Raw genomic sequence first — 144,179 nt, 5'->3', positions numbered from 1 at the left:
TTCAAGAAAAAAGCCAAAGGGAAAACTACAGTCCCTATATCAGTATTGTTTATCCTGGGTAGAAAACAGGCTTTAAGTTCTACATTATTTTCAAGTTGCCTGTGTTCAAGAGTAGAGGATAGAAAGCAAGGAGCCCTTTCTTTTTTCTTTTTTTTTATTTTTAAATAATTCTTTATTGTTGAAAGTATTACATGTGTCTCTTTTTTCCCCTTTTAATTTCCTCCAGCCTGCCCCTGCCCACCCCCATCCCAGGTCTGCAAGGAGCCCTTTCTATACTGTCCTTTGCTTTAACTCTTCCACTGCCTACATAGAGGTCTTTGAATAGTAAGAGCCTGATTTTCCCAATATTTCATTAATATCTGAAAATTCAAGAGGGAAAAGAGAAAAAAATAAAAGGTATTTGTTGGAAAGGCAAGTGTAAATCAGCAAAAAAATGGGAAGAAGCAACAATGAAGTCAACTAAGCTGAACACCTCAGAGGGAAAGAGACTAGTGGGTTCAGAGCAGAGAGAGATGCTGCAGCCACACACACCTGGGCCCTCTGACAGTCCTACATTTAGGGTCTAACATCAAATCAGGTTTCCTCCCAGGGAGTGGGAAGTTGAAGAGTTGTCTAGAGCACGGAGCCCTTCAATTACCCCCAAAACACGCCTTTCTTACGCTATGGACCTAAAGACTCAAAACTGGGAATGCCATGTAAGTAGGGTCTACTTTCATGAATTCAAATTTCAATCTCCCCTCTAAGAAAACAGATTGTATAGCAAGAGTGATTTACAACACAGTCTTTGGAGTCAAACATACAGGGTTTCAAGTCCCAATTCCCCACTTCCTAGATGTGATCTTGAGCAAGTGACTTAATCTTTCTGGGCTTCAAGTCCTCACCTAATGATACAATAGTACTGAACTCAAAAATTGTTGGAATGCTTAACAGAAATAGTGCAAATATCATCTGAGCACACTGTACTCTTCATTCATAGCATTTATCAGTTTATTAGTTATGTATATGTACATTATGCATAAGACAGAATACCCAATCTTTTCTATACACACAAATATAAAAGTATTTAATCAATACTTGGCTCCACGAGCACACAGTACCATAAGAAAAGGACACTCCACTGTTCTCTTCCAGTCCCCAAGCCCCTGTCCAGGACAGAGTAGTCACTCAACACATATCATCTGGGTGAAATGTTTGCTCTTAGCAAACAGGTCCTCAGTAAATGATATATATATTGTTATCATGCAATCTATGGGATGCTCAGTCTCCCAGACTAACCCCAGAGTTTGCAGAGAGAATTAAGAGATTCTGATCACTTTCAGAAACCCCACAGTTGATAGCCATGGATAATTGTCATGAAAAGCCAGCTAGAGTACAGGGAGCAGAAAAGAAGAATGAGAAGATAACATTATCTTTCTATTACAAATAATATATATCAAAGTGAAGTGGAAATGGTTGAAAAGTAATGGAACACCAAAAACTCTCTTAACTAGCAGGTACTAAGTGGGGGAGGAGGAAAGAAGGGCAGGAAAGGAGTTGACCTTTTTAGGGTGAAAAAAATGAAAAGGTAAATAGTGACCTTAATATATTTAATTATTAACTAGAACCATGTTTTTAAAATAAGTTTTTATTGACAGTGTTTTTAAAGTTGAAATTGTTAGCAACTTACTTTGTAAATCTTCTGTGAGTGAAGCTACCTTAACAAGGTCCTGAAAATAACCAACTTGAACAACATTGCTGACTACAAGGGCTCTGAGTCTTCAGTGAGAACACAGACCCTTGCTCCCTCTCTCCTCTCTCCCTGTTTCCCCTTCCCTCTCTAAATAAATAAATAAATAAGCAAACAAACAAACATATCCTTGGATGAAGATATAAAAAAGAAAAGGAGGCAAGATACCAACTGCACTCACCCTTGCTTTTTCTCATTTTTAAAAGAGGAAGAAAAATCCAAATTGCTATTCTGGAAGGGTGGGGGTAAAAGATTTGATGGAGAAATATGTCAATTTTATGTGGCAACAGCACCATCTGGTGAGTTAAGACATTACCACAACTCACTTGCACCAAGTTCTTTGTACTGTATTCCTTTCCCAAAATTTTAAAACACAGGACTGTGAGTAAATGTATTCCCAAGTGCATGTGAGGTTCTAACTCAGTTTCTAATGAGTAGGGACACTACTTTGTTATTCTGGCATTATTCACTAAGTTCCTAATTGATGAAAGAGATTAGGGCCCTAACAGGTTTGGCTCAGTGAATAGAGCATCAGTCTGCGAACTGAAGGGTCCCAGGTTCAATTCCGGTCAAGGGCATGTACCTTGGTTGTGGGCACATCTGCAGGAAGCAGCTGATTGATGTTTCTTTCTCTTTCATCAATGTTTCTAACTCTCTATCCCTCTCCCTTCCTTTCTGTAAAAAATCAATAAAATATATATATTTTTAAAAGAGATTAGGAAAAGTGATTATTTATATTTAAAAAAACCTGCACTCTCCAGCCAGCTTGGCTTAGTGGTTGAGCTTCAACCTATGAACCAGGAGATCATGGATCAATTCCCAGTCAGGGCACATGCCCAGGTTGCAGGCTTGATCCCCAATAGGGGGTGTACAGGAGGCAGCCAATCAGTGGCTCTCTTTCATCATTAATGCTTCTGTTTCTCTCTCCCTCTCTTTGCCTCTCTAAAATCAAATATATATATATATATATATATATATATATATATATATATATATATACGTTAAAAAAAAAAACAAGACCCCTTCACTTACAAAGGATTCCATTAAGTATCAAGGTCCTTCTGATGCAAATAGCTGTTGTTTGTTTGGGGGAGGGATATTAGGATTGGATAGAGATAACTTATTTGTTTAGGTTAAGTAGTTGTTAATCAGTTATCTGCTACATATAAGGAATTTAATACACACTCACGCACGCATGCACACACGCACACACGGTGCTACTGCTGAGCATTTTAAATCTTTTGACATTAAACTATCCAGAAAAGGTCATGGTTAATGTCATTGTGTAGAATTAATGCTTAATTCTACTAGTTAATAAATTGTATATGTGTGCGTGTGTGCGTGTGTGTGTGTGTGTGTGTGTGTGTATATAAATATATATATATATATATATATATATATATATATATATATATATATATATATATATTTTTTTTTTTTTTTTTTTTAACCAAGCATTCTCCTGCATAAAAATTTGGTTTCTGGGTACCTTGAAAGTAAAAAAGACATCCTTGAGTAACTGAAAAGATATATCCCTTCCCTGCACCCTCCGCATCCCTTTCCCAGGGTGAACTGCAAACCTGGCATCCAGTTTCCACATTATGGAGCCTGGCAAGCTGGAGCTCAGGCCCGATCTCCAGCCCCACATTAAGCACCACCTACCGGCTTTACTACCTTCACCTGCACTCGTTATTACTTCACCAGGCAAATCTCAAGGGTTCCCCAAAGGTTTGAAACAATGAATGTTTTGATTAAGGTGTATAGGTTCCTGGAAATGCAACTTTTCAGAACTTTCAACTACATTATCAAGATGAACCAGTCCCAGAGACTTTTGTTTATAGCCAAGATGGAATAGGGACTGAATTTACCTTGGTGTCTGAAACAACTGATAAAAGAGAGAAACTATACAAGAGTTTTTGGATAGGGCACCTTAGAGCAGAACAGAGGCCTCTGAAAGTGGGAAATGAATCGGCTGAGCCTCACAGTTGCCCACACTTATTGCCTGTAGAACATCCAGAGCAGCAGAGAGGGGAACCGGACAGAGCAGGTCGTTCCCTGAACTGAGCAGGAGCTCAAAGGAGTATAGAGTCAACAGGGCCCGAATGGGGGAGCTGCACTAGGAGAGCCCCAGAGATCTCCAGAGGGACCCCTCCCATAAAAGCAACAGAGGGAACAATCCTCAGAGCTTGAAGTATATTTCCAGAACCACAGTGGGAAACCCTGTCCATCAAGGAGCTTCAGGTAGCTTTCTAGATGGGTATTGCGCCTCAGTAGTGGGGAAAAATTAGCCCTACACTAAAAGCTTCTCTGATGCCACCTAACAAACTGTATCCAAATAACCTAACTGTATCCCAGAGCAGAGCTCATAGACATTTATAGGATTGCAAAAATATCCAGCCCTCAGCAAGGTCAAATTCACAACGATTAACATCTGATCAAAGATCATGGGGCATACAAAAAAACAGGAAAGGACCACTCATAATGAACAAACACAGGTGAAAAATTAGCAGACAAGGACATCAGTACAGATATTATTACCATATGTTCATGAAGGTGGAGGAAAAATTGAACATTGTAAGTATATACATAGCATTTTAAGTATATACATAGAAGATACAATAAAGCCCCAATTCAAAGTTATTGAGATTAAAAATACATAAGATTAAAAATACAATGGAGCCGAAACCAGTTTGGCTCAGTGGATAGAGCGTTGGCCTGCGGACTGAAAGTTCCCAGGTTCGATTCCAGTCAAGGGCATGTACCTTGCTTGTGGGCACATCCCCAGTGGAGGGTGTGCAAGAGGCAGCTGATCAGTGATTCTCTCTCATCAATGTTTCCAACTCTCTATCCCTCTCTCTTCCTCTCTGGTAAAAAAAAACAATAAAATATTTTTTTTAATTAAAAAAAAATACAATGGATGAGGTTAATAGCATATTAGAGACTAAAGAAGAAAAGATTAATAGACTTAAAGACATTACAATAGAAACTATCCAAAATAAAACACAGAAAGTAGAAAAGAAAGAGAGCACATGCCACATGTGTATAATTCTCAGAGGCCTCAAAGAGGAAAAAAAGGAAGACAGAAAAAAATAGTTAAAGAAATAATGGTCAATGCCCTAGCTCAGTGGGCGGCAAACTCATTAGTCAACAGAGCCAAATATCAAATTTCAAACAGGACAACAATTGAAATTTCTTTTGAGAGCTAAAATTTTAAATTTAAACTTCTTCTAATGCCACTTCTTCAAAATAGACTCATCTAGGCCATGGTATTTTGTGGAAGAGCCACACTCAAGGGACCAAAGAGCCGTATGTGACTCGTGAGCCGCAGTTTGCCAACCACGGCCCTAGCTGGTTTGACTCAGTAGATAGAGCATCAGCCTGCAGACTGAAGGGTCCCAGGTTCAACTCCAGTCAAGGTTATATGCTCAGGTTTCGGGCTTAATCCCAAGTAGCGGGCATGCAGGAAGCAGCCAATCAATGATTCTCAGTCATCATTGATGTTCTTATCTCTCCCTCTCCCTTCTTCTCTGAAATCAATAAAAATATATTTTTTAAATGGCCAAAAATGTTCCAAATTTGATGAAAACTATAAATTCACAAAGTTTAATGAACCCAAGCACAAGAAACACAAAGAATATTATTCTAAGGCTTATCACAGTCAAATTGTTTAAAACCAGTGAAAAAATATTAAAAGAACCAACCATGAAAGATGCATTATATGCAGAACAAAGATAAGAGTACGTGTGGCATGATTCTATTACACAGAGTTCTAGAAAATGCAAACTAATGTATGGTAACAGAAAACAGATCAGTAGTTGCCTCAGAACAGGGGGAATGTGGAGGGGTAGGAGGGAGGAAAAGGAAACCTCTGGTGGTGATAGATTTGCTTATTATCTTGTCTATGATCACGGCTTCATTTTTGTATGAATGTATATATGTATGTTCATCGAAAACTTTACCAAACTCTACACTTTAAACATGTGCAGTTCATTGTTTGTCCATTACTCCTCCATAGAGTTGGGCAGGAAAGACTAACCTGTCCCACATTAGCTATAACCATTCAAAATCTCAAACTGACTCGTTGTGAGAGGCTTAAATAGGAAAGGAGATAGTATTTTCTCAGCATAACTCAAAGATAATAAAAAAGGAGACACAAGATTGCCTCTTCAGAGCAACTGCTTCCAGATTCCATTACTCAAGATGACAATTAGGAAACATTCCTTCTTAAGAACTGAAACTCAGGTCTCATTCCACAGATATTATTGTTATCCTTGCTAGGCCTTCCTCCTCCACTTTTGAGACTCCTCCCCCTTTCACTCCTCCTGGCTGATACACCCTCAAAGCCTGGTTCCGGGAGAGAGAGGCAGGGCCGCCCAGCTCACCTGAGGTGCTGTGTGGAGAAGGGAGGTTCCAAAGTCCTGGTCTCCGATGAGTCTCTCCTCAGGCTGAGCAGGAAGCTGGGAAGCAGGCACTGGCGAAGTGAAAAACAGGAAGTCTCAAGAATCCGATGTCCTCAATCAGTCCCCAGAGGGTACAGGTAAAAATCTCTGCAAATTAGAACTGACACCTGCTCCACCATCTATGCCTTCAGGAATTGTACAGTAGAAACTCGGTTCTCGAACTTTATTAGTTCCAGAAGGCTGCTTAAGGAGCCATTTGTGCCCTGGCTGGTGTGGCTCAGGTGGTTGGGCATCATTCCGAGCACCAACTGGATTCTGGGTGAGGGTACATGCCCAAGTTGCAGCTTGATCCCTGGGGGGTATGCAAGAGGCACCCAATAGATGTTTCACTCTCACATTGATGTTTCTCTCTCTTTCTCCCTTCCTTTCTCTAAAGGTTAATTAAAAATAAATAAAACTTTAAAGAAAAAAAAGTTTGTTAGAAAACTGATTCATTTTCCCCCATTAGAAATAATGTAAATTGGCCCAGCCGGCATGGCCCAGTGGTTGAACGTCAACCTATGAACCAGGAGATCATGGTTCCATTCCCAGTTAGGGCACATGCCTGGGTTGTGGGCTCAGTCCCATATGGGGCCTGCAGGAGGCAGCCGATCAATGATTCTGTCATCACTGATGTTTTTATCTCTCTCTTTTCCTCTCCCTTCCTCTCTGAAATCAATAAAAAATATGTACTAAAAAAATAATAATGTAAATTAATCTGTTCCAGACCCCAAATGATTCCTTATTTTAACTTTTCTTATATACAGTGAATGTTTAATGTACTGTTTAATCTATAAATACACACTTCTTAAATTTATCGAACCACACCCTACTTGCTGTAAACAAAGAATTTTTCATATATCACTGTCTCAAAAATGCTATCGCCAGCTAACTGCTTTTGTTTAGCCAATCAAAAGCAGATTTTCTGCCTTTTCATTTACCTGTGATTGTTGTTTTGTGAGCACTTTCACACACTTTGCAACATTTGCATGCTAGATGGCCTCTTTATATTTTAAAACTGTGCTAATCCTCAATTTCTGCCCGTAACAAAAGCATCACTCCTTTGTTTATTGCCTGAGTCGCTTTTTGCCAAGCTGAGCTATCTGCATAAAAGGGTTGTCAGACCAAAATCTGAAGTTTTTGTTCAAAACCAAGCCATTTTTTCTGTGAACAACTTGGTCGAGAACCGAATAGTTTGAGACAGGAGGGACCTCCCTATCAAACTGCAATCCCCTCCAACCTTACAAACAATCTTACCCATATTTTCTCCCACCTCCTTCCTCAAAACCAAAATCCGAAAGGCCTAGCCCAGACAAAAAGTGTTTAAATTAGTTACAGGCTTCAAATATCCAAATCAGTGTGTTTGAAGTACAACTACCCTGTTTTTGAACTTTTTAGAGATTCTCCCATCTGGGCAGCATTGGTTTCAACCCACTCACCAGTAGGCCACATGTTTCTCCAACAATGCACACACACCACCTGAATAACTGCCCACTAGACTCCTCCTTCACCAAGTGGCTCAGTGGCTCCCCGGGCCCAGAGGGTAAATTACCAAGTCCCAGCTCCTGAGATGTCTCTTCAAGAGGAGACTCCACTTCCCCCACTTGGCAGCCTGCAGACTCCACCTGCTTGGGTAAGGTGTCCTGTCCTAGAACCTGGATGCTGATCTGGAGAAGACAGAGGACTAGTTACTGAAAGATGCAGAGGAGAGTTTCTGAAAGCTTCTATAACAGACCATGACAGCCTTTAGGGACATGGAGAGAGGCAAAAACTGCTTTTCTTTCTAGTGCAGTGGTTGGCAAACTCATTAGTCAACAGAGCCAAATATCAACAGTAAAACAACTGAAATTTCTTTAGAGAGCCAAAATTTTTCAACTTAAACTATATAGGTAGTAGGGTACTCCTAAGCTGGCCTTTGCTAAAAATTCAAGGGGCCAAAGAGCCACAGTTTGCCGACCACTGATAGTCTAAAGATGGAATGGGCCCTAGCCTGTTTGGTTCTTTGGATAGAGCGTCAGCCTATGGACCAAAGGGTCCTGGGTCCGATTCCGGTCTAGGGAACATGCCTCAGTTGCAGGGTCCTCCTGGGCCCTGGCCCTGGTCAGGGCACGTGCAAGAGGCAACCAATTGATGTGTTTCTCTCACAGCAATATTTTTCTCTGTCTTTCCCTCTCTCTTCCACTCCCTCTAAAAATCAGTGGGAAAATATCCTTGGGTGAGAATTAAAGAAAAAGAAAAGACAAAGATGGAATGGGATGGGATGGCTTTATCTTCAATCCCTAATTGGCTAAAAAGTGTTGAGTCACAGGGAATCTTAAGAATTAGGTGCGATATGGGGATACCCTGATGTAGCATATAAGAAATACATATTTGTTTTTTGTCCTCGGTTCCTGGCACAGAGCTCCTAAAACCCTTGGAATTACCTGAGGGACAGGGGTGACAGGAGCAGCTTTTGTTATTTATAATGAGCCCCTTTCAACCACACCAGGGTTTCTGCTAATGAGGTGATTCTTGGTGGACCCTGAGATGGCTTCAGGATGAAGGCTGGTCACCAGAGGTGATTAGAACTTTCAGCCCCACCCCCAACCTCTGGGGCAGGGGAGAAAGTCTGGAAATGTTCACTCACCAGTGGCCATCCATAAATCAATCACATGCCTAAGTAATGAAACCTCCATAAAAACACCTAAACTATGGGATTCAGGTGCTTCCTAGTTGGTGAATACACAGAAGTTGATGGCCTGGAGAGGGCATGTGAGCTCTGGGTGACCCCATCTCCTCCAACTGCCTGATCCTGCATCATATCCTTCATAATAAACTGGTAATGTAAGTAAAGTGTTTTTCCTGAGTCCTATGATTCGTTCTAGCGAATTCTATGAGGACAGTGTTTGGGGAACCTCCAAATTTTAGCCAGTTTGTAATAAGTATGGGTGGCCCTTGAGACTTGTAACTGGTGTCTGAAATGGGGGCAGTCTTTGAGACTGACCCTTATCCTGTGGGATCCGAGTAACCCTGATATTCAGTGTCAGAACTGAATTGAATTGTAAGACACCCGGTTGGGATCAAGAGAATTGGAGAACTGGTTGTTAGTGTAGAAAATTCTACATATTTGCTATCGGAAAAGACAGCAAACCTGATAAAAGCCCCGAGGAGCCGTGATTCACTAACAGATCATAGTATCCTCCGCTTACCCACTGCCACAGCTTCTGGGGGTTTCTCTTCAAGCTTTCCACCAGGGTCACTGCCTCCTCTCCGCTGCCAGGACACTGTTTGCGCACCCACATCTGAATCTCCCCGGGCAAAATGGTCAGGAACTGCTCCAACATGAGCAGCTCTAAGATCTGCTCCTTGGTGTGGACCTCTGGCTGCAGCCACTGGAAACAGAGCTTCCGAAGTTGTCTCAGGGTTTCCTGGGGCCCAGACATCACCTGGTAACGGAACTGCCTGAAAAGCTGGCGAGCAGCCTCAGGGCTGGAGGGCTCCCCTTGAGGGGCAGCATCTGGCCCAGAGATCGGGGAGTCCTTTGCCAGCGGTGGCAGCAGGACTGGGGCCTGCCCCTGCTCAACAGGCATCATCAGGCCTGCCACGTCCTTCTAGGCGAAGTTCTTCTGGGACGAAGTTGTCTCTGGGGAGGACGACGTCTTCACAGAGCCTCGCACAGGAACACGCGAGGGCGTGAGATCCAGTGCTATAGAGAAGAAAGGGGTCACGTTTTCAGAAAGAACAAATTCACATGCTCTATCTCAGGCGTCTTCAAACTACGGCCCGCGGGCCACATGCAGCCCGCAGAGGAGTCTGATCTGGCCCGCCAGGTTTTTTGGGCAGTGAGAGCAGCTGAGGTGTTACAGTAGGAATTAGTAGTTCATATAGTCCGGCCCTCCAGCTCTCTGAGGGACCGTGATCTGGCTTTAAAAAGTTTGAGGACGCCTGCTCTATCTGAAAAGCCAAGGAGTCAACCACGGATCTTTCCAAATCGATGGGTGCACTATTTTATTTTGCAAGATTGTAAACGTGAAGCCACAGAGCAAACCACTAATACTTATCTAAACTGTCACCATCACCCTGACCATTTTACCAGAGTCCCTCTCACTCTTCAAATGTCCAGCCCAACCTGAAGCATCTTCACTACAGGTTTCTGGTAAACAGCTCTTCTGCAAAGCACTTTTATCTGCACCCACATGTCACCCCTCGGGAAAATGAAGCTGAACAAGGACATCAATGCCCTAGAAATAAAGGCTAACGCTGAGATGAGCAGATGCTTCCATAATAAAGATGAGGTTGAACAGAGCAAATTAGTTCCTCCCCAAAAGGTATGATGAAATTTCTAGGTGACCTCTTTTGAGTGCCAGAGGAATGCATTAAGAAAACCTGTCCCACCCGGAATTTTAAACCTCGGGCTTTAAAAAATTTTAGAATAAATGCTAACTACCTTGAAAGCATTCCTAAGGACTTGAACCGAGTAATATTATGGTGAATGGTATCAAAATTTAGAAGACGGTAAAAGGAGAAATATTAAATGGCAAAGTAAATGCTTATCTAGTTAACTTTCTTGCATGTGATCCTGATACTGGATTGATTACTCAGTCAATCCTTAAATGTTATGAAGGACCTAAAGGGCATCATTCTCCATAACACTAACCACAACCAATACACACCCAGTCACGTGGGTATCTGGCTTAATCAGAGATCAGTACAACACTCTATAGCTTTTGATAGTGGCTTTTGCCTTGACATACAAAAACCTATGACAAAAAAAAAACAAAAAAAAAAAAAAAAAAAAAACCTACCACTTAACCCAAACAAGTCATTCCATATCACCAAATCATCCTTAAAAAACTTTCTCAAGAGAACAAAAAAGAGCAAAGTAAATATATTTCACTCAGATATTCATGCAGTAACCAGTGTGCTACCGTGACATATATTATGTGCTCAATAAATACTGGGATAGATCCTGCAATCAAGGTACCTGACCTTGACAGGAATCGAACCCAGGACACTACAGTCCACAAGCCAATGCCCTATCTATTCACTGAGCCAAACCGGCTAGCACCTGAGTCCTCTTTTTTATTAGGCCGGGCCCTTAGGCTCTGTCCTTGGACATTCTATTCCAGTTTTATCAAGAATCCTGCAGGGTCCAGTTTAGGGAAAATCCTCCAGCTTTGGTATCTGATCCAATAGTATCTAACAGAAGTCTCTATTCTACCCTTGGTAGCTGACCACTCCTGATACACGATTCACCCTAATCTGCCTTCCCCAAAACACCTGTTAAATCGGCTTATTGAGAAGCCCTCCTTAAGCCAGATGTTCCCTCTAGTTTTCCATCCACTGACCCCCACGTGCCCTGTTGTAGCCCTGCAAAGCCCATCTGAGCAGTAACCCAGGAATAAAGTGGGCCTTACCGTCTCTGACAAGTACCTGGAGTAACGTTTTCTTTAACAGGTGACGTGAGGAATATGTCAGCTCCGTATTAGGCCCCGTTCATGTCATCTCTAACCTCACAACTACCCTGCACGGTAAGTATAAAGTGTATAGATTAGGAACCTCTGAGGTCCCCAGGGGCGGAGAAAGCTCTGATGCCTGTGCTTTGGGGAGGACATGCCAACTTTTGGAAATGCGTGGGGCGGGTCTGGGGTTGTCAAAAAACGGCTTTTAGCGGCTTGGAGACCAGGGTTGCTCCAGCCCCAAAAGGCGCTGCGCAATACTACCAAGTGTCCTCCACGCTCCGGCCCCCACTCCGACAGCACCGCGGGCAGCCTCGGCCAGCCGCCCGTCGGGGCTCCCTCGGCCCGAGATCCATTCCCAGCCTGTGGGGGAAGACAGGACGCAGGGGCCCGTCTTCGACCCCAGTCCAGGCACGTGGCTGGAGGGTCCAGAGGGGCCCACCGGCTCCAGGACAGAGAGCCGGGCCGGGATACCCCCGCCGCCCCTCCCCCGCGCTCGCCGCGTCGCCGTGTCCCCGCGCCGCCGCATCCCCGCGCGCGCACTGCTGGCGCCCGGCGCGCGTCCGCCAGCCCCGCCGCCCTCTCGGGGACCTGCCGACCCAGCGCGGACGCGGGCGGCTCCAGGCCCGATCCCGAGAGATCGCGGCCGGGCCCGCCCAGTCTGCGCGCTCACCTCAGCCCGCGGCGCCAGCTCTGGGCGCACTTCCGGGAGACCCGGGGCTGCGTGCGCCTGCGGCGACGGGCCACGGCGAGCAGGGGGCGGGGCTAGCGGCCGCGGGGCGGAGCGGGAAAGGGGCGGGGTTCGGAGGCCGCGGGGCGGGGAAGGGAAAGGGGGCGTGGCCAGACGGCCTCAGAGCGGGCGGGTAAGGGGCGGAGCTAGGAGGCCTCAGGGCGGGGCTAAAGGGAAAAGGGGCGTGGTAATGCGGCCACGGGGCGGGGCGGGTAAGGGGGTGGGGCGCGAGGGGCGGGGCAGAAGCTGAGGGGCGGGTTCCGATTGGCCGCCCGCGCTGTCCATCCTTGCCCGTGGCTCTGCTGCGCCGAGGTCGCTCTCAGCCCAGCGCAGCCTGCCATTCAGTTGTCCCTCGAAGCCCCGTGAAATCTGGTGCTTCTCAGCAAACACACCTGTCCAGGCTGCAGTGCATCCCAGGCGCTGGGCTGCACTGCGAGGAGGGCTATGAAGATAATCCCCTTTGTCTGTCCCAGACGCCTCCGCCAGCCCCACACCCAGAGCTCAAAGGCCCGCTTTCATTCTCGGTTCTTCACCCGTGTCTTGACTTTTTGCTATTCTTCCCCCACTTGGCCTTCCTGAGGCTTGTGATCTGCCCCTACCTCGCCGTCCTCTCCAACTCGCACCAACTTTGCATTTCCTGGGCGCTCTCCTTCCACTTCGCTTTCAGCATTGGAGTTCAGAGGGGAAAGATTTATAGTTTCCATTAAATTCACCAAGGGACCTGTGACCCTGTTAAAGCTTTCCAATGGCTGTTATCTTTCTTGCTAGGTGATCACTAACAGCTAGCAGGTTGAAGAAATGTCAGACTCACACAGGCAGGAGCAGTTTTTCTGGCTCACCACCACAGACACCCCAATCCTCACCCAAACTCACAACTCCCTCCACTTAGGTTATAGGTCCCTCTTTAGATTCCTTCAACCCCTCATCATTTGTCGTCAGGTGACCGGCCACACACCTCAAGAACATAACCAATGTGCTGCTTGCTCCCAGACTGCTCCCCAGGGGGCCCTCAAGACACTCCCATCTTTTCCCACTCACCAGGCCAGAGGACAGGTTCCCAGTCAAGACTGACAGGTCAACTTCACACACATGCCCCCATAAGGCATTTCAAATATCTACTAACCTTTATATTTCACTTTCCCAGAGTTCCCGCCACCTCATAAAGGCTACCAAGCTAGTAAAGGGCCTCGCTGAACATCCCCTTCCCAGTTTTGGCCTGCCCACCCCCCTGCCCGCGGTCCAGCCTTCATCTCTCAAGTCACCCAAGGGGTGGCCACTGCACCACAGATCCGCTGGAACTTGCTTATCCTTTATCCTCAAGCCTGAAAACAACACCTCACTAGGCTAACTCTGGAGGTCTGAGAGACCTGGATCACCCCACTTAGCCTTAGCCCTCATCGGCATCCCATCAACCCCTCACACCCCCACAGCCTCAGCCCTTTCGAGCTTATGTGCGGCAGATCCTTCCTACTCAGAAACATCCCAAATGCCTCTAGCCCTTTGGGAGATCATCTCCCCACTCTCCAACTCACTGGCCACCCCCTTAGGCAACCTGCCGACCAGTTCTCCCGAGGCCTACCACTGATTCTTCCCTTGATCCTACACTAGAGCAGGGAGACTGGGTATTCATCCAGGCACCCTACAACACAGGAAAGTGGAAGCCAGGGGCTCCAGAACACATGGACGGTGGCCGAGCTACGGGGATATCCATCCTGGGTCCACTCCTCCAAGTTGAAGCCCCTGCACCCCAGACTCCACCGCCCATCAGCTTGTATCCAAGCATCAGCCTCAGACCAACTTGCCTCAAATTTATAAAAATTCCTCAGGAACTGTAAGCCCCCAGACCCTTAAACTAATCCCCTATGAGCTAGGGGATTAGTTTAAGGGGCATTCGCCCATCACCCCTCACTATCCTGTTTATGCTGATCCCAATCTCCGAGCCCCCATCCTGGCTAGCCCCCTCCCTACCTAACGACCTACAGCAGAACAATTCTATGATCTTATCTTACCCTTACTCAAAGGAGTCCCTTCTGTTAGTCCCAGGACTGAGACATAGTGGCTGACTTTCTTGTGGGATCGTTATCTTCAGGGAGATTTCATAGACTTTTCCTGGGATCAAATAACCTCCTGGCCGGAAGCCAACTCTGGGGATTAACTGAACAAGAATTTAGCCTGGGAGACCCTAACTCATCCTCTATTCTGGCCAGTACTCCTCGGAATCTCCCTTGTCATTATTAATATGCCGTTCTCTTGTGCCATCTGGTTGGCATTACCAGATGTTAGAGTCTGTAGGGAAGCACGGGACTTGGTTGGAAAGTCTGTAAGGAGGATTCTCCTAAAGGTCGGGGGGCCTCTGAGGGGACTTGCTGAAGTCGGCAGCCCCTACCTTGATTTTTCCAAACAAGTATGATCCCTCCGGGGGTGCTTTGCTAGAATCTCTATGTTTAGTCTTTAAAGACCTGACCTTATAGAAGCACATATTTTCTCAAGGATACTTGCCCTGCTGATTGTATCTAGAGGTTAATTTGAGTTCAAGCTGTTGTTACAGTAAAAAAACCATCGAGGCAGGTGAACAGGCCTGCTTTTACTTCTAAAGTAAAACAGTCCCTACACCTCTCTTTCACAGAAACCTATGTCGGAGTAATCTATCTGTTCATCCATCGATCAGGGTCTGCTGGTCAGCCCCGGCTAGAGTCTACAATGACTTCCCCGCCAGCCTTCTCTTCCTCTTATTGTGTAGCAGGTCTACCCTATACCTTTTAAAGATCTCCTGCCCTGGCCAGTTTGGCTCAGTGGATAGAGTGTTGGCCAGCAGACCAAAGGGTCCTGGGTTCAATTCCGGTCAAGGGCACGTACCTCAGCTGCAGGCTCCTCCTCGGTCCAGGCCCTAGTCACGGCTCATGCCGGAGGCAACCAACCAATATGTTTCTTTCACATCAATATTTCTGTCTTTCTCTCTCTCTTCCACTCTCTCTAAAAGATGAATGGAAAAATATCCTCAGGTGAGAATAAAAAAAAAAAATCTCCTAAGTCCTCACTATCTCTCTCAAACCTAACATATCACCTCCTCAACACCACCAACCCCACTCTCTCGTAGGACTGCTGGCTCTGTCTTCCCCTCTCATCAGCTAGCTACACGGAACCCCCAACCTCCTTACACCCATGGGCCAACTCCAGTCTGTCCTTCCACTGTAAGATGCATGGAAGGCTCCCGTTCCAACTCCTGTGCGTGAATGAACTTTATATTCTCCAGGCCACAGAAATGACAAGAGGAACACTCACAGGCAGAGCTGTTCAGTTATTCCAGTCACATTTAAACAATATAACTGGACACTCATCCAACAAAGTCCCCATCTTAGGATCAGGAACAACCAACACTGTCCTAGCATATCAGGCACCACCTCTTTGCATCAATAGAACTCTCCATCAGGCATCTCTTTGCATCAACATAACACTCCCTGCAGGAAAGGTTTAGGACATCTTGATCGATGCTTATGAAACTTGACTCTCAACCTCCAGTCTTCCTCTGACTGGGCTAACTCTTTTGTCACCCAAGCAGCCCTTTTTCTGAAACATTCGTTTCTCAGCCTGGCCCATCATCTCAGCGACCTTCCCAATGGCCAATACCTCCCAGTTCTGTTTAGGTCAACCCCTTTCCTGCTTTGGCTATTTCCCGTGGCAGAGTTCACTACTGGGGCTACACGGGTCATTTCCAAAGGCCCCTTTCAGCCCCTTACAGGGGCAATGTTAGCTGGAATTTTCTGTTTGAGAAAATGAGAACAACAAGGTCATTTACCTCTTCACTGTTGAGAACACTTTCTGCTTAGAAAATCAGGGAATTTTCTTTCTGTGCGGCACCAATACCTATCTCTGTCTCCCAGCCAATTGGACTAGGACCTGCATCCTAATCTATCTCACACTGAAATAGACATTGCCCTAATATTCAGTCCTTTAAGATTTCTCATACTGCTTATGCTCAGACCAGAGAGACGGGTATAGCTCTCCTTCACCTCCTTGCTGGCCTGGGAACAGCCACAGGCCTAGGCATTGGGATAGGGGGACTAGCAATCTCGCTTTCCTACAATCAGAGCCTATCCAAAGACCTTACAGATAGCTTACAGGAGTGTGGACAAAAAGGGCCACATGCTGACCTGACAAGCTCAGGGAAGGCCTACATGGCAGTCTTACAAACTCAGAGACCTAAAGTCACCTCAAAGGATGGTTTGAAATTAAACTCTAACTAAAAGCAGTTATGGTGGGTAGTTACATCCTAGGCCAGTATCTTCACTATCAAGGTCAACCTTTGCCTTAACTGAGCCAGCCTATCTGTCTTTTTGCATCTATGATAACATACCCTTGAAATGTCTGGGTAACTTGTGACTTTTTCTGGAGCCCCTGGGGCACAAACTAATGTGCCTGGGTGACAAGATAGAGACCGAAAAATTCTCTATTGTTATTGTTATGTTAATTGTTGATAGTTAACTATCTTGCACCCACCAGTATGAATCTATCATTTTGCTTTTTATCCAATCCCAGAGGTCTCCCCATTTTGCTTTCTCCAGCCTCTCTAGTCTATCACCAATGGATTTCATGTAACCCACCTACATCTTCTCCTTTGATTGCAATGTATAAAAACAGATTTAAAAAAACTACCATTCTCTGGAACATTATCCCAATCAATTGAGATATTGCTCCCTAGCAATTGTCTACATTTTGCCTCAAATAAACTCACAAAAGTTCTTTACAGGTTTGAATGTTTTTATGTTAACAGGAGATTGCCCAAAGTAGTATTGCCGTAGTACAGGACCACATAAATTCACTGGCAGCAATTTACCAAAATCAGAGAGGACTTGACCTCCACACAGTTGAGAAAAGAAGGCCATGCCTATTCCTGGAGGAAGAGTGCTGTTTTTACACCAACCAGTCAGGTAAGGGATAGGGGCAAAGAAACCATGGGGCAAAGAAACCAGTTGCTAGTATGGGACCTTAAAAGTCCGACGACAACTTTCAGAATCTTTGGGCACCTGGCTGCAGAATCTTAACTGGACCTCCTGGCTTCTTCCTTTGGCTGGACCCCTCTTAATGCTCTTCCTGGCACTCATCTTTGGCCCATACATCCTAAGAGCCTTTTTCTCCTTCCTCCAAAACTGCATTTAGTCAATTACCAATAGATCCACAAAGAAAGTGATGCTATTCCAGACCTACACTAGATATCATCCCCTCCCTCAATCACCAACCAACTAGGGACATCTCTACATCCCACCTAAGCATGAAGAAGTTACAGAAGAATAAGATCAGCCTCCCTCATCATCCTGTGAGAATAAACAAGTCATCATCTTTTCTGTCAAAGAACAGTTTAGACAGCCGCCATGTTGGCCACATGGCTTGCAGTTCCCTGGGGGCCGCCATCTTGAAACAGCAAAGGCCAATCTTTGAATTATCCAATCAAGAAAGACTGTGCACCTGAGCTTAAATCCCAAGCAGATCACCCGTTCGGTGCACATGTGCTTCCAGACCATGTGTGCGCACCCTTCTACATAGAAGTAAAGATGTTTGCCTTGCTGCCTGGCTCCCGAGTATGTTTTGTGTTCTACCAGGATCCCTGACTTAGGGGGCTTAGCTTATATTTCTAACAATCCTCACCTTGAAGAAACCTCACCTTATAGGAATACCAGTTTACAGAAGAAAAGAGAGAGAGAGAGAGAGAGAGAGAGAGAGAGAGAGAGAGAGAGAGAGAGAAACTGGAATGCTCAGCACATTCTTATGCTCCATTATGCTCTGCTTGGGACTCTTGCCCCTCCAGGCAGTTTTCCTGTTATTCTCATTACAGGTTTTACAAGACATGATTAACAGCCTTCAGTTTCCAGTAAACCACCTCACCCAGTTTCCAGTGGACTGCCTACACCCAGTCCCCTACCTGCACCTGTTCCAGCTGGTTACTCTGACTGACCTTTTCAGGAGACATAAATATCCAGCTCCCCCTCCTCTGCCCTGATGATGCCATTTTGGTCTCAGCCTTTCTGCTCACAGATATAATAAATTTATAATTCTTTACTACTTTTGGCATTGTGCATTCCTCCTTTGGTGACCTTAACAGGAAACATCTACCTCAGGTTAGGAAATAATTGGAAGGTGTCATCTATTTCCATTTATTTATTCACTCACTCATTCAATAAATATTTATCAAATGCCTCTTCTGTGCCCAGCACTGTTCCAACATCTGGTATACAACAGTGAACTAAACAAACTCCCTGCCTTCACGGGAATTATATTTTGTGAGAAAGATGGGTAACAGCATAAATACACAAGTAATAATTAATATATTGGGGAAGATAACTGATGTAGTGAAAATTAAATGAAGGTAAAGGTGGGGGGGATAGGTAACATTAGAGATGAAGTACAATTTACATAGAATGGTCAGGGAAGGGCCAACTGATAAAACAACCTTAAACACAAACTTGAAATGAAGAAGCAAAACTTGGAGCCGAGACCGGTTTGGCTCAATGGATAGAGCGTCGGCTTGGGGACTGAAAGGTCCCAGGTTCAATTCCGGTCAAGGGCATGTACCTTGGTTGCGGGCACATCCCCAGTAGGGGGTGTGCAAGAGGCAGCTGGTTGATGACTCTCTCTCTCATCGATGTTTCTAGCTCTCTATCTCTCTCCCTTCCTCTCTGTACAAAATCAATAAAATATATTTTTAAAAAAAAAGAAGCAAAACTTGGAAATATCCGAGGGAACTCTCCAGATAGAGGAAATAAACAATGCCCAAGACCTGAGGCAAAGAGTGAAAATAAAGGGGAGAAGAGGTCTGAAGAGACACACCAATATGTGGGGTCAGGGAGATAAGGAGGGTCCATCAAAGGAGAAAGCGATGGAGGAGCATTGAGGTGGTAAGGAAACAGAGAGGGATCTTCTGGAAGCCACGTGCACAGAATGTTCAAAGAAGGAGAAGGAGGGGATAATCACTGGATCAAAGGCTCGTGATCAAATGTATGATGAGGACTGAGAATTGATCACTGGTTTTATCGAAAGGGGAAACATTAGTGGTTTTGATGAAAGTACCTGGGAGTAGAAAAAGTCTGAATGGAGCAAGTTCAAAGAGATTGGGAGGAGAAAAATGGAAGCAACAAATGTAGGCAAGTGATTCAAGAAGTTTTGCTATAAGAGAAAATATCCAAACAAGACAAATTAGGGACTATTGCAGCATCTTTTTGTGTTAATTAGAATGATTCAGGAGGGAGGGGGGAAATCATATTGTGTGGGAGGGATGGGGCAGCTACTGAACAGTGTCCTTCAGCAAAGAAGAGGTTGATTCCTTAATAACTAGGTTCTCAGATACTCCTGCAATCGAGGCCATTTGGGACCCCTATAGAAAATATTCTCCAATAAAGAGGGGCTAAAGTCAAAAATTAAGAGCCATACCATAAACAATCCATCAAAAGGGACAGTCACCCATTTCAAAAAAAAAATGAGAGTACTTGCACCCCAAGAATTAGAGATAACAGAGCACTCTGAAAACATTTAAAATAAATATTCCGAGTTGCTCGAATAGGCAAAGAAAAAGTATAAACTATAAGACAAAAGAATAACATTATAGGAAAGGGGAGGAGAAATGATAGGAAGAAGGAAACAAAATAAAACTGTAGGGTCAAGTATGTGTTTTACAAACTAAAATATTTTCACTTTTCAGGAAAGAAAAGGTCTAATTTTTATGATGGTCAGAAACAGCAAATATCCTTATGTTGGGGGCAAAAATAGAATATTGGGTGCTAGCTATAGTTATAAGAAATACGAATCATGCTCTGTTAAACATGATTGTTTTATTCTGATTAAAGAAAGCACATTCTAGCCGAAACCGGTTTTGCTCAGTGGATAGAGCGTTGGCCTGCAGACTGGAAGGTCCCAGGTTCGATTCAGGTCAAGGGCATGTACATTGGTTGTGGGCACATCCTCAGTAGGGGGTGTGTAGGGGCAGCTGGTCGATGTTTCTCTCTCATCAATGTTTCTAGCTTTCTATCCCTCTCCCTTCCTCTCTGTAAAAAATCAATAAAATATATTTTAAAAAGAAAAAAGAAGCCGAAACCGGTTTGGCTCAATGGATAAAGCGTCGGCTTGGGGACTGAAGGTCCCAGGTTCGATTCAGGTCAAGGGCATGTACCTTGGTTGCGGGCATATCCCCAGTGGGGGGTGTGCAAGAGGCAGCTGATCGATGACTCTCTCTCATCAATGTTTCTGGCTCTCTATCTCTCTCCCTTCCTCTCTGTACAAAAACAATAAAATATATTAAAAAAAAAAAAAAAAAGAAAGAAAACATATTCTAACATGACTGGGCGTTGTATGTGAACCTGGGGACTCACCTGGACATTCTGCCCATCCTGAAGCTGCCTATTATCATGGAAAGATTAACAACCTTTTTGAGGAAAGGAAACAATGAAGTCCCGGATGTCCCATGCCTTTTGCAAACCCCCCCCCTTGCCTGAAATCTGTAACCATTATACCCATTCATGTTCCTTTTGCCCACTTCCCATGTAATCTTTGTCCTTGTACCCCATATAAGCAGCTGGGGGGATGCAGAACAGATTTTTGTGGATGACCTGCTGCTCTCCCACACTGCCGGCATTATTGGAATAAATGATTCGACCCTGCCTCCGCTTAATTGGCTCAAGTAGTGACAGGCAGCCTGGTCCCATTGGTTGTCTGGTTTCAAATATAATGGGCTGACTCCCCCCCTCATTTGCCACGTTGAGCAGAAGCATCACAGTAGGGGAGGTGCTGAGGGGAGAGAGGAAAGATTCCATGTGATGGAGTACTTGACAGTGAGGTCCCACATTCTCATTTGCTTGCAACATATGGAGACATATTTGAAAGGTGAACATGGCGGTGGGCATGGGCAGGCTAAGTAGCCATCTCAAATGGCTAGTTAAGAAAAAATGGATTTATTTAAGAAGTGTTGGATTCAGTGAATCTGAGGATTGCATTACCCAGGTTTAACTAAACAAACCCTAACAAAATGAGCATGTGGTTTCAAAAGGTTTCTGCAAAGTAATCTCAGTTTGAAGTTCATGGTAATAATGCAGGCACAGGTGAAAAACAAGAAAATGGCAGTACTGTACTTCTAGTTTGAGCCTTTTTTCCCGATACACTGGGAGTCATGACCTGCCTACCTAATCAGACACTGACAACCTAATGACACTGCCAACTTGACACAAACTATTTTCAAATGTTAAGAAGTCTACTAGACATGAGCATTTATAACCACTATCATTGGGCTGAATATCACCCTATAAATGTGTAGATATGTATACTTATTTATAGTATATACACTTATATATACTGTATGTAAAATATATGTATAATACTTATCTACATCTACACTATATGTAAATATACATGTATACTTACTACTGTAAATATATAAGTATATATACTAGTATAAAAATATATAGTTATGTAAGAGTATATATATCTACAGAGTATTAAATATACACAAATTATGAATAGATATAGATTCTATGTCTACACAGATCATATATATATGTATATACACACATACATATACAAATATATATGCTAAAATTTATCTTTATGTATATTTGTATATGTATGTGTGTGTGTGTATATATATATAAATATATATATATATATATATATATATGATCTGTATAGACATAGAATACAAAGATAATTTTTTTAGCATTGCTTAAAGTCATACAATATTCTATTAGAAATTTATGCAATTTCATTATATCTAATGGAAAAATGTATGGTAGGGCCAACTGGCATGGCTCAGTGGCTGTTGACCTATGAACCAGGAGGTCAGGGCACATGCCCAGGTTGCTGGCTCAATCCCCAATGCAGGGCATGCAGGAGGCAGCCAGTCAATGATTCGCTCTCATCATTGATGTTTCTCTCTCTCTCTTCCTCTCTCTTCTTCTCTGAAATCAATAAAAATATATTTTTTAAATGTTTAGTAGCCTCTTTGGATCCTAATAAAGAAAAATCAATACACAAAATTGTTCCATATAAAAGGTTTTAGTTTTATGTTTTAAATCTGCAGGCTAAAATTATTAAAATTCAACATATCTTACAATTAGTTTGCAAAGCTTCTCACTTACATAAGGGACTATGAAAATTAATTTTAAAATTAATTTAAAAATTATTGTTTAACTAGCAGATTGTATTGGAAAATGAATATGTATTGCCAATTATGTACTTTTTCCATTTGGAGGTATTACAAATTTTCTTTTTTCACTTATAACAACCATTCACACTAAGTGTAAAAAGTAAACTATACTGAGAATTGCGCCTGAAAAAAATCTGTCTAATAGAGTGCTAAACCAAGATTTGCTCTATAAATAATGAATAAAATTCCATCTCAGTGTTGATTATAGTTTTAGTGAAAACTTTATTTAAATACATAAAATACTAAAATATTATTTTTCATCCTTACCCCAGCTTTTCTTGACTTTTATGTTTACATATGTTTTATAATATAAAATATGTAGGCAAAATAGCACGTGTGTATTATCAGCCTAAAAGTGATTTGACTTCTGAGGAGTGTTTGTGAAGAGTGGACAGCCCACTGCACAGAATGAGGGCCTCTCAAATGTGTGCTTCTCAAACGAGTCCCAGCACACCGGACTCACTCAGAGGGCATGCTAAGCTCAGATTTCTTCCCTTCGCCCCTCATCAGAGTCTCTGAGTAGCGGAGCTTAGAAATATGATTGGTGAGCATTTCTAATGTGATGTTTGGGGCAGTGATCTGAGAAGCATTACAATGCACGGTTATGAATAATCATCTATGAAATCAAACTTCAAGAGACAAACCTACCTAGTTAGCTGCCAGACATTCTATGTGCAGGAATGATGATAACACAACACAAAGCGTGATGCGGGTCACTGTAATCGGATGCCTTTGGGAGAAGTTAAAACAGAATGAGCTTTCAGTGCCGACTTCTCTTCTTAGCATAGATATCCTGTTAGGATAATAGCTTCCCACCTTGGTGCTTCAGGTCTCTCCTCAGTAAAATGAGAGGTCTGAGGACCACCTACTCCTCAGGATTAAGAGAATTAAATGAGATTATATATGTAAGATGACTTCAGTGGTGTCTGGCATGTAGTAAAGTCTTGCTGTTACTGATATAATTTTCACTTACCATCCAATTTAGAATAGGAGATTCCTGGAGAGAATGGCAATAAAAATGATTATATCTGAGCATAAACATTGTTTTTACCACACTTTTTGCTACAGCATTGCAACATAATGTCTAGATATCTGAGAAGAAAAACTGTTAGAAAGGCAATAAAAGTCTTGATTACATGAATGTAGTTATATAAAAAATGACATATTCTGTGAAGTGTAATGCAGCGTTTTTCAACCGCTGTTCCGCGGCACACTAGTGTGCCGCGAGATGTTGCTTGGTGTGCCATAGGTGCAGACAAGACAAGAATTTTATAATTTTTCACTATTTTGTTTACTTAATATTTCATAATAAAGTAATTATAAAATACTTTCTTTGTGTTTATTTGATTCCTATTCAAGAGAATTACTTTATATATAGTCAATATAGGCACAGAGTTAAATTTTTTAACATTTTCTAATGGTGGTGTGCCTCGTGATTTTTTTCATGAAACAAGTGTGCCTTTGCCCAAAAAAGGTTGAAAAACACTGGTGTAATGCATATCACATTTTTTTCAATACTAAAAGTAAACCCAAAATAAAAATGGTGAAGTCATCTCATAGAGATACCTACTTCCCACTAATGCAGTTTTCTGTGGCAGGCCAATTTTATTTTATTTTATTTCTATCTTTTTAGACTTAGCCTCTGCCTCTGAGTTTAATCTCCGGGTTTGTAAATATCAAGATTCCAGCTTGTATCTGTCAAGAAGGGAGTTAGGGCTCTAGTCACAGAGCCTAAAATTGACTGGATTCTGGGATCTCACCTGGCCAAAACTCTCTTTAGCATGTTGATCTCCCTCTTTTGTTGTTGTTGTTGTTGTTAATCCTCACCAAGGATATTTTCCCATTGAATTGTAGAGAGTAATAGAAGGGAGGAGGAAAGACAGAGAAACATTGATGTGAGAGAGATACAACCATCAGTTGTCTCCCACATGCACCCTGACCAGGGCCGGGGCTCAAGCCTGCAACAGAGGTGCATGCCCTTGACAGGAATTGAACCCAGGACCCTTTGTCCATCAGCCAATGCTCTATCCACCGATCCAAACCAGTCAGAGCTGGGTCTCCCTTTTGAACTACAATTCATGACAGAAACTAATGGATCAATTGTTTTCTAACAGGAGATAGAACCTGCAATCTATATATGTGCCCTCACCCCAATTGGGGATCAAACCCGCAATCTAAGTACGTGCCCTGATTGGGAATGGAACCTGCAACCTTTCTGTGGATGGGATGACACTTCAACCAACGGGGCACCTGGCAGGGCTATAGGTGATTTTTTTATTTCGTTAACTGACCAGAGCCTCTAACATTTGGGGAGTGCTATTCAGGTGAGTCTTAGAGGGATACGGTGAAAGGCCCCGTGCTCCTCTCAATCTGCCGCCACCAGAACCCTCTTTCTTTGGTCCCCATCAATGCCTCATCATGACCCCTTTGTAACTGACTTCTACTTTTTTTTTTTTTTTTTTTTTGCATGGTCGCTTGTTGCCACTCATGGGCCTCCTTCACTTTATTTTAAATTTATTAAGAATAATTTTATTTATTTATTTATTTATTTATTTATTTATTTATTTATTTTAATGTTTTTTACTGATTTCAGAGAGGAAGGGAGAGCGAGAGAGAGATAGAAACATCAATGATGAGAAGGAATCATTGATTGGATGCCTCCTACATGCCCTCTACTGGTGACCAAGCCCACAACCTGGTCATGTGCCCTTGACCAGAATCGAACCTGGGGAGTCTAGAGTCCTCTGGCTGATGCCCTATCCACTGAGGCACACCAGCTAGGATGGGCCTCCTTCACGTTAAGCTGCTGGATCCTTTTCTGTGCTGATTACCCTGCCAGCTTTGATAGCCAGACTTTGCTCTTGCTGGGTCTGTGACATTTATCTCAAGTTAATGGCCAGACTCCCAAAACATCCCATCAGCACTGAACAGTGGGAAGCCCCATCTGTCCCTGCTGTCTGATGCTGGGGATGGCTGGGCACCCGCCCACGTGGAGCTTCTGTCTGCACTGGGTTTTCCAGATTGAACTTTCCTCCCTCAGACAGGAGCCCCAGAACCATGTGATGACTCCTGAAGGTCTCCCAGATCATTAAGAGAAGTGAGCTTTTCCTTCCCCTGGGAAGACAGCAAGATCAGTGACTCATCTGTCACTGCTAATGAGCACAAAGGGTCTGAACACTGGGGAACACAGAGAGAAAGGACTGAGATTAACCAGACACCAGGCTTTTAATTTTTTTCCAGAACATAGCCTATTTATCATGTGATGTTAGAAGGACAGAGAAAATAAAGTGAACCAGCAGCCATCGTCTGTTTAAGAAAGTCTTGAAGAAAGCCACTGCAGAGAGATTTGGGTCACCCGCGGAGATGGGCAGAAGCAGCAGCGTGTAGCCAAAGACACCAAACATAAGCTCCATCTTGGAAGAGACTGGTTACCAAGAATGAGGCAAGAAATGCATTCGTTAAAGCTTGCAGAATTCCACTCAAGGGCTTTTCTTCTTGTGCTGATGTGGATACCCCAAATCAGGCATTGGTAAATGGAAGACTATTTTATTTGGCAAGTGCAACTTTAAAAATCCTGGCTTTGGTCCTAGCTCGTTTAGCTTAGTGGATAGAGTGTTGGCCTGTGGACTGAAGGGTCCGGGGTTTAATTTCTGTCTAGGACATATGCCTGGATTGTGGGCTCAATCCCTAGTGGGGGACGTACAGGAGGCAGCCGATCAACGATTCTCTCTCATCATTGATGTTTCTGTCTCTCTCTCCCTCTCCCTTCCTTTCTGAAACCAATAAAAATATATATATTTTAAAATTCCCACTTTAAATGAACATCTTTTGTGGTACATGCAATTTCCTGTTCTCCATAAGTCTGACCCTCCCCCCTTTTAATTCAGGTTTCTTTACATATTTTACAGTGCTTTATGAGCTGGCCTCCGAAGGCATTTGACCAAGAATGCTCAGTAATATTCTCTAGAAGGCAAAGGAAACGAGAGGTTCCTGATGCCCAAATTGAATTCTGGCTCTTGGAGCCCATCAGGAATGCCAGGGCTTGCTGGCCAGAGGGTTTAGGGGGATTCAGGTGAAGAGGCAAGGCTGCCTACTGCAGACTGGGCAGAGCCCTGAGCTGTCATGGCCTTTATCCCACACTACACTCACAGCTTACATAAGTCTGTTGCCTCCACTAGGCACCTAGGCATCTAAAAACATTCAATTCCTTGCCGAAACCGGTTTGGCTCAGTGGATAGAGCGTTGGTCTGTGGACTGAAGGGTCCCAGTTTGATTTCGGTCAAGGGCATGTACCTTGGTTGCGGGCACATCCCCGGTAGAGGGTGTACAGGAGGCAGCTGTTCAATGTTTCTCTCTCATCGATGTTTCTAGCTCTCTATTCCTCTCCCTTCCTCTGTGGAAAATCAATAAAATATATTTTTTTTAAATAAAAATAAATAAAAACATTCAATTCCTCAATATTCCCATTTTGGGGGGAACTACTAAGAAATACTAAGGAATTGGCCAAGGTCAATTATTTAGGTGTACTGTTACTGTATTTCCAGAACCAAAGCTCAGATCTCATGGTTCAAACTTGGAACCATAGCATTGGAAACTGTGACTGCCCTGGGAAATTCTTCACCTAGGAGCATGAGAGCTGTATAGAGCTTAGCTGCTGTCCAGTGGGGGGTGGGGGTGGTAACTGGGAGAGGGAGACACGCTTTCAGGGTTACACTCACCTGTAAACTGGGATCTGGACTTCTTTCTCCATGAAGAGTACATGAATGATCTCAGGTTTCCACCAAACACCTGAAAGCATACAGACCGGCAGTGACACGACTGGTGTAGAAAACCTTTTATGTGGCTTGTGTGTCTCTATAGGTCTGCTGCCAGAACCACCCGCAGCACCCGAGGCTCTGGGACGACAGCCTTGCAAACACATTCCTTTTACTCCAAATTGCATAATTGGGACATCCGCAAACAATGACGTGACTCCTCTTTAGGCTGCTGCAGGGATCCGATGGTCTTCCCTAATCTGATTCCACCCATCTTTTCGTCATACACGGGCTCTTTAAAGATCCCCTAGCTCCTTGCCCTTTGCAGGGTTGAGAGGGGAAAGGAACAAAAAAAAGTCCTTAACTCTGCTTCCTGAACACCACTCAGCTCCACCAAACTATCTAAAAATACGTTCCTGAATTCTAACACACAGACTTATAAGAGGGTAGAAAAGCTAGCTAAACTAAGGCTTGTGTGTGTAATCTCAGGAGCGGGTAGCTTAGAAATGACTACAAGGATGTCACGTGTGGCCTGGCTCCAATAAGACACAATGGACCACAGTAGGTAAAAGCACCACAGCAGCACCTCTGGTGAACAGGATAGAAGAGACAGAGCGATGGGAGGGCCACCTAACAGGACTTTATTCTCAGTCCTAGGAGAGCCAATGAAGACTTTGAAGTAAAACAGTTCTACCAATGAATTTTACTCTGTTAATCTAGTAACAAATGTTTACTAATTCGATTCTTACAGGATTAATCATCTATGTATCTCGTAATTCTTTGCTATTCAAGAAGAATCTGAGCAGAAATAGAAACTTGGTGCATTCATTTCCCGGTTTAATAAAGGGGAGAAATCATTTTGTGTAAGTAAAAGAGAATATATTTATAAGGAAAAGGCATATCTTTTTATAAAACAGCCATTTAAAAAATATTTTGGTATTTGTCCAGCTGGTGCAGCTCAGCGGGTTGAGTGTTGACCCAGAAACCAAAGAGTCACCATTGGATTCCCCCTCAGAGCACAAGCCCGGTTTGCGGGCTCCATCCCCAGTAGGGGTGCATTCAGGAAGCAGCTAATTGATGATGTTTCTCTCTCATTGATGTTTCTATCTCTCTCTAAAAAACAATAAAACCATACTATTAAAAAAAAAATAGCCGAAACTGGTTTGGCTCAGTGGATAGAGTAGGGGTGTCGAACTCAATCAGAGAAGGGGCCAAAATCTAAAATCCAGCCTAAATCGCGGGCCGAATGGTTTACTGAACAGTCATAAACTGTCATTGTGATGGAAACGCAGCAGAGTGCAGTGATGACAGCGTGGTGCGGGCCACATTGCAAGGCCTGGCGGGACGGATTTGGCCCGCGGGCCTTGTGTTTGACACATGTGGGATAGAGCGTCAGCCTGTGGACTGAAAGGTTTGATTGTGGTCAAGGGCATGTACATTGGTTGAGAACACATCCCCGGTGGGGGGTGTGCAGGAGGCAGCTGGTCGATGTTTCTCTCTCATCAGTGTTTCTAGCTCTCTATCCCTCTCCCTTCCTCTCTGTAAGAGATCAATAAAATATATTAAAATAATAATAATAATAATAATTTGGTTTTGAGACATTTTAAAATAAAACTGTCTAAAAGAATATAAATATGTGGTAATAAACATTTTATAATTGTTTATAAGACTGCTCATTGCAACAACAATAGGACAGCATTACTCCTGATTTAGCTACATATTAATTTTCATTAGCTATTACCTTCACAATGTTCACAATTCATAAGCGACCAAAGACTATATAATGAAAGGACTTTTTCCCAATCCTGTTGCCCAGTCATCCAGTTTTGCTACCTTGGGACAATTAGTATTTTTAGTTTTGGGGGATATTCTTCCAAATATATTTTAAACAAGTGTATGTGTATTAAATATATTTACCCTCTTAATTGTAATAGTAATATACTAAGATTGGTGTTTTCATCTGGCTTTTTTCACTAACTATACATATTGGCAATCATTCCACATCGCTACCTAAAGAGTGTCCTCATTTTCACAGCTTCATAGTACTGCTTCCTCTGTATTCATTTAATCATTCTCCTACTAAAGGCCATTTAGGTTGATTTACTATTTTGCTAAAAATGCTATCTGCAAGAACCTCTACATGTCTCATTTTGCAAACACTTAAGAATATCTGTAGGAATAAACTTTTAGAAGTATAAATTCTGGATTAAAGGGCATATACTTTTGTAATGTAAATAGCCATTACTAAATTGTGCTCTACCAAGTTGCACAAAAATGCATTTCTAATTACCGTAGTCCTTTCATTGGCCAGTTCCATAATGTTAATTATTATAAATTTAAAATATTTTAATATGTGGTAGAGCTGTATCTCTTTATCTTTAAGTTTTTTGGGGAGAGGAGGACTCTTTTGGTTTATTTATTTTAATATGAATTTTATAATCAGCTTGTTTAGTTTTATTCAGGCTATGAATATTAAATCTTTTTTTTTTCTATAAAGTGTGACCAACCCATAAAAAAGAATAGTGAGTTATAAAAAAAAAGTAAAAAGTAACTTCATTTAGGTTTTATAATAGTGACAACATGTTTAATGTCATTCTCTGAATGCAGGAGGTGGGTTGAGCCCTGGCCGGTGTCACTCAGCTGGTTAGGCTTGCCAGGTGCCACCAGGAAGTTGCCAATTTGATTCCAAGTCAAGGGCACACGCCTGATTTGCCGGCTGGATCCCTGGTTGGGGGCGTGCAGAAGGCAGCTGACTGATGTCTCACCCTCCCACTGATGTTTCTGTCCCCCTCTCCCTTCCTCTCTATCTCAAAATCCACACACTATTCTTTAAAAAAAGGGGGAAAAAAGAAGTGGATTGATAAACTTCCACTTAATGAAAGTAATAAATTAAGAAAATATACTTCAAATCCATATTAAGGAAAATTTGGGTCAGTGTTTCTCAATGAGGGGCGATCTTGCTCCAAGTAACAGTAAGTGAAGTCTTTTTTTTTTTTTTTAATTGATTTCAGAGAAGAAGGGAGAGGAGAAGGAGAGAGAGAAACATCAATGATAGAAAAGGCGCCTGTCTGACCAGCGCTGGGATCTAGTGAGAGCCAGGAAGAGGCTGTGCAGCAGCTGCCTTCTTGTCTGGGGTACCAGAACCTCCCCAGTCCCTGAAACCTTCCTAGTCCCTGGGATGATGCGATGATGCCAAGGACAATACCGTCGGGGTTGAACCCCACTGAGCCCAAGCCTCACGCTCTTCTGATAGCCGGGCTGCCCCACCTGAAGAAATGAGTGGTGGGTTGGCCCAGAGTAAAAGCTCAGTGTAGCCGAGACCGGTTTGGCTCAGTGGATAGAGCGTCGGCCTGAGGACTGAAAGGTCCTGGGTTCGATTCCGGTCAAGGGCATGTACCTTGGTTGCGGGCACATCTCCAGTGGAGGGTGTGCAGGAGGCAGCTGATCGATGATTCTCTCTCATCGATGTTTCTGACTCTCTCTTCCTCTCTGTAAAAAATCAATAAAATATATATTTAAAAAAAATGCTCAGTGTATGCATAAAACTTGCCCTTTTCCCTGGCCAGCAATGACTTATACCGGGTATTTTCCAAGTATGGCACAGTTGTACAGGTTACTATAATGAAAGATAAAGATACCAGAAAGAGCCGAAACCGGTTTGGCTCAGTGGATAGAGCGTCGGCCTGAGGACTGAAAGGTCCTGGGTTCGATTCCGGTCAAGGGCATGTACCTTGGTTGCGGACACATCCCCAGTAGGGGGTGTGCAAGAGGCAGCTTATACAATAGATGATTCTCTCTCATCGATATTTCTAACTCTCTATCCCTCTCTCTTCCTCTCTGTAAAAAAAATCAATAAAAAAATATTTTTAAAAAAAGATACTAGAAAGAGTAAAGGTGTTGCATTTATTTTCTTTTTGGATAAAGGCTGCACAAGATTGTACCAGGGACATAGACAACAGTTATTTGTTAGTAATAAAAGCAAGCATTACTGTTAACCATGGAAGAGCAGTTGAGTTCATCAGAAGACAAAAAGACTTTGATAAATCTAAGGACTATGAATGTGGGGAAAGTGGACACTTAAGTTAATGGCTGTCCTAAAAATACGCTTGGAGAATGTGAACCTCCAGAGAAAAAGAAGAGAGAGAGAGAAAAAAATAAAATTCCTGAAGCAGAAGAAATTGAAGAAGTAGAAGAGAGTGAAGGTGAAGGAGAAGATCTTGCTCTTCACAGCCTCAGTCAGGCCATAGCTTTCCAGCAAGCCAAACTGAAGAACAAAAAAAATGGACTCCAGCCTCCCACTTCCCCATGCCTGTGTGCCTACTTCCCATGTAATCCTTGTCCTACCCTATATAAGCATCTGGCTGATGGGGGTGGCAGAGCAAATTTTTGTGGGTGACCTGTTGCTCTCCCATACTGCTGGCAGCATCAGAATAAATGCTCATATATGATTTAAAAAATAAAAAATGAAAACCCACTTCAGGGGATGCCTCAATCTCTAATGATTCAAAGCTCCCAAGGATAAAGAAAAGCACATATATCAGTGACGAGGAAGAACTTAGTGATTAAAATTATGTTTATTATGAAAATATTAAAATTTTAAAATGATGAGAGATAATCATTGATGGGTTGCCTCCTGCATGCCTCCTACTGGGAATCGAGCTCAGGCATGTGCCCTGACTGGGAATCAAACCATGACCTCCTGGTTCATAGGTCTATGCTCAACCACTGAGCCACATTGGCTAGGCTGAAGACATTTTAGATGGTCATGCCTGGGGGCAGGGATGTTGGTGCTCTGGGCAGCCACTGGGTGGAAGCAGAGATGGTGTTAAACCTCCTGTGATGAACAAAACCCATAGTGCACCCACAACAAAGCACTGAAGACAAAAATGCCCATAATGCAGGGGCTGATATACCATAATTTAGAGAGAAACAGAAAGACAGTCTCTTTTTTTAAAGGAAAATATAAAGGAAGGGAAAGATGGAGATGATCTATGGGAAAGCAAAGGTAAACAAAGGCAATAGGAAGTGTAAAATTCTAGTTCTTTACAAAATTTTAGTTATCCTATCTAATAAAAGAGTAATATGTAAATTCACCATAACTCTGTTACATGCACAAGCCACGCCCACCAGCCACGCCCACCAGCCAATCAGAGCGAGTATGCAAATAAACCTAACCAAGATGGCTACAGCCACAGAAAGCAGGAGGGTGGCTTGGTTTCCCCTGCAATGGAGGAAGCAAGCTTTCCACCTGCCCTTGCCTAGGCCTCCACTCAAGGCTATAAAGTTTCAATTATAGAAGGTAAACAAATCCAAACAGAAATGGTGGCAGCCATGGAGGGAGCAGGAGACTTGGCTCTGCTCCAGGCTACAAAGTTTCAATTGTAGAAGGTAAATAAATCCCAGATACCAGAGCCTCTGCTTAGGTCGCTAGGGGACATGGCTGGCCTGCAAACCACCACAGGCCCCTCGCTCAGGCCACCTCATGCTCCAAGGGAAACCCCACCTTGATCTGGTACACCCTTCAGGGCAAACCAGCAGGCCCCCACTAGTGCACCAGGCCTCTATCCTACCTAATAAAAGAGTAATACGCAGATTGACCATCACTCCAACACACAATATGGCTGCCCCCATGTGGTCAAAGATCCTGCCCCCATGTGGACACAAGATGGCCAAAACAAGATGGCCAGCAGGGGAGGGCAGTTGAGAGGGATCAGGTCTGCAGGGAAGGGAAGTTGGAGGCAATCAATCCTACAGGGGAGGGCAGTTAGGGGTGACCAGGCCAGCATAGGAAGGAAGTTGGGGGCAAACAGGTTGGCAGGGTAGTTGTTAGACTTCAATTGCCCCTAACCACTTCTGCCTGCCATCACTCCCTTCTGGCCTGCAAAGTTTCTGTTGAGAAATTAGCTGACAATCATATGGGCCCTCCCTTGTAGGTAACTAACTATTAGGTCTAGTAACAATTAATGTCGTTTTCTAATACTTTTTAAAATCGAATTTATTTAAACAATACAACAAAATTTAATCAACAATATAGTTGCCGTTGTTTTCTACTACTTGTGCCCAATGCTCAGGAAGCATTTTAATCCCTCTGTTGTAAAATTCTTGTGATTTTGATGCAAAAAATTCGGTCAATGCATTTTTGAGGCATTCTTCATTATTAAATTTTTTTCCAAGAAGAAAGTTTTGCAAAGAACGAAACAAATGGTAATCGGAAGAGGCAATATCAGGAGAATATGCAGGTTGAGGGAGAACTTCCCATTCCAACTGGCGCAGTTTTTCAGCAGTGATTCTTGCAGTATGCGGTCGTGCGTTATCGTGGTGAAGAATTACGCCCTTCCGATTAATCAGCGCGGGTTCTTTTTCTCTTAAAGCTTGGGCTAACCTTTCCAATTGGGCACTATACACTGCACTTGTAATGGTTTGGGTAGATGGTAAAAGTTCATAATGAAGAATTCCTTTAAAATTCCACCAAACACACATCACTTTTTTCGCATGCAAGTCAGGTTTTGGCGTGGGCTGCGGAGCCTCATTTTTGTCCAACCATTGAGGCCGCCTTTTCAAATTAACATACAGCACCCATTCTTCATCTCCGGTAACAATTTGCTCTAAAAACAGCAAACTGTTTTGACGAGAGAGGAGTAAACTGCAAATTGTGACTCTTTGATTACGGTTGTTGTCGGTCAACTCATGAGGAACCCATTTTCCAAACTTTTGGACTTTGCCAAGTGCACACAATTGATTGGAAATTGTTTTTTGTGAACAATTTAAAGTTGTCGCAAGCTCTTGTTGGGTAATTTGAGGATTTTGCACCAAAAGAGCTTGAAGAGCTTCTTGATCAAAATTGGACACACGGCCTCGACCACTGTTGTCATCTAACGAAAAATTTCCCTTGCGAAATTTCTCATACCAACGCTGGCATTTTCTGGCGCTAACTGCATCTTGACCAAGAGCACTACAGATGTTTTTTGCAGCCTCACTTGCTTTTCTTCCTAATTGGAACTCGTAAAGCATGCAGTGCCGAATATGCTCTTCATCCGCCATCTTCTTAACCCTAGTTTGGCAACAAAAACCAAACCAAACACAAACTTTTTCAAGCAAAACTTGTTAATTGCACTTCACACTTTCTGTAGATACCACGTGTTTGAAGGTTATGTCAATACAAGTCAACGCCAAGCAAGATTTTAAACGAATGTTTAAAAACGGCATTAATTATTACTAGACCCGATACTTTTCGCTTGCTGCTTTTAAGATTCTCTGTCTTGGCATTTTAATTATGATGTGTCTTAATTTGGGCCTCTTTGGGTTTGTCTTGCTTGGAACTTGTTAGTCCATTTCTTTCACCAGATAGGGGAAACTTTCTGACATTATTTCTTTAAATAGGTTTTCAATATTTTGCTCTCTTTCTTCTCCTTCTGGTACTACCATAATGCAAATGTTGGTATGCTTGAAGTTGTCCCAGAAGCTCCTTACACTATGGTCATATTTTTTGTTTGTTTTTCTTTTTGCTCTTCTGATTGGGTATTTTTTTGGTTTTTTTTTTGTTTGTTTATTTGTTTTGTTTAGTTTTTCTTCCTCATGTTCTAGATCATTGATTTGATTCTTATAATCCTCTATTCTACTGTAATTATTCTTTATTTCAATTACTGTATGCATAATTTCTGACTGGCTCTTTTTCACGACTTTGTTCTTCTCACAAAGATCCTTGAAAATCTCACTAAGTCCCTTGAAGCTCTCTGTAAGTCCCTTGAAGGTTTCATTAAGATCCTTGAGTAACCCTATAACCATGATTTTGAACTCTGTATCTAGTAGTTAGCTTGGTTACATTTCTTTCATTTGTGACATGTTTCTTTGTCCCCATCTTTTGGCTGCTTCCTTGTGTTTATTTCTATGTATTAGGTAGAGCTACTATTTTCTCTTGGAATTGGTAGAGTGGCCTTGTGTAGAAGGGGTCCTGCAGGGTCCAGTGGCTCAGCCTCCACAGTCACCTGAGCTGGGCACTCTACGTGTGTGGGCTGTGTGCACAGCCTTGTTGTAGTTGAGCCTTAATTGCTATTGGTCACTGGGAGGAGTTGATCTCCAGGCTAATTGGCTGTGAGGACCAGATGTGACTATATTGGAAGTGCTGCTGTGCAGGAGACACACCTATGGAGCAAGGCTTGCTTTAGTGAGCTTTGGTGTTCATTGAGTCTGCCCCTTGAGTGTGTTGCTTGTGGATGTGTAGAGTTGTAATCTGGTATGATCTGAAGTTGTCCATTGGGTGTACTGTCTCTGGGGTCTCCCAGGAGGTGCAAAGGCAACAACTGCCTGGGGTCATCCAGCAGGAGCTACAGAAAAATCTGCAGATGGCTACTACTTGTATTGGATTTGTAAGTGCCCGGGCAAGAACAAGCACCCAGGTGTAAAGAAGGGAAGCTGGTGCTAATGCTGAGTCTCGGGCTGTTTATTGATAGATTTGGGGTCACTGTTGCCAGATGCTGCTTGAGAGATTTTAGCAAGCCTAAAGCCTGAGCCAGGTTAGGCCATTCATATGAAAAAGTTACTGCCCACAACTTGGGTGGGATTGTAAACTGAATGGGGTGGGATCTCAAAGAATCACCAGGGAAGAATGAACAGCGTGGGCCACACTGATGGAAACTCAGATATGACTGCCAGTCAGCTCTCTGATGGGAAGATCCCAGCACAGGGACAATGATCCTGATGAGCACTCCCATATGGGAGAAGGCCGCCCCCCGAGTTTCATCTTGATGCCAGATAACCCATTTCCTTCCTGTTTGTACCTGGATCCCCCAAAGCTGGAGGTCAGAGGGAGAGGGCCATGTAAGCCATGTGCCAGCCCTTTAAAAGGAACTGCTTGGGTCTCCAGTAACCTCAGTATCATTCAGCTATAGTCCCTGATGGTTTTTACAGCCCAAAGTTACGGAGACTTCTCTTTCCAGCTCTGGAACCTTGGGCTGGAGGTCTGGTTTGAGGCTTGGACCTCTTGCTTCTTATGGGAGGCCTCTGCCATGGAGATATCCCTCCCAATTAAAAAATGCTGTTCTGAGCCTCCACCCTCTTCCTAGTCTCAATGTACTTTCTTCTTTACTTCTCTAGTTGTAGGACTTCCCTTCAGCCAGATTTCAGGCAGTCCTGAATGATAGTTGTTCTGTATTTTAGTGGTAATTTTGATGTGGGTTGTGGGAGGTGGCGAATACCTATGCTGCCATCTTGGTTCTCTAATAAGAGTTTAGGTACCCATTTTGGATCATTAGAGCAATCCAAAAACTGCGTGTAGCTCTTATAAAAGAGCACAACTTTTTCAAGCTGTGATTAATAGAATTTGATGTCTGATTGTACCAAAAGTGACTGATGTATGGTCACAGAATTTATCTTGTGATATCTCCTTTTGAAATGAACATATGTTTCATTTTTAGTTTATAAAATATACCATCTCCACCAATGTCCAGTTCAGTAGATACTGTAGGTGAACCTTAAAACACAATGCTATTCAGTTGTGTAGCTATGGTAAAATAGGTAGATTATAGTAAGTGTTGACTAATATGTGGAGTAACTGGAACACTTATACACTGCTGGTGGGAATGTAAATTGAATGGTTCAGCAAGTCTGGCAGTTCCTCAAGTGGTTAAACATAAAGTTACCATATGATCCAGCAATTCCATTCTGAGTTATGTACATAAAAGATTAGAAAACGTATTTCCATACAAAAACTTGTACACAAATGTTCATAGCAGCATTGTTCAAAATAGTCAAAAGGTAGAAACAACTCAAAATTTCCATCAGTGGCAGTACAAAAGAAAGGTGGCATATTCATACAATGGAATATTAGCCAGCTATGAAAAGGAATGAAATACCAATACAGGCTATCAATATGGATGAGCCATAAAAATGTTAACCTCAGTGAAAGAAATCAGATAGAAAAGGTCATGTATGATTTAATTTATATGAAATTTCTAGAATAGGCAAATCAATGGGGACATGAAGCAGATTAGTGATTGCCTAAAGCTGGAGTGAGGGAGGTTGGGGGCCAATAAAAAACAACTACAAATGGTTTGAAGTTTCTTTGGGAGGAGTGATGAAAATATTTTAAATTTGTTTATCATGAGGGTTGTGTGCTATTCCATGAATATACTAAAACTCACTGAATTGTACACTTCATTATATGATATATGAATTACATATAGCTCAATATAACTTTAGAAAAAAACCCAATGAAACAAAAAAAAAATGTTATTAAATTCAAACCAGATACTTTTACTTAATCTCAAAAACAAAACCAAAAACCAAACTATTATCTTCCCTCAAGTAGTTATTAAATTCTAAAATATTGAGTTAGTCAGAGATGCTTGTATGGCCTCATGCAAGCCCACAGCGACCTATGTCTTCACACACGAGGACCCTGTATGGCTGTACCTGAGATGATTTCTTTCTTTTATTATTTTTTAAAAATATTTTTTATTGATTTCAGAGAGGGAGGGAAAGGAAGAGAGAGATAGAAACATCAATGATGAGAAAGAGTCATTGATCAGCTGTCTCTTGCACCCCCCACACTGGGAATTGAGCCCGCAACCTGGGCATGTGCCCTGCCCTGGAACTGAACAGTTTCCTCTTGGTTCATAGATCCACACTCAACCACTGAGCCACTCTGGTCAGGCCAGGCTGATTCCTTTGTTGCTGTTGCTGTTGTGGTTGTTGTTGTTTTTGTAGTTGTTAATCCTCACTTGAGGATATTTTTTTTCCATTGATTTTTAGAGAGAGTGGAAAGAAAGGGAAGGAGACATAGATTGGTTGCCTCCCACATGTGCTCCGACCAGGGTCAGGGGGCAAAGCAGTAACCAGTACATGCCCTTGATCGGAATCCAACCCAGGACCCTTCAGTCCGCAGGCTGATGCTCTATCCACTGAACCAAACTGGCTAAGACTGATTCCTTTCTTTTTGATGAGGAATTTCAATATATCCTGATTTTTATAAGAAAACTATCCAATTAGACAAATTAGTTAGACAAATTAATATTTAGTCAGCAGAGATTTTATTATTTGGTTTGTAGGCTTAGCTCTAGGGGGCAATATAATTTAACAATATGTTTAATTTTTGTGTGATTTTTAGATTTTAAATTGTTTTTCATTTCCACCTAATATTCAAACATACAGTTGAAAAAATTGTACTTAACATCAGCCAGCCCACCACCTAGGTTTTACCATTAACATTTCATTTTGCTGATTTTGGCACATATCTGTCCACCAACTTATCCCACTTTGCTTTCATTCATCCATCTTGTTATTGACATATTTCAAGTTAAATTGCAGATAGCAGTACATGTCCTCTTGAATACTTTAGCATCTATGCTATTAACTAGAATTCAATGTTTATTTATTGTTTTTTCCCCCCCAAGGTATAATTTACATACATTGAAGTAGACAAACCCCAGAATTATTTGCTGCACTTGATAAGTGCATACATTTGTGTAACCAAAACTCCTATCAAGGTGTAGAGAATAATCATTACTTTTGAAAGAGCATTCCTGCCCCTTTCCAGTCAATCATGCTGAATTTCCTCTTCCCCCTGCCGAAGACATGCCCATTGTTTTCTTTTTTCCAATTCAGTGCCTTTAAAAAATTAGTGAGAATAAACAAACAGAATACAAAATATGAGGACAGGCTGTAGGCATAGTTTTAACAGATGAAAATCATAGCTTAAGCCAGTCAAACTTCCTACCTGCCCTTTATTTTCAATTAAATACAATGTTCAACCAATTTCCAGAAACCTGCCCAGTGTGTAGACCTCTGGCTAGAAAGGCAAAATCAGTCATTGCATGGCCTGGTCTTGAACCCTCAGTGATTTGGGAGTGGACAGAAGATGGATTGTGCTCAAAGCCCACTGCTGAACACTTACAGGGAATACCTGATGATTGTTCCAGCCAAATAGAAGTGTCTGACCCTTATTATCTTCTCAGAGGCTGAAATTGGGATCATAAGGTGAAATCCAGTTGTAAACTTACTTTTAATTTATTTGGAACATGAATCGAAAAATGTTTTCTTGCCTTAGCCTGTTTGGCTCAGTGGACAGAGCATTGGCCTGGGGACTAAAGGTTCTGGGTTCTATTCCTGTCAAAGGCACATGTATGGGCTGCAGGCTCGATTCCCAATAGGGGGCATGCAGGATTCTCTCTCATCATTTATGGTTTTTTTGTTTGTTTGCTTGTTTTTAATATATTTTATTGATTTTTTACAGAAAGGAAGGGAGAGAGATATAAAGTTAGAAATATCGATGAGAAAGGAATATCGAACAGCTGCCTCCTGCACAACTCCTACTGGGGATGTGCCCGAAACCAAGGTACATGCCCTTGACCGGAATTGAACCCAGGACCTTTCAATCTGCAGGCCGATGCTCTATCCACCGAGCCAAACCAGTTTTGGCAATGTTTTCTCTCTCTCTCTCTCTCACTCACTCTCTGAAATCAATAAAAAAATATTAAAAAAAAGAAAAATGTCTTCTTAATCTAACTTCTGAGACAGATGTATCAAAAAGAACCAGCAAGCTAGATTTCTAAACAGAGGTGCTCTGAGGGGAAATACAGATGTTACTCTCTCTCCATCCTCTGTCAGGGCAGGACACTGATCTTGCCATCAATTACTCATGTCAATGGTCTTAACCTGTCATTCCTATCCTCTAGTCACTAGAGTCTAGTGGGAAGGAAAGTAACTACATGACAGAGCCAAAAATTTTAAGCTCATTTGGGGATTTTCCTAAGGAGCTCTTATAAATGTGAATTTGCTGGTTACTGATTCACATTACCTAATTGCCTTTCCTTCTCCCCAAAGATTATGCCAATTGCTATTAGTATTATTAAAAAGGCTATAGTTCTTTTATGCCATTCATTTTTTTTTGAACCATTTGTGAATTAGGTAAGGCTGCCAAAACAAAGTACCACAGACTGGGTTAAACAACAGAAATTCATCTTCTCACAGATCTGAAGGCTGGAAGTCTGGGGTAAAGGTGTTGATGGGGCTGGTATCTTCTGAGGCCTTTCTCTTTGTAGATGGCTTCTTTTCCCTGGGTCCTCACACACACACAGTCTTCCCTCTGTGTGTTTGTCTGTGTTTCAGTCTTCTTACAAGAACATTAGTCTTATTAGAATGAGGTCTATTCATATGAGCTCATTTTACCTCAATTATCTCTTTAAAGGCCTTATTTCCAAATATAAGAACTTTCTGAGGTATTGGGAGTTAGGATGTCCACATACAAATATTTGGGGAATACAGTTCAGTCTATAACAAACCATACAATACTTAAAGGAAAAAAAAACTTCATAAAATCATAAGAAAAATGAGCAAAGCAAAAATATGAAAATGTAAAAAATCTCATAACTTTATCAGTTTGAACAAATCAAGGTCCTTTCTTATTTTGCCCAAATGCAGACCTTATTGATGGTTCTTTTTCCTGACTTTTATCCAGCAGTTTACAATGCAAACATCAGTTGTTTTTTTAAAGTGTATATATATATATATATATATATATATATATATATGTTTATTTTTATTGATTTCAGAAAAGAAGGGTGAGGAAGAGGGTGATAGAAACATCAGTGATGAGGGAGAATCATTGATTGGCTGCCTCTTTCAAGCTCCCTACTGAGGATTGAGTCTGCAACCCAGGCATGTGCCCTGACTGGGAATCGAACCATGACCTCCTGGTTCATAGGTGAACACTCAACTACTGAGCTACTCCAGCCGAACTGGGTTTTGTCACAAACCCAGCATTAGGTATTACTAAATAAAAAAATCCAAATTAATTATTTATCACTCTTTTAATTTTCCTGAATGAATGTCCTAGGTTGAATGCTTTCCTTAAGTTTATCTGTTATATATTTTTTTCTTATTTAAGTTTATTTAACTATATTGGGTTTTTCTTACTTTATTAAATTCTGTTTGAACAAACTTAAGTGTAACCTTTACATAGTGGAAAACTATACGTTTAAGAAAATGTTTTTCTGGTAGTTGCCTAATCTGTACTATTGCCTCTAGGATTTCTAGTAAAGAATTAGTAAGTTTCTATTAAAGAAATACATATACTGCAGAAAGGGGGCTTGTAGCACTTTACATAAACTGTGAATATGTCAATTGTCCATATCAAAGAATGGAGTTGGATTTGGGATCAAAAATAAGACATGAGAACACACACAACAGTGACATTTAGACAACAGGAACTGATTGGGAACCCTACTGGCAGGTACTGGAATAAAGTGTCAGAAAATTGTTCAGATTGAACTATTTGGCATCTGGGTATCCTGCAACTGGAGCTCAGCGATGACAGGCTCCTGCATTTGAGGAGCAAACTAAGGGGCTCCTGATGCCTTTTACCAGGATGCCAAAGTGTGGAAATGCAAGGTGTGTGTAACTCTATTTTTCTGCATCCATCTTTTCTAATTTTTGGCAAGCTGTGTTGATGTTTTAAAAGAAGAATTTCATTTGATTACTGATGGTAGCTCCTCCAGGCACTAAAAAGGAAACCCCAAAGAAAAGAAAGCCATCTGCCCATCTTTACCAACAGGGGAGACTAGTAGGGAGCTAAGGTTCTCCATATCTTTTGTCGTTTGTTATGTCTCTTCTATCAGCACCAGGCAGACGATGAAGATAGAAAATTTAGTCTGTACTCTATGCTGAACAGTCTGAATGGGAAACTTCCCTTTCTGGTTCTGGGAAAATCTCCCCTTGAAGGAGTCCACATTTAGGATTCTAACCCCAGAACCAACAAAAGCAAGGTGGGCTACTGACTCCTTAGATGGGGATTTGGCCACTTTTATAATGACTTGGATTTGGAAATGTTGTTCAGTCAGCCAAACCCTCTGAGGAGAGTGGCAGGTGAGAATGTAAAGGCTCTCCACTTAAGGACACCTACCTACTCTCGCCTTCAATTTGTCTTTTTTGCTTCTATCTGTAGCCGCTGCCAGCATGTGAGCAATGAAGCTGATGGCTGAGGTTGGGTTTTGAACAAGAAAGCGGGCTCTTTTGATTGAGGACACATTTCCAACGTGCTATGAGGAAGTCCGAGCACAGGAAATGTCTGGGTGGAAGGAGGTTGGAGAAGGAGATCCTGATATATATGTATATTACCTGGGGATATTATTAAATTGTAGATTCTGATTCAGTAGTTTTGGGAGTGATGCGTTTGGGAACCCCGTCTCCCAAAAGGCAAAGAGGGGGTGGGGGTGCTAGGTATGGCTTAACAGGAGCTTCAGATGGAACCAGAGGTAGAACCAACTCCCCTACGGAAGGTCCCTGTAATCGCTTAGACAAGCAGCATGACTCCTGGGGTGCCCCCCTCCCCCCGGGGTCCCTTTCAGCTTTACCATTCTGATTTTGGGTTCTGAAATCTAACAAGTGGGTTCTTAAACTCCTGGGGTCACAGACCACTGTGGGAATGATGCAAGCTAGGTACCCTCTTATTCCCCCAAATGCACACACACTTCTTATTCACAAATGGCTTTAGGTCTCGCAGCCGGGATGCAGAACTTCTGCCCGCCCGCCTCCCCTTGCGGGTCGCACCCGCGACCTGGGCGGTTCCAGGGCTCCGCATCTGGCGCGGCTCCGCGTCAGCCCGGTCGTGCGGGAGGGGCGTGGCCTCAGCGGGCGGGGGCGGGGCCAAGGCGGAGGCCGCGCCCCTCGCCGAGAAGAGGCCGAGCTTGCTGCATTGCAGCCGCCGCGGCGCCGCTCGGCTCCTCACTCCCAACAATGGCGGCTCCGAGCCCGAGCGGCGGCGGCGGCTCCGGGGGCGGCAGCGGCAGCGGCTCCCCGGGCCCCCTGGGGTCCCCGGCGCCGGGCCACCCGGCCGTCAGCAGCATGCAGGGTAAGGAGCGCGGCCGCGCCGAGACCCCGGCTCCCCCGGCGCGGCCGGCGGCGGCGGCGCGGCCTGACGTCCCGCGCGGACGCCCCCCGACCCCGCAGGGGCAGCCCCGGGGGGAGTCGCCGCGCCGGCCTCCCCGCCCGCCAGCCCCCACGGCTTCCCGCGCCGGGCCTGCCGCTTCGGCTCGGCCAGGACCCGGCTGGGGCTCGCGCAGGCCCCGGCGGCCGCGGCCTCCGCCCGAGCTCGGCCCTGGGCCTGCCCGCCGCCCCCGCGGTCCCCGGCCCACCTGGCGGGAGCGCCCCGCGCGGCGGCGGCTTACCTGGCGGGGCGCCCCTCCCGCCGCCCCGGACACGGGCTCGGGCGGCGGGGGCGGCGGGGCCTGGCTCGGCTCGGCTCGGCTCGGCTCCCGGGGCGCCCAGGTAGGCGGCGGCGGCGTCCCTGCCCGCGCCCTCCGCCCTCGGCCCTCGGCCCTCAGCCCGCTCCCTCGCTCGGTCCCGCCGCCGCCCGGCCCCGCGCAGGGCCATCTTGGTTCCCTGCGGCCACCGCTGCAGCCGGCCCCGGGCTGACCTCCGGGCTTCCGCGGGCCAGTCGGGCGGACTTGCGTTTGCAAACTTGTGCAGGGTCTCTGCGAGCTGGGAGGGGCGGGGGCTGCTCGGGCCTGTGCCACCTGGAAGGTAGGGAGACAGCCATTGGCCTGGGAGCAGCCCTGTATTCCGGCCCAGGGATCCCTGTGTGAGCATTGCATGCAGAAAAAAAAAAAAAAAAAAAGAATAGTGGATTCGGTTAATAGAGAGATACAGGAAATAGGAAGGCAGGGGTCAAGGTGGCACTGGGTAGTGTGTGGACATGGGAGGCAGCCCTCCTAATGAATGGCTTTTCCCACTGGAAATGCTGATTAGCTGTGTGTGTCTCTTGACAGCGGGGTCCTGTGGAAATAAATACCAGGCCCCAGCCCAGGAGGGACCATTTCCTTGAGTTTACAGGGGGAATTTTCGAGGAGCAATGCTATTTTTAAAAGGGAATCTCAGAAATCTCCAGACAACTTGAGCCCACGGCTTAGCTAAATCATTAGCAGAATCAGTTGGAGTGCTCTTGGTCCTGTGACCATAGTTATTCTTTGATTAAAAGCTCCCTGAAGGGCCCCTGCTGGGTCTCTCACAACTGTGTGTCTAGTTAAGTTCAGCATTTATTGAATATTTCATGTTTATGAGAACCTGTGTGATTCAGGCAGAGACAGGGTGATACTCATTTTTATGATCCTGTCACCTTCCCCATGAGGTGATTTTAATATACATAAAGTACAGTGATAGATATAGAGAGAGGATGATGTCAGAGCTCAGGGCACCTTCTGTGCAGGCCCTCAGGTAATTAGTTCAGATTGAATTAGTTATTGGATGCCGCTGTGTTGCAAATCGCGGCATACAGTCGAAATACAATTTGGGTTTCCTGATCTGACAGCTTTTCAGTCTAAGTTGTTGGTGGGAGATGAAACAGCAAAACGACAATTTAGGGTTGTATTGCTTATCCAAAGTGGGTGACATAAAATAATGTGTTTTTTTGGGGGGGGATGGGTTTTTTTTTTTTTTTTTTTTTTTTGGGTGCGGGGGGAGTAAGGAGGTTGACCTGCCTTATGTTGGAGAAGAGAGTTGCAATTCTCAGCAGAAAGAACCATTTGTGTGAGGTTTCCAAAGTGGGAAAGAGCTTGGAAGAGTCTAGGAATTCAAAGGAAGTCATTGCATTGAGGTAGTATTCTGATGCTCTCCATTCTTCCTTCTCCAACTCTGTGTTTGTATACTACTAGTAAGCTAAACTTTTGAATAAGCTGAACTCACTTTAAAAGGGAGGAGGCTTCAAACTTTTCCTTTAATTATTGATGAATTTTCAGTACTGTGTGTAGGCTTGATTGATCCAGGGACCTGCTATGTCAGTTCTTGATTATTATTACCTCTTGATTATTCAAAATGAAGAGAAGCGCTTGAAATTCTCAGGATGCTGTCTAGCTGAGTTCAGGTTATAAAACAGGAGCTTAAGCAGCAATTTAGGATCTGTCTTCTTTGTTTGTTTTGTAATATTAAAGCCTACCCTCCAATGCTTCATCTACGAAAGACTTTCAGTTTTAGATCAAACTTCAGAGAGATGGTCCCTAAAAAATGTTGGTTGTATTTGGGGAGTTGCTATGGAAGACATTTCATATAACAGATATAGAAGGTCCTTTTGTGTGGTAAGCACTGCATGGGGCACTGGATAATGAGACACACCCTTTCCCAGCTTGGACCAGACTTGATTGTGACTCAGGAGGGGTCCAGATGGTCCAGGTTAGGAAGTATTTGCTTTTTTTTTTTTTTTTTAAATCCACATATTGTATATTTTTTTGATTTCAGAGAGAGAAAAGGTGAGAGAGAAATAGAAATGTCAATGATGAGACAGAATCATTGACCGGCGGCTGCCTCTTACATGCCCCCATTGGAGATTGAGCCCCAACCCAAGCATATGACCTAATCACAAATCATGAACTCCTCCTGGTTTATGGGTCAGTGCTCAACCACTTGAGCACACCAGCCAGGCTGGGAAGTATTGTTTTCTTAATATCATAATGCTTAAGAGCCAGAGCTCTGGAGTCCTGGATTTGAATCCCATATCAGACCGTGGGCAAGATATTTAACCTCTTCAAGCCACAGTTTCTCAATTGGAAAGTAGGATTAATGCTTACCTCACTGGTACTCTGAGAATACATATAAATATAAGCATGGGACTGGCATATAATAAGGGTGCTTACTAGACATGTTAGCCATCATCATTGGTAAAAGCAACAATACTTTTATTTATAATGGTCTCTTTCATTATTAATAGACGAGTCCCTAAACGCTCATGATCCACTCACAGTTTCTTCAGCTTCATTATTAATGGGTCCTATCCTCTTCTCTAACCTGTTGATTTCCATTTTTTCATTATTGAGCATTCCCCCTCAGAATATGCTGGATGAATCTTTATTCTACCTGGGTTCAGGTAACTGTTATGCCATATACAAGCTCTGTGACCTTAGGGAAATTACCCACGTTTTCTGAGTATTTCATCTTTTAAAATAGGGATAATACGTTATAAGGCTATCATGAGAATCACATTAGAGTAATGCATGTGAAAGTGCTTTGAAAATATAATAGTAAGTAAATAAGAATTGTTATCAGAGATGATAACCTGCTTTAGTTACTAGTCACTTAAAGTGTAATATATTTAGAAGATCTCATAAACACAAGAGGTTAAATTTATTATAGAAGAAAAAGCGGGGAAATATAAAACTAACAAATGTCAGTTTTTTAAAACTTGAAAAATTGCGCCAAAACCGGTTTGGCTCAGTGGATATAGCGTCAGCCTACGGACTGAGGGGTCAGCCTGCAGACTGAGGGATCCCGGGTTCAATTCCGGTCAAGAGTATGTACCTTGGGTTGCGGGCCCATCCCCAGTGGGAGGTGTGTAGGTGTTTCTCTCATTGATGTTTCTAACTCTCTATCCCTCTCTCTTCCTCTCTGTAAAAAATCAATAAAATATATTTAAAAAAAAAACTTGAAAAATTGCTTAGAATCAATAATTGATTCTGAAAAACATGGAGGCATTTGTAAAGTACTTGTTATAGGAAATACAGAATAGGTTGTAGGTGCTTCTGATTCTCTTAATATGCCGGTTTAAATAGTTATTCTTTTTTTCTTGTTAGGTTTCAAATATACAGTAGATGTGTAACAAAACGTATGGACATTTTATAAATGTCAACTGAACATTTTATAAATATCAATTGAAGTAATAATATGATAGATTATATTTTTAAAAAACAAAACTTTCAAGTGTAATGAAGCATATCTGTTAAGAAAAAGTGAATATTTAAAATCAATATGCTTTTTCTTACAATAATATTGGAATATATACAATATGTATGAGATGCCCTATGTGTGATACTATTGGACTATCCATCATTTAGTCTGTGGTTTTAAAAAACCACAGGAGGGTGTCTTTATCTTAATTTTAAAGAACTGAATTGTGTGGACATCGGTTATACATAGTTTTAAATCCTAGAATTGCCTTTCTCTGTGTTGCATACTATTTATTTTATCATTTATTTGCTATAACCTGATACCATTGCAGCTTAGATACCATTAGTTCCCTGATACCATTAGTTCCCTTTTAGAGTACATATTGCATTACTCCAAGGTCCCTTAAAAATGAGAGCAACCCCAGTGTTCAATTTTTTTTTCTCACTTGAGGATATGCTTATTAATTTTTACAGAGAGAGGAATGGGAGGGAGGGAAGGAAGGAGGAAGGGGGAGAGAAAAAAAGAGCGAAAAACATTGATGTGTGAGTGAAACATGGATCAGCTGCTGCTCGTACTTGCTCCAACTAGAGATTGAACCAGAAACCTAGGTATGTGCCCTGATGGCATTGAATTCACCATTGTTGGTTGTATGGGACAACCCTCCAACTAATTGGGCCGCTTGGCCAGGGTCCTAGTGTTGAAAATTAAAATGTAGAAAAATATGTTGCTTTTAGTATACTTCTTTTATAACATTTTCCTTTAATGTATCTTATCACAGTGAATTGATGCTGAAAGTTGTTGAAGATGGGATATTAGTTAATCCTGTATTTTGAGTCATGTGTTCTTTTTTCATGAAGTTCTTTCCTTTTTGACAAAGGTTTTTTTTGTTTTTGTTTTTAAATATGTTTTATTGATTTTTTACACAGAGGAAGGGAGAGAGATAGAGAGCCAGAAACGTCGATGTCAGAAACGTCGATAGATCAGCTGTCTCCTGCACACCCCCCACCGGGGATGTGCCCGCAACCAACGTATGTGCCCCTGACCGGAATCGAACCTGGGACCTTTCAGTCTGCAGACCGATGCTCTACCACTGAGCCAAACCGGTTTCGGCAAGTTCTTTCCTTTTTAAAAAACATTTTTATTGATTTCAGAGAGGAAGGGAGAGAGATAGAAACATCAGTGATGAGAAAGAATCATTGATCGCCTCCCGCCTGCACGGATCAAGCCCACAACCTGGTTATGTGCCCTTGACCAGAATTAAATCTTGGACCCTTCAGTCCGCAGGCTGACCCTCTATCCACTGAGCCAAACCGGCTAGAGCATTGTGAAGTTCTCTCTTTAAAATTACGTTTCTTTTACCTAAATTGAGAAGCTGGATTGATTTGGGCCCATAGAATTTTCCTTATTTTTCGGGGTCTGGAAATCATAACTCCATCATGCATAATCTAGGTCAATCTCTTTTTCAGTCTCCCTCTCTGGAAGATATAGATGGCCCAAATGATACAACCTGTAAAACTTTAATTCGTACTTATAATTGGAAACTAATAGTTAAGAAAGCTCTTTTTCTCTGTCCTTACTTAATTTGAAGCTCATATGCATCAGTTAAAGTGTAGTTGGGCATAGTCTTCTTGCATAGATCGGTGGAACTGACTTTTAAGTTAAGTAATTTGCTCTAATAGAGGAGTGTTTAGCCCCCTTGTATGACTGGTAGCTATTGCTTTTCTTACTACTCTACTACACAGGTTCACATGGTTCTCTGAGCTCTCTTTAAGTCATTTTATTTTATATTTTAAAAATATATTTATTGATTTCAGAGAGGAAGGGGGAGGAAGAGAGAGATGGAAGCATCAGTGATAAGAAAATCATCGATTGGCTGCCTCCTGCACACTCCCCACTGGGGATCAAGTCTGCAACCTGGGCACTGCCCTTAACTGGAATCGAACCCAGGACCCTTCAGGCCGACGCTCCATCCACTGAGCCAAACCAGCTAGGGCTCATTTTAACCGTTCAGAGCTGAGAGAAGAATCTTTGCCAGAAGTGATGCAGATTCCGGAATAGAAGGGAAAGCTCACTTTAGGTTTCAGTTGGGGTGGAACTGGAAGCATTCAGCCACACTTGGGCTGATTTGGGGGCTGTGGTGCTTCCTGATGCTCCTTGTGAACCGGATGTGAACTTGTTGGAGGGTTTCCAGTTGCATTTTGAATTTGGAGGCATTTTGAGTGGGAATTTACAAGTAAGTAGAAAACTTTAATTAGGCCTTGAGGCCCAACAGGTCAGTGTAGAAATGAAAGGTATTAGAACTCTTTGAGCACTATATTTAATATATAAAAGAAATCCATTTAGCATAAGAATAACATAGGTTGCCATCCTGGATAAGTCTGCCATCTGCTTGTGGGCATGCGTTAATTTCTAGCCCTTCACCCCCATCTCTAAAAAGTCTTCATGTATCTCTTTATACTTTTAGGTTTGGGAATTAATGGGTACTTATAGACAGGATTCAAGGGCAAGGAGCGATAAGATTGGCCTAACTTTGCTATACAGTGACAGGGAGTGTTGGCCAGTAGTTAAACCGAACTCAAGTTGGACCTTTTGAAAGAAGATAGCAGTCACAGCTTGATTCTTGAGGATCAAAACATCATTCTCACCACAGGGAAAGTGGATACCACAGTAATTTTTTTCATACCATATTTCATCTTACCGGAAATTACTCCAAATTTTAGAAAGGGGAAATAAGGTAAGTGTTGCCAGAGATAGCTCTGCTGTGTATTTGACATGCCTGTGTCTGTTCCTTGCCTGGCTTTGCTAAAATAAATAAATAAATAAATAAATAAATAAAGCATTAAGTGATTCCCCTAATGTTTGCCAGTATCCCTGACATTTGATTTAGGTTCCTTTCGGGAACCTGGGGAAGTATCTCCTTGTTGTAGCTGTTAGAGGCCTCAGGGCCTCAGGCATGTAGGAAGGGCAGTAGCAGGAATGGAGAGAGCGCTGGCTGAGTGGCTCAGTTGGTTGGAACATTGTCTGTTCTACCAAAAGGTTGGGGTTTGATTCTAGCTTACGGCACATACCAGTTTTCATCCTGGTTGTGGCTCGTACAGGAGCAGCCAGTGATGTTTCACTCTCCCCACTCCTCTCTCTCTCAAAAAAATCCTCGAGTGAGGGTAAAAAAATATTTAAAAAAGAGAAAGAAAAAGAAGTGTAGAGAGTGGTTTGGGGATCCCATGCTCTCCAGAGTTCTTCCTTTTGAGCTGTCTTATGCTGACTGGGAATGTACGAAGAGGGAGGGACTGGTTTGTGTAGGTTAAGCTGGTCTGGTAGGAAAGGTGCCACAATCATTGCTCACCCGAGGGCGAGGCCAGGAATTGTAATGACTATGATAATATTAACCTGCTTATTCCAAGCTCTGTGTTGGATCTTTTAGATATATCGCCTTCCTTAATCATCACAAAACACATTTGTGTAGTACTTTTCTATTTTACAGACAAGAGAACAGGCTTATAGAGAGGTTAGATACTCTCCCTGGCTTGAGGTCCTCACTGGGTAGCTCAGTTGGTTAGATTGTTGTCCGGAGACACTAAGGTTCCGGTTTTGATCCAAGGTCAGGGCACATACAAGAATCAACCAGTGAGTGCATAAAAAAGTGGAGCAACAAATTGATGTTTCTCTTTCCCTTCTCTAAAAAAAAATAAAAAGAAAAGACTTGAGATGATAATATAGAATTAAAGTTACATAGCCAGAGTAAGTCATTGGCTACAGGGAGGAAAAAGAACTGGCATATTTGACTAATATTTATAAAATCATGAATGGTTTTGGATGATGCTAAATTAAGGTGACTCACTTTTAAGTTTGAGAGAGGTGCAAGAAAAGTTAAAGAAATAAGACAGCAGTAAGTAAGTCATGTGGGGGCTCATTCTAAGTACCACGGAACTAAAGACATTTTGGACAAGCTTAGGTAAATTCTTAGCTGAATGATATACTCAGTGATTTTGCAGTTTAAGACACATGCCAACATTTTGAGGTTGAAACTTTAAGGCAGCAAACAACTAGACTTTTCATGTTTGAGTCAGAAGGAAGATGTGCTGGATTGGTCTCTGGGCATGGCCCAGTAAGGCAGCTCTGATGTTTTTACATTAATGTGGGCTTATTCTGTGTTCACAATCCATTTTCAGTAGTGCCCAAATCCAGGATGTCCAGGGAGCCATAAGGAACTACTGAGAAGGCAGGAAACCACTTAAGCCCCTGCTTCGCACCTCCCTGGGTTATACTGTCAACTCGGAGGAAAGGGAAGGGGTGGTGGGGGAGAGGTGACTGCAATGAGGATAATTACTCAAGCAAAATTAGATGTTCACACACTGTCTTCAAATTCTGAGGTCATATTATGATTTAAGTTTATACTTTTAACTAGAACCCTGGTCTCCTGAAATTCTTCATTTCATTTTCTGCTTTATCAAACACTGTTTGCCTTTATGCTTACAACCATCCTAAACAGCCTTGTAAGCCAATATGGGCAACCTTACTTTACTTGGTAAATACAGTCAATTGTAAGTTTCAAGGTATGGCCAAGTAAAGGGCTTTCAAAATAGGTAAGAGTGCCGGCACCGGTTTGGCTCAGTGGTGGAGCGTCGGTCTGCGGACTGAGGGGTCCCAGGTTCGATTCTGGTCAGGGGCATGTGCCGTGGTTGCGGGCGCATTCCCGGTGGGGGGTGTGCAGGAGGCAGCTGGTCGATGATTCTCTCTCATCGATGTTTCTAGCTCTTTATCCCTCTCTCTTCCTCTCTGTGAAAAATCAATAAAATATATTAAAAAAAATAGATAAGGATGAGAATGAGGGGGAAACGTGGGAAAAAGGCAGGGAGAGGCCTAATGACAAAAAAGGGGGGAAAAGCCCAACATAGCTTTATTTCTTTTATAGACATACTGGCTGGCACTCTGCCCAAAACATCTTTTTTTTTTTTTTTTTTTTAATCCTCACCTGAGGATTTTTTTTTTTTTTTTTTTTTTGCATGTGTGTTGTTTTCTTTAATTGATTCTTAAAAAGTGAAGGATGGGGGAAGACACACACACACACACACACACACACACACACAGAGAAAGAGAGAGAGAGAGAGAAACATCAATTGGTTGTCTCCTGCACACACCCTGACCAGGGATCAAACATACAATACATCTTGATTTAATGAAAATAAACTTGCCTGGAGCCAGAAAAAATGAGACTCAAATTTGAAAAAGAGGATTATGTGAAGTTGAGTCCCAGGGTACTGGTAACAGTAGGATAAAAAAAGAGTAAGGCATCTAAGAATTAAAGAAATAACTGGTTATTAGCAACAGATTCAGCTGATCTTTAGTACTTCGGAGATGTGGGACTTGAAGAATGTGAATGGAAAGACGGCATTTAGACAGAATTTTTGATACCAGGAGACCTAAAAATTGACCATCTGTGGATGAGTGCTAATGGACTAATTGTAGCATAGCCACAAAGTTTTTTTTTGTTTTTTTTGTTTTTTTTAATTAAATTGAGGCTAGTGAAAGGTTTCCTCAGTATTACTTTCCCACCCCATGTTTCTCTTTACAAGAGTGCTGGTTGTCCCCTACAGCCCTCCCTGTCCTTTGTGTGTGATGAGGTAGGAGAGTTATTTGGTACTTTCCCAATCTGTGCTACAAGCACCAACTTTCTGATCTCTGCAGGTGCTTTTTCACATATACATAAACCCTCTTTTAAGTATATAGTCATAGAGAGTCTGTATATACATAGTCTTTTAGATTTAGAGGTCTAGAAAGATTTAGCTACCTAGCTTTAATCTGATTTAATTGATAAGGTTAAACGGAATTCCAAGGAAATGGTGAGCTGTTATGTTCCATTTAGTTTAGCCCTTGCTTGCCTGGTGGACTCTGGGTCAGTTAGCAGTTTAGGAAGTTTTTTTCTGAGTGAGAAGCAATGCAGACATGGATGTTGGGATAAGGCTTAGAGTCTATTTACCAGGTTACTTCATCCATAATTAAGTAAAAAGAGCAAGTCTGTAGTTATGCTTTGAGAATTTCACCCCTTTCTGTTTTAGTAACTTGCATTGCTTCTGTACTGGCAGAACTTGACATTTTGATAATTTTTAAGAACTTAAGAAAAGGGGGCTTAGTCTGACCTGTGTGGGTCAGTGGTTGAGCATTGACCCATGCGCTGGGAGCTCTGTTTGATTCCTGGTCAGGGCACATGCCCAGGTTGTGGGTTCAATCCCCAGTAGGGGGCGTGCAGGGGACAGCCTATTGATAATTCTGTCTCATCATTGATGTTTCTAGATCTTCTCCTCTCTAAAATTAGTAAAAGCATATTTATGAAAAAAAAAAGAAAATGAGGAATATGGATTCCTTTTATTTCCAATTCATTATTAAAAAAAGTGAGTTTAACTTTTAAGTGTTAGAGCAGTAATTGGTGACATTTTAACATCCTCAGTTACATACACCTTTAAAATTTGTTTCTATTCTGCTTTACTCTGTCATTTATTTTTATATAACCATATGTATGGATCCAACTTATTCTTTTTATTATTGTCTTTAATCCTCATCCGATATTTTCCCATTGATTTTAGAGAGAGTGGAAGGGAGGGGGAGAGACACAGAGAGAGAAACATTGATGTGAGAGAGACACATGGATTGGTTGCCTCCTGCAGGGGCCCTAGTCCAGGACTGGGAGCAGCCTGTAACCAAGGTATGTGCCCCTGGCTGGAATGAAATCAAACCTGGGACTCATCAGTATGTAGGCCAATGCTCTATCCACTGAGCCAAACAGGCTAGGGTCCAACTCAATCTTTTTCATACTTTACAAATTCTTGTTCCTTTCTCTGTGGCTGTTTTATTTGCCTTTTTTTCTCACCTTTTGTTTTTGCTACTTTGCAGCAACTGTTGACTCTGTTTAGAGCTAAAAAGAGAAGAGTAACTATTGCTTTAAAATTGTTTCAGTGTTTCATCAGTTTCCTCTCCAAGAAAACAGGTGCCGTTTCTCTTCCTTCTAGTTGGAGAAGGTGGGCAACCCACTTCTGAGCTGTGGCTCAGGCTCCTCTGAGCTTGATCCCACTGCTGCTTCCAGAAAGCCAGTTCCTTTTCCTCCTGCTTGTTTGTGCTCTGCTCGTTTATTCAGGAGGCCGGCTGACTTTTAGTTTCTTAGGTTTATAAGACCCAAGGATCTTTGATTTTTTTCTTTTCTGAAGTCTTGCTGCTGCTCATCTGGTAAGGTGTCACATACTGAGCTTCAGTGGTCGTGTCTATGCCCTGCCTCCAGATTTGCCCCCAGTACTTCTGTCCCATGAAGTCCCCATTCTCACTTCCTCCTGTGTTGCCATTTGTGCCATTAGGCAGTTAGCAGTGGGTTACTTTTCTGCACCCAAGTACCTTCCTGAAAAAAATAGCATTTTTCAGGTTTTCTGCATTATCTTTTTGGAATCCCAAGTACTTTCATAACTAGATGGGGAAGATTGCTTATACATATTCTCCCTTTAGTTCTGGCTCTTTTTCCTACAAGTTTTGACTGAGTTTGTATAAATACAAGCTTGAGTGATACTCATTCTAAATTTACTTTCCCTGTTTTCTTTCCCAAAGTAGTAATAAACTCAGGCATAGGTAGACTACTAAGAAAACCAGCTATTCAACCAATGAACTAAGTAGGTGAAAGAATTATTTGAATTGGCTATTTTTTAACTTTTAATTTTTTAATATTGATTTTTTAGAGAGAGACTAAGGGAGAGGGGAAGAGAGACAGAAATATCAATGAGAGAGAAACATTCAATTGGCTGCCTCCCGCAAGCCCCCAGTGGAATTGAGCCCAAAACCTGGGCATGTGCCCTGACCAGGAATTGAACCAGCTACCTCTTGGTGCATGGAATGCTGCTCAACCAACTGAGCCACACTGCAGGGCAGAGAAGGTGTTTATTTTAAACAACTTGTTTGAACTGGGTATATTTTACAAAAAAAAAAAAATATGTCTGTATACACTGTATGCATAAGGTACAACTAGATTCAGTTGGTTTTGGAAAATGTGTTCATGTTTCTAAGGAGAAGCCACAGGTTCTTTTCTTATAACTAAACTTCTACTCTGTCTTACCGTTCCTAGGGACATGCTCGCTTTTTTAGAGAATTTTAGCACCTCTGAAATAGTTCATTGTCTTGTCATTTAGAGGTAGATTATTGGCTAGGAAATGTTTAGGTTTCACAATCTATGAACCACTAAAGTTTTTGAATCATAGGTAGAAATTAATCAGGAGCAGTTCTAAGTTAGTAATTTGAATTAATAAAATTATAACATTCTGAATTTACAGAATGAAAGGATAGGGCTATCTTAAAAAATACTCTTAGCTTCCAAGGCAGGGGTCCTCAAACTTTTTAAAGTGGGGGCCAGATCACGGTCCCTCAGAGAGCTGGAGGGCCGGACTATATGAACTACTAATTCCTACTGTAACACCTCAGCTGCGCTCACTGCCCAAAAAACCTGGCGGGCCGGATCAGACTCCTCTGCGGGCCGCATGTGGCCCGCGGGCCGTAGTTTGAAGACGCCTGTTCCAAGGGTTAATAATTCTTTTTATTGACTAGGTCTGTAAAATAAAGGTAAAGACAATGTAACTCTTATAATTTAAACTTAATTTCAGTTCTATAATAAAGTACTGCTACATCAGAAAAAGCTGAATTATTAAAGAATTGTGTTATAGTTACATCTGTGATGGTGGGGGTTATGTGATTTGAACTGTTCTTAAATTAGTTTTATTCAAAATGTAATATAAAAATGCAATGTCATGTTCTAATTTTGGTTTGTTTGATTTACAGTAAATGAACTGGAACTTATCTCTTTTACTTTAGGCTTTCAGATAAACTTCTGTGAAAAGGCACAAAGTAAGCTATACATTTTATGATACTATGCTACTTTTTTCTTTCATATCCATCTTGGTATTGGGAATGTGTCTACTATTGTTTAACTAACCAACCACGGCAATTTTACATTAAAAGAGCTTCCATTTTTCATTCTTTTTCCAAATGTAAAAAAAATTTATGTTCTTATTTTCATTGGAAATTGAAATAGAATACATACATACTAGGAGTTCAAATGTATATGGGTATAGAAAGATTTATATATACACAAATGTATGTGGGTATAGAAAGATTTATATACACACACACACACACACACATATATATACATATATATATATATATAGTCCCAAAAATGTATACACACACTTTGAATAATTATAAAGGCAGTGTTTATTAACACACATTTCACTTAAAAATTGAACGATCAGGTGTTAAAAGTGTGTATACATTTTTAGGGGACACTCTCTATATTCAGATTTATATTGGTATAGAAAGATGCTAACTTTAGAAACGTGTGGGTATAGAAAGGTATATATAGGTGTCCATGTGTAGATAGTTTTAGAAGGATATATACAGATATTTGGACTTAACTATAATTTGTTCTATTAATTAGGTCACAAGTTGAAGAAAGTTCACTTTTAAATTAGCATTAGAAAAAGTATATAACTGTATCAAAGGTCTCGTCCTTTAAAATTAATTTATTTAAACCATACATTTAATGCATTTTATCATTAAAACAAAGCTAGTTCTTCCTTCTGCCTTTCCCATCCCCCAAAATAGACTAGTGTTTTATATTCTTAAAACAGACTATAGAATATGGTTTCTATTAAAAAGCAACATTTATAAAGCTAAAACAAATGCATTTTAAGTTTAAATATCACGGTATAAAATGCAGTTTAAAAAAATCCCAACTCAAGGAGACTATTCTCCAGTTAACATAAAAATATCAAAATAAAATGTAACTAGTTTCATCTTATTTATTCATAGAGTGGGGAAGACTGATCACTTTTTTTTTTTTCAGTGTCTTTGCTTTACTCCTCAAACTCCCTCCCCTCATCAATATTTTTTTTTTTACTGATTTCAGAGAGGGGGAGAGAGATAGAGATAGAAACATCAATGATTAGAGAAAATCATTGATCAGCTGCCTTCTGCATTTCCCCACTGAGGATCAAGCAAGCAACTTGGGCACGTTCTCTGACTGGGAATTGAGTCCATGACCTCCTAGTTCAGATGTTCAACAACTGAGTCAGCTGGCGTGGTGACCACTTTTCTATATATATTATTCCTTTCCCCTCCTAGGCTATCTATACTAATAAAAGGGTAATATGCAAATTGGTCAGGACACCCTCACAGTAACGACCGAACAGCAGGCTGGCAGGGGGGTTAGTGAGGGACGTCCAAACGACTGAACAGCAGGCTGCGTGGGGCAACCAGGCCGGCAGGGTGATGACTGAACAGCAGACTGCGTGGGGTGACCAGGCTGGCAGGAGGGGTGCATTTGGGGGCAATTAGGCTGGCAGGGGAGACAGTGAGGGGCGACTAGGCTAGTGTGGGGGGCAGTTGGGGACGACCAGGCTGGTGGGGGGGGCAGTTAGGGGTGATTAGGCTGACGGGGGAGGGGGCAGTAAGAGGTGATTAGGCTGGCGGGCAGTTAGGAATGAGCAGGTTGGCAGAGAGGGTGCAGTTGGGGGCGACCTGTCCGGTAACAGGGGCCAGTTAGGGGGAACCAGGCTGACGAGGCAGGGGGGTGGGGAGCGGGTAGGGGGCGGCAGTGAGGGGCAATCAGGCCAGCAGTGGGGGCAGTTAGGGCGACCAGGCAGGCAGGCAGATGAGCAATTAGGAGCCAGCAGTCTAGGATTGTGAGTTGGACATCCCCCGAGGGGTCCTGGATTGGAGAGGGTGTAGGCTGGGCTGAGGGGAACCCCCCCGCGCACGAATTTCTTGCACCAGGCCTCTAGTTGAAATATAATTGACAGTTAATACTGTGTAAGCTTAATGTGTGTTGATTTGACAACCATATATTATGAAATGATAACAGTAGGGTTAGTCAACACTTCCATCACCTCACATAAGTAATATTTGTGTGAACATTTAGGATTATTCTTTTAAGTATAATATAAATAATGTTTATATTTTTTATTGCTTTCAGAGAGGAAGGGAGAGGGACAGAGATAGTCATATCACTGGTGAGAGTCATTGGTCAGCTTCCTCCTGCATGCCCCACACCAGGGACCTAGCCTGCAACCCAGGCATGTGCCCTTGACCAGAATTGGACCTGGGACTCTTCAGTCCACGGGCTGAGGCTCTATCCACTGAGCCAAACTGGCTAGGGCTATAACATATTCTTACCTATAGTTAGCATGCTGTACATTTTGAATCCCCTGATATGTATCATTCTTAAAGTTCAAAGGGAACAAAGTTTAACCTGAAGAAAACACTTCTGTTTTTAAATTTTAAATTTTCCGATTGAATCAAACGCTTACTTTCTTTTGGTTGAACACTGGGACTTCCTTTGAAATGTAGTTAGCAAAGATTTATAATTCTTGAGTGGTTCACCAGTGATCTAATAAATATGAAATGAGTAATAGAGTGGGGTACGTATACCCTGGGATAATTTTTAAAAAATTGGCCCATTATTATCATCCTTTTCTTACCTTAAAATAAGAATAGTGTATAGCCTTGGCTGGGTAGCTCAGCTGGTTAGAGCATTGTCCCATAGGCAGTGTTGTGGGTTTGATCCCTGATTAGGCACTTATAAGAAGCAGCTAGTCAATGTATAAAGAAGTGGAACAACAAATTAGTCAGTCTTGCTCTCTCTCAAATCAGTCAATAAAAAAATAGATAATAGTGTATAATATCCTTGCCATAATGAACATAAATATAAGATGTATATGTAATGAAGTTACATATACTGTTTTACGCTATTTTTTTTTTTTTTATCCTCACCTGAGGATATTTTTTTCATTGATTTTTAGAGAGAATGGATGAGAGAGGGAGAGACAGAGAGAAATACCAATGTGAGAGAAACACATTGATTGGTTGCCTCCTACACGTGCCCCAACCAGGGCCCAGGTTGGGGAGGATCCTGCAACTGAGGTATGTGCCCGTGACTGGAATCGAACCTGGAACCCTCTGTTTGCAAGCCGACGCTCTGTCCACTGAGCCAAAACGGCCAGGGCTGTTTGCTATCTTTTAATTTTAACATAAGATAATTTTTAGTTTTCACTTACCTTTTAATATAAAATACTTATTTTTAATAATATAATTTTTAGTTTTTATATATTGACATAAAATCTAAACAAAAATGCTAACAATTTTAAAATTTAAAACTGCATTCATATTGTTGCTCTTTTTTTCTTAGTTCCTATTGTGGGCATAAAACAAGAGAAACTGATTTTATTAAGTTTAAAACATGTACACATTGTCTATAAATAGCTTTGTAGGTAGATTAAAAATGCCCTTAGGTTGTTTAAATGGTCCTGTCTCTTTCCCATTGTTATAGAAACGATACATTTACAGCTGTTTCCTACTTTGATACACAGGGAAGAATCTAACACAGGAGCACATATATTTCCACTTTGGGCTGCCTTCACTACCATGTCATACTGTGACTACTTTCTCACATGTCTCTCTCTCTTGCTCTCTCTCTGGGAGGTCCTCTTCATTATATTCCAGCTTTTGGGATTCAAGACAGTTTTATACATTCATTCCCAAAGCACAGATTGGACACCTAGGTACCATAAAGTGAGGAAGGTTATCGGTACAGAGATGAATAGAATTGGTGCCTGCCCTTAGTGGACTCACTTGAGTTGGTCCTGCTTGGTTGTTGAGGGCTTCCCTTACTGATCCTGCACTGACAGTACCTCAGCCCTGAGTGAGGCGGACCTGAGTGAGGCGGGCGGGAGCCGCTGTGTGCTTTGCACCTTGGCTCCTGCTCCTCTCTCATGAGTGAGGACAAACCTGAGGGCACTGTGGGTCTCAGCTTCTTTCCTGATTGGAGACCATGGCTCAGATCCAACCGTGGGCCTGCCCTGCTGTGGAGTTAGAGAGCTGTCTGTGCTGGCTGGGACTTCTGTGGAAGACTCTAGAAAAGGGAGCACACATATGAGGAAGGGTTGGAGCTGCTTTGTTGGTTGGGATGGCTAGCTCTAAGTTGACAGCATTTATTTTTGCACTATTGATACCTGTATTTTAGGATAAGTTTTCAGTTGTTTACACATATTAACACTTTACCCCCAAAACTGGTCTTGTGATTGATATGACTTAAAAGTTACAACGGCGATTTTGTAATGTTTGCAGACATTCAGTCTTCCAGTTTGCTCTGGAATATAGACATTAACTTTACCTTAAAAGTAGTCACTCATTTCTGCAAAAATAGAGGGCTTGAAATCACCAAAGTAGTGTTTTCTCACCTTTTAGAGCATACTGTAGTATCAATCTCCAGTTTTATTTAAAGGTGTTTTAAGATGATCAGAAAAACTTAATTTACTTTATTAAAAACAATGACACAAGGTGGGCAAAAGTAGGTTTACAGTTGTTCATATGAAAGATAAACTGTTTTGTGAACTCACAGCTATAAACCCACTATTGCTCCACCCTTATACAGCAGTTGTAGGATGGAATGGGGCAAAAGAGTTCAAAATTAGATATTGTTAAAAGTCCAGTAAGTTTGACTGCTGCTGCTTCAAATCCTTAGTTCTCCATCACAAATCAAAGAGACTTGTAAGATAATTCTGATGACTAATGGAAGCTCTGAAGGTTTAATTTTTTCCATTGTTTGACTTTCACATAGTTTTTGTTTTTCATATTGCTACATCACTATTGCCTGTTATAAGTTAGTGGAGTTTTATTGGAGATGTGTGTACCAGTAGGTATTTACACACACAAGCAAATAGTGTGAGATTACATATATAATTTTGGAACCAGATTTTTATAGAAATTCAATAAAAATCCACTTTGTACCTCATGTTCTTCCTTACCAGTTATAGGTAAGGAAGTGCATTTATTTGCTTTTTGGTTTTCTAAATATATATATTTAAGACAATAAGTAATAAAGTTATAATTATTATTTTAAAATCTTTATTGTTGTAAGTATATGTTCCCTTTTCCCCCTATTGACCTCGTCTAGCCCTCCCCCACTCTTCACCCAGGCCTTCATCACCCTATTGTCTGTGTCCATGGGTTTTGCATAAGTTCATTGGTTGATCTCTCATCCACCAACCCTCCCCCTCTTTCCCTCTGTGGTTCAACTGTCTGATCCATGCTTCTATTACTCTCGATCTATTTTGTTCATCAATTAAAGTTACAATTATTTTAAAAATATTATATTTCTTTTAACACTGTTGGGTCATTGAGATTTTTCTGAAATCTGAATGTAAAACAGCTTAAGGGAAAACATTCTTTATGATGTAGAGCTACATTTAGAAGGTTGATTAAGTAATCATTTATCATTTGAAGGTGATAATTTTGTATTTGTAAAGATGTTTATGTGATTTATGGGCAAGTTTGAATGATTATATCTCTGGTTTTAATGAGCTAACTTGTAAACACTGTTCTTGAAAATACGATTTAATTTGCTTTATAAAACCAACTTTTTGAAGGGGGTTGTAGATTTGTCTAGAAACAAAGTTTTTGAGAAATTATGTTATAAATGTCAAATTGACCTGAGTTGTATCAGCATTCTGATTTTTTATTCAGGTGGAAATTGTGACCCATTAATCGTCCAGGGGCATTGGGCTTCTCCTCAGAAAATGCCTGACGATCCTGTGCCGATGCAAGTGAGCGCAGGTAGCAGCTTGTCAGCCCTCCGCTGATAGTTCAGTTTCACACAAGCGCGCTCGTGGCCCTTTCCCTTCTGTACTGCGATGTGTTTTTAGCCCGCAGCTGAAGAGTTCTTGAGTGCTAAAGACAAGTTTGGATAGTGCTGACTTTCTGTAGCTTTGCCTTTTGCACTTTTAGCAGCTTTAAAAACTTTTAGTGGCTTTAAACAATTATTTTACTTGGAGATGTTTGCATAGCAGTGGGGTCTTTATTTAGGAAGTGATATGCTAGAGGAAATTTGCAGATAGTGGCTGCTTTTGCACACTACACATCCTAGTATTTGGAGAAAAAATGAGGTATCCTAATGACAGCTTCTCATTTCATTGTGAAACTATTCTTTCAGCTTTAGTATACCTAATAGTTTTTGAATTGGTAATAATAAAAAGGAAACAATAAAGGGGAGGAAGGATGTTTCTTTAATCTTAATCTTTATAGAAATTTGAGTATGTCACTAATAAGTTTACTGACTTGATAAGAAATGTCTATAAAATATAATATTGGGGGTTGGGGGAGAAACAGATTCTCATGGAAGGTGACAGTAAGATGGTGGGCACACAGTGCAATATACAGATCTTGTAACATAGAAACCTACACCTGAAATCTGTATTTATATGTCCATGTTGACCAATGTCACCCCAATCAACTTAATAAATATTAAAAAACTAAACATGCATTAAAAAAAGACAGTGTTTTCCTCAAGGGAGTATTTGACTTTTTTGGAGGTAGCATATAAAAAGCAGGGAAGGTAAGGAATAGAGGAGAGGGACAAACCACCCTGCATTTAAAATGAAGAGCTTAGCTCTAGCCGGTTTTGCTCAGTGGATAGAGCGTCGGCCTGCAGACTGAAGGTTCCAGGTTCGATTCCAGTCAAGGGTACATACCTTGTTGCAGGCTCCCAGCCTTGTCAGGGGCATGCAGGAGGCAACCATCTATATGTCTCTCTTACATCGGTGTTTCTCTTTCCCTCCCTCCTGCTCTCTCTAAAAATCAATGGAAAAATATCTTTGGGTGAGTATTAAAAATAATAATAATAAAAAGAAGAGCTTAGAAAATTCAGCTGATTAAATTTCCAATTTCCCAGAAAAAGAAAGACCACATTTGCTACTACTGGAGTGTTAACAAGATTTATCTAAATTAATATAGATGCTGAAGTATGTTGAAAATGAGGCTTTTGTGGGACTTGCCATAAGCCCAGCTAGCATCCAGTATAGTCATTACTGTCTTTGTGGACCATGAGGAACTGCCAGAGGAAAGTCCATCTGCTTGGAAACAGCTTTTATACTAATTAAAACCCAATGATGGGCCGAAACCAGTTTGGCTTAGTGGATAGAGCGTCGGCCTGCAGACTGAAAGGTCCCAGGTTCAATTCCGGTCAAGGGCATGTACCTTGGTTGTGGGCACATCCCCAGTAGGGGGTGTGCAAGAGGCAGCTGATCGATGATTCTCTCTCATTAATGTTTCTAACTCTATCCCTCTCCCGCTCTGTAAAAAATCAATAAAAAAATACATTAAAAAAATACCAAAAAAACCCCAATGATGGTAGTATTGGTATAGGCAGAACTGAGATTTATTAGTCCCTTTATATATTACTAGAGACCAGATGCGGGACAAATTGTTAAAAATCGGGACTGTCCCGCTAAAAGCGGGATGTCTAGTCACCTTACCCATACACAAAGATTTGTGCAAGAATGGGCCTTCTTCCCCTGCTGCCGGCACCACCTTCGCTGTGGACAGAACTGCCTTTTCTCTCTGGCCCAGAGCCACCTATCTGCCTTCCCACACAGTCAGAGACCCAGAGTGGCTGGTGGCTGTGTGGAATGCCTGCGTTGTCTCTGTGGCCAGGATGCAAGAATGCAAGTATCCTGCCCACCTCCAGCTTGGAGCCTGCATATGCAAATTAACCTGACATCCTTGTTGGGTTAATTTGCATACTCCTGATTGGCTGGTGGGTGTCCCAAAGGAACGATCAATTTGCATCTTTTTTATTAGTGTAGATGCTATTTCAAGAGGAATGTTGCCTAATTATCTCTTACCTCGGAAGTGGTAGAAACATTAATTTTTTCTAAAAAATTTGTGTGGTACGAGAAGGAAAGTTTCATTTAAAATAGCTATTGAATTTTTAAAATTATTTGGAGAAGCTTAATGTGTGATATTTTGAGCGATAAAAAAATTAGTAATGCACCCACATTGCAGAAAGTTTCCTTTCAGCTGCCAGTTGAACTTGACTCTTAACAATAAAGGGATATATGACAAAACTTTGATGTTGAACAGATATAGGGCAGAAATGATGTGGAAAGTTTCTAGAGAGTTTCTCATAGTGGATTTTAATTTAGCTTATAAATTTAGGGTGATAGTTTTTAAGTAAGGTGTAGTAAATGCTTAAATTCTCACTGAATGATTTTGAGTGCTTTCAAAATCCAGTCACAACTGTCTAGATCTGTGGTCAGCAAACTGCGGCTCGGGAGCCACATGCAGCTCTTTGGCTCCTTGAGTGTGGCTCTTCCACAAAATATCACGGCCTGGGCGAGTCTATTTTGAAGAAGTGGCATTAGAAGAAGTTTAAGTTTAAAAAATTAAGCTCTCAAAAGAAATTTCAATCGTTGTACTGTTGATATTTGGCTCTGTTGACTAATGAGTTTGCCGACCACGGGTTTAGATGAAAAGATTAGTGTTAAACGTGTTGGGGTTTATCTTCTCATTGGGTAGAATTAATTGTACATTAATCAGAAATGAAAATCAGGTGTGTTCAAGCATATTCATTCCTTTTTAGAGAACCTTTTGTAACATTAAATAGAGGCATAAATGTAACACTTAACAAATATCTATACATCACTAATGGTCAGAGGCATTGGGTCTTTAGAGATGAGTTAAATCTAGACCCTACTCTGAAGCACCTTATGTTTGAGAGCTTGAACATGAGATAGACTATTTGGTGGTAATAATAAAGAACTTATTTACTGCATGCCAAATCCTATTCTAAACACTTTATATTAACTCCTTTAATTCTCATAATAACCTTAGGAAGTGGGTATAGTAATTATTTAAATGAGAAAATTGAAACACAGAAAGATTGAGTAAATTTTCCAAAATCATACAGTTAATGAATGACAGAATTGTGTGACCTTAATCTAGTCACAGGTTACATGCTATAAACCATAGTGTTTTATTGATTCTTGAAAGAAAGCACTGGGCACTCATAGAAATGGTTTTTGAGGGATGTTCACTCGCAGAGGCTCATGAGAACTGTACTTATGATTGATAATAATTTTTTAAAAATTTTCTGGCTCTGGAGAGTTTGACAATGCTATCTAATAAGCCAGACAGAGCATTAAATGGAAAGACTTCTTCTTGTTGCTCTGAAGCTAAGGGACATAGCGGATCTATCAATAGGGGAAAATGTTTAATCAAAAACTCCAAATTATCTGGCCTAGACAGATGTAGAAAATGAATTGCCTTGGGATCCTCAAATGACTTAGGTATGTCTGGAAAACAGCTGATCAAGATAAGTGATCAGGAGACTTGGCAGTCAGTGAACTAGATGGGCTAGTCATGCATTGCTTGGGATGGACTTGTACTAGTATATAGACCCTCTTAACTAGGGGTGTCGAACTCAATCAGAGAAGGGGCCAAAATCTAAAATCCAGCCTAAATCGCGGGCCGAATGGTTTACTGAACAGTCATAAACTGTCATTGTGATGGAAACGCAGCGGAGTGCAGTGATGACAGCGTGGTGCGGGCCACATTGCAAGGCCTGGCGGGACGGATTTGGCCCCGCGGGCCTTGTGTTTGACACATGTGCTAACAATGAGTTGATGCTTTTAGCAAAAATATTTACGTCTCTCCTACTTTCTTTTACTTAGAGGTGGAAGAGAGAACATTATTTAATTTTTTAAAACTTTTAATTATAGAAGTTTTCAAACATAAAAATAGAATAGTATAATGGATCCCTTTGTGCCCATTACATAGCAACAGTTACCAATATATGATCAATCTTATTTCATTTGCTCCTTCTGCCATCTATCTCCTGAAATACCTTTTAAAAAATATTTTTATTGATTTCATAGAAAGGAAGGGAGAGGGAGAAGAGAAACATCAACCATGAGAGAGAATCATTGACCAACTGCCTCCTGCATGCTCCCCACTGGGGATCAAGACCACAACCCAGGCATATGAACTGACCAGGAATTGAACTGTGATCTCCTGGTTCATAGGTTGATACTCAATCACTGAGCCACGCCAGCTGAGCTCTCCTGAAATATCTTAAAGGTGATTCTATAATATCATTATTTTATCCACATCCTGTCAGTCACAAATCTTCTAAGTCATTGTTTACCAAACTTTTGACATATGTGTACCCCTTCTATAATTTTTGTAAAGCTGAGTACCCTCGTACTCATGAGAACATAGAATTGGGTGCAGCTAAGCACGGTGCAGTGCATATCCCCACCAAACTCTGGTGCAACGCGTACCCCCACCCAACTCTTCCCGAACCCCTGGGGATACGCGTACCACACTTTGGGAAACACTGTAAGTGATAAAAACTCTTACAAACGTAACCTCAATACCATTATTACATCATTAAAAAACCCAAAACAATATCAGATAGCCACTCTTGTTCAGCTTTCCTCCAGTGCCTTACAAATGCTGTATTTATACAATAGTTGATTTGTTCAAGTTGAGATCTCTCAACAAGGCCCACACATACTGCACTTGGTTGATATATCTCTTACATCTCTTTAGATCTAGAGTAGTTTCCTCTTTTCGTTTTTCTTGCCATTTATCCATTGAAAAACACATTGGGTCATGTCTTTTGTAGCATTTTGCACATTTTGGATTTGGCTGATTATATCCTTTTAGAAATTAGTGTTTCACATATCCCTCTTTGTCCTATATTCCCTGTTAATTGGTAGCTAGATAGAGACTTGATTTGGTCGATTTGCATATTAGCCTTTTATTATATAGCAATGCATACATATACAAAAACATTTGTCGTGATTTTCTATACTTTGAGATGTGGATGAAAGGGGCCACATGCTAACCTGAGAACCCCAGGGAAGGCCTGCATGGCGGTCTTGCAAACTCAAAGACCTAAAGTAACCCACAAAGGATGGTCTTAAATTAAACTTTAACTAAAAGTAGTTATGATGGATGTCAAATCCTAGGCAGATATCTTCCCTGACAAGGTCAATCTTTACCTTAACTGAGACTTTTTTTGCATCTATTGATAACATATTCTTAAAATGTCTGGGTAACTTGTAACTTCCCTTTTTGCTGGATCCCTCAGGGCACAACCAAATGCCCTGGGTGCCATTTATGACAGAGATCATAAATTCCTTCATTGTTATTATTATGTTTATTGTTGACTGTTAATTAACTATCCTGCATCCACCTAAGTAAAAGAAGTGTCTATCATTTTACGTTTTATCCAATCCCAGAGGCCCCCTCCTCCCTTCACTTTGCTTTTTCCTCTCTCTAATCTATCACCAGTGGATTTCATGTAATTCACGTCTCCTCCTTTGATGCAATGTATAAAAATAGGAGAAAAAACACAATTCTTCGGAGCATTATCCCAATCTATAGAATTTCTACTTCCTGGCAATTGTCAATAGTTTGGCTCAAATAAACTCACAAAAATTCTTTACAGGTTTGAATGTTTTTAAGTTAACAGAGAGAGTTAAAACTGGACATTTATCTTTCATACCCTTGAATATGAGTTGACATGTTCATTAGTCAGGGTTCTTTTTAACTTTTAAAAATCCTCTAATTTCTGAAGATAATGAAAAAATATGTCAAAAACAATTCTTGATATTTTTGATGAAGTTGTAGAACTGGTAGGTATGTTAGACCAGATCTATTAAATTAAGATCAATCTTAAACTGGTATAAGCTTTGTTTACTGATTTATATTCAGTGCTCCGAGTGCTCAAGTCCTTCCAGGCATTACCTTCCCCAGTACTTGGGATCCAGAATTAGTCATCGAAAAGCAGGCACTTTGGTTATAGTACAAATAATAGTTCTCATTTATGAGCAATCATAAATTGGTATATTCTTGTCCAACAGGTGTAATTATTCACCCTTTTGTAGTAACAATTTCTTAACCAGCTCGCCTTTTTCACTATGCTGTTTAGTCACCCATCTTGTAACTAAGTTATTGAAGTCTGTCCTTCATAGTATGCTAAAACTGACTGGCTCTTGTACAATTTGTAAATAACAAATTAGAGAAATTTCAGCCTTATGTACTTATACATTCAGGTAGTAGATAGGATACAACAGACTCTCCTTGAGTGCAATTTACTCTTAATATAATTTTAGTCTAACTTTTAAAAAACTTCAAATTAGAGAATATATTTATGGGCAACAAATAGTACTGTGTTCACCAAGAAAAGAAAGTGTTATTCACATCTTAATGATTTTTAAATTGGGAGGTAGTATTCATTGGAGTCCAAAGAAGCTATTCAGATGCTGGTGAGAGGAGTATAATAGTGCTGTAGTTATTGCTTATATATATACAATATGAGCTTTGTGTAGAAGATGCTTATTCGTTTTCCACCTCTCTTATTTGCTTTGGTAGTGACACAGTGGGTCTGAATTTAAATTTGGATTGTAAATCATAAAATTTCTTAAAAAGATATATAATATAATGTAGGAGTGAAATGGAAAAAATTGAGTATACAAAATATTGTCACATGTCATGCAGTTTGAGACAGTTAAAAATGGCAAGTTATCTTTTTAAAAGCCAGAAGATGTCAGAAGGTTCTATCAGTAAGTAGCATTTTTTTCAAAGCTTCTAGCTAACTTTTTTCGAAGAACCCATGTAACTTCTATTTGTGCATATTTTGATTGAGAAAAAAATGAAGTAACAAATTAGACATACCAAGAAAAACAGATAAACCCCTCAATTGAGATATCTGTGTGAAAACTGTTTGTTCTAAAGTTAAGTCAAAAACTTAAGCTTGGATTATTTATTAATTCCAGAATGTTTGAGGTGCTGTGATATTCCAGGTACTGTTACGTAAAGTACTGAGTCACTGGGTGCTGTATCATTAGATGGATGGAGGCATCCAGTGAACGTCAGGTTCTGAATGTGAAGAACGCATATGCTAGGATGCTGACTGTGTGCTTGAAAATGATAGGGCTTATTATATAGATCACATGTGTCAAACACAAGGCCCGCGGGCCAAATCCGTCCCGCCAGGCCTTGCAATGTGGCCCGCACCGCGCTGTCATCACTGCACTCCGCTGCGTTTCCATCACAATGACAGTTTATGACTGTTCAGTAAACCATTCGGCCCGCGATTTAGGCTGGATTTTAGATTTTGGCCCCTTCTCTGATTGAGTTCGACACCCCTAATATAGATACTAGGGTCCCTGGGCCTGGCCTGTGCCCTCTCACAACCCGGACCCCTGGGGGGATGTTGGATAGCCAGTTTCAGCCCGATCCCCACAGGCCCAGTCTAGACAAGAGGGAGCCTGATCCTGTGCGTTGAGTGTCTGTCCCCTGATGGTCGGTGTGCATCATAGTGACTGGTCGTTCCAGTCTTCTGCTGTAAAGGTGACCTAGGCTCTTATAAATATATTATAGCTAAAAATTACAGGGTGTGATTTACTGCGTGCCCCTCCTCTGCAGTTGTTAAATTATTGCTAAACGATTGATGTGCTTTAGAATTGGGAAGTCATCTTTGAAATAAAGTTTTACTTCTGCTTTAGGTGGAACAAGGTACTGGAACAAAGTTTATATCCTATTGCTTTAGAGCAGTGACTAGGTCTCCTGTTTGAGTGCAGGTTGTCTCCAGCCAAAAATGGTCAGTAAAGTTGAGCCTTATTCTCATTATAGGTGCCATTTAGTGGTAAAAGGTTACAGGAAGGCTTTGCAGTTTATCATAATTAGGTTAAAATAATGTGCAACATGTGTATGAACAAAATTGATTCCTTTTGTGTTTCTGAATTCCTAAGGACATATGATGTAAAGCAGGGTTATTATAGGTAAAGTTTTATATAGTGGTGGTATTTGATTTGGGGATAAAGTAAATAACAGTAGGATGAGGGAGTCAGATGTTCCCTGGAGAGCAGAGAGAGGTTAACTGTGAACCATTATAGAGCCAAGTAAAAAGGAAAAAAAGCAAATAAGACCCTCTTTGATTTTCCGAGTCAGCACTATGTGGTCATGTATGTTCATGCTTTGCCTTAAAAAGACCTTTATGAAATCAGGAGTTTAAAGGACTTTTGACTTGATAATTCTTGATAATGTGTTATATTTGTTTATAAATCAACTATTGATATATGAGAGAGAAAAATATATATGAATAACACCTTTCCACTTTAATTGGATTGAAATATGTTTTACTTGTTTTTAGGCTTACAAATTTTGATAGTATAAAATGTAAATTATAAATATTAATGGAAATAAAAAGATTTCTTGAAACTGACATCTGTTGCTTTTAGAAAATCTTAATATTCTTTACTTTTTAGTATTCCAGATGTTAGCACTCAGGTGTTTTCTGACACCAACTGAGTGTCCAATAGTTCACTTCAGTTCTGACACTCTCTGCCTGGAGTTAGTTTAACCAGTTAAAGGGTTTTGCCTCACAAAACTGCCCTACTTCAGATCCACCTCTGTTGCTTGCTTTGGTAGCAAATGTGGTGCCCAGGCTACCCACACTTCTGTTTGGTTCTCTATAAATCAGAGGGTTCCCTTGATCCCCCCTCCTCCACCTCCTCACCATTGCACCCACATTCCGTTATTTTCTAGACCAGCTCACAGAACTCATGTTTACTCTTTATTAGAAAAGATACAACTCAGGAACATCCAAATAGAAGATATATTGTATATAGGCCAAGGTGTGTGGGGAGAGATGGTGAGTGCTTCTTTGCCTATTTTGAGTGCATCATTCTCCTAGCACTTCGATGTGCTCACCAACCAGAAAGCTCCCAAACTCATTGCTTAGGGCTTTCAATGGAGGCTTCACTACCCACTCAGGATTGATTAAATCACATTGTCATTGGTGATTGAACATCTCCAGCCCTGCTCCCCTCTGTGGAGTTTAGGAGATGGGGCTAAAAATTATAACTCTAATCACTTAATTGATTTATCTGGAGGTCTGCCCCCGTCCAGAAGTTTTGTAGGGTCTTCCCTAACCCTCATCTCTTATTAGTATAAACTCTAGTTTGGTTGAAAGGGGCTTGTTATGAATAACAGAAGACACTTCCTATCACTTAGGAAATTGCTTGGGTTGATGCAACCTGGGACTAATACCAAATAGGAGTTTTCCCTGTGAACATAATATGCTCTTACTAAAATGATAATTTGTGAGATATATTTCTTAGTGTCTGATTTAAAAGTAACCCTTATTATTTATTAACATTTTCTGGTGTCAGTAGTCATCTACCTGTATATATATATATTTTATTGATTTTTTACAGAGAGGAAGGGAGAGAGATAGAGAGCTAGAAACGTTGATGAGAGAGAAACATTGACCAGCTGCCTCTTGCACAACCCCTACCGGGATGTGCCCGCAACCAAGGTACATGCCCTTGACCGGAATTGAATCTGGGACCTTTCAGTCCGCAGACCGACGCTCTACCACTGAGCCAAACCGGTTTCGGCTACCTGTATTTTTTTTTTTGTGTGTGTGTGTGTCTGTGTGTGTGATAGTGTAGTATTCCAGTTATAGATGTGCCATAATTTTTATAACTAATCTAGTGTAAATGCATATAACCAATATTATAGTAGTTATTTTTTCATAACTACTCTTCACCAGCCATTGTATTTTTAAGGTATAGTGATCCTCACCACAGCAGTACTGCCAAGTAAGGAATTGTTTTTATCTTGAGTTTACAGATGTGTATATGACTATACTGTAGAAATATCCCTGTTTTTATCCTTACCAGTATTTCAGTGGTGATCATTTTGCACCTAGCAGGAATATATTTTTCCCCTATTCCTATTCTTAGCTGCCTCCTTCCATATTTCTTTATAATTTTGGCAGAATGCCAAACACAAACTTCATGGATAGGTAATTTTATTTCCACTGCCTGGCACACTAGATTGTGTGTAAATTGTGATATTTCTTCATGTATGGCTATGTAAATTATCATATTGTACTTCTCCAAAATCCATCTTATACCAAAATGTTAAAATGTAGTAAAGGGTAGCTGTTGGCATATTTACTTGGTTTCTTAAACTCAGAACAGTTCAGTTTTCAAAATGCATAGCTACATGGATCAATAACAGTGTTTTATTTTATTGATGGGAGTTCAGAGTTCCAAGTGAGAGTCAAGAATTTTGCTCACTGTTAGGTATCAAAGATGGAAGGGGAGCAGGGCAATATAATATTAGCTAATAGTTGCTCATTTAATACTTGGAATGCCTGAGATTGCAAGTTTAAGATAGAGCTGAGAAAGATTTCCATTTCTTATATTCCAAGTCCAACTACTTCCTCTCTTATTCTCTGGAACTTATGAAATAAATTAGGGCACTCATTACTGTAGTAATTTAGACCGAAGAGGAAATGAAATTAAGTTCTTGTCTACTGTTCTATTTCCTCATTTCCGAAATTATTTGAATATTCCTAGTAATGTTGCATAGTTAAAATTGTGTATTCCTTATTTCATAACCAGTGATTATAAGTATTATATAAAGTTATTCTGGATTCTTGTTCTATTTAAAAAAAAAAAAAAGGTATTGAGAATGAAAGCCAAGGGAGAAATGAGGATTTAAGGTACACCACTTCACTTCCCCTCCCCCCACATACACACTCCTTAAGTAGGATGCTCTGAATACTTATAGGTCAGTTACCAATATTCTCGAAGGTATTATATGAGTGACTTGTTCATTGTACTGCAAGTTCTCATTTTCTGCTGTGCTGGGTTCCATGTAATTCCTGTGGTGGCAGTGCGGGTACTTAAGAGGGACCGACTATTTCTACCTAGTTCCTTTGGCCTGTGAGTAGTGGTGTAAAAGAGCAACTATTTAATTTTCATGATTTTGTTAGCTGAGTGGCAGTTTTGCTGGTCTCCCTTGAGCTCACTCACATGTCTGCCGTAAGCTAGTAGGTCTATTGGGGCTGACTAAGCTCAGCTGGGATGGCTGGTATTTCTGGACCCTTTCCTCCCTGTGGTCTTTCATTACCAAGGAAGCTAGATTGAACTCTTTGTGTTGAGATTCTGTAGCTTTCCAAGAGAGTAAAAGTGGAAGCCATAGGCCTCAAAGGCTTAGTTTTGGAAGTCATTAAACATCCCTTCTGCTTGCTGTATTTTTCTGATCAAAGCAAATCCTAAGGCCAACCCAGCTACAAGAGGTAGGGAAATCTACTTTACCTCTTAATGGGAGGAACAGTAAAGTCACATTACAAATTGTTATGGACACAGGGAGCTCTGAATCATTGGTGACTATTTTATAACATAACCCCCAGTGATTCCTTAGTTTTATATCAAAAAAGCATTCATTTAGAGGCAGCTGTTATATGGTACAGGTCCTTCAGTGATCTTTGTTGCCATCCTATATAATAAAAGCCCAGTGACCGAATGGCAGAATGACCAGAATGACTGGTCGACCAGTTGCTATGATACACACTGACCACCATGGGGCAGATGCTCAGCGCAGGAGCTTCTCCCTGGTGGTCATTGCAGTACTATAGATTAGGCTGCAGTGGGAGCAGCCTCTCGGAAGGCGTGTCCACAGGCGCTCGGCAGATGGGGATGAGCAGTGCTCCCTCAGGGGGCTAATCCCCACAGGCCATGCCCCCCTCAGTGCACGAATCCCATGTACAGGGCCTCTACTCAACAGTAAGAACTCTGCTATTTACTATTTCAAATTTGGTGAGATCATTGGTGTTGAAAATATGTAGATTGACTAAAATATTTTACAGATGGTTTCCATTCTTACAGGTTGGGTGGGAGCATTCTGGTCATAATGGTAACAGTCTTGCTTCCCTATCTATATACATAAAAGCCTAAGCAACAGGCTGACTGTTCGACTGGCTGACTAGTAGCTATGACGCGCACTGATCACCAGGGGTCAGACACTCAACATAGGAGCAGAAACCACAGGCATGGAAACATGGAACGGACTGATTAATCTCAGAGTGAAGGAAGGTTGGGGGAGGGTGGGAAAAGACTAACCAAAGTTCTTATATGCATACTAGAGTCCTGGTGAATGGATTTGTGCACTCATGGGATTCCTTGGCCTGGCCTGTGCCTTCTTGGAATGCAAGACCCTTTGGGGGATGTCAGAGAGTCAGTTTCGGCCTGATCTTCGCAGCCAGGCCAAGGGACCCTACTGGTGCACGAATTCGTGCACAGGGCCTCTAATGATACAATAAAAGAAAAGAAGCCCACTAGCTTGTATGATAGGGTAGTGCAATGTTGATTAAAAAAACAATCTAATAGTTCTAATTCAATAAAAACCAGTGTCCACAAAAATGTATATACACTTTAACAGCTGATAGCTCAATTTTGAAAATAAAATTTATTTTAATGAACATTGCCTTTATAAAATATTCAGTGTGTATATTTTTATGGGACACCCTATATCTGTTGAACTGCTATTTTGTTCTAGTTACCTATTACAGGTGATTTGCAAAGCTCAAAGATAAATCAAGGTAAACATTTAGAACAGAAAATAGTTCACAATTCAATGATGGCAGTAACCTTGAGGAGGATGGGAGAGGGTTACAAGGTGGAACCAGTGTAAACATAGTATCTCTGAGGACAGACTGGTTTTGATGGTTTTGGAAACTCTAAATACTGCTGCTGCTTAATAAATAACAGGGAAATGACACATTTTTCTTATCTATGGGAGGTAGGGGAGAGATGCTTTTGGTAATCTAGATTACAGAGAGTGGTCATTTTCCATATTGAGCAGTAGACACTTTACTGACTTTGTGAGATCTTTGACCAAGGTTTAATCAACTTTTGGTTCAGCTTAGAATATTATGAAAGTGATGTTATTTGTATTACTTGAGAAGATACATGGAGATATAATATTCAGGGCTCTTTATCTCCTTGCTTAAGGCCAAATACAGCTGAAAGATACCTTCCTTCTAACTTTAATATTGTGACCCTGTGAGATGCTCTATAGTCAGAATAACAGCAAAAGATATTCTGTTCTTCAATCATAGTTCTGAATATTCTTGAGGATCCCGTGCCTGCGAATGCAAATTCTTGTTTTCCAGTCAGAGTTCTGAATATTTTTGAAGATCCCATGCTTGGGAATGCTTCTCTCATGAGAACTGTTGGGAAAGAAATTGTCTTAGATGAGTGTTCTCTTAAGGGAGAGCTTTGAGACCAGAGTTTCAAGGATGGTGTAGAGATTGGTACCCTCAGTACTTGGAATGTCTGAGTGGGGCTCAAGGCTTCTGATCCACTAGGCCAGTCTCTGGACTAGCTATGATTCTAATTTCCCCAGTGTTGAACAAAAACCCCGTTTTCTCCATCAGCCAGAACATGAGAAAGTTAGGCAATGCTGCCCTAGAGGGTATAGCAGTGCTTGGGAAGCATTTTGGGTTGAGGACAGATACTGTTTTTCTTATCAGTCGGGGTTCTTGGTTGCAAACAACAGAAACTTAGTCTAGCTAATTTAACCTACACTGAGTTGTGTGGACTGTCCATGTCAAATTTATTTTCAGATCAATAAACACTTGAGAGCATTTTCTACATAAGGCACAAAATGTAGGCTTTAAATATATAAAGACAATCTTTTCTCATAGGAGAGAATGTATTTTCTCCTGCCACATAAATAATTTAAGATGTTTGATTATATCTAGTTTCTAGCCTGTTGTAGATAAAGGAGAGGATCTGTTTATTTCTGCTGATTGGTTAGGAATTGATTATTTGGTGACAATCTCACCAAAAGGATAATTATAAACACAAGTTTATAATCTTTCTTGATCAGTTACTTTAGACCCTGCTGTACAAATATTTTAATTCCTGTAAGCTTCCAGCAATCTCCACAGGCCAATTACAGTATCACTTCTTTCCCTGTACCCTTTTCTTCCTATGGAAGTTGTTGCAGGCCTTCGGAAAAACTTTATTTTAGTCTAATGTCCTATTTGTAGTTTTATCATTAAAAATATCTGAATAGATGGTGACAGGTTGCCTTTAGGGTTTAGTTTTGTGGCCGAAGAGAAAGAGATGGGAAAGACCAGTTCTTAAGAGGTTCTTAGAGAAAGTTAATGCTAGGAGAGATGTTTTAAACAAACAAACAAACACAAACAAACATAAAAGGCCTAGAAATTCCTCTCTAAAGTATTGCAAAGTTGACTCTTACTATTTTCCCCTGAAGCTCATCTTTGATTGACTTTTTGGGCTGTTCCTTTTCCTCCTAAACACTGCCTTGTGAGTTCATCTTAAACTGGTTATTTGGAGAGTTGGGGCACTATGGAGAACAGGCTGTGTAACTTGATCTTCTCCTAAACTCCTTGGCACCAGCTTTAGGCTCTCAGTCACCTGTGCCTAAAGAGGCTTTGAAGTTTATAGAGTTATTTAATGTATTTTGCTAGTAAAAGATCAGAATATATACTGTGTGGTTTTCAAGATAGTTGCAGATGTTTCTGAAGTATAGAGTGTGTTTATTTCTAATGTATGCAAATTAAGCCATATTCCATTACACATGTGCTTATTTATTTTTGCAATAAATGGCCTTTGAAAACACCATTTTTTGTTTGTTTAAATGTGATTGCAATGCTGAAAAAGAATCTTTGTGTTGTGTATTATATATAAACTAGTAGCCCTGTGCACGGACCCATGTGCCAGTAGCTCGCCAGTACCTAGCTGCCACCCTCCTGTAGCTCTCTGCCCGCTGCCCACCCTCCTGTAGCTTCCTCCATCCCCCCTCATAGCTTGCTGCCTGGCCTTCTCCTGTAGCTCTCCACCGCCCAGTTGTAGCTCACTGCCCCACCCTCCTGCTGAGGTGTGATCCAGTTGTTATGTGGTCGGTCGTTATCTTTCACAGCATAACAATCATTTGCATATTACATCTTTATTATATAGGATATTTATTTTCAATTAAACAGTTTGAGTACGTTTTAATTGTAATAGTATATTTTGTTTGCCTGTAGAGGTGAGCTACTGTCCTCTAAAATTGGGCTTTTGAAGGAAAGACCAATTTTGGTGATTTTCTTTGGGTAGTTTTCACAATGATTCTTTGTTGTGTCATTGTCCTACATTTGATCTTAGTCTTTTATCAGTTTTCACCATATAGAGGTAAAGGACCATGGTTTCAGATGTACTTTATATGATAGGTGATGTTCAGCTTTGATTTGGGATGTTTGGGGCTTCGAGCTTATTCAATTTATGATTGCAAAAGCCCTTATATAATTTTATCTGCAGAAACTTTACTGTATAAAGTAACATTCATAGGTTCCAAAGATTAGGACCTGTTATCTTTGGGGTCCACCATTTAGTTTGCTACAGCCTGCCTTCTGGCTCCCAGATAATTCACATCTGCCCCAAGTGCAACATTTACCCTACAGGTCCAATGCAGATCTTACCTGGACATTATCAACTCCATAGTCTGAAATTTGACCACCAAAATCCTCTAAATCAGGTATGGGTGACACTGAGTGCAGCCCATCCTATATAATAAAAGCCTAATATGCTTAAGTGTCTAATCGTCTGGTCATGCATTCAACCAATCAAAGCATAATATGCTAATGATATACTAAGGCCTCTCAACTGCTCGCTATGACATGCATTGACCACCAGGGAACAGATGGTCTGACCAGTAGGTTAGGTTGTTGCTGGGGTCCAGCTGATCGGGACTGAGTGAGATGGGCTAGACATGCCCTGGAGCCCTCCCACAGTCCCTCCCTGGCTGGCCATCCCCTTGCATTCCTCCCAGGCCCTAATGTGCACCAGTGGGGCCCCTCTGCCTGGCCTGCACCCTCTCCCAATCAGATCTCTTGGGGATCTTGGAGAGCCAGTTTTGGCCTGATCTACAGGCCAGGCCAAGGGACCCCACTGGGGCCTGTAGTTTTTTATGTAAATAAGAAAGCCAGTTATCTGCTTCTAAGATACAGTGGTGGGTCAAGCATTGGATAAAATTAAAGGGAGAACAGGAGACAATTGAAGAGAGGAGTCAGCAGTCCCAAACAATTTTCAAAATTCAGCAGGACACATTCCGCCAGGTTTCAGGGCATGAGAAGAATTTGCCTTTAAATATTTCCTAAAGACAGATTTCCAAGAAGTAAAAGAGCACATTTATTTAAAAATCTTCCTTGTATATTGCTGAACCTCTCACCAGAAAAGTTATATCAATTTACTTTTCTACCAGCAATGTATTATACCAGTGATCATATTAAAAATATATATGCATATGTATAATAAAACCTTTAAACTTTGCCAATTTCACATGAATAAAAATTGTAACTGTTTTTGGTGTTAGTGAGTGCCTTTGATAATTCTTTCATAATTTTTCTTTACTGTTTATGCCCTTGCCAATTTTTAAATTTTTTATTGATATGTGTGATGTTTTTGTATATTTACAGTTTCTGATTTTGTTTTACAAGGATTTTCCCAAGTATTCATTTTAATTTAAAAAAATATATATTTTTGTTGATTTCAGGGAAAAAGGGAGAGGGGGAGAGAGATAGAAATATCAATGATAAGAGAAAATCATTAACGGCTGCCTCCCCCCTCTTCTCCCCCCCCCCGCCCCCCCCACACACACACAATGGGGCCTGAGCCCACAACCCAGGCATATATTCTTGACTGGAATAGAACCCAGGACCCTTCAGTCTATTCTATCCACTGAGCCAAACCAGCTAGGGCTTCATTTTAATTCTTTTAAGTTTTTTTTGGTAATATACAGAATTTGCTTTTTAATGTAGCCAGGTCTGCCATTTTTCATAGAGTACCTTTAGCAGGTAAAGTTTGAATGTCCTTACCCTGCTAGCCAAATAAAAATAGTTTTAAGTAGATATTTGGTAACTGAAAAGCAAATTATATGGAATATTTATGCCATACTGTGCTTATCTCTGAAAATGATGTGTCTGGTCTTCGGAATTCACGTCTTGTAGAAGGCCCAGCCCTGAGAGCTGACCCGGAACCGTGCCAGGAGTCTGTGCATTCTGCGGTCTTGTCCACACTTACACTTCCAAATCCCATAGAAGTACCGGGCTGAACAGGTTGAGCTCTCTCATTCATCTTTTGAATCCATGGAGGTGGGAAAGTATTTGGATTGCAGGGAAGTTTGAGTAGGGAGATATTTGTATAATAAACTGTGAAGAGTGAATGCTGGACAAGTATCCTTAAAATGTAATGAAACCTAGATGGGCTTACAGATGCTTAAAATCCCAACTTAGTTACAGTTTCCATATACTAGAATCCTAAAGAAATGGTTTATAAGATTTATTGAAATAGAAAGAAACATGGTCAGTGGGTGAAGCATGCTACAAAACTGTATTATGGTCTGATTTTAATTGTAGAGAAAAAAATATGTCTATGTATAGAAAGTAGTTGGTAACAGACAATGATTAGTTTGGGGTAATTGGACTTTTAAGTGTATATAAATATTTAAAACTTTTATAGATGTATATATTATATTTTATATACTTTTTTTGTTTTATCTTTTCTGATATTTCTGGCTTTTTATAATGGACAATTTTGTGTGTTTGATATAAAACATTGATACCTTCCTTCGTCCCAAAGAATTTGCTCCAAATATATTATTGTTTGGCATACTTTTATTATTAATTTGTAGTTGACCCTACTTTGATATTTTTAGCCCATTGTGGTTGTGAATGCTTCAGATTCTATTCTCAGTTGTTTATAGTATATTTGAGAGAAAATGATTTTTATTAAACCAAGGCATTAAAGTATAACACTGGAAAGGTTTAGCATTTTTCAGTGTCAATGCTAAGGTAAATGATTTTCATGTTGGTATTTTCATTTGCAAAATTGTTAGTATTTCTGAACAATATAAAGGATGCACTGAGCATTGTTTTCAGTTTTATTGGAGTACCGTATTTTTCGGACCATAAGACGCTCCGGACCATAAGACGCACCAGTTTTTAGAGAAGGGAAATGAAGAAAAAAAGATTCTGAAACAAATAGTGTCCTAAAATATTTTATGTGCATTAAAACCCAACATCACAGTCATAAACACATGTAATCAACCCTGTAAAGTAAACAGCAGCATTTAGAACCATTTTAGAGCCGGGCAAGCACACAGAGACCACACAGAGCCGGGCAAGTAAAAAAACATTTTTTTAAAAGTATATGTGTAGGCTATATTTGGACCATAAGATGCAGGGACTTTTTCCCCCCACTTCTGGGGAAAAAATGCGTCTTATGGTCCGAAAAATACGGTATATTGAGTGATTTATGGATAGTAACAACTTTTAGATAATTTTTATTTACTTTTCCTTAATTCTGGAAATCATGGTTGCATTTTAGAACATTATGTTAACTATATGTTAAAGCAAATTTTTCTGCCTTTTGATATGAATTTCTTGTGCCCTCAAAATAGTACCTGTTTTATAGTACTTGAAACTTTTACTTTTTATTTGTTATTTCTTAGGTAAACGCAAAGCACTGAAGTTGAATTTTGCAAATCCACCTTTCAAATCTACAGCAAGGTTTACTCTGAATCCCAATCCTACAGGAGTTCAAAACCCACACATGTGAGTATTTCTGTAATAAATAAAAGACTCAACTCAAGCAAAGGTTTTAAAAGTTACTGCATTTTATGGATTATTTCTAGTTGAGGGATTGGTATTTCCATATTTTTATGGGCCATTAGAAATATTACTATTTGAACTTCAATAGAAAGCTATTGGTGCTGTAGTTTGAGTGGGTAAACACAATTTTCCTTTTTAAAGTTTACTTGAAAGGAAAAATAAAGATTTGGATATATTTATATCTTTTTAGTTTCTCATTGAACTGAGAATATTGTTTATACCTTTTTTTTTCTGGATTTCCATTTAAATTGTAAGTGATATTTAGGAAACGTAATTTCCCCCGTAGATCTGCATTAATCATCTCCACTGAATAGGTGACAAAATAGATTTCTATTCCTAATAAACTGGCTTTCTGTGAGATTTCTGTGTCACAGTAAATCGAAACACTGTGTACAAGTGTCAGTGATTATTTTAAAATTTGTTCCTTGAATATTTTCCAATAAAATAGGAACATCTGTTCATTTAAAACAATACATTCAGAATAATACTTTACAGAAACCTTTGATTGAGTTGAAGTGATGTATTAATAATGTCTTTACTCCAGAAAATCTGTCATGCACACAAGTAGTGGCTTTACATTTATATTTACGTCCATAAAAATAATTTTCACCCAGTTTTGGTATTGAGAATTATAAAGCAAGTGGTGAAAGATATGGTTAAAAACACACCTGTCAGAATAAATTATTTTATAGTTTTTAATAATTTCTCAATAATTTGTATTCATATCTTATTAGACTATAAGTATATTTTTCTCCCTACAGATGCACATTTATTGCTATTTTCTTGTCTTTTAATGTTAGGTAGGCATTGTATTTACAAGCACTAACAAATTGATAGAAGAAAGGGTATATTGCAATAGGAATGCTGAAAATATTTTATTTTTAAAACAGCAGTCTAGAAGGGAATAATGTTTGCCTGTGTATCTGCTCTTATGCTTTCACCTATAACTTTAAAGGGAATGAAAAATATTTTAAATGAAAATTGGATTAACAGTTTATTTGAGTGGGAATAGTGTCTGTCAATTTAGACTGATGTGCAAAATGGAAATTCTTGTCAGAGCTCAGCCTGACAAGTGGGGGCTAGAGCATTGAGGAAGGAAACTCTTAGTACTGCTTGATTAGTCAGAGCTCAGTGTAAGGAAACACGCTTAAAAGAATCTCCTTCCTCCTTTCCTAGAAATGTTAGTGAAAGCTGGTTCTTGAACATAGTGTATTAACCTTGGTTGCTAGATGAACAATATTTGAAGTCTTAAGGAAGAAAGACAATGCAATAATCGCCAAACTTAAGAGATATTTCTTCATCCTTTTTTTTTAAGACACCTTGGACAAAGACAAAGACAACCTGATTTGTGTTAGAACTGGAAAAACATTCACATATATTGGAACTCTCTTCCCTCAGAAGTTTCTTCATGTATAGGGAATTCATGGACAAAAATCTTTCTTTTTTTAAAATTAACAACAAAGGGGGTGAAAAATGCTTTCTTGAAAAATTTGAGTCAATCAGGTGTTTTCTGTTGCTGTTAAATCTACATCATCATATATCTATACTAATAAAAGGGTAATGCTAATTAGACTGGGAGATCTTTCGGACGTCCTTCCAGACAAAGCCATGGTGGTGGGGCTGAGGCAGAGGCGGTTAGGGACAATCAGGCCAGGAGGGGAGGGCAGTTGGGGGTGATCAGGCCAGCAGGCAGGGGAGAGGGGGGGAACACTTGGGGGCAAGTAGGCCGGCAGGCTGAGTGGTTAGGGATGATCAGGCAGGCAGGTGAGTGGTTAGGATCCAGTGGTCCCAGATTGCTAGAGGGACGCCCCCTGAGGGATCCCAAATTGGAGAGGATGCAGGCCAGGCTGAGGGGAGACACCCCCCATCCCCTCCCTCCCCTCCCACCCCGCCCGTGCACTGGCCCACTAGTAATCCTATAATCAGCTAGATTTCTTATCCTTTATTTCTTCCCAGCAGATACTAAAAGTTTGAGAGGGCAAAGTAATAGGCACTTTTACTGTTTGTGTAGAATCTCTTAGAATTTGATTTTTGGTATGTAAAATTTTAGACCCAGACTTTGTTTGAATTTTCTTACTGCACTGGTTTATTATCTGGGTCTGAATAGCAACTGTCTCTTAGATATTGGTCCAAGGCAATTGTATCACTACTCAGGGTAGCATGTCTCCTCTATCCTCCCACCCTTTCCATAAAGGGATCCTTTTGTGTTCTTCCTCTGAATTGTGTGCTGTCAGCACTGAAACTGCTATTGGTCCCTGTTTAGGGTAAGTAGTTGCAATTAGGAAATATAACTTAAAGTTTGTAGGGGTTTCAAAAAGGATTACCTCTGTGCTATTTATATATGTTTCCTCCTAAAAGTTCCTTCAACTTTATCTACATATATAAACCCTAAAGGCCTGGTGCACAAAATCCATGCACTGGGGTGGGAGAGTTGTCCCTCAGTCCAGCCTGTGCCTCTCGCAGTCCGGGACCCCCCGCTTCTTACCGCATGCCTGCTGCCTGCTTGCTACTCACTCTTCTTGCTGCTGCTTAGCACTGCCACAGAGGCGGGAGAGGCTCCCGCCAGTGCCAATGCGCTCACCAGCCGTGAACCTGGCTTCTGGCTTAGCAGCACTCCCCCTGTGAGAGCACACTAACCACCAGGGGGCAGCTCCTGCGTTGAGTGCTTGCTCCCTGGTGGTCAGTGCACATCATGGCGACTGGTCATTATGGTCATTCTGCCGTAATGGTCGCTTGGGCTTTTATTATATAGGTTAGAGGCCTGATGCATGAATTCGTGCAGAGGTGGGGTTCAGCTGGCCCGCCCTGATGGGGGCCCATCCGGCTGGGCTGGCCAGGGGAAGGGACCACAGGTGAATGGCCGGCTGACTCTGCCCCTGATCAAAGTGGGGTGGGGCGATCAGGGCCTGGATCAGGTTTGTGGACTGTCGCAGTGGGTGTCATAGCCACTGGTTGTCATTCCGCTGTTCTGGTCACTGGGCTTTTATATATATATATATATATATATATATATATATATATATATATACACACACACACACACACACACACACACACACACACACATATATATATATATATATATATATACACACACACACACACACACACACACACACACAATACTTTTTCATGAATTTAGGAAAAGATGAACTATAAGCATCTAATGAACTTAGGATTGTTAAGATTTTGTTCTGAGAAGAAGTTTCAGGTCTCCTGGCTACAGGTTTCTGAAAAAATTTTTAAAAAATTAAGACTTCTTATTTTCTGTGAACAGATAGTTTTAAAAAAATTCTAAGAAATGATATTTGGCTTCAGCAATTCAGAAGTAAATAGTAATACAGATTGAATTTCAAATGAATGAATAGGGCAGCAAGGTTAAGGTCACAGTAGATAAACAAGTTGGTGAAAAGTTTCACTAAGGAAACATGATTTGAATGGGAGTTTGAAAGACAAGTAGAGAATATATAGAAGGGAGAATGGCTTTCTGGTGAGTGTAAGTACAAGGTAAGTTTTGGGTACGTACTATGTATAGATCTATGTAATTGTAGGAGAGATGTTATTTATATATTACCTATTTCTATTTCTATTGGAAACTTTTAGCATTTTTTCTTTATTTTTGGTATTCTATAATTATACTAGTGGCTTCGTGCACTTTAAAAGGGAATTAATTAGAGGAAATATTTTAATATTGCTATTTGCCCTTTCTCTGTAATGAAAGTGTCAGAGATGAAAGAAAATTAGTAAAATGTATATGAAAACCTTCCTCCTGTCTGGGCGTGCCGTGGGACCCAGAGTCAAGTCCCCATCCACCTGTGCGCACCTCAAAATCACTCGGGACGCAGACCCAGCCGGCCCCACCCGTCAAGCCCCGCCGGGCGAGGGTGCAGCCTCAGGTCCCCCAGCCTGGCGCCGAGTGGGGGCGCAGCCTCAGGTCTCTTTGCACTGGGGCATGGCCTGAGATCTCCTGCCCGGCACCAGGGTGGGGGACACGGCCTGAGATTCCCCAGCCCGGGGCAGAGGACTCGGCCTGAGGTCAACCATCAAGCCTCACCGGGTGGGGTGCATGGCCTGAGGTTCCCCAGGCCAGTTCCAGGGCAGGAGGTGCGGCGTGAGGTCCCCTGGCCTGGCACTGGGGCAGGGGGTGTGACCCCAGGTCTCCTAGTTCAGGGGGAAGGATGCAGCTTGAGGTCCTCTAGCCTGGCACCAGGGCAGAGGGTTCTCTTTGAGGTTCCCCATCAAGCCCCATTGGGTGGGGGAAGTCTGAGGTCCCCTAGTCAAGCCCCGCTAGGTGGGAGGGCACAGCCTCAGGTCTCTTGCCCTGCCCTGTGCCATGTAGTCTCAGGTCCCTGCTGATCACTCGTTATGGGAACCCCTCCTCTGCTGTGGGTACAGCCATCTTGTGATGGAGTGAGGATTAATTTGCATATTACTTCTTTGTTATATAGAATGAGGCTATGCTTAGGTTTGGATCATCTTCCTCTTTGTACTGGAAGAACTGTTTCAGTTTGAAGAGTCATGTATCTGTTTCTGAGAAAATTTCTGCTACTTTAAAAAAAAATAGATTCCTTCATGTATTCCCTATTATTTCTTCCTGAAGTGTGTGTTATTTGGATGTTGGATCTCTTGAATTTCCTGGTTCTTTGACTTTTCTTTCCTATTTTCCATCTGTGTTTTTTGCTGTATAACCTTGGAGAATTCCTTTATATTCTGACTCTAATATATAATATTTTATTTTAATTTCTATGAGTTGATTGTGGCTTTATTCTTGGTTTATGGGTGTCAAATCTGGAATTTTAAAGTCTTCTATCATCTAAGCAATTTATTTCCTAAAGGATCAGTTTTTCTTTTACCTTTGTCTTTCTCCTTTGTGTTAGGTTTTTTTGTTTTGTTTTTGCCACTACTGTCTTATAATTCTCAATTGTTCATAGATGGTTGAGGATGAGGAAATTAGAAGGCTGATTGAAAATTCTGGTTATTGAAGGTCAACTGGTGACCTTGACTTTATTTAGTTTTCTGTGAATGGTTTGAGAACTGCCTGTCAGGCCATGAATATTCTAGATGCTGGAGTAATAAATGGGACCAATATTCATCTTAGGAGGCCTAGTTCTTTTCATATAATATATATATGTGTGTGTGTATATATATATTTAAAAAAAAATTTTTTTTTAATTTTTTTTAGACATGCTATTTTTTTATTGTTGTTATTTTGAGGAAAGGTTAGAGAAGAAAGGAGGAACTGACTAGACCTTTCTTTTAGAAGGACTTTTAATGAACTCATCTGTCTTCAGGTCTCCATACCTTCCTAACTGTGGATCCCCTCTGAGATTCTGTTGGGACCATTGCTTATCTCTCATCTCTGCGGTATGCTCCCTTCCATCTTGTATTATGGGCAGTGGTTTTCTTCACTACTATTTTTTTAAAAAAACCCTTTTATATGGAAAGTTTCTAGTACATCCATAAAAAACTAGAGAGTGGTAGGCAAATCTGTCTGTATTTATCAATCAGCATTAGCAGTGTCTGCAGCTAATGTGACTAATGTTGTTTTTATCTATTCCTCAATTCCCCTTTCCCTACCCACCCAGCCCCTTAGTTTTAATCACATTTCAGATATATAATTCCATCTATTAATATTTCAGGATGTATTTCTAAAAGGCAGGGACTCCTTTTAAAAAACATAATAACAATACCATTGTATTGTTTTTAAAATATATATATATTTTATTGATTCTTTACAGAAAGGAAGGGAGAGAGAGAGTTAGAAACATCGATCAACTGCCTCCTGAACACCCCCCACTGTGGATGTGCCCGCAACCAAGGTACATGCCCTTGACCAGAATCGAATGTGGGACCCTTCAGTCCCAGGCTGACACTCTATCCCCTGAGCCAAACTGGTTTTGGCAATAATCCATTGATATAGCTGGTAAAAATAAATACATCTTGAATGCCATCAAATAAGTATATTACTTTAGCTTTATTTTTGAGTAGTTTGAAGTGGGATCTGAACAAGGTCCTATCTGCAGCTGGCTGATAGTTCTGAAGCTATTGAGTCCCTTCTCATGGAAGTAATCGGTTTTGCTTTGTGTAGACATTTTGTCTGATTTCAGGCATTCAGAAAATTTGTTTAAATCTCTCAGTTTTTCATTACTGCCTTTAAGGAGAGAATCTGAACAGGAAGTCTTTGTTTTTAATTATCATTAGTTAAAGTTATTATAAATGCTTCCAACATGTAAAGCATGAGTTTTATAGAGACTCTTGTACTACCTAGATCAAGCATGTTAAACTCGCAGTGGGCGGGCAGCATGTCTTTTTTAAATAAACGAATTTACATGCTTGACCCAGATGTAACATATGTTCCTGGGCTCTTTAAGTAAAAGATTAAGCTGTAAAACTGAAGAATAAAGGAAAAACTAAAGGAAAAATGTGTGGCTACCTTTTAAATTTCCATCAGGATTGGGTTATCTGGGCAATGTAAGTCTTTTAATAGCCCAGGGGTATTTTTATAAATGTGGCAGGCTTGTTCTAAAATCATGTTCTGTATATAAACTTGACGCGAACAGTAGCAGGTATTCCGTTATAGTCTGTGCTTCGTCACCGCGAATAGGGCGTGAATGCTCTCAGTGTACTGCATCATTTAGAATGCACCATGTCCAATTGTGACTCTGAAAGCACAGTCCCTTTATCTTCACAGCGTATCGGAGTGGTTCAAGAAGGAACACTAGCTTAAAAGCTAACATTGGAAATGAATAATTATGCATACAGATACATTTTGGGCCTTAAGCTAAACATTTTGGAACCATGTGTTCCAAGTTTGTTGAGACCAAGAGGATCTCTAGTAGCTCATTTATCTTTATTACATTTGAGCAGAAAATGGTTTAGTTGTGCCACAGAACATCTAGGAAGTTTTAAAGTCCCCCAGTTAATCATTATATTCTTCATTCTATAATGCGCCTACTCAGGAGAACTTCATCTTAAAACCAGAACACTAATTATAAATTATCTAGGCACTTACTACTGATTAAACTGTGGGAGTTTTATCTTTTGCACTTTATTATCATGGATTAATTATAGTAGTTAATTTTGGAGTCCTGGCTTCTATCCCAGTCACTTAACTCTTATTTTATTTTTTAAAAATATATGCTTTTTATTGATTTCAAAGAAGAGGAAGCGAAAGGGAGAGATAGAAACATCAATGTTGAGAGAGAACCACTGATCGCTGCCTCCTGCACACCCCCCACTGGGGATCGGGTTTCCAACCTAGGCATGTGCCCAGACATGGAATCGAACTGCAACCTCCTGGTTCATAGGTCAACATTCAGCCACTGAGCCATGGCTGGGTGGGCATGACTTTCATTATTTTATACAATGAGAGAGAGAGAGGAGAGAGGAGAGGAGGGGATGGGAGGGGTAAGGAAAGGAAAGGAAGGAGGTATTGATCCAGGTGTGTACTACTTCATGTAAAATCTCATGCTTAAGCTTCATAGGCTAAGTGTTTGTAAGGAGGGAGAGGGCTCTGTAGTCTTGTGTGTTCTCATTCCCCAGAGATGTGCCTAGGACATCTCTGATTAATTCCTAAGTGAGAAAGCCACCAGTATACTTGAGCTTAAAAGGTGCTGTTTTTTTGTTTTTTATTTTCTATCTCTGAAAATTGTTGAGACAGTCTCAGTAATTTGGAATTTCTATAGTGGAGCACTTTCACAAAATGACAGTAATGGAATAAATATAGGTATAGCTCTAGTTTGGCTCAGTGAATAGAGGGTTGGCCTGTGGACTGAAGGGTCCCAGGTTCAATTCCAGACAGGGGCGCAGGCTTGGGTTGTGGGCAGGAGGCGGTTGATCAATGATCTCTCTCATCATTGAAGTTTCTGGGTGTCTCTCCCAAATATATATTTTAAAAAAGGAAATATTTATAGGTATAAATTACTACCCCAAAATTTAGAACACCAAATTTAAATACTATGGGATTCCCCCCCATACCCACCCCCCTCAGCTGGATTAGATTTACTGCTGCATACTTTTTTTTTTTTAATATGTTTTTATTTCAGAGAGAGGAAGGGAGAGGGAGAGAGAGATAGAAAACAGTGATGAGAGAGAATCATTGATCAGCTGCCTTCAGCATGCCCCATACTAGGAATCAAGGCCGCAACCTGTGCATATGCCTTGACCTGAAATTGAACTGTGAGTTCTGGTTCATGGGTCAATGCTCAACCACTGAGCCACACTGGCCAGGCCAAACTTTTTTATATTGTGGCAAAGTATACATAACATAAACTGAACCATTTCTAAGTGTACTGCTCAGTGGTATTACACATGTTCACATTGTTGTGCATCCCTCACTACCATCTATCTTTAGATCTCTCATTTCTAAGCACTAACTCCTCATTCCTCTTCCCTGCTCCTGCCCCTGGCAGCCCCTGTTCTCGTTCTCTTTCTGACTCTATGAATATGATTACTTTGGGTATCTCCTATAAGTGGAATTACACAATATTTTGTATCTTACTTTACTTAATATATTTTTATACTCCATGTATGTTGTAATATATGTCAGAATTTTCTTTATAAACCTGAATAATACTTTATTGTATGTATATATGACCTTTTGTTTATCATTAGTCTGAGATGGAAATTTGGGTGTGTCTATTGAGTACAGTGAGTAATGCTGCTGGGTGAGATAATATTTTAAAACTTTTGTTTGGTACTTCAAGTTCAGAGGTATTTAATATTTCCTTCAGTCCCACATTCTGTCTCAGTGTACCTGCCAGCTTGGTACATTCCCTTGAGGGAGAGATTCATGGACAAGTGGTTCTCAACAGAGGTGTGGATGACCTGACTGTCTGTGTGGCCCCACCCCTGGAGATTCACTGGCATCATCTCCTTAAGCTGGATGTTTATAGGTGAGGGATTGACTGTTAATTCTGGAATGTTTATTGGAAGAAATTAATGATAAATAATGTTGAATTGCTTGTCTGCTAAAAATGCATTTATTTTTGATAATTTAAATCAGTGGTTGCCAACCGGAGGTCTGTGGACCACTGCTCATGAGGTCCGAAAGGTTGGTGACTGCTGTTTTAAATCACCTATGTTCTTGCCGAAACCGGTTTGGCTCAATGGATAGAGCATCGGCTTGGGGACTGAGAGGTCCCGGGTTCGATTCCGGTCAAGGGCATGTACCTTGGTTGCGGGCACATCCCCAGTGGTGGGTGTGCAAGAGGCAGCTGATCGATGACTCTCTCTCATCGATGTTTCTAACTCTATCTCTCTCCCTTCCTCTCTGTACAAAATCAATAAAATATATATTTAAAAAAAATAAATCACCTATGTTCTTGAATCTGAGACTTAGACATTTAAAAGATTTCCCTATTCTTTAATAGTCCAGCAAAGTTCTGCTTTTTAAAGGAATGTCTGTTTTCCTTGCTTTTGTTGAGGTTTCCAACCATTTCTAAATAGGCAGCAAGTTATACACACACACACACACACACACACACACACAAGTTCGTGCACAGGGTTGGGGGATAAAGGGGGTGGTGGTGGTGTCCCTCAGCCCAGTCTGCAACCTCCCCAATCTGGAACCCCTCAAGGGATGTCCACTGGGATCAGGCCTAAATGGGCAGTCAGACATCCCTCTCACAATCCAGGACTGCTGGCTCCCAACTGTGCCCACCTGCCTGCCTTCCTGATTGTCCCTAACCACTTCTGCCTGCCAGCCTGATCACCCCCTAACCACTCCCATGCCAGCCTGATTGATGTTTAACTGCTCCCCTGCCAGCCTGGTCACCCCTAACTGCCCTCCCCTGCAGGGTTGATCACCCCCAACTGCCCTCCTTTGCAGGCCTGGTGCCTCCCAACTGCCCTCTCCTGCTGGCCATCTTGTGGTGGCCATCTTGTGTCTACATAGGGGCAGGATCTTTGACCACATGGGGGCAGCCATATTGTGTATTGGAGTGACGGTCAATCTACATTTTACTCTTTTATTAGATAGGTTAGAGGCCTGGTGCACAGGTGGGGGCCACCGGTTTGCACTGAAGAGTGTCCTGGTTCAGGGTGGGGGTTCCCTTGGGGTGTGGGGCTGCCTGGGCGAGGGGCCTGTGGTAGTATGTAGGCTGACCACGCCCCCTGGCGACTCAAGCAGAGGCCCTGGTATCTGGAATTTATTTACCTTCTACAATTGAAACTTTAGCTTGGAGTGGAGCCAAGCCTTCTGCTTGCTCCATGGCTGCCGCCATTTCTGTTTGGATTTGTTTACCTTCTATAATTGAAACTTTGTAGCCTTGAATGGAGGCCTAGACTGGCTAGGGCTGGCAGAAAGCTTGGCTTCTTCCATTGCCAGAGAAACCCAAGCCTTCTAACTCATTAGAATAAAAGATGCTCTTAAAAAATTGTTTAATCCTTCACAGTGCTAGTTTTTGACCCTTCTATCCTGCTCTCTGTGGCTGTAGCCATCTTGGTTGGGGTTAATTGCATATTCACGCTGATTGGCTGGTAGGCGTGGCTTGTGGGTGTGATGGAGGTATGGTCAATTTGCATATTACTCTTATTAGATAAGATATACACACACATATATACATTAATGTATAATATTTTTATTGCTTTTAGAGAGGAAGGGAGAGGGAGAGATATAGAAATATCATTGATGAGAATCACTGATGAGCTGCCTCCTGCACACCCCCTACTGGCGATAGAGCCCACAACCTACCTGTGCATGTGCCCTGACTAGGAATCCAACCACAACCTCCTGTTTCATATATAGATTTTTCAATCACTGAGCCACACTGGCCAGACCCCATTCCCACTTTAGGTGTTGGTCAAAAGCCTGTGCTTCTGACCAACATGCTATAGGTTCCAACTACCTCCTCAGGTTCTATTAATTTGCTAGCGTGGCTCACAGAACTCAGCAAATACATTTACCAGTTTATTAAAAGAAGTGATAAAGGATAGAGATGAACAGTCAGATGAAGAGATACACAAGGTGATATCTGGGAGAGTCCAGAGCAGGAGCTTCTGTCCCATGGATTTGGGTGAGCTACCAGCACCTCCCGGTGGGTATGTGTTCTCCACCCTGAAAGCTCTCTGAACACCCTTTGGAGTTTTATGGAGGCTTCAGCATACAGGCATGATCAGTTATTAGCTCTATGTTCAGCCTCTCTGCACTTCGGAGGCCTGAGGCTGAAAATTCCAAATTTCTAATCATGGCTTGGTCTTTCTGGTGATCAGCCCCTATCCAGGGGTCCACAGTCAACTCATTAGAACAAAAGATGCTCTTAAAAAAATTGTTTAATCCTTAACAGTGCTAGTTTTTGACCCTTCTATCTTAGGAGACTGTGGAAGTGGCTGTGTCTTCTCAACCTTGGCCCTATTGACATTTCAGGGCGGATATATATATATATATATATATATATATATATATATATATATATATATATATAATTTTTTTTTTACATATTAAAGGTTTATTCCCCAGTAATGAGCGGGACTCATTATGGAGGTAGAGAAATCAGAATTAAAGGAGGGAGGAGAGGAGAAAGGACCCAACTGGGCTGCCTCCACAGACAGAGATGAAGAGAGCCAGGGTGGATAATTCTTCGAAGTGGGGGCTGTCTTATGCATTGTAGGATGCTGAGCAGAATCTCTGGATTCTTCCCAATAGATGGCAGGAGTCCCATCCTCCCCCCAGTTGTAATAATCAAAATTGTCTCCAGACACAGTCGAGGACTCTTGAGGGGCAAAATTGTCCATGATTAAGGACCACTGGTACAGAGAACATTGCAGCTTCACATAAGTGGTTACTATTGCCTCTCTCTGACTGAGGAACTGCCAAAGTCCTCGGGTATAAGAGGTGTGTTCCTCCTTATTTTGGTGTTTGAGTGGATGACAAAAAAGGGGAGCTTGAGAAATGGAATAAGGATATCTCAGAGTCAGGGAGTGCACAAAGCTTTCTGAGCAACTGGTAGCTATCAGAAACCTAAGTAACTCAACACATGTTCTTTCATGCATTTAATAAGAGTTTGTTGAATACCTAACCTCTGCAAGGTACTATGGTGGACACGGTGTTTTATTCATGTTGAAATAAAGAAGTGTGATTGCTATTTCATGAAGATTAAAGTATAGAGGTAGCACAGGCATTCAGCAAAATATACAGGGGGTGGGCAAACGTAGGTTTACAGTTCTGAGTATGGGGGACAGTTTATTCTTGTATTATTAATTTATTAATTATTGTATTTCCATACATACAACTGTAAACCTATATTTGCCCACCTCTGTATATTTTTAAAAAACTTATATTTTACATGTGATTATAACTAATATATGCATTATTGAAGGAAAAGAACCAGATGCTATGAGAGAATGGAAGAGGAGCCTGCTGTAGAGTGGAGATGTTGAAGTCATTAAAGACTTCTGAGCTTGTGTGGTTTTTAGTAGGTTTGAGGAAGGGACTGACTGATAAAGAGTGTCCCGAGTGCAGGGAATAGCTTGTCTTTGAAGTTGCAAGACGTCAAGGTGGGAAAGATTCAGCTTTTCATGGAACTGAATGAATGGCAATTTGATTAGGGATGATTGAATGAGAAGGGAAAGTGGGTTTAAAATAAGTATGAAGAGGTAGTCATGGGCCAGATAATGTATGGCCTTACAGGTAAGGCTTGGGATGACATCTAAAGTGTTATGGGAAGGTCTGCAAGGTTATGAATAAATGATTGACATGATTTGATTGATATTCTAAAATGATTATTCTGGTTGCTGTGGAGTATGTTCTGGAAGGAGGCAAAATGGACTTAGGAAGTCCTAGTAAGATTATGGTCACGTAGCTGAAGCACAGTGGGTGACAATGAATGATAAAGGTTGACTACAGTGGAGATAGAGGGAAATGGACAGATTCTAAGAAATTTTGAAGATAGCATTAACAAAAATTGATACTATTTTGAATGTGGGTGGTGAAAGAGGGGAAGGTGTTCTTAGTGACTTCCAGAATTGATGGGTTTAGTTGCCAGTATTGAGATGGGGGACCCTGGGTATGGGTATCTGTGGATGAGTGAATATAGAAAAACAAGAATTTAGCTATCCAAAGGAGAGTCTAGATCGGGAATTACAGGTTGAGAGTCCTCAGGATATAGATGATATTATTGTTTAGGGGGACAAAGAATCTTGATGAGAATTGGATCCAGAGCTTATTCCCACGGAAATCTAATATTTAGAGGTGGATAGAAGAGGAACAACAGGCAGAGATGGGGAAGACACTTGAGAGGGTAGGAAGCAAGGTAGGGTGTGATGTCACAAAAACCAAGCACTGTTTGAAAGGGCAAGTGGACGGGTTGGTCAGCTGTGTCTGAGGACAGTATACACTAGGAAGGATGCTTTGTTGGTGATGACTCCTGGGACGCACTTTTAACTATTCTGACATGTACTTGGGGGAAGGAGTTTTAGCTACCAGTTGAGATTGGGCTTCAAATAGGGAAAGAGCTTAAGAAAACTTGTTACCTGTTGGTTAGGGCAACTTTCCTGACTTTTGCTGTAAAAAACACAGCCCAGAAATACTCTTTATTGTAAAGGTAAACTCTGAGTACAGCTGGCCCTCTGTCAGCTCTTAGTGAATGGACTGTCTATAGCAGCAACATGTAGACACCAATGTTTACCCTATTCTCTCTAATATATCCTTTTCCTTAGTGTTAAAAATGCTTTCTACTCCATAATCTGTACTGCTTCAAAATACTGCAGGTTTGTTTGGTTAATACCTCTATTCACTGAATATGGATATCAGAATTTGAAAATTTATATTTGGAGTATTTGAGCAATTTTTCTAGACATCTCTTTTCAGTTTTCCTCCTTTTGTTTTACTTTAGATCTTAGCAGAGATACTCATTTTGTTAGTAATGCCAGGGAGCAGGCAGTTTCCATGGTAACTGGCAGACTGAGTTTGCTGTGGAAATTTCCGGAATTAATAGAGCTGCATTGCAGAAGGATGCATAAAGCAGTATTCATCTAGACATCCTAACAGTATGGACACAGAAGAATAGTTGCAGTGGTGTGCTGGGTATGTGTTCCATTTATTTTTCTGTCTAAAGAGCATTGCTAGTTATATATACATATGGTGAAAAGTGGAAGAGCTTGAGGCATTTTAGTATAAGTTGGCTCGATAAAATCAAGGATGCTTAGGGGAAAAAGGAAGAAATTGGAAAGCATTTCTAGGAAATCAAGATAAATAGGTAGGAAAATGTGATAATGAAACAGGAGGAGAAAATGCACTTCAATTTGTTTACTAGTAAATAAAGGTTCTTGTGGGTGGTGGCTCTAGAATAGGAGTGTCGAACTCAATCAGAGAAGGGGCCAAAATGTAAAATCCAGCCTAAATTCCGGGCCGAATGGTTTACTGAACAGTCATACACTGTCATTGTGATGGAAACGCAGTGGAGTGCAGTGATGACAGCGCGGTGCAGGCCACATTGCAAGGCCTGGTGGGACGGATTTGGCCCGCGGGCCTTGTGTTTGACACATGTGCTCTAGAATATAAAAGGAAAATCCTTAGGTATTGGAAAGTTTCAGGAATCAAGTTTTCATGCCTCGGAAGAAGACAGAGATAGGGGAGATATTAAGGAGGTTGGCTGCTGACTTAATTACATAGTTATATGTATATTATGATATACATATATCGTAATGTGATAGAATCAGGGAACGGATATCAGACCCTTAATTTCATTCCCTGTAGATTTGTGGAGGATTTTTAAGAAAAAAAGCTTGAATTGTTTCTTGAGTTTAAATTCTGGAAATACAGGGTTTGAGTGGATAAGTGAAGTTTCTTGTCTTTCAGAGCCGATTATAAATTTGAAAGAGAAAAGGTGAAAAATGAGTAGGTATAATTTAGATTATTTAAAAGATAAACAATCTAGATGACAGTTATTTAGATCATGTGATCAGCAAACTATAACTCAGGAACCAAATGTAGCCAGCTGCTACCATGTTTTCCCGAAAGTAAGACTGGGTTATGACAGTAGTAAGTTTTGACAAATGGTGAATGATTCAAACTAAGTAGATTTCCTAAATTAATGGAGGAGTGGCAATGTAGAATGTGTACAGTGGTGTGTGAAGCCACGAGTCTGAGACTTGACTCTGGGTAGAACCTTTGTGTCACTGTGGGAATACACAAGCCCATGCAGGAAGGGTCTGTGCTGTGTTCTTCATATGTGAGCGCATGTGTAAGCCATAGTAACCGTAGTAGACATCTATCCTTCCATCCCTTGGAAGTTTCATTTAGCATATTGGTATATTTGGAAATGTTTAAGAAGTGATATATGCCTATGGCAAAGAGTCAAATAGTAGACATGGGATTCCATGGTGGGTGCTGGAGCTTCAGGGAGATCCTCTTCAATATGTAATTTGAGGGGTCCTCGCCTAATGCCTATATCCTCACCTTTCATTTCATACTTAAAATGAAACCTCTGATTTAGATTCATGGAGATAATCATTAGAATGGTTAAGCAAGAATGGTTAGAAGTGGATTCAACTTAGGGTATAAGTAGTACAAGTTAATGTAATATACTTTTAAAAAAGTTATTGGGACTATAGATCAGGGATTTGCTGAGGACTCAGTGTTTCTGATTTCCATATATGTGGATGCAGAGCAGTAACACTGACCCCAGTCCAAGGTTTTCAGGCAGCTTCCTGGAGGACAAGATGGATGAAGTCTGTTTGCTTTCTCATCCGATCCTCTTGTCTGTGACTCTGTATGTCCTAAACACCAACTGAGAAGTCAGGAAGCCTGTGGGTGGAAGTTTTCTCTAACAAAGATCGTGTGCATTAAGTGCCACCCAGGGTGTCACATATGTGTAAGCTTAAATAGCTTCACAGAATGATTAAAATTCATCTACAATTAGACTTTTAATGTCCTTTTTTTTTTTATTGGCAGCTATCTAGAATATACATAAGGAAATAAAATGGGATAAAGTTTAAAACATGTAGCATCATTAGCCTCTAGCCACTAAATGCTCATAGCAATACCTAATCCTCATGATGACCGAACTGTTACCAATGCCCGCCCTCCTCCCCACTTAGATACCCAGGGTGTAGGGTAGTATTCCCCCCTGTGAGGATCAGTGGGAAATGAAGTATTGTTAGGGGCTGTATTAGAAGTGTGTTTGCATGTAAACTATAATTGCAATAGGAAGTTAGGCATTAGCAGAGCAGAAAGCCCCTGGTATGTAGCAGTGGACAAAACTGGGAAGACAAGGACCTGGCTCCCAGAGTGAGCTTTCCTCCCCTAGCATGTTCTTAGTCATGTGGTAGTCCCCCTTAGGGGAGGAACAAAGGGGTCAGAGATTAGCCTCTTTTAAGTCCCATACAAGCCCTTGCATGACCACACCCTTAAGCCACATCAAAGTCAAGTCAGTGAGGTTATGGCCACATTAAATCTTAGCAATAAAGCCTAGGGTCTGTTGGCAGAGTTTTGGTCATAGCAGAGAGAACATCTAGGCCTCAGTTGTGATTCTGTTTCAGACCCAGAAAAGCATTAAGGCCAGGTAGCGTGATGCCATGGCTGACAGCAGGACCAGCTGTGGTGACTAATGCCCTTCCCTGGCACAGACCAGTCAGTAGTGCACAGGACTCTGAAAGGACATACCGGGAAAGCTGATGAATATTCTATTGAGAACCTCCCCCAAGACCCCACCTTTAGAGAGTGGATAAAAACCCTCAGGACGCAGGACCCAGCATGCTCATTGTCTCCTTCTCCCCATATCATTGAAGACTGTAGACAGGCCCCAATGCCTTTCCCCAGGGTCCCACCCCTAGCATACTTCTGCCTGTCTCTCCTCCCAGGTGCATTCTTTCTACTTTTCTTAAACTCCTAGGGCCCTTCTGTAACTTGTTTCCTAAGTCCAAACAGGGCTCAGATAAGAGACCAGGTTCCTTTGCCTGGAAAGAAGAGGCTTGGGAGAGTAAGTGTTCCCTTAAATAAACATTTGGGAGAGGTAACCCAGTCATTCTTGTGGCATCCCTTTATAAAGCTAGGGAATGTAGTCTTTTGAAAAGGAATATGAAGATATTAACCCATGGGACATACACCTACTCTATTTATATTAGTGAATATGGTGGTAAAATACAGTATGTCCGTTAATTAATTTTTCAAATTTGATTCAAATCAATAAGGTTGATTGATACATATATTGTATTTTTAAATGTATTTTTATTGATTCCAGAGAAGAAGGGAAAGGAAGAGAAACATCAGTGATGAGAGGGAATCATTGATTAGCCACCTCCTTCAGCCCTTTCTCCTCGCCTCCCGGGGACCAAACCCCAACCCAGGCATGTGCCCTTGACTGGAATCGAACCTGGGACCCTTCAGTCTTCAGGCCAACACTATCCACTGGGCCAAACCAGCCAGGGCAAGAGTCCTTTTTTTAGGGCATCAGCCTTCTCACCTACAAAACTGGCAGGTTTAGCAGACTGTTTTGAAGGCACTACCAGCACAAGAGTTGTGTGGGTCAGAGTCATTCCTGCCATCCCTGTTTCCACTGGGAGCTAGAATACGAAGTGGGAATGCACACTGGAAATGGTATAACCAGTTAGAAAGAAAAGCATTGAGATTATCATGAACACGGCAGTACACTGAGGTGTTAGTTCCTAAACTGTTGGAATCACCCAGGGATCTTTAAAAGTATGGTTCCCTGCCTCTTGTCCCTAGATATTCTGATTTGATTGCTGTAGGGCCAAAAAAATTCTCCCCAGATGATTGGAATGTGCAACAGAGTTTGTTAACAGCTGTACCCAGATTGTGGACCTGAAATAAATAATGTTGGGTGAGGTAGGAAAAGAACTTTTTGGAAATGGGGCTTATAGCTCTTGAGATTTTACCTTTGATAATACAGTTTGCTAAGTTAGGAAAAGATCTATATTTGGAAATAAAAATTGGTTTGCAGAAATGTTTTCTTCAAAGAATGGAAATTGGTTTTATAGATCCCATTAAAGCTGTGTTATGGATTACCTAAATTTCAGCCTTTCTTAATTCAGTGTGTAAAAAATCAAGATAATTCAAACAAAAAACTCCCAAAATCTGGAGGTCAGACTGTTTTAGTAAATTATGAGAAAACAAATTTCCCACACAGTAATCACTGCTAGCTAAAATCAGTAAGTCAAACCCTATTTAAAATGTGGAAATTGCTTTTCAATGTTTTAACAGAGAGAGACTGAGAACACACAGCATCGAATCGTCAGGAAAACTGAAGATCTCCCCGGAACAGCACTGGGATTTCACCGCAGAGGACCTGAAGGACCTGGGAGAAATCGGACGAGGAGCGTATGGTTCTGTCAACAAAATGGTCCACAAACCGAGTGGACAGATAATGGCAGTTAAAGTAGGTGAAGCACAAAATTATTTTTGGAACTTTAATCTGTTAGGTGCAGTTTCTTGATGTAGTAATACTACTATTCTGTTCTTACTACTCTGTGGTAAATGTGGGTGTCTATACAATTGTTTCCTCGAATTCTTTGAGGGTGTTTTGTACAGAGTTGGTCTTATTGGTGGCACGTTTTCTATCTCTCTGGAACCATGAGTATGAAGTATGCATGTTCACTGCACTTTTGGCATGATGCATTAACATGTTTTAAACTTCAGGCCCTTCCACGGCCCAGGTGAGTTCAGGCCGGGCGGCTGCCCCCCGGGAGCAGGGCAGTGCTGCAGTGAGCCAGGCGGGGAGCTGGAAGAAGAGGCAGCGCACTGGGTTGGGCAAGGTGCGGGGCTAGGGCTAACAGCAGTCTTACTGAAGGTTTCCTGGAAACCACGCACATGCTGTTGCCACTAACCTCAACCTTACTCGGTCCTGACCGGCTCGGCTTCTGTTTGTTTATTTCATCTCCACTCAGTACTGCCCTGTTCCCTGGTTTGGAAGATGTATTAAAATGTATATACCTTGTGATAACGCTGTCACATTCTGTTCTTATTGTGAGTGTCATGCCACTTAATATGTTCATTAAAAAATAAAATAAAAATCAAACAGCGGCCAGAAACTGAGATTGGCCCATAGATTGTACCTGGCAGGCTTGTGTCGGCACCTGTAATGAACTGATGCTTTCCATCCCACTCTTAGTTGGCCCATATAATTGTAATTTGTTCACTTGTTTGTTCCAATGTTTAATGAATATTTGTTCTGTGAACAATATTTTAGGAAAATTGACAGTTGGGTGTGGGGAGGGAATTTAAAGAAAAGTAAAAAAAATAAGATATGGATATACTGTCATTGAATTGAAAGTTCTTAGAGTGATAAACAATGCTCCAGTTTGTAAGAACTGAGAATGGGTTTGTAGACTAAGCTAACTATCTTCCTGTCAATTCCCTCTTTTGTGAGTTTATAAAAGTGGCTTGATGAGAGGAGGAGCCTAAGTTTTTGACTTGATTTTGGGGAGTGGATTTATATTAATGTAAAAGGCTGCCTGTGTTGAAGTTTATTGTGAGCAAAATGTTACTATTGTATTTTAGCCTCCTTCATTGTTGAGCATTTCTTTTTTCTGGGTCATTAAAACTAATGAGAAATTAATGATGGAAAACTATGATTTTCTCTATAGGTTCTTATCTTGTTCATATTTTCTAATGTGATGAGATCTATAGACTTTTTCTCAGAAAGGGGCAGACGTATGAAATTTTGCGTATAACCCATTGGCCTCTAAAGATGAAAATGCTAAGACCTTTGCTCTGGATTATCTGTTGAAATAAAATGTTGTTTTTCTTAGAAGGAATTGTTTCTCTTTTGATTTTGTGCCACTGCAGAGTAAGTGGAAGGAAAGTCATTTTATTTAGTCTCTTCTGCATGAGTATTGCTTTGCCCCATGTTGTCTGTTCATAACATCTGCTTTTACTTAAGGGAAATCTGCCCTCTGTAACTAAGTTCTGACCCAACACTAGGGAAAGCACTATTAAGAGTCATGTCCTGCTTTTTTCAGTGTATGCTGTGTGTATTCCCCTGTGCTAATTCACATTGGGATCTGTTTTAGTAATCTGGACTGGCTTAGTCACAGTTAATCGGTTTTAAAGGTAAATAAAGAAGATACTATATTTTGATGTTAAAAATGTTTTTCTTAATTTGATAACCTTTGGAACTGTATAACGCTGACTCAAGTTTTGAAGGAATTTAAAAGTGAGGATAGGAAGTTGCCGCCATTTGTAATTTGCCTTTATTTTGAGAGCCTCTTTTGGGATGCTATTATGCATATATGTGTATAACCCATGGACACAGACAGTAGTGCCATAGGCAAAGAGGGTGCCTAGGGGAAGCGGGGGAGGGAATTCAAGGGGAACATATGTAATACTTAGAACAATAAAGATAGAATTTAAAAATCCCAACTCTTGCCCTGGCTGGAGTGGCTCAGTTGGTTGGGTATCCATCCCGTGCACCAAAAGGTTGCTGGTTTGATTCCTGGTCAGGACACATGCCCGACTGTGGGTTCAATCCCTGGTGAGAGCATGCAGGAGGCAGCCCATTGATGTTTCTCTCTCACATCATTGTTTCTCTCTCCCTCTCCCTTCCTCTCTCTCTAAAAATCAATAAAAATATATATTTAAAAAACAACAACAACCCAACTTGTGTAAGAAATACTTTAAGGCATTCTTGGGACCTACAGAATGGTAATGGTCACATTTGATACCCTGAATTCTTTAGCATGTGTAATAGTCTAGTATGAGGAGGATGGTAATATACATATTAACTAATGTATTGATAAGGTGTATTTGATGACTGATATATGCCATCTATTATAAAATACATATATTGTTGGTCTCTTTGAAAAAGCTTAACCTTTTTTCACACCCAAGACAGTTTGTTCCCTCATTCCTTAGGCACACAAGCCAGGTTAACACGTACAAATACATAGAGGCAATGTATGAATAAGGAGTTCGATTTGACCTGTACATGTAGAAAGTGAGTTACTGAGCACCCAGTTTTCAGCTCTGAAAGTAGGACTGTAGAGATATATAAGTGAAGTATGAGATCATGGTTCACAGTGCTGTGAATTTTCCATTGCAGTGGGTGAAATGAGAAATACACTCGAAGTAGCCCTGCACTAGTGTTTTAATGTGCAATTTGGGACTTTAGAAGGATTACTTTGTTAGATATTAAGCTTATCCTGGAAATCATCCTTAGATTTAGTTGCAGTGTCTGTACCAAAATGAACTGTGATATTACCCTGATAGTTAAGTAGTTATTATTTCTCATTTTTAATTTTGAGGGAGCGAGCCCTTCCCCAAGTTTATTTTGCCAAATATAAGAAATGTTTGAAAAGATGACTTCTTAATTACCAGAAATAATTACCTCCAAGACTTTATCTAAACATCAGTTCAGATATAATAAATCAGGTTCGATAAGATAACATTGTAAAAGTTATACTTAAAATAATTTTTTGATCTTTGACCTGTGAGGACAGTCCCCAAGCTGTCAGTGTGGTGCTTTGTTAGGATGAACAGTTTGGAACATTTTAACCCTTTAGTTTTAACTGCACACACCTGAGGAAACTGCCTTCTTTCGGCATGCTGGTGACAGGTCTGGTTTACGTCTGCCTGAATGACAGCACCACAGGGCAGCCCTAGGCAGAGCCCTTGTCACCACCGGGCCTTCTAGAGCTCAGGAAGGACAACCTTTGACTGGCTGGGTACTCCAGGCTTTAACAGCATCCTCTGCAGACAGCATTTTATGCCCGTTTTGCATGATGGCGGGATAGCCACTGAATGAAGGCATGAGACATGTATTGAACATCGCTGTCCTGTAACAGTAAAGCAGGTGCCTGGCTAGCTCTCTGGCAGGGTTAGTCATAGAAAAAGCCCAGCATACAGAGCAAATGTTGGAAGAAACACCCGATTAGATTTTTGAGCCAGGATTAGAAACACCAGGAGAGTTAGGTCCACGGATAATCAGAATCAGGACCCAGGAGTAAACAGTTGGAGAGAGTAGCTGAAGTGCTGTGGTTCAGGCCTGTGGGCTGGAATTGAGAGGAGTGACACACACATTGCTGACAGGGAGGAATGATCTCCGGGCCTTGACAGGGAGCCCCCACCTGGCCTTGCCTGCATGTAAATCCTGCTTGCGTAGACTACCTGCTTCCCTAAAGTTTCCTAACAGACTCATGTCCACGTTGATTTCCTGAAGGCAGGCATGTCCTGCTCCTGTTTGTAGGCTATGAGAGAAGAAACAGGAGAGTAGAAAAGAATGAAAGTGAGAGGGAACGTAAGGGAAGGAAATTATTGAGACTGAAAATGGAAGGCAATGGGGTTTTTATTTGGAGGGTTAATGCTGAAATAAAGCTGTGATCTCATTGGAGATTGGAACTAATGGACAGGTAGGTTGGGGCTATGAAGTTATGTTAAAGCTGTCACCACTGATCATTATGAGGACATTTTAGTTTTTTACTTGTGAAGTTACCTGGGTTAATAAGAAAGTCAGGGTGGCTGTTTGAGGTTAGGTATATAGGCCAGACTGAATTTGTGATGTGACCTTGTATTTAAGGGTTCAGGTGTTTTCTGTTTCTTGGTGATCTAACTTTTCTTATTTCTTCAACACTCAGTGTGTTTTCTCTAATCTTCCAATTCTCTTGTTGCATTGATTTAAGTGTTCCTGATCCTGGGCTGGTAACCTGACCTCGATTCCTGCATTACTGCTTCTCTTTGGTGTTTGGATCTTGACTTCAGTGTCCTTGACCTGGAATTGAGACCTGTGTTAACCCCTAGGATTGCTGGGAAGGATCAGAGCCCCGCATCTGACAGTATCAGCATCCCACCGATGAGCCCTCCCCTGAGGAGTGAGGGTTTCAGCTGCTCATTAGGAAGGCCTTCTGGTGCAGGTGCTGCCAGTATGGGCGGGCAGGGCTCAGCAAAGTATAGCTTGGCTTGCTTTCCCCACCACTGCAGGGGCCCTGCCATTTCTGTTGGTGTGGAGTGTGAGCATTATTGAGAAGGTTCATTTTAGTCTTTAAACATTGGTGTTGCACATTGTTTTGAAAGTGCTAGAATGATATTGGAAAAGCTTTTTTTCTGATAGTATGGAGTGCTTTGTTAGGCAATTTGGTTGAGTTTCGAAGGCCACAGTGCTAGTTTTTGATTATCAGATCACTTGTGGGATACACAAGTCATGGCCATCTTATTTTGAATTCAGACTGACTCTAGTGTCTTAGGCTCTCATTTGATTGGCTAGGTCATGTGGCTTAATTTAGAAATACATGATTGATTGAGCCGTATTATTTTATGCTTCCTAATGTTGCTTAAAGCTGTGGTGTTGCATATGAAAAGTGTAAGCTCCATCACTGGACAGAGCTCAAGGACTTGGCAGGGCTGCCTCCTGGCCAGCCTTAGTTTTATAAACTCAAGTCCCTTGTTTATTTGGGATTGGAACTCCTAGTATACATATGCTTTTTTTTTTTTTTTTTTTTTTTGCTGTTGCTCTTAGTGTTTTTTAGAGTCTGGTTGCAGAATTATACGTCCACCCCAATAAGTTAAATAGACAAAATTAGTGCTATTCTGGTTGATGTAAAGGGGCAAGAGGTGGGAAATCTGCCTAGTCCTATTTGAAAGTCCTTTTGGCTTGACCTCTGAGAAAACTGTTGGGGTCCCAATAGGACAGTTTGGAAATGGTTGCTCTAGGGCAGTATTTCCCAAAGTGTGGTACACGTACCCCCAGGGGTACAGGAAGAGTTTGGTTGGTGTACGCGTCTCACCGGAGTTTGGTGGGCATATGCACTGCACAGTGCTTAGCTGCACCTAATTCTACGTTCTCATGCGTACGAGGGGTACTCAGCCTTACGAAAATTATAGAAGGGGTACACGTATGTCAAAATTTTGGGAAACACTTCTCTAGGGGAACTTTAGTCAACTAATATGTGTTTCTGAACATTCTGGATATCTAGTTTCTGAAACTCTACTATCACTAGGTTGATTTTGACTGAATTGTGACCATAGTACCACATATCCCATCTTATATAGTTACTTGGAGAAAAACATGTCTTATCACACCTCATTCTAAATGAAGGTCATCTAACCAATATTTGATATACCTTTTGCACATTTTTCTGTCATTCTTTGTTGTCTTATGGCTGTGCCTCTAAAATTAGTTATACATAAAATTTTTACTCTTATCTCACTTTTTTGTTGTCGGTACTGAAGTAATGATCTGTAATTTGTGATCTGTATGTAAGCCCTTAAAATTTTAATGCTAAGATTAACATTGTGTCCTTTACATGTGGGTGATGTAATGGGAAAGAGGAAGATGATACCACCATTATCACCATATATCAAGCCTGTCCCATTAACTTTGTCCCCAGGGCATCTTTTCCCATGATGTATTATTGCATTTGTTTTTGGAACTGCTCTCCAAAGTTCTCTGATGATTCATAGCAGAACATATATAAAAGCAATTAATTGGGCCCTGACTGATTAGTTGGTTAGATGTCATTCCATGCACTGAAAAGTGCCAGTTCTATTCCTGGTCAGCGAACATGTCCAAGTTGCAGGCTTAATCCCTGGTAGGGTGTATGCAGGAGGCAGCTAATCAATGTTTTGCTCTCATATTGATGTTTTTCTGTCCCTCTCCCTTACTCCTTCTATAAAAAAAAATAAAAAGCTCAATAATTTCCCCCCCAAAAAAGCAATTAATTGGGCCTCAGTATCGTCAGAAGAATGGGAGGTACCACCATTAATTAATTATTTAGACTAAGATACCATTGAGAGTTCAGTAAATTGATTCTAAAGACTTGGATGGTTTTTCAGTTAAAATTTAGTATCCTTTGTGCCTTAGTGAAAGCATGTATTGTCATAATTTCAAACAAGAGGTTTAACAGACACTTTTTGACATGAAAACAATTTTTGCACCTATGATCAGCATCCCAAATATTTTTTTGTTTGTTTTGGCTGATGTTGACTTCTGGTTGTACCTTATCAGTGATGGCATGTGAGCTGTCATGGGAATCTTTGTTTGTGGTCTATTTAGAGGGCTTTTCAGCAGCTGAGCATGAACCTGAGCAGCAGGGATAAGAGTCATGCTGAGTCTGTGGGATGTAGGATCTTAGTCTGGAAATAGGGAAAGTGAGGATGCCTAGGACTTTCTGTAGCCCAGAAGAAGGTGATTGCAGAGTGATGTGTGGTGGTGGTTTCTGGGGTTTCCCAGCTCTGTATTAGAAAGGAATTCTGGGCATTTCTGTGGGGAAAGCAGCCTCTTTGTAAGGTCAGGATGTTTGTTAGGATCCAAGGGGACACTTAGGGATCTGGGTATAATCCTTGCTCTTTTTACTCCCTACATACTGATGGAAGTTGATCTGAAGTCAGCCACTGACAGTTGATGGACTGCCTTCCATTTTATTTACAGACACTAACCTTAGGAGGCTTTAGCAAGGAATGCCTAACAACCAAAGGTGTGTTTATGGCAGAAGAATATTAGTGTTTGTAGATCCCAGAAAGAGGACACATTTTCAAAATACCGTTGTTATAACTAGAACAGTTAACATACTTTTTGTTCTTTTCATCTTTAGATTTTAAAGCAAAGAGTGTTGAACCATCACTATCTCACTTTTTATTTTGTGGTGAGGAGTTCCACCTCAGCTCTCATGATATAGTCACTCATGGCCATGTTCAAAGACTTCCACATGTATGATACTACTTATCAGTGCCCCCTTGGCGCGCACATCAACACAGGGAGCTTCTGATTTCATTCTGTCTTGTGAGTGGTTGCTCTGACATCATACCCTTTGACAAGATATTTGGACGTCACTTGGAATATGGAATACAAGTGCCTTTGGAACCTTAGAGGGTGAGAGGTGCACATGTAAAGGAAGGAGCCACAGTAACAGAGAGGAGTTTTAGCTACCTGCAAGTGATAGCAGATTCCACACAGCTTTGCTGGACAGTAAATACCTTCTGGTGTTCTGATTTGGGTTAGTGGTACATTGAAAATAAAACTTTGGTCCTAGTCAGTTTGGCTCAGTAGATAGAGAAAGGCCTGTGGATTGAAGGGTCCCGGGTTCAGTTCCGGTCAAGGGTACGTACCTTGGTTGCAGGCCAGATTCCTGGCCCTGGTCGGGCACATGCAGAAGGTAAATCTCTGTCACATGGATATTTCTCTCTTCTGTCTATCCCCCTCCCTTCTACTTTCTAAAAATCAATGGGAAAAGATTCTTGGGTGAGGACTAACAAAAAGAAAATAATACTTTGCATTGCTAATGGCCAAAATAACCAATCGCTTGCTTTACCTTACCCCATGTCACATTGTTTTAACCAATACCTACAATAATTTTTAAAGCCATACATTGAGTTTCTCCATAGCAACTGAATTATTCCCTTTGCTGATTTTTTTTTTTTTTTTTTTTTTTTTTGGTGCCCGTGCCTTAATTTCTGATTGGGAATTTGCCCCTCTGTCACTTTTGCACACTTGCACCTTATTCCTTACTTTCCTAAGCAGCTAAAGATAAACGTGCAGCAGGGATAAGAGTCACCTATCTTGCTTGAGCCCTACACAGAACTGAAAGGATTTGTCATGTGAGACTATCTCTAGGACTAGTGGTTATACCTTCCACATTAGTTTTCCCATTTCCTCTTTCTTTGCATTTCATTCCCCATATATTCTCTTCATTTCTATCAGTTAGAAATGATAGACATTTTGTAAGTATAGTTGACTAGTATGTTGCTATGTTCAATTCTGTCTGTCTCAAAACTCCTCAGTTCTTGATTCTTGATATCTTTGCAGGTGACTTGTATCTTTTTTTTAACTGGAATGCTCAGATCCTCGGAATTAACATCTGTCATACACTCTATGTATTTTTATTTCAGAGAGGAAGGAAGAGGGAGAGAGAGAGATAGAAACATCAATATGAAAATCATTGATTGGTTGCCTCTTGCACGCTTCCCACTGGGGATCGAGCCTGCAACCTGGGCATGTGCCCTTGACCAGAATCAAACCTGGGACCTATTAGTCTGCAGGTTAATGCTCTATCCACTGAGTCAAACAGACTAGGGCTGAATTTTTTTTTAAAACAAAATCTAACAACTTTTATTGTTTAAAGTTTTTCATGTCTCCGTATTTACCCAATTTACACCTCCCGCCCCTCTCCCCCCCGCCACTCCCATCTCTGAGGGCAAGCCCCCACCGCCCCAGTGGCTATGTCCATTGGCCATACTAATTAATATGCATGCATAAAAGTCTTTTGGTTGATCACTAAACCCCACTCCTCTTCCTTGTCTTCTCCCTGAGGTTGGACAGTCTGCTCAGTGTCACCTTGTTTTTGGATCCATTTTTGTTCATTGGTTTATGGTGATCATTATATCCCACATATGAGTGAGATCATGTGGTATTTTTCTTTCATTGCCTGGCTTATTTTGCTTAGCATAATGCTTTTCAATTCCATCCATGCTGTTGCAAATGGTAAAACTTCCTTTTTTATAGCAGCGTAGTATTCCGTTGTGTAGATGTACCACACTTTTTTAATCTACTCATCTGCTGATGTGCACTTAGGCTGTTTCCAAATCTCAACTATTGCAAATTGTGCTGCTATGAACATAGGGGTGCATATGTCCTTTCTGATTGGTATTTCTAGTTTCTTGGGATATATTCCTAGAAGTGGGATCACTGGGTCAAATAGGAGTTCCATTTTTAACTTTTTGAGGAAACTCCATACTGCTCTTCACAGTGGCTGGACCAGTCTGCATTCCCACCAGCAGTGCGTGAGGGTTCCTTTTGCTCCACATCCTCGCCAGCACTTGTTTGTTGTTGATGATTGCCATTCTGACAGGTGTGAGATGGTACCTCACTGTTGTTTTGATTTGCTTCTCTCAGATGATTGAAATTACTGTTTTTAAGCAAGAACATATATGACTTGTCATCAGTCCTTCTCACTCTGAGTCTTTCAAGTCTCTGACCTGATTTTCTCCTTCTCTAAGCAGGAATGGCATCAGGTGACTCAGCGGGCCTCTCCATGAACACACTGTTCAAGAGATAGAGCTTGCCACCTGCCTGACCTTTCCTTAGAGCTTGAGTTGGTGGGAAGAAAAGCTCTAGGCTGGTGAGAGGCAGGAGTTCTCACCGCAGGACACAGACGGGTCATTTCAGGACAAGCCCTTGCCTGGTGCTTTGTGTTTATATACGAGATGCCCTTTGGAACCACGTATGACCCTCCCAGCCATAAAACCTGAGGACTGGGAATTCAGTTGATCCTTTTCCTTGGATCTCTAAGTGACATTTAATTGGACTCATTTTGGCATTGCTGGTCTGGAGTTATATGCTGTTTTTATTGGTATTTATCTGTTTCAAACCTTTTTTAGGAGTATAAGACAACCTTGAATACAGATTTGGACAATAATTAGAAAAATGTTTTTAGCTTTAAGTATATAAATTTCTTCACTGTGGAAAACCACTTATATATGTAGGGTAGTAATAAAATCTAGGTTTTAAGTATTTCTCTACATTATCTTCCAAATAAAAGAAAACTTAATACTTTGAAAATACTTTATTATTAGAAAAGCAATGTGGATTGATTTTCAAAAAAGACAGTTTAATTTATGAGAGCATTATGTAATTTCTTAAGCTAGGTTAATAAAATAGTGCTACATAAAAGAGCTCAATATCGTTATAGTACAGAAACAAGGGCTTTTAATGAGTCTAACAGTTGGGTGAAAATGAAACTTTTTTTAAAAGGTAAGGTCCTTGAGGTGACTTTAAAAATATTTGTGTTCTTCGGTGAGATTTTCATTCTTAACTCTTTATGAGAAAAAATTAGTTTGTTGAACACAAATAAAAATCAGCATTATTGAACTTTAGATTTATTATATAAATAAAAAACTTGCCTGTAATTCAAGGCATTTATCAATACATTTGACTTCTGAACATTATAATTACAAGAGAATTTCCAGTAATATAATTGGCTTCACCTTTGCACTTTCATTTTTCAATGCCCTCCGGTAAGGACATTTTTCTAGAAGAAAGAAGTTTTCTTATTGATGTGTTCCATTTTTTAGGTGGTAATGCTTCCTTAATATTAGAGAACTCTGGCCTTATTTATTTCAGATGTTAATAATCTTTTTCATATACATTGTTTTGATATTTCATTAGAACTTTCCTGGTAGTGAATTTTGTTACTAAGTATTCTCTTATTTGAATAATTATCATTAAGCAATCTCCAACACAGTGTTACAAATGATGGGTGTAGAGCTGTGCACTGAAACCTGTATAATTTTGTTGATCTGTGACAACCCAATAAAGTCACTACAAAGGAAAAAAATAAATAAAATTTTAGAATTAAAAAATATCTAGTGTCAATTTTGCCCTGAAAAAAAGTTCTCTCCGACTTTAATAATTTATTAGATTATTGACTTAATTTCAATTTGAAGCTATTGTAGGTTTATGTATAGTTAATCTCCTTTTGAGTACTTTAGGCCTTTTAAATTATTAAGTGCTCACATATAAGAAATATTGCAGTGCAACCCTAAAACTTCAGTATAATTGAGAGTCAGCTATACTTGCTTAATCCCAAGTGATTCAGATGTAATACCAGCAGCATGAGGATGTCTTAGTTTGTTGACAAGTATCTAGGAGCAAAATCAGTTTCATGCTAGGCCCTCCAGCTGCCCCATGTTCTCTGTTGTACTAGTAGTGGTATTAAATAATATATTAAAGATGAATCGATTTTCCTGCTCTGCTGATGATCTCAAAGGTTAGAGCTGCACCAGGAATTATCTCTACATTCTGGTTAATAATAATCCTGACAGGGATTGAGTATAGATATTAATCAGTTGCTGGGGCTTCAGTCCCACCTCCAGTTCACATAGTAACAGGTATTCTTTCTGTAGCTACAGTATTTTTAGAAATAGTTTCCAGCAGCCCAGCTGGCCTGACTCAGTGTTCAGCATTGAGCTATAAACCAGGAGGTCATGGTTTGATTCCCAGTCAGAGGACATGCCTAGTTTGCAGGCTACAACCCAGTGTGGGGCGTGCAGAAGACGGCTAATCAGTGATTCTCTCTCATCATTGATGTCTCTTTCTCTCCCTTCCTCTCTGAAATAAATAAAAAAAATATATATATATATAAAAAGAAATAGTCCCCAATATTCAGATATTGATGATAACTATTAAACTTTTGACTGTAATATGCTTTCTATAATAGTAGTTGAAAACAAATGTTAAATATAGAAAACCATATAACCAGTTTAGGGAAACAAAAAGTAAACTAGCAAAGAGGGCGTCTTTTAAAATAGCAGTTCATAAGTGCGTGTGCTAGTATATTTACACTTGCCAATATATACATGCAAATAAAATAGCAAAAAAAAAGTATGTTTTTAAAACTTAAAAGTGAGAATTCTTTAATAGGTAGAAATCTTATCCAAATAGAGGGCCATTTGCTTTTTCTTCCCTGTTTGTCTCAAATTACCAGGTCTCTGTCTTTTAAATTTAGATTCAAAAAAATAATTGCCTTCCCAAATTAGGATTTTTACAGCTGCACTTTTAAATTTATATATTTAAAACAGGAATACATGTTTATAAGAATTATCAATGTCAGATTTTGAATAAATGCACATTGCACCAGTAGGCTATTTTTGAGAACACATGCTGATTGATTTACAAACAAGATTATTTTTTTCCAGAATTATGAAAAGATAGAAGAGAGGGAAGGGAAATATTTTAATTTTGAAAGTACTGCTTGTATTTTGTTTATATCTTGTATTCTTATGTTTTCTTGTTTATGCAGTGAAATTTAATGTCAAAGTTTTAAATAAATCAGCATATACGGGTAGATGCCGTTAGTAAATTTTATTTGATGTGAAGTACTATAGCTAGGAGGCTCTACATTTTAAGTATCAAAATTAAATTTGTATTGGAAATGCATGGAATTCCTATTTAGTATGGAAAGTGAAGATGAGAGAACCTACTTCTAGTCCTTACCTAACTGCTTATTGTCATGTCCCATGGAATACGTCTCTTGTATCTCTCTGTGCCTCTGGTTTCTCTTCTGTAAAATGGGCTCAAGAACTTGATTGAAGCCTTCATCCCTTTCAAGGACATTGAGGACAGATACCTTGAAGTCTTTGGAAGACAAAATGCCACCTTAGGTATTTTTTGATACTAACTTGCCTTGTAAGTATGTGCTATGTATTATACACAGTGGCACGGTGTGACATTTTGAATATTTTTATGAGAAAAGTTCTTTGTGTGCTTTAATGTTAAGCCATAACTTTGTTATTAATGTTTTATAATTTCTGAACTTCTGTCTCTGTAGTGCAGTGAGAACTCTCTCTGGCTATCTCCATGCCCTATACTGTTCGTGGGTAGGACATGGGGATACTGATTTTTGTGTGTCAGTGTTTTAGGATTGTGCACAGAAGTTGTTAGGAATATACCCTAGGTCTTCCGTGTACAGAGCACGGCCTCATCAGCTTAGAATAGACAAGGGGCCCTCTATTTCCTCAGTTTTAGTTTTTCATTAACATGTTTATATTGTCCTGCATTCTGACTCATGGTTTGGAAAGTCAGGTAGAACTTTTTGATTTTACCCTTCAGGAAGTGGTGAATGGGGAGAATTCCAGTCCAGGGTTTTGGAGACATGGATAGTAGACTGTGCTGCTCGTACAGTAGTTCTGAACTATGTTCTCTCTCTAACGAATGAGGATGCTATGGTGCAAGGATCCCAGAAGGGAAGGGGGGTGTTCTTGCATTGAATGCCTTGATTTCATACAATTCTGAAATGGTCATTAAAGCATATATGAAGCTATCTCTAATTAGTCACATGAAAACTGTTTATAGTCCATTATGATTTAAAGTGTAGTTCCTTATGATTTTCTTTTGCACGTGGTTAATTTTCATTGCCCAAGAACTTTATTGCATAATTTCCAGCATCATCAGTGAATGCTTGTGTTTTGAGATCCTGAGTCCTTTCGAGAGTTATTAAGTACTATTTTATTAAAAATAAGAATTCCTATGTTCTATTTTTCTGTGGTAAAAATCGTTCTTGCGAAGTATAACAAAGATAATAACTTTCATGTTGGGTTAGTATTTGCGAAGTCTGCTTAGGAATTTTTGATCTTTTTGTGGTAGTGGTTTTTCTCAGGCTTCCACAGTTGTTTTATGTTATTATGACATCTTCTCTCATTCTTTTCCAGAGAATTCGGTCAACAGTGGATGAAAAAGAACAAAAGCAACTTCTTATGGATTTGGATGTAGTAATGCGGAGTAGTGACTGCCCATACATTGTTCAGTTTTATGGTGCACTCTTCAGAGAGGTAGGAATGAACTATTTGCGTTTGGAGCTGGCGAATGAGTATCTAATGGGGATAAATAAGAGTGTGGCAGGCTTAAATATTAATATACAATTAAATGCCATACATTAGTAATAAGTTAATTTCTCAGTAGTTTAGTATATAGCCTTGATAATCTATACATAAATTTCTATCACTTATTTTCCCTTTTGTTAAGGGGTGAATCTTAACACTTAAAAAAAAATAGCTGTCATTTATGAATTCTCTATTTCCTTGCTTTACTTATAAATACTTTCTCTTCTTTAAGGGGACCTAACCCACAACATTGGCGTATTGGGACGATGCTCTAACCAACTGAGCTACCTGACCAGGGCTTGATCTTTCTTTCTTTCTTTCTTTGGTTTCCATGGCCCAACAAAATGCTTCAAAAAGAATAATGCTAAGAGAAATGCCAGAGATTTTACTGCCTTTGTTTTCTTCTAGGAGTTTTATGGTTTTGAGTCTTATATTTAAGTCTTTAATCTACGTACTTTGAGTTTATTTTTATATCTGGTATAAGAAGTGATATAGTTTTATTTTTTCGCATGCACCTGTTCAGTTTTTCCAACATCATTTATTGTCTAGGCTGTCTTTACATCATTGTATGTTCTTGTCTCCTTTGTCAAATATTAATTGACCATATAGACATGGGTTTATTTCTGGCTTCTATTCTGTTCCATTGACTTATGTGTCTGTTTTTATGCTAGTACCATGCTGTTTTGATTACTATAGCCTTGTAGTATTCTTTCATATAAGGCAGTGTGATACCTTCAACTTTGAACTCTTAAGCATTTTAAATGCTCATTAAAAATACCATTCTCATTTTGAAAATGTTCGGATGTGCTGGAACTGGATCACAAAGAGTATAGTCTTGGGCCGAAACTGGTTTGGCTCAGTGGATGGAGCATCAGTCTGTGGACTGAAGGGTCCCAGGTTCGATTTTGGTCAAGGGCATGTACATTGGTTGCGGGCACATTCCCAGTAGGGGATGTGCAGGAGGCAGCTGGTTGATGTATCACTCTCATCGATGTTTCTAGCTCTCTTTCCCTCACCATTCCTTTCTGTGGAAAATCAATAAAATATATTTTCAAAAAAAAAAAAAAAAAAGAGGATAGCCTTGGGTTTTTTATTGTAGTTATTGAAACTTACAATCAACCATGTTATAAAATAAGACTGAATGTATACTGGCTAGAAGTATGAAATCTTGTGATTGGAGAAGACCTTAGAGGTTAATCAATTCTCCACCCAACCCTAAAATTTATTTATTTATTTATTTATTTATTTATTTATTTATTTATTTATTCATTCATTCATTCATTCATTCATTCCTTCATTCATTTATGTGTGTGTGTTCTTAATAGGTAACTCTCGTAATAAGTAATTCTAGTAACTGGAAGAATACTACTTCATGATAAAACCTATTTCTTTGTTCAATTAATCACTGTTAATTCTAGACTTGTAGTTTCTTTTTCCTCCTGTCCTTGTACTTTTTATGACTTGAACATTCGTATATTTTTTTACCTAATACACTGAATTTCTTAGCTTACTTCACTATTTCACAACAGTATGACATTGTATCTGTATATAGTCATGTATTCGGGTACATAACTGTATCCTGGACGTAAGTATTACATCACATTATTCTGTTAGTAAGGTCATGGGTCTGGAACTTCTTTAGATTGCACAGGAATCTTGGTATCTTCTCTCCCCTTTTTCACCAAGCCATAACTTTATTCTTCATAATCACTAAATCCTTTTTCAATCTTAAGCAAAAGAATTTTTATTTAGGATTGGACTAGATCTTCTCTCCTAACTAGATTCCATAGTCAGCTTTTCCAGTGCTGTGTTCACTAAAGCCTCCCACTGGCTCATCTTCACTGAAATTCACCTTTCTAGTGCTTGAACATGCCAACTTAGTGCTCCTGTTCTTTTATTTAAGCCTTCATTTAAGCAACATTTAAATATCTAGCCCCAGGCTAAGTAGTGTTGAATTCTGATTTCATGAAAAGAAGGCAAAGTACTAGTAAGTGATGCCCACAATTTAATGGTATTCTTATGGTTTCTCATGAATAGCTGGTAAAATTCAGTTTTACATCTCAGGAAGGTCAAAGGGAGTTGAGAAAAGCGGTTATAAGCACTAGCATTTATTGAATGCTCTATGATTTTCACATATATTATCATCACAATGGTCTCAGGGAGTCTGGTGGTATTATGCCCTTTTTCCAGAGAGCAAACTGAGATTTGAGAACTAATTTGAAAAAAGTCACACAGTCACTACGTGCCAGAGTTGGGAATTCAGAGACAAAGTTCTCACTGTTCAGTCACTATATACCATAAGTGGTCCAGGGATGAAGAACATTTAGCTTAATTTAAAATATAACCTTTTTAAACATTACAATTTTTGACTATAATAAGATGAAATCTTAAGAACTGTACAGTTAAGCTGTATATAGTCACAAAATGTTTAGAGTGAACTTAAACTTCTCTCCCAAATCATAGAATAGAAGAAATAATAGGTACATTCTCAATAATAAAAAATGAAGTTTTAGAAGCAGGAAGTTCATTTAAAGGTTGCTTAGACAGCCCTATCTGGTTTGACTCAGTGGATAGAGCATGCCTGCAGACTGAAGGGTCCCAGTTTCAATTCTGGTCAAGGGCACATACCTCAGTTGCAGGCTCAGGCCCTGGTTGGGCCTGTGTGGGAGGTAGCCATCAGGTGTCTCTCTCACACCAATGTTTCTTTCTGTCCCTCCCCTTCCCTTCCACTCTCTCTAAACAAACAAGCAGACAATAAATAAATAAATGGGAAAATATCCCCTGGTAAGGATTAACAACAACAAAAAAGTGAGTAGTCAAAGTTTGTTTTCTCAAGTTACAAAGGGTAAAAATGTTAAACAGATTTAATAAGGGTTTAGAGAAACACTTTTCTTTCAAGATTGATTACTTAAAGATCTCTTTTGGCTACATGACCTTCAGTATAAGTAATAGATCCAAAATTCTGGGTTTATGATAGGAAAGAATGGAAGTGTTTGTGAAGTCAGGACATTTTGCCCTACTGTGTGAGAGACACATCTTTTAATACTGTCACTGTGGAAAAACCCTCGAGAATATTTCACATAATTTAGTGTCCATAAGACGATCAGGTTTGGGTCTGGTTCAGTCACCATCAATCGAAGGGCTTGTGAAAAGGTATTTTTCTTATAGCTACTATGTAGAGATTAATCTTACTATTGGGTAATTTTGAGCCTTTGTAAGTTCTATAGCTTTATTAGAGCAGTGAATAAATACTACTTATTACTGAAGTTGGTAACTTATATGTTGCCATTGTTTCCAACCATGTATATTTCTTTCTAGGATGGGCCTAAACTCAAATAAAAAGCCCCAAGTTCAACTTGGATTCGATTAAGGAAGTTATTTAGATATCCAATTGCACAGGTTTCTAAATTTGTTTTCAGGCTTTGTAGACTGCGAAAAAGAGCTTGGTAGTATTGAAAAATTAAAGTAACTTTTAGCCTATAATTTACTTAAAGGCTTTTAATTGCCAGAATTTAATAGCAAGGAAATCCTTAGGCTGAGGTTGGAGAAATTCTAGTATAGTAAATACTGTTCTGAGTAAGTTGTGATTGTAGAAGTTCATCAGAATATATAAAAGTGTTATTAGTTGAATTTAGTCACCTTCTCTTTTCTACTCCTTCTTCTCATGTTCTTCTTTCTCTTTCCTTCCCCCATGCAAGTTATAAATACAACTTTATGGAGCTAATGTTGACACATGATAAACCACACATATTTAAAAGTATACAATTTGATATGTTTGGACAAATGTATGCACCTGTACAGTTATCACCATACTCAAGATAATGAACTTCATCACTCACAAGTTTCCTTGTGTCCCACAGGTAATACACACTTCCTTTCTGCTGTCAGTATCCTCAGCAACCATAGGTCTGCTTTCTGCCACTAAATTTGCATTTTCTAGAATTTTGTGTAAATAGAATCAAACAGTATGTACTCTTTTTTAAAGAAGTTTTCTTATACTTGGCATAATTATTTTGCAATTCATGTTGTGGCATTATAAATAGTTTGTTCCTTTTGTTTGTGGAGTAGTATTAGTTTTCCATTGCATGGGTTCACCACAGTTTGTTTATTCATTAGGGTTGTTTCCAGTGTTTATCTATTAGAGTAAAACTGCTGTATTTGAGTACAAGAATTTTAGTAGACGTATGATTTTATTTCCCTTGGGTAAAATACCTGGAAGTGGGATAGATGGGTCATGTGTTTCAGTTTTTTAAAAAATGGGCAAACTATTTTTAAAAGTGCAGTTGACTTCTGAACAACTTGAGGGTTGGGGCGCTTACCATTGAAAATCTGCATATAACTTTTAACTCCCCACAAACTTAACTAGAGTTTGTCCCTCAGTATCTGCAGAGGATGGTTCTAGGCACTTCACCAGTACCCAAATACAGAGAAGCTCAAGTGCCCTATGTAAAATAGCATAGAACACTGCATGCAAATCGGCACCTTGCATTCTCAGGTTCCCCACTGCAGATCCAGAATAACTGTTTTCCATCCACAGTTGGTTGGCTGGGAGGATGTGAAACCAGGGATATGAAGGGGTGACTGTATATTGAAAAAAATAAATAAATCTGCATTTAAGTGAACCTTTGAAGTTCAAACCCATGTTGTTCAAGGATCAACTGTGGTTGCCTTTTCAGCTTCCAGTGATAGTGGATGACTTTATTTCTCCCACATCTTCTCAACAGTTGCGGGTCTGTCTTTTTAATTTTTAGCCACTCTAATAGATTTAGAGGGGAATCTCATTGCATTTTTAATTTTCATTTTTCTAATGACAAATGCTGTTAAACAGTTTTTCCTGTGCTAACTTGCTAGCTGTCTTCTTCAAAGCAGTTTCTATTCAAATATTTTTGTCATTTTCTTAATTGTTTTGCTTATTTTCTTACTATTGAGTTTTGGGAGTTTTTTTTTTTTTTTAATGTTATTCTGGTGACAGGTTTACTATCAGATATATGATTGCGAATGTTTGTCCCCCCATGTCTGTTTTATTTGTTACACATTTTGTGTGTGTGTGTGTGTGTGTGTGTGTGTGTTTTTAATTTTTTATTGATTCAGAGAGGAATGGAGGAGAGAGAGAAACATAAATGATGAGAGGAAATCATTAATTGGCTGCCTCCTGCACACCCCCCTACTGGGGATCAAGCCCGAAACCCAGGTATGTGCCCTTGACCAAAATTGAATTGAACATAGGATCCTTCATTTCGCAGGCTGACGCTTTATCTACTGAGCCAAACCAGCTAGGGCTTAAATATTTATTTTAGAAAGTGAAAGTTTTTAATGTCAGTGTAGGACAACTTGTCTGTCTTTTTCTTTTATGCATTGTGCTTTTGGTATTGACATTTCATTGGCTGCCCTACTCTTCATAGAAGATTGGGAAATGTAGTTTTAACTGGGCACATTGTGCAGAACAAAGGATGGCATGTTGGGTAGGCCATGTGCACTTATTGTCACAGGTCTTGTTGCTAGTATCTCGTACTATTAAATGTTTTATTTTGGGCAGTTATGTGACTCTGAAGTGATATCTCACTTTTAAAATTACATTTATCTTATCGGTGGTGAAGTACAGGATTTTTTGTGTGTTCACGTTTTCTTTTCTGTGATTTGCCTCTTCATATACCTTTGCCATTATTCTATTAAGTTTTGTCGATTCATAATTAGTTTAGCATATGCTTTATTATCCAGGGTATCCTTTGTTTCTTTACATCCAAATATATGTTCTTATTTTATTTTTGAACTTTTGGTATGATATCCTTTATCATACAAAAATATTCATTAGAGTGGAGTTAGTTGACAGGTCTTAACTCTTTGTGATTTATTCTTTTCACATATGTACGTGTATGGGAAGAAATTTTTACCCCACCCTGAAGTCTTAGACTTTCAAAACAAAAATATTTTAAAGTTTGCTTTTCAAAAGTTGCATTTGGGAGTTTTTGTGTTTTTGTTTGACTAACTTGAGGTAATGACCTAATTTAATGTTTTTGTGTATGGAAGGCTACTGGTCTCAACAGCATTCCTGGAATCGTCCATCCTTTTGTCATTGCATGCTTTGCTAAATCTGTCATAAATCAAATTGCCTAGTTGCACGGGTTTTTAATGTGATTCACTGGCATATTTACCCTGCCCCCATATTAATACCACCATCTTTTATTGTGAACACTTTATATAAAGGTCTTTGTCTAGTAGAGCAGCCCCCTTTTTTAAAATTGTGTGAACTATGTATGGCTCCACTTTCCTACATAAGTTTTAGGATAAGCTTGTCCAGGTGCTTAATAATTTTGATTAGAATCTAACTAAATTCTTAGGTTATTTTGGGGGAATTGGCATCTTTATGGTTTTGAGTCTTCACATTTGTAAGCATGCTTTTCCTCTGTATTTAGTCCGATTGTTATGTCCTTTAGTAACATTTCATACTTGTTTTCATAAACATTTTGCTTCTTTTGTTAGATATATTCTTAGGTGCTTTAGAGGTTTCCTTTTTACTGTTAGTGGTGTCTCTAAACATTTTTCTAAGTGGTTACTGCTGATACCATAAGTATATGATAAGTATATTATTAGTTTTATCTAGATTTTGTCTTTAGGAACCCTTATCTTGATCTTAGTAGTTCAATTTTTCATTGTCCCCCGCCTTTCTTTCAGTAAATCCACATTCAGTAATTTCTGCTTTTGTATTTTGGTCACATGCCCATTTCGTCTTTCATGTGAACAGGAGAGCTATGCTGCCTTCCCTGGTTTTTGAGGCAGTTCAGGCCATTCCTTTTTATTGTTTTTTTTAAACGTTGCCTATTCTCAGTGATGGCCAAAAGGAACTACCAGAAGAAATAAATTTACGTTAGGTTATGTTCCTTAGAAACTATAGACATCTTCCTCTGTAATGCTAATTGCTCCTTTTGCCTGCTCTTCTCATCCTTAGTCCTTAATTTACTTCTTACCTTCACTTCTCTGGTTCCCATATTTTTCTTTCTCTTTTGATTGCCTTTCTATTTTTCCACTTGTTCCTGTCCTCTCTTTATTTTCTTAGCTATAGTTTTTACCACATGCCAGCCACTTTATTTTGTGTTTTGCATATGTTAGCTCATTTGATCTTTATCACAGCTCATTGAGGTTGGTGGAGAGATCCCATTTCCTAAATGAGGAATCCAGGAGCCCAATCCTATCTAATAAATATGCTAATTGACAGTCACACCCTCACAAAGATGGTGGTGCTCACAGCCAGCAAGGAGGGAAATGCTAATTGAATGCCATATCCTCAAAGATGGCAGCTTCCACAGCCACAAGATGGCAGCGCCCAGTCCCCTCAGCCCCACTGGGGTGGCAGGGGCGCTGCACAGTCGGGCCCACCCCAGGTGGGTCCAGCCACTCCATGCACCTGCCTCCGAAGTCCCCCAGTTCCCTCAGCCCCACAGCTGCCCAGGGCTGGCCCGAGGCACAAGGAAGCCTCAGATGGCGGCTGCCCAGGGCCACCCAAGGCTCAGGTAACCAGGGCCAGCTGAGGCTCGCACTGCTGGCAGTGGCAGCAACAGAGGTGTGATGGAGGCATCACCTTCCCCTGATCACTGGGTCACCTCCTGCCCCTGAGGCTATGAGAGGGGGCAGGCTGGGCTGAGTGAAACCCTCTCCTATGTATGAATTTTCGTGCACTAGGCTCCTAGTTTTATATAAGCGGAAAGTAGGAGAGTCTGGGTACTAAGTCAGGCCTGTAGACTCTAATATCAGTGGTCTTTCTGCTTTACTACACTACTGACATTCAATTATTTCCTTACTGTTTTTCTAAGTAGATGAGATAAGTGTAATAAAAATTCTAATAAACCTGTTGAGATAATGTCTTTAGACTAAATTAATTCAAGTACATGTTCTGAGTGAAGGGTGTTACTGAATCTTTTGTGAGAGTCATTCTGTAAAAGCACTCAAAATAAAAAGAGAGAGAAGAGACTTAAACAAAGAAATAGAAGTTCCCGTAAGTATTCTGCAAAGCCCTGGGCTGCATGCGTGCTCCAGCAGGTGCTCCTGTTGTGAGAGTACTGTGCTCACTCAGTTCATCAAAGCGTAGGCCCTCTCTCCTTACAAGTTTGGTGCCCCTGCATTGTAGGTGTTGATAGGAGAAAGGAGATAAGTACACTGGATTCTTTTTATGGCTGTATCACCAATAGCAGTGTTCTGAGCAAACCATTGTACTTTTAGGGGCATTCATCTCTAATCAATGTAGGTCAGGTATGAGGGGAAGATTAGTTGTGGGAAATCTCAGAGGGTACAATGGGATCCATAGATTAGTGACAACATACAAAATCATTTTTAGGTAATTTTTTTATATCACCCTGATAGTTGTTTTCACTCTTACAAGGTACTTTGTATTATTTGTTTGTGTGTGCAAATACTTTTATCTATATATATAAAAGCCTAAGCAACTGTCCAACTGGTAGGGGCAGTCACTCAATGCAGGAGTAGAAACTAAAGGTATTAAAACATGGAACAGACTGATGAATCTCAGAGGGAAGGGAAGAGAGGGGAGGTCGAGGGCAGGAAGAGATTAACCAAAAGATCTTATATGCATCATAGAGGCCCAGCACACAGCCTGGCCTGTGCCCTCTCGCAATTCGAGATCCCTCAGGGATGTCAGAGAGCCCATTTCACCCCGATCGCCGCAGGCCAGGCCGAGGGACCCACCGTGGCGTGGAGCTGTGCACCGGGCCTCTAATAGTGTTATAATCATGGTATCACTTAGGGTCTACATTTTGCTCATGTATACTTTCATGAATTGTGTCATTTTTAAATAATTGAATAATAGATAATTCCTTTAATGATGCACCATTTCCTCTTGTGGGATAGTTTAGTGGTTTCTAGTTTGTTTTTGTTTTTGTAATTTTTGGACTGTTTCTTTAAGTGAGATTCCCAGTCATGATTCTGTCAAAGGATATAAACACATATCTCTTGTTTTATTATCCAGTTGCCTTCATACTGTTTTTAAACACTCTATAATGCTGCCATCAGTTTTTGAACGATACAGTTTAATTATAGCCAGCATTCATTCATTTAAGGAATGTTAACATTGAACCCCTGTCCTGGTGGAGTGCATGAAATGTAAATGAAAAACATAACATAAATAAATTATATTTTATATTAAAAGATGATACGAGTCATTCAGAGAACAGCAAGGCAAGGGGATGCTGAGAGTGGGATGACTTTTGAGGCATTGGGTTTGTTTGCTTTATGAATTTTCTTCTGTCTTTTTTTATTTTATTTACTTTTTAAGAAGTTTTTACATTATATCAAGATAACTGTAATCTATTTTCTTTGTTAGTGAGAATGAAGTTTTCCATGTTTTCTATTTGTATATTTAATTTTGGCAATATTTGAAATTCTTATAAAGCTCAAAAGTTTTCTATATAAGACTGTTCCTGCCCTTAAAATTAAGAATGGGGAAAATTGGACAAATCAATTTGTGTTTAATCATGAGGAGAATGTTCTGTCCAGAGCTTTAATAAGAAACCAAAATTTTCTACAAGGTATTTTTTTTTTCAATGAAGATTGCTTTTTTGTTAATTGTATTTCTGTTTTAAGCGAAGGAAAAATGGCACGTAATATAATGTGTAAGAGTAACATATTTGTTATTTTGTAGGGTGACTGTTGGATCTGTATGGAACTCATGTCTACCTCGTTTGATAAGTTTTACAAATATGTATATAGTGTATTAGATGATGTTATTCCAGAAGAAATTTTAGGCAAAATCACTTTAGCAGTAAGTACCTGGTTTTCAAATTGTTCTTTCTCTATGTGCTCATGTGAAGACACTGCTGGCATTTGACTGCACATGTCCAGTTGTCCTTCACAGAATGTTACTGACTTTCCTGGAGGATCACTGGTAAAGGGACAGAGACCGAACTGCTTCTATGGGGTAACTGACACAATCATAAAGAACTATTTTCAAAATGTGGTCTGTAAGTAGTACAAAATCACAACCAACCACAATAGATTGTTCTGTCAGTAAGATTAGAACAAGCAATTTTCTGTTCCCTTTTCCACTGTTGGTTTAACTATTTTTAAATACATTGTATTATCATGCTTATGCCTAAAATAATCAGAACACAGCGGTCTCCTTGAAGTCTCTTAATTAAAACTCTTTGTGGTTTAAGAGTTGGGCTATCCAGACTAAACTATTTACATTTTTGACCAGCAATTTCAGTAACCAGCATTACTGTTTATTTGGTCAATTCACTTTTACCCGAGTACCAAAAAGAAAAGAGGTACTTTTTTTACTTATGTTTTTATAGTCTTGAAAGTGGGGCTATGATTATTTCCTTTCTTGCTCTGAATCTTTTAGTTGAAAAAGATTATTCATAATTATTTTTTTCAAAAATAATTTTCTGTAATAGAGTAAAATTAATAAGATTCTTAGAAACCCCTGAGACTCTGATCATGATCTGGTTTGGTGGATAAGTCAACTAAATTTTATAGGAAGCTGTAAGATACTTAGTTGCATGTAATTTCCTGTCTCTCCTTTCCTGCATCCTCAATATCCAGCTTAGGTTGTCTGTCCATTGCATTTTATCTTACTTAATCACTTACGTTTAATGTTAAAAATATATAGTTTCTGAATTGTATATTAGTTAGAAGAGATATGTGTGTATGGTTGAAATTTTAAAATTACATTTTTTGTCATAATCTTAAGATTCATAAGTCTCTTGTTAATGTTTTAAGTTATTTAGCTGACTTAATGCTTAAAATTAAATGTTTAATGAGTTAAATGGTAAGATATATATCCTCACATATATTTTATAAAAAGAAGCAGAGTTTTATTAGAAACTTTGTTAATTATTCTGACCTGTCTAGGACATTTTATATTGATCATTTTAGTCTTCTGTCTCCAGTATATCAAAGCCAATATTATCTTGGAATTTGTTAGTATTCATAGAAACAATAGTAGCATAAGGAAAACAGCTAATGATTATTGAATATTTATATCAGGCCAAGATTTTATGACATTTTATCTTCATAGCAACTTTCTATGGTAAATAGTGTAACTTGTTTACAGATGACAGATCTAAAATATGGAGAGATTGAGCAATTAATTTGCTTTGAAGTTTATATAATTTTAACTGGTAAATGCTTTAAGCCCAGGTAGCCTAATCCCAGAATCTTGTTCTTAATCTCTGTACAAGGTGATTATGAAGTTAGAAAACATAGATAAAATTACTTTATTGTAAAATGCAATATGTGTAATATACATACAGTACTAATAAATAATGAATTATATATTTGCCTATGTTTCTAGTCTTGGTGATCACCTTTTATATTGAGCACAACGTTTAAAATTTGATTTAAATCTCTCTTTTTTCATTCTTACCTGAGAATATACTCATTGATTTTTAGAGTGAGAGAGAGAGAGAAACATTGATGTGAGAGAGAAACATTGATCAGTTGCCTTCCTGTTTGCTACTGGACTGGAGATTAAACTCCCAACCTAGGCATGTGCCCTGAATGGTAATCAAACTCGCAACCTTTCCATGTATGGGATGACGCTCCAACCAATTGAGCCTCCCAGCCAGGTCGATTAAATCTCTTTTGCTAATTTAATAACTATGAACTCACAAGCCTAGCTGTTTGAGACATTAGAGAGACGTGGGTCTGCAAAAGTTACTTCGAAGGCCCAGCACCCAGTGAGGGTGAATGATTGTGAGAAACTGAGACTTTGGAAGAACTTACTAAATTAGGGTTGATAATGGATCCAGCCTGTTGGATTTTTCTTATACTACATATTTCTATTCTTGAAGAGCTTGAAGATATAAGAAATATTATACAACTTGTTAATGACTTACTAAAAAATTATAAGTTACAGGGTTTTCTTTTTAGTTGTCAGGGCAACTAAGTTTTTAAATTTAAAATCAACATTTAGCATCTTCAGTTAACAAAAATTGCACAGGATGTTGAAACATTAAGATTACAAGAATGCAGTAGGCTATGTGGGCTGTTACTTACGATAAACTATTGTGCTGTTTGATTAGAAGGAAATTGTTTATCCTATCTCTCCTTTTACTCCACAGACTGTGAAAGCACTAAACCACTTAAAAGAAAACTTGAAAATCATTCACAGAGGTGGGTATAGAATTATTTTTAAAAAAATACATTTTATTGATTTTTTACAGAGCGGAAGAGAGAGGGATAGAGAGTTAGAAACATGGATGGGAGAGATATATTGATCAGCTGTATCCTGCACACCTCCTACTGGGGATGTGCCTGCAGCCATGGTACATGCTCTTGAACAGAATTGAACCCAGTATCTTTTAGTCCGCAGACTGACGCTCTATTCACTGAGCCAAAACGGTTAGGGCTAGAATTATTTTCTATAGTACACTCTTTTCTTATTAGGGAAAAAATACTGAAAATTCAGTGCTACTTTCAAGCAAAACCTACTATATTGCTACTTTCAAGCAAAACCTACTATATAATAATGAAGTTTTAGGTACTATATGTACCTAAAACTTCATTATTAGGGTTTATTTTATTTTATTTTGGTTGTCTTTAAATTTTAGTCTACCGTACTAATATGTTGGACTTCGTAATTGAAGAAGATTTTGCTATAAATTTATGTAACTCTTAGTTGAAAAATCATTATTCATTTGCTGATAGATAATTAGCGTTTCTCTTGTATACAACTAAGACATAAATGTGGTCCTATGGGCAAAGAGGAATCAGAGAGGAATTGCCATTATGTGTTACAGGCACACTACTATCCCTGTTCCGTGCTGCAATCAGAGATTCCTTTAATTGAAATTGCTATAAAGCATTTGTATTTATTTGTGAGAGTAGTGATCTTGTCCTTATTAAACACACATTCAAATCTTTAAACATTTGATGTAGATCTATTGGATGACAGTGGGAATCCTGACTTTAATTCTGACTAAATATTAATAGTTGCTCTGGTATCATGACAGACCTAAGACAATATGTGACAGTATGTGAAATTCATCCTGATAGTAAATAAGTAGGAAAGTCAAAGATCATATTCAGAGAAGTGCAGAACCTTGAATTCTAAGGATCATAATTTCTACTGGTTAGAGAAATTAGTAATTGGAACATCAAAATAATTCATTTATTTTGCCTACCTGATATTATTTTTAACATAAAATAATGAATTTTTAATATTATTTTTAACAAAATAATGAATTTTCCTTCATTATTTTATGTTAAGATAATATTAGGTATGCTTCTAATTTCTTTTTTGGCCTAAAATCATGTAGGATTAGGTCCCTAAACAAAATTATTTTGTTTCTCTCATAATTCATCTTGTTCTTGTTTTGGGGTTTCCCCCTCCCTTTTTGCTGTGCTCTGTAATTATGAGTACTAGAGGCCTGTTGCATGAATTCATACACGGTTGGGGTCCCTTGGCCTGGCTGGTGACGGGGACCAATTGTGGCTGTCCAGCCTGGGGGAGGGACTGCGGGACGTTGGCTGGCTGTGGGAGCACACTGACCACCACAGGGCAGATCCTACTTGTTGAATGTCTGCCCCCTGGTGGTCAGTGCACATCATAGCCACCTAATGGTCTTAATGGTTGCTTAGGTTTTTATATATAGACTAGAGGCCTGATGCATGAAATTCATGCAAGAGTAGGAATTCCTTTCCCCGGCTTCTGGCACTGACTTCCTTCTGGTACCCGGGACCTGGGTTTCCCTCTGGCCACTGGCACCTGGGTCCTGGGCTTCCCTCACAGCCCTGGCTTTGTCTGGAAGGTCATCCAGTCTAATTAACATATTATGCTTTTATTATTATAGATTGCTTTCACCGTAGTACAACTCAGATACCTTAGGAATACTCAAGGTATCCCAGTAAAGCACGAAGGTGGTGCCTGAGGACGAGTAAGATAAAAGGGACAGTCTTCAGGAATAACTTTGGTTTTCCTATTAGTAAATAAAGTGATGAATTTAAAGCAGTCTTTTTATCACTTTAAATTAGTTGGCTTTTTTTTTTGCTACAGGTAGAGTGCTTTGATTACAAGTTACAAAAAATTTTGATAACTGGCTTAAACTCCAAGGAAATACATTTTCTGTGGTAATAAAGTCCTGGCACAGTTTGGTTAGAGTTCAAGCTCCTTCTTTAGGCTGTGATCTCCTTAATCTTTTGGCTCCATCCTCAGGGTAGTAACAACTAAAGTATCTAGTCCCCAGTATCACATAGTCTTTGACACATATTGTACAGTAGCGTAGTATACTCATAGGTTAAATTCATTCTTCATAGTAGGGGTGTCAAACTCAATCAGAGAAGGGGCCAAAATCTAAAATCCAGCCTAAATCGCGGGCCGAATGGTTTACTGAACAGTCATAAACTGTCATTGTGATGGAAACGCAGCGGAGTGCAGTGATGACAGCGCGGTGCGGGCCACATTGCAAGGCCTGGCGGGACGGATTTGGCCCGCGGGCCTTGTGTTTGACACATGTGCTTTATAGCTTGACGGTTAAGTAATGAATTTGAAGCAAGAAAATGATTGTCCCTTGAGGAGAACAAAACAACATAATAGAATGCCTAAATGTATTATATACTATATTTTTTAATACTTTTATGGTGTGGGTTTTTGTTTTTTTTTTTTTTTAGATAAAATACAATCTGTTTTTTATTGATTTTAGAAAGGAAGGAAGAGAGAGAGAGCTAAAAACATCCATAATGAGAGAGAATCATGAATTGGCTGCCTCCTGCAAGTCTCCCACAGGGGATTGAGCCCACAACCTGAGCATGTGCTCTTGATCGGAATCAAACCTGAGACCTTTCAGTTCGAAGGCCAACACTTTATCCACTGAGCCAAACTGGCAAGGAAGGGCTGAATAGTATTTTTTGGAACTGAGTTTTTAAGCATCAGTTATCAGAGAAATTTCATATTTCTCATACATATGAATATTAAGAACTTGATCACTTATGTTGTCTAAGCTTTTTCAGTATTTTTACTTAAATATATATACTTTAGGATGTAGCTCATTTGATTACTTCTACACTGAATGTACCCGTCTCTTTCAGATATCAAACCTTCCAATATCCTTCTGGACAGAAGTGGAAATATTAAACTCTGTGACTTTGGCATCAGCGGACAGCTCGTGGACTCCATTGCCAAGACCAGAGATGCTGGATGTCGGCCGTACATGGCAGTAAGTGAGAGGCCCAGCCCTCTTAGAAACCCGACAGTCTTGCAGTGGGAGCCTGCCTTTGGTGCTGGACTTCTGAAGACTCTGCCATTGGTTGGTCATGCAGTTTCACCAGGCTAGAATTCTTTTCTCTTCCCTCACGATCAAATTCAGGTTCTAGCTGCTTCATGAATTGATGAAAAATTGTCCCAGTGAACACCTGTTTTATTGTCTTCCTCTCTTCCTCTTTGGTACTTAGACTCTACTTGTGGCTTCTCTGGCTCTACTAATCAACTAGATCATCAGTGCTCAGAAGGCCGCTTTGTGTTTTTAGCACTCCATATGTTATCTTGTCTGTAATAGATACCATTGTAGAGAGAATCATGGATTGGCTGCTTCCTGCAAGTCCCCCACTGGACATGTTGATAATGTGTCCTGGCCATTAAGTGATACTATTACTTAGAGAAGAATGGAAGACTCAAGTTCATGGTAGAACTCATTGTATCTTATAAATCTGAGGCTGTATTTTGTATATTGTTGATCTCTTCTTTAGAGGTAGACGAAGCACACTAACAAATGCAAGGAAGATGCCTTAGGTATTGGCTAATCTGGAGCCTCTTTCCCTTCAGGGAGACAGAGCTCCACTATCCTTCTGCACACGTCATCCTCATCTTTTTTTAAAATTCTTTATTGTTAAAAGTATTACATATGTCTTCCCCCGCGGCCCTCCCCCCACGCATTGACCTCTCCTAGCATGCCCCGCCCCTGCCATCCTTATCTTGTCCCAGTGCTGCATACACTGCAAATTTACTGTCTGTGTTGTAAACATTCCCTTTGTGTGTGTGTGTCTTCCTTACAGAGGCTATGGTTCTTCGGAGACAGGTTTTGCATCATTATTAAAGCAGGCTTCTCATCAGTAGTTTCTGTTTCAGTCTTTAGGACTTTAAACTGAAAATTAGCTTTGAGCTGAATACAGTTTTTTTTCCTTTTAATTGTTAGTTTCTTTTTTTATTTTTACATTTCCAAACCCAGTGCTATAAGCCAGTGTTTCCCAAAGCTACTTCAGCTTTGAAATAAGCAGCTGATGATAAACTCTGCCTCTCATCTTGACTGGACTGAATGAAGCGTTTCTGTCCATTCCAGTCTTCTGAGGCGTGTATGAATGGACACGCATATAATCAGCATTCATCTTACAAGCCTCTGAGTTACTTGACTTCATTTAATGTATCTTGACATAAGATATCAGCAATGCATCTTATCTAGTCTATAGGAATTGTGATTTCTTAGATTATATTTAATATAGAAAGTGTACAAAGTGTAGAGTTTAAACTTAAGTTTTCTTATAAACCCTACCTGCTCATTTAGGGAAGCCTGTATTTATACATAAACATACTAGTAGACAGAGGTGGGCAAAAGGACGTTTACAGTTTTGAGTGCATGAAATGCAGAGTTTATTCTTGTATTATTATTCATACTTGTATTACATATTTTCCATACAAACAACTGTTAACCTACTTTTGCCTACCCCTGTATATGTACATTTAGGGGTGTGTGTGTGTGTGTGTGTGTGTGTGTGTTCTGGACTATTTGAAAAAAAGTTGCAGATATGATGAATTTCATTCTATACACTTCAGCACATCCTCCCAAGAAAAGGGCATTCATCTGTGTAATCACAAGATCATTACCATATCTAAAACATAAACCAAAAGAGTTAACAAATTTCATATTATCATCCAATATTCAGTTTATACTCAAAATTCCCAGTTGTCCAGAATAAATGTATGTTATAGCTGTTAATAAGGATCATATCAAGATACATAATACATTATTTTTAGTTGTTACATTTTGCATTTTAATCTAAACTGGTCTAGACCATTTTTTTTTTTTCACTCTTTCATGTGATTTGGACATTTCTGGAAATGTTTTTAAAATGTCTCACATACTGGATTACTGGATTTGTCTGATTGTTCTCTCATGATTAGTTTCAGACTACATTTTTTTGGCATGGATGCTTCACTAATTGTTTTTTTTCTTTTAAGCATTTGAAACATTTGTAAAATAGAAACTCATATCCTCAAAATTTTTCCTATTTTCCTTCCCCATAGGAGTAATTGATAATCTTCATTTTTTTTCTTTCTTTCTTTCTTTTTTAAAATACATTTTATTGATTTTTTTACAGAGAGGAAGGGAGAGGGATAGAGAGTTAGAAACATTGATGAGAGAAACATTGATCAGCTGCCTCCTTCACACTCTGCACTGGGGATGTGCCCACAACCAAGTTATGTGCCCTTGACTGGAATTGAACCTGGGATCCTTGAGTCCACAAGCCTTTGCTCTATCCACTGAGCCAAACCGGTTTCGGCGATAATACTCATTTTCAAAGGATTCCTTCTCCCAGGATCCTCTCACCCTTCCCTCTGGTATCCTCCAACTTGAAGAGGCTTCTAAAAAGTAACTTCAGTTTCTCTTTCTTTACCTCTTCTTCTTACATTATAGAAACCTATCCTTATTAGTTTGTAAGGTAGTCTTAATCAGTAATAGAAATAACACATTCTATAGCAGTACTTTATGAAATATGTCCACCTATTTACCTGGGTCATTTCTCAAACCCTGACATAATCTTCTTTTAAAATATGTGCAAGCCTATCAGTCATGAAAATCTATCAATAGTTAAGTTATTATATCTAATCAATAGTGAGAAATTGTTGTTGTGTATACTTCCTTTGATCTTTGTTCAACAAATTTAAAAGCGTTCGTTCATATTCAGCTTTCTCTTTTCCTTTGGTTTCAAAAGAACTTAAATTTTTAGGGTATAATTTTCATTTTCCACTTGTATACAGGCTGAAAAAATGGTATTCACTGTTTTTCCCTTTAACAATTTAGATTTTTAAAATGTCTGATAAATTATTTAGCTGCCCAGCCAGTGTGGCTCAGTGGATTGACATTGTCCCATGCACCAAGAGGTTAACCAGTTTAACCTCTAACCACTAGGCAATGCCAGCCAGCACTCAGCAAGTATTTTGACAGATATCTTTCGGGGTACTGGATTGGGGAGGAGGGGTGGAGACCACATCCCATGTGATTCCATTCATATGCAAGGACAGAATATGCAAGCTACAGGAAGTAGATTAGTGGTTATTTAGACTTAGGGGAGGGTGTTGGGGGGATGATGTCCAAAGGGTGAGGAAATACTTTAAAATAGATTCTGATCATGGATACAAATATATGTCACTGTATAAAGCCATTGCCTTGCATACTTTAAGTGGGTGATTGTATGATATGTGGATTACATCTCAGTAAAGTTGTTTAAAAACCACTGAAGGCCACCATTCTCTGAGTTATAATGAGACTACTGGAGGTGTAAAGATATAATCCTGAGAATTTTGACTTCACAGAAGTCAAATTTAGTAAGTGACTATTGCTAAAAGTGCTGTCACCTTTGGAAATGTAGGTTTGCACTTGAGTAACCAGTACTTTTTCTTTAGCAGTTTGAATTGCTTATTTTTGAATGTTAGAAAACAATTGCCCCACATAATTTTGGGTATAATTTATTATTTCTTTTTTAAAAAAATATTTAAAAAATATATTCTTATTGATTTCAGAGAGACAAGGAGAGGGAGAGAGAGAAACATCAGTGATGAGAGAATCATTGATTGGCTGCCTCCTGCACACCCCCCTACTGGGGATCAAGCCCAAAACCCAGGCATGTACCCTTGACCAGAATTGAATTTGGACTCTTCAGTCTGCAGGCTGACACTCTATCCATTGAGCAAATCAACTAGAGCTTGCCTTTTTTCCTTATATTTGGCCACTTTAATGCATTATCCTTTGTCCATTTTCATTAGAATATTTATCTTTTGTATTGATATAAAATATAAGAAGAATTATGTTACACTAGAGGCCCGGTGCACGACATTCAGCCCGGCCTGTGCCCTTTTGCAGTCCAGACCCTCGGGGGCCTAAGCCGGCTGTCAGACATTCCTCTCACAGTCTGGGACCCCTTGCTCCTTACTGCCCGCCTGCTTGCTGCTCCTTACCGCTCAGCTTGCTGTTCCTTAGTGCTGCTGCGGAGGCGGGAGAAGCTGCGCTTGCCAGCTTTCTGGCTGAGCTGCGCTTCCCCTGTGGGAGCTCACTGACCACCAGGAGGTTGCTTCTGTGTTGAGTGTCTGCCCCTGATGGTCAGTGTACATCATAGGGACCAGTCGTTCTGCCATTCAGTTGATTTGCATACTAACCTTTTATTATATAGGATAGTTTTCTCAAGAATTGTCATTTGTCTTTAAATTTTACATATTTTTGGCTCAATTAGAAAATAGAAAATTTTAATGTGATGAGCTTATCAGTTGCTAACTTTGAGGTTTCTAGCTCTTGTCATATCTTGAAAGATTTTTGTCATGCCAAGATTGGAAATAACTTTTGGGGTTATTGGGCAAAAATCATTTGTATCCCTAATGTACAAATTTCTGCAAGTTATCATGTATCGATAACTTAAGTGTCTGTCCTCATGAATAATAAGTAGCTTACAATGAAAATTTATGCAGCTACAGTGCTCATGCTCAAAACAAAATATGTAGGTGTCCAAACTAGTTGTTGCCAACAGTAATAAAATATAATACGGCCAGCTGGTGTGCTTTCTGGGCATGCCTTTCAACAGCAGTCACTCAGTCACAGTCAAGATCCACGGTCTGCTCTGCCATCAGTGTGTGCTCTGTCTCTGTCTCTGTCTCTGTCTCTGTTCTCGTCTTTTTATCCCTGACACATTGTGTAGACAAATTTCACAGAAGTTACTAAAAATGATGTTAGCTATTTAAATGATAGGGTGATATATTACTATATTGACTATGTTTATTAGGTTAAAATGACTATTAGAAATAATGATAAATTTAGCTTTATGGTGAACAATGGGTAAAATAATTATAATTTGGCTCATATTTGCTTTTGTATCTCAAATATTTTGCAGTAGGGCCTTATTCATGGAAACAGACTTAGTCTTTTTTCCCCTCTTTGCCACTACTTGCTACTAAGCTGACCCTGCAATTCTTTTTTTTTTTTTTACATTTTTCTAGTTTTTTTCCTATATCTCCTTTTGGCCATTCTCAGCTTCAGGGTTGTAAGTGCTTGTGAGTACTTAGGGGGAAAATTAGAAGAGTTGCTTTGTATTTCCTTTTAGGGAGGAAGCTATTGAGGGTTTCTTTTTTCTTTTTTTCTTTTTTGCTGTTAATTGTTTTTAATGTTGGCTTTCTACTACTTTTTCTTTTTATTGTTGTTGTTAATCCTCACCTGAGGATATTTTTCCATTGAGTTTTAGGGAGAATGGAAGAGGGTGGGAAAGCGAGAGGGAAATAATTGATGTGAGAGTAACACATTGATTGGTTGCCTCCTGCATGAGCCTGACCAGGGCCAGGGACAGGAAGGAACCCGCAACCAAGGTACATTGCACTTGACTGGAATCTAACCCAGGACCCTTTGGTCAGCAGACCAATGTACTATCCACTGAACCAAACCGGTTAGAGCCATGATGCTTAATCTGACCCCAGACATGAGTTCCTATAAGGATTATGCTGGCATCTGGGCCACCTGCCCAGTTGTTGCTTTCCTTTCCCTGCTTCTTAATCGTGTGACTAATTACTGACTGTGACTTCTCTTTGTGTTCCAGCCGGAAAGAATAGACCCAAGTGCATCACGACAAGGCTATGATGTCCGCTCTGATGTCTGGAGTTTGGGGATCACATTGGTATGTTGATGTCCACCCAGCCTTGTCCTCGTAGTGTAGGTACCAAGAAATTTAGAAGTGAAAGTAAATTTCATCAGTCTTCCACTCCTCCTAAGAACTGCTTCTTGTCTCTTCAAGTCTTTGATTTTATTTACCTATTTTTCCCCCTCATGGCTATGATCACAAGGACTGTATGTTTTATACTTTAAAAATCAAACCATAATTGATTATTTTCCTCAAAATTCTCTGAGGTGCCTAGGGCTCTGTAACGTTGTAGCTGTGGATGTCCTGGTCACACACATGCACTGAGAACGGAACGGGGAGGGGCAGTTCATGTGCAGTCAGAGTCCCAGGAAGGCACAGGTTCCTCCCGTTCAGCCTGAGTAGTCCAGTAACACTGTGCAGTGTGTGTGTTAGAGGAATATGTTCATGTGTATTGTTTCCACTGGAGTCTTCCAGTCATGGAATAGAAAAGTCACAGAGAAACAAAAGTAATTCAGTTGTTGAGAAACAAGAACTGCTTAGGTGACAGTTCTAAATGAGAGGTCTACCTTACAACAACACAGAAAGAATAGCAAGAAAGCTGCTTAATTTGCAACTAAGCACAATTAAATAAACTCTTCTTTCTTGACTGTGTTGAAATTTTGATTCTATTTAAAAAGCATCTTTATTTGCTTATTTCCTTAACTAGAGGCCTGGTGTACGAATGCGTGCACATTGAAAGGAATTAATTGGAAGTAATATTTTAGAGGCCAGGGAAGGACCATGGTAGGTTGGCTCCAGGGTGTGTCTGGCCCATTTAGCCCAGTCCCAATCCGCTGAACCCCAGCAGCAAAGTAACCTACCGGTCAGAGCATCTGCCCCTGGTGGTCAGTGCACCTCATAGTGACTGGTAAAGCAGTCAACTGAATGGTCAACAAATTGGTTGGACACTTAGCATATTGGGCTTTTATATATATAGATACCAAATTTTGTTTTGAAGTATTAGATTCATTTTCTTGTGCTTGTTGTTTTACCAGGCTTGATGGCATTTTTCTGATTTTTGACCGCTTTGCCTACATAGGTGTGAATCTTCCGTCACTAGATGGGCTGTGTTAGTTATCCTTGTAGTTTTCTTTGTAGTTATCCTTGTAATTATCCTTGTAGTTGTCCTTGTTAGTTACTCTTTAGTTATCCTTGGTGAGTTATGTTGCTAGCCTGGTGAAGTCTCTGAGTAGAGGGTTGAGGCTAACAGCTCACCTCTGCTGAAGACTCCTAGTTTCTCTTGGGACTAGATCTGGGAGGCACCTCCTGAGTCTTTTCCCATTGTGAAGCCAACTGAGCAAAGGAGAAGGAATCCTTTTTTCAGTCAGGAGAGAGCATGGAACCTGGGTATCTTTTAGGTCTGGTGGCTGGTGCCAAAGACTGCAACAAGACTCTAACCTCTAGCGAGGCAACTGCTGGCTTAGAAGGGTTACTAACGAATCAGAAATACCTATCTGTGTCCAAACCAGTTATATTAAAAAACAAGTATTTACTTCATTATAAAAGCAAATATTTTGTTCTGTGAAAGGTTCTAACATAGAAAATTTTTAAAGCAAGTTTCTGTAGTACTATATCTTTGTTTAAAGCAAGGTACTTATAATTTCTTCATGATTTTTTTTTAATATGGATAATTTCATATAATTATAAAATGTGTGAAATTGATTTCTAGGGTCCTAGATCTACCTTATTCTTTTTCTTAAGCATCATTATTGGGCTTCAAGGTGAAGGCTTTGACCCTGACTTTTTCTTCATTGATGGTGACATCTGCTTGTGGTTGGAATTGTAGTAACTGCAGAATGGCAGTTGACATACTCAATGTTTCCTGGGAGCTCGTTGGATGTTTTGTATGTTGAATGTTATTTTACCTTAAAAATGAATTTGACCACAGTTCTAGACATGGCTTTCCACTCAGGTGACTATAAATTGGGAAGACATTGTACTAAAATAGTTCTAAAGCCAGCCCTGCAGAATCCTGTATACAAAGGAGTCAGACCTGACGTATGCACTGTGGGACTTTGGGCTTAAGTTCAGTGTTTCCTTTAGTCCAACTTCTTGAATTTGGTTGATATAGAATTCTTTATATTATCTTGATTCTAATATCACTTCCACTTAGCTTCAATACTTCTGAAGATTCCACCTTAACCCGACATGGATTTAATGCCAACCTTTTATAAGGGCTTAGAGTTTAGATGTTCAACATGGCCATTTCAGTGAGGAGTAAACATTGCCTTAGTGCAGTGGTCTGGTCGGCAAACTCATTAGTCAACAGAGCCAAATATCAACAGTATAGTGATTGAAATTTCTTTTGAGAGCTGAAAGCCGACTTCTGCGCATGGGCCACGAAGTTTCAGTCGCACTGTACGTGTGCACCCGCACATGGTATTTTGTGGAAGAGCCGCACTCAAGGGGCCAAAGAGCCACAAGTGGCTTGCAAGCTGCAGTGCCTTAGTGTATTTTGCTTTTTCCTCTGTGATCTTTCAGTACGAGTTGGCCACAGGCCGATTTCCTTATCCAAAGTGGAATAGTGTATTTGATCAACTAACGCAAGTCGTGAAAGGAGACCCCCCGCAGCTGAGTAATTCGGAGGAAAGGGAATTCTCTCCGAGTTTCATCAACTTTGTCAACTTGTGGTGAGTACTGGAATTACGAATGTTCACAAATGCGCAGTGAGAACAGTGAGATTTGTTTAACCTTAGCAACGCTGGTATGTCACACTAGGGAAGGGGAGCCTTCTCTTGTCACTCTGTCTCCTGAGCTGGGACTCCAGATCATTGCGGCTACATGGGCGGTTCCAGCTAGCCTGGAGGGCCCTGCTCTCTTATTCTACTGCCCAGGCATGGATGTAAACAGCTGGGGGTGGTGGAGAAGCACTGCCTCCTGGTTTCTTGCTCTCTGTACAAGAAATACAGCCCAGGTGAGACTGGCCCTCTCATTCTGATGCGGTTTTAATTGTGAAATTGTACCAAATTACTTGGAAGCTTTTACCAAGTGAAGATCCTACCAGGTCAGGCTTTCAGGGTAGATCTCTGCTCTGACATAACATATAACATGATTGGGGTGTGGAGTCAAGTTAGGCCTAACGTTCCATTGGTAGAACTGTAGATTAGCTCTCTGAAACCTTATTCCCAGGAAGGTGAACTCCACACCTAATGTTTGGCCACCTTTTAACATTATGCATGCATGCATGTGTGCCTGAATGTGCAGCTCCTGGGAATAAACGTAGGTAATTATGGTGATATATAATCTTGCTTCATGCTGTTTCAATCTGTATTTTAAATACAACAAGTTTTGTTATTATTTGACTATTTTTAATAATTATTTATCCAACATAATTTAAAAATTTATATTTACAAGCAAAATGCCAGAGTATTTAATATATCTTCTTTACATTTCCTAAAAGTGCTTTGTTTTTCTCTTGCTCGTAGATTGCCTAATTTTTCCTGTTCTCTGATATTGGCATGTTGTCTCCTATTCACCTTTGCATCTGAAGGAAAAAAACTACTCAACTCTTTATAATATTTCTTTTGTGAAATAATACTTGGGGTAAATGTGTCTTCATATTAATAATGTTTGTTTTGTTTTGTTATTTTAGCCTTACAAAGGACGAATCCAAAAGGCCAAAGTATAAAGAACTTCTGGTGAGTATGAGACCTTGGTAATGCCAGCTGTCACTTCAGCCATGGTCTGCTCAGCGTGCTGGCTCACTGAGCAGGCAGTGGCCTTTCACAGGCAGGCAGACAGACAGCTCTACCTCAATGGGCTTTTGTAAAAGGTTCTGAAACAAAAGTGTTTGGAAAGAGAAAATTTGAAGTTACAGCTTTCCTACTGATTTACTAGGTATGTTCTCATGGAAAGTTTTGATCTTGACATATTATAAAAATTAACCTGGAAAATTTATAAAAAATATATGTTTTGTTGATTTTTAGAGAGAGAGGAAGGTAGAGGGATAGAGAGATAAAAACATTGATGAGAGAGAAACATCACTGATAGGCTGCCTCCTGCACACCCCTTACTGGGGATCGATCCTGCAACCTGGGCATGTGCTCTGACCAGGAATTGAACTGGTGACCTGTTGGTTCATAAGCTGATGCTCAATCACTGAGTAACTGGAGAATTTTTAGATTCACTTTAAAGAGCCATTTTATTTTACCATGTGGTTTATGTTTTGTTTTGTTTGTTTGTTTGTTTGTTTGTTTTTGGGATGCCCCAAAAGCAATATTTTTTTAAATAAGTTTTTGTTCATATTATTACAAATGTTCCTTCCCCCCCCCCCCACCATTGCTCTCCTCCACCAGGTTCCCACCCCACCCTCTGCCCTTTCCCCTCTCCCCGTTGTCCCCATCCATAGGTGCACAGTTTATGTTCAGTCTCTTCCCATGCCCCCCTCTCGCCTTTTCCCCAAGAATCATCAGTTCACTCCTTTTCCATACCTCTGATTCTATTATATTCAACAGTTAATATTGTTCATCACATTTTTTTAATTTCCTTGGTTTTTAGATTCACTTGTTGATAGTTATGTATTTGTTGTTCATAATTTTTATCTTTGTTTACTTTCTCTTCTGAAAGAACCCCCTTCAGCAATTCATATAATTCTGGTTTGGCGGTGATGAACTCCTTTAGCTTTTTTTTATTAGTGAAGCTCTTTATCTGGCCTTCGCTTCTGAGTGATAGCTTTGCTGGGTAGATTATTTTTGGCTGTAGGTTCTTGCTATTCATCACCTTGAATATTTCTTGCCATTTCCTTCTGGCCTGCATGGTTTCTGTTGAGAAGTCAGCTGACAATCGTATAGGTGCTCCTTTATAGGTTACTACCTTCTTTGCTCTTGCTGCTTTTAATATTCTCTCTTTGTCTTTTGCTCTTGGAATTTTAATAATGATGTGTCTCAGTGTGGTCCTCTTTGAATTCCTTTTGTTTGGAGTTCTGTGCGCTTCCTGGACTTGTAAGTCTAATTCTTTCACCAGGTGGGGGAAGTTTTCTGTCACTATTTCTTTCAGTATGTTTTCGATATCTTGCTCTCTCTCATCTTCTGGGACCCCCATAATTCTGATGTTGGTTCGCTTGAAGTTGTCCCAGAGGTTTCTTACATTATCTTCAATTTTCTGGATTCTCTTGCCTTCTAGCTTCTGTGGAGGAGTGTCTTCTGGCTCTTTATGTTCCAAATCTTTGACTTGATTCTTGCGATCTTCCCTTCTGTTTTTAGGATTCTGTAAAATATTTTTTATTTCAGACAATGTATTCTTTATTTCTTGTTGATCCCTTATCATTTCTTGTTGATCCCTTATCATTTCTTGTTGATCCCTTATCATTTCTTGTTGACTCCTTATTAATTCTAGTTGATCTCTTTTCATGTCCTCATAGGTCTTATCCATCTTTTCTAGGAAATTCTTGAAAAACCTTATAAGCGTAGATTTGAACTCTATATCCAGACGCTTTTTGTCCTCCATTTCTTTCGTTTGTGATCTATTTTGTTGTCGCATTTCGCAGTTACAGATGGGACTACCATGTGGTTTATGTATGTGTAACACATCTGTAATAGTTTATTGTGCTTTCTCTGCCTTTATAAAATGTTCTCATGGAAATAAATCTAGATTCATACAGCCAATTCCCCTTTCTTTTAAAAGTTCTTTCCCCCTTCCCCCACCCCCTATGGGACCTAGGCCTTTTAAATAGTCTCCTGGTAGTGGCATTGGTCTTAGTGGTGAACAAAGTACTGTGACCTGATAATGTAGGAATATTTTAAGAAAAAAAAATACACCTATTTGTCACACTTAGGTTCTATCTCTCAGACTTATGGTCAGACTTATGATCAACCCCAGGTGTGACTAAAGATACCCAGTCAGGCCTGGTTGGTGTGGCTCAGTGGTGGAGTGTTGACCTATGGACTGGGAGGTCACTAATTCAATTCCCAATCAGGGCACATGCTCAGGATACAGGCTCAATCCCCCCAAGGGGGCTTGCAGGCGGCATCCAGTCATTGATTCTCTCCTATCATTGATGTTTCTATCTCTTTCTCACTCTGTCCTCTCTGAAATCAATAAAAATATATATGAAAAAAATAGCTATCCAGTCATTGTGCTTAGAGAAGCTATTAAAGAAAAATACTGCTGGAGCTGGAGTATGAAAAGGTGGGTTTGTGAGGCAGATGCGGGCTCCAGGCTGTGGAGAGTGGGGTGCAGAAGTTCATAGGGTAAGTTTCTATTGAGTTCCTTTGGAGCAGGGTGAGAAGGATTGAAACAGATCTTCTTGTTCAGGATTCATTTTGCGCCTGGGGGAATGGGCAACTTGGTGTCTTTCCTGAGACTAGCACCTGGTGGTCATGGAGTTCTTGGTTCTCAGATGCTTTATGCAGAGGAACAGCAGTGCTGTCTGCCTTAGCAAATGCTCCCTGGCCCACAGATTAGTACCCAGACTTCACCTCCAGGCCAGCTCCAGATTCCAGCCTGAGCATCTCCCTGCAGTTCACACCGACTGACACGCCTCCTGGGGATGCAGGCCGTGCTCGCAGCGCTGAGCCAGTGCAGTGGTTGAGCCTTTAGTTCTGTGCTGTACCAAAATTGGGAAAGCCCAACGTGGGCTCTTGTATAAATTTTTATTTGTTTTTTTCTTCAATTTTCTTGCAGAAACATCCCTTTATTTTAATGTATGAAGAACGTACTGTAGAGGTCGCAAGCTATGTTTGTAAAATCCTGGATCAAATGCCAGCATCTCCCAGCTCTCCCATGTATGTCGATTGATGCCGCTGCTATGTCAGACTCTAGAAAAAAGGGCTGAGAGGAAGCAAGACGTAAAGAGTTTTCACCCGTATCACAGTGTTTTTATTGCTCGCCCAGACACCACGTGCAATATGATTGGTGTTTGTTCCATCATGTCTGTATATCCCGTCACCTAGGACGTGCATCCCCGAAGTATCCGACTGATGACAGTGTTCGTGCTGGTCAGACCTCACCTGCTCTTTCCTGATGACATACTCATGAACGTGGAAGTCAGTACGATCAATTTGTTGACTGTGATTAGATCACATCTTTAATTCATTTCTAGACTCAAAACCTGGAGACGCAGCTACTGGAGTGGTATTTGTCAGACTTCCGGTCCTGGAAGAACGCAGTGAAGGATATTCTGTGTCTGAACGTAGAGACTCGGCGTGAGTGAGAAGAGCTTGCCCAGCCAGCGAGACGCATTGCCTTCTGGAGCCGGGAGACAGGAGGGTTTCCGTTCTTCACCAAGTGCAATAGACTTTCTGAGCTGAGGTCCCGTTGCTTTACGGTCACAGTCGATGCTCGGGGATCGATGTGCTCGGCCAAATTCCCGTTTGAAATGTCATTTTAAATTAGAATGGACTTATCTTTACCAAAAACCATGTGCATTCAAAGAGGCGAACAGTAAAACAACGAGACAGGACAGAATGTGTTTTTTTCTCCTTGACCAGTCCTTCTGCTCTTTATTGGGAGACCGGGAGTCTGCCTCTTGTCAAAGAAGGTGCTGATCCTAAGAATTGTCACTCAGCATTCGGTATGCTGCCAACCTGAGGTTCCACCTGTCACCATCCACCAGGACTGAAAAGAAAAAAGTACGGAGGGCAATGTTTACAGATGTTTCCAATGCTAGCATCTTATCTGGAACAGCTCTTAGCAGCTCTGTCTTTCCCCCCTTTCCCGAGCCTGATACTGTAGCCATCGTAACTCACTACCAGGGAGAAGTAGCGAGGAGCAATGTGCCTTGATTGATTAGATAGATAGAGATTTCTCGTAGGCAGCAAAAGACCAAATCTCAGCTGTTTGCCGTCACTGGTCCAGGTCTTCGGTTTCTGAGCCTCTTTCCCTGCCCCTGTAGTCTCTTGCCACTTTGTGTCTTTTACTTAATCCAGTACTTTGCCTCTCCCCCCCCCCCAACCCCCTATTAAAAACCTTTATAATTACCAGGGATGTTCCTTACCGAGGATTTCTAGCCCCAAATCTCTCAGATGCGCCAATGTTTAAAAGGCTGAACACAATGGGGCTCAGTAACGTGGTAGGTGAAGAGGCAGCATCTTTCTAGCAACACGAGTGACCCAGGGAGGACCTGAAACGGCAGTCTTAGGTGAGCTCAGCACCTGTGAGAACCCTAACAGGTCATCATTTCTTGGAATTGGGATTCTACAAGAACAACCCACAACCCTACAGCCCCAGAATAGTGATAAGCCCATTTAAACTGCTCTCTCTGCTGTGCTTCCTCACTCCCCCACCAGCCAGGTTCCCTTCGGGTTTGCTCTGGCCTCCCTGGCACCGAGCATTCAGCTCTGCGAGCAGCACTGTGAGTGGTCCCAGCCAGGTGAGGCGGATCCAGAACCCCCGGGGCAGGTACTGCTGTGTCTCCTCCCAGAGTGACAGTCATCAACACTATACAATAACAAAGGGAGAATGGTGCTGTTTTAAAGTCACTTCCCTGTCAGTTTCAGAATTTAAAAATGATTTATCGCGTTGGTCCACTTGCCTAATTTTCCATTTCTCCCCTATGGCATCATAAACCTTAGACTTCCCAGTGTTCTGGAAGGAAGCATTGTTAGGTGTCTTCCTTCAGCCACACCAAGCCATCATTCTCCGAATCTCCCGGGGACTCAACTTCCCGTCTGCTGTCAACTTCCCGTCGGGCTCGGCGCAGGGTCACTTTGCCATTCTACAGTGGAGATCAAAGCAGTGCTGACTGTCCAGGAGCTAAGCTGATCTGACCGTTCTGTTGTGTGGGTGACCACATCAAAGCAATTTTAGTGTATTAATCATAGATTACTATAAACTATAAACTTAAGGGCAAGTTTATTACAATGTATCTTTATTAAAACAAAAGGGTGTATAGTGTTCACAGACTGTGAAAATAGTGTAAGAACTGTACATTGTGAGCTCTGGTTATTTTTCTCTTGTATCATAGAAAAATGTATAAAAATTATCAAAAAGCTAATGTGCAGGGATATTGCCTTATTTGTCTGTAAAAATGGAGCTCAGTAACATAACTGCTTCTTGGAGCTTTGGAATATTTTATCCTGTATTCTTGTTTGAAATCCTCCTCTATTTAAGATATATACATGGAATCGAAGTGTTTATGTAATAGTTCTATCCTTTTGCCTGCAGGTCAGTTGTAATAAATCTAGGATGTGATGATGACTTTGTAATTTGATTTTCTGAAGCCAGACCCTGAGAGGGGAAGATTAAGTAAATTCCATTAAATTATCTGAGTTTCACCTCGGGAGAGAGTCTCTTCTGGATGTGTTTATGGCTTTTCTTTCTGCTCCTCCTGCCGTTGCTGTATGGCTTTGCCTTCTCTTTGAGCAGGTGGGAGGCCAAGTCCCCTGAGTGTATTCTCTGCTGGCTGCCCTGCCCAGTGTTACGACTGCTGGAGGGAGAGGGTGCAGTTCCCCCTGGGACGGGTGGAGTCTAGTCTGCTGGGCTTGGGGCTTGGTCACCAGCCACACACTCTGCTCCTGGTTCTGTGGCTGCTGGTCAGTGTCCATGTCAGTTCAGCGCAGTCACTCACGGCTCCCTGGGTGAGAGGAGGGGAAGGGAAGGGATTTGTGCCTCTCAGACCTGAGAAGTTTATGAATGGGAGGACTTGATATGAGCAAAAGCCTCGGGACCCTGGGAACTATTGGAGATGACACTGAAGCCCGGGCACTCTATGTGTCTGCGATCCTACCACCTCTCAGTCAGTGGGCACACTCTGACTCCTGCCCATATGTTAACTCGGCACCTTACCATTCTGCGCCTGCTTCTGATCTGACCTGAGGGGCAGGAGGGACCCCTACAGGACCAGGTGTGGTAAGGAGCAGGCACTACCCAGGGAAGGGTGTGGCTGTAGGAATTCTGGCCTCCCCTTGAGCCTTAGCTTCCCCCAGAGAGGTACCCCATGGAGCTTCCAGATCCTGCTGAGCACTGACCTGGTGCCAGGGAGCTCCGTGCTGTGTGGATAGTGCAGTATTCGTCAATCTCATTTGATTCTGACTGTAGCCTTCAGTCAGGTTGTAGTGTCCCCTTGGGCTAATTAAGAAACAGACCCGCAAAGCAAGCCTGAGGGAAGGGAAGTGCTGACCCTGACAGCTGTGGGGAGGAGAGCAAGAGGCAAACCTAGGCTGTGGCACAGGTTTCTCATGAAGTTAGAGATGAGACATTGCACTGATTTAAAGCGCCTGACAGCAGAGAGGTATGGGGTTGAGAAGAGTGAACTGTAGGAGGAACCTGAGTTCATAGCCCTAACCAAGGCCTAGTTATCTTGGAGGTGAGTTTAAACCCAAAGTCCTGGAGGCTCAGTGGCCAACCCAAAGGATAGAAGGTGGTTACCTTAGAACCAACCAGAGTAGCTCTAGTTCCTAATGCCTGAGTGGGATGCCTGAGCATCAGTGCAGAGGCCGCTGTGTCCTGTTAGCATGATGGCGTTAGGTTTCAATCACTGAGAAGGGGGGCGGGTGGGAAGGAAATCTGAGGTGGCTCTTTAGTCAGTATTCAGGTTCCCTCTGCTCACTGGCTCCTCACACCTGTCTCAGCTGCAGGAGGGTCAGGTGTCCCCGATCTAATATGTACCAGGCCCTGGCTGCCTTCCTCCCAGGCCTGAGGTGGGCCCATGTCCCAGGCCCTGGCTGCCCTGCCTCAGGTCCAAGGTGGGCCCATCTCCCACTCTGGCCCGGGCTGTGCATCAGTCACATCAGCACCTGTGCTTTGTCCTCGGAATGTGAAGATTGACAACCTAAAAACTGTTGATTTTGAACTTGTTGGTTTCCTTAAGTACCTCATTAAGTGGTTTGAGGGGAAACCAGATGA

The 144,179-nt window shown here is 40.5% G+C and overlaps 2 protein-coding genes, 1 long non-coding RNA gene and 1 pseudogene across 14 annotated transcripts in view; 3 read left to right on the top strand and 1 right to left on the bottom strand.

Moving 5' to 3' along the window:
- The window catches only part of LOC123652938, a 14,372-nt gene extending 6,573 nt beyond the window's left edge, over positions 1-7,799 (top strand). Inside the window, exons 2-3 of the long non-coding RNA XR_006742525.1 lie at positions 3,962-3,967; positions 7,664-7,799. This is a non-coding gene — a long non-coding RNA (uncharacterized LOC123652938). The remainder of the gene's footprint in view (positions 1-3,961; positions 3,968-7,663) is intronic.
- The window catches only part of ZNF18 (zinc finger protein 18), a 24,190-nt gene extending 11,934 nt beyond the window's left edge, over positions 1-12,256 (bottom strand). The window contains exons 1-4 of the mRNA XM_045586523.1: positions 11,562-12,256; positions 9,354-9,850; positions 7,718-7,832; positions 6,109-6,197 (exon numbers count right to left, since the gene is read on the bottom strand). Coding sequence (XP_045442479.1) covers positions 6,109-6,197; positions 7,718-7,832; positions 9,354-9,737 — 588 coding nt within the window. The 5' untranslated portion in view covers positions 9,738-9,850; positions 11,562-12,256. The remainder of the gene's footprint in view (positions 1-6,108; positions 6,198-7,717; positions 7,833-9,353; positions 9,851-11,561) is intronic.
- An 18,226-nt stretch (positions 12,257-30,482) lies between these two features.
- On the top strand, positions 30,483-31,850 carry LOC118726991 (annotated as a pseudogene).
- Positions 31,851-42,922: 11,072 nt separating this feature from the next.
- MAP2K4 (mitogen-activated protein kinase kinase 4) lies at positions 42,923-142,617 on the top strand. 12 transcript variants are annotated; one of them, XR_004990386.2, is made up of 14 exons: positions 42,924-43,114; positions 55,720-55,785; positions 80,101-80,203; positions 98,421-98,595; positions 112,350-112,469; positions 116,381-116,422; positions 122,170-122,289; positions 124,592-124,643; positions 127,557-127,684; positions 133,317-133,394; positions 135,879-136,027; positions 136,990-137,035; positions 140,019-140,380; positions 141,908-142,617. XR_004990386.2 is itself a non-coding variant. In XM_036451823.2 (13 exons), exons 1-13 carry the CDS (start codon positions 43,000-43,002, stop codon positions 140,130-140,132), a joined length of 1,308 nt encoding a protein of 435 aa, XP_036307716.1. In that variant the 5' UTR covers positions 42,924-42,999; the 3' UTR covers positions 140,133-142,617. The 12 variants fall into 12 exon arrangements, 11 of the variants coding, with proteins under 11 accessions (XP_036307725.1, XP_036307726.1, XP_036307716.1 ...); XM_036451823.2 differs by having other exon boundaries at positions 140,019-142,617; XM_036451824.2 differs by having other exon boundaries at positions 42,925-43,114; positions 55,753-55,785; positions 140,019-142,617.
- The last annotated feature ends 1,562 nt before the right edge of the window (positions 142,618-144,179 follow it).

Source organism: Pipistrellus kuhlii, unplaced genomic scaffold (genome assembly GCF_014108245.1).
Source record: "Pipistrellus kuhlii isolate mPipKuh1 unplaced genomic scaffold, mPipKuh1.p scaffold_m20_p_23, whole genome shotgun sequence".
NCBI lineage: Eukaryota > Metazoa > Chordata > Mammalia > Chiroptera > Vespertilionidae > Pipistrellus > Pipistrellus kuhlii.
The sequence above is the reverse complement of the archived record's forward strand: the minus strand, read 5'-3'. Positions and strand labels throughout refer to the sequence as shown.

Excerpts from the sequence above, each read along its gene's own strand:
- MAP2K4 (XM_036451823.2), top strand. The coding sequence starts at position 43,000 with ATGGCGGCTCCGAGCCCGAGCGGCGGCGGCGGCTCCGGGGGCGGCAGC. Across the intron at positions 55,786-80,100 it reads CTTCTGTGAAAAGGCACAAA|GTAAACGCAAAGCACTGAAG; the intron begins GTAAGCTATACA and ends GTTATTTCTTAG. Across the intron at positions 80,204-98,420 it reads GGAGTTCAAAACCCACACAT|AGAGAGACTGAGAACACACA; the intron begins GTGAGTATTTCT and ends ATGTTTTAACAG.